The 142,880-nt window shown below is 43.4% G+C and overlaps 5 protein-coding genes and 1 pseudogene across 13 annotated transcripts in view; 5 read left to right on the top strand and 1 right to left on the bottom strand.

The window, feature by feature from the left end:
- TLR3 (toll like receptor 3) overlaps positions 1–4,392 on the top strand; it is a 12,511-nt gene extending 8,119 nt beyond the window's left edge. For all 3 annotated transcript variants that reach the window (XM_037055214.1, XM_037055216.1, XM_037055215.1), the window contains 2 exons: positions 1,113–2,959; positions 3,191–4,392. In XM_037055214.1, coding sequence (XP_036911109.1) covers positions 1,113–2,959; positions 3,191–3,419 — 2,076 coding nt within the window. In that variant the 3' untranslated portion in view covers positions 3,420–4,392. The remainder of the gene's footprint in view (positions 1–1,112; positions 2,960–3,190) is intronic.
- A 10,678-nt stretch (positions 4,393–15,070) lies between these two features.
- On the top strand, positions 15,071–55,841 carry FAM149A (family with sequence similarity 149 member A). 3 transcript variants are annotated; one of them, XM_037055218.1, is made up of 14 exons: positions 15,071–16,197; positions 36,157–36,267; positions 36,528–36,666; positions 38,778–38,920; positions 41,091–41,216; positions 41,928–42,098; positions 42,715–42,863; positions 43,713–43,867; positions 47,198–47,301; positions 47,723–47,932; positions 50,437–50,557; positions 51,988–52,113; positions 52,765–52,843; positions 54,021–55,025. In XM_037055218.1, exons 1-14 carry the CDS (start codon positions 15,566–15,568, stop codon positions 54,191–54,193), a joined length of 2,439 nt encoding a protein of 812 aa, XP_036911113.1. In that variant the 5' UTR covers positions 15,071–15,565; the 3' UTR covers positions 54,194–55,025. The 3 variants fall into 3 exon arrangements, with proteins under 3 accessions (XP_036911113.1, XP_036911112.1, XP_036911114.1); XM_037055217.1 differs by having other exon boundaries at positions 15,073–16,197; positions 42,673–42,863; positions 54,021–55,023; XM_037055219.1 differs by lacking the exon at positions 54,021–55,025 and adding an exon at positions 55,041–55,841 and having other exon boundaries at positions 15,076–16,197; positions 42,673–42,863.
- A 6,633-nt stretch (positions 55,842–62,474) lies between these two features.
- CYP4V2 (cytochrome P450 family 4 subfamily V member 2) lies at positions 62,475–88,552 on the top strand. Its single transcript, XM_037055220.1, has 11 exons — positions 62,475–63,088; positions 69,433–69,545; positions 70,933–71,018; positions 71,778–71,968; positions 73,528–73,597; positions 74,964–75,090; positions 77,071–77,256; positions 80,568–80,670; positions 84,834–84,968; positions 85,059–85,238; positions 86,430–88,552. Exons 1-11 carry the CDS (start codon positions 62,896–62,898, stop codon positions 86,600–86,602), a joined length of 1,557 nt encoding a protein of 518 aa, XP_036911115.1. The 5' UTR covers positions 62,475–62,895; the 3' UTR covers positions 86,603–88,552.
- Positions 82,442–84,458, bottom strand: LOC118992987 (protein SET-like; annotated as a pseudogene).
- Positions 88,553–90,872: 2,320 nt separating the features above from the next.
- On the top strand, positions 90,873–113,510 carry KLKB1 (kallikrein B1). 2 transcript variants are annotated; one of them, XM_037055222.1, is made up of 15 exons: positions 90,873–90,968; positions 91,577–91,635; positions 95,518–95,674; positions 96,970–97,076; positions 99,372–99,531; positions 99,974–100,083; positions 104,433–104,592; positions 105,390–105,499; positions 105,659–105,821; positions 105,920–106,032; positions 106,186–106,354; positions 109,635–109,810; positions 110,747–110,842; positions 112,433–112,572; positions 113,064–113,510. In XM_037055222.1, the coding sequence occupies exons 2-15, from the start codon at positions 91,578–91,580 to the stop codon at positions 113,253–113,255; spliced, it is 1,911 nt and encodes a 636-aa protein (XP_036911117.1). In that variant the 5' UTR covers positions 90,873–90,968; position 91,577; the 3' UTR covers positions 113,256–113,510. The 2 variants fall into 2 exon arrangements, with proteins under 2 accessions (XP_036911117.1, XP_036911116.1); XM_037055221.1 differs by having other exon boundaries at positions 90,896–90,974; positions 91,567–91,635.
- A 5,496-nt stretch (positions 113,511–119,006) lies between these two features.
- On the top strand, positions 119,007–137,239 carry F11 (coagulation factor XI). 4 transcript variants are annotated; one of them, XM_037055223.1, is made up of 15 exons: positions 119,007–119,344; positions 120,151–120,206; positions 122,358–122,520; positions 123,778–123,884; positions 124,551–124,710; positions 126,022–126,131; positions 127,521–127,680; positions 130,021–130,130; positions 130,238–130,400; positions 130,490–130,596; positions 133,322–133,490; positions 134,588–134,763; positions 135,241–135,336; positions 136,105–136,244; positions 136,458–136,841. In XM_037055223.1, exons 2-15 carry the CDS (start codon positions 120,152–120,154, stop codon positions 136,746–136,748), a joined length of 2,007 nt encoding a protein of 668 aa, XP_036911118.1. In that variant the 5' UTR covers positions 119,007–119,344; position 120,151; the 3' UTR covers positions 136,749–136,841. The 4 variants fall into 4 exon arrangements, with proteins under 4 accessions (XP_036911118.1, XP_036911121.1, XP_036911119.1 ...); XM_037055226.1 differs by lacking the exon at positions 119,007–119,344 and having other exon boundaries at positions 119,859–120,206; positions 136,729–137,239; XM_037055225.1 differs by lacking the exon at positions 119,007–119,344 and having other exon boundaries at positions 120,135–120,206; positions 122,113–122,520.
- Positions 137,240–142,880: the final 5,641 nt, after the last annotated feature.

Consider the following 142,880-nt stretch of genomic DNA (forward strand, 5'->3'; position numbering starts at 1 on the left):
CCTATGACAAGCTATTTATTTATATTTTTGTACAGCCCTGTAACCAAGTCATCCCTATCATCATTTCACTCAAAAGTAAAGGTCTCATTTCAGGTCTCCCAGGTGACCAGCTGGTGACAGAGCTGCCTCCTGGCAGTGTGAGACTGGAGACCGTGTTGTATTGGTTGTGCTATGTCCTGTGTTTGAGGATGGCCGCATGCCCTGCCATGTGAAAGAAGCATATTGCAGACATCCTCCATGCCACTAAGAAGTACTGAAAAACTTAATTTTACTTACTGCAAAATAACCCTATCATATAAATGTATCATTATTAGTTTACTAATTTCCTGCAGGTCAACCCCCTTTACTTGCCAGAAAGCACGCTTTCTTTCACATTTCTGCCTCTCCTCCCATTAGCCCCCAAAGTCACGAATGACACGGTAGAAGTCAGAGTCTCTTTGCTCTCCTGGTGTTTTGCTACTGGGGACTGGCTACTTCTCTCTGGACTCCCTGTCTCTTGCCCTCTGCTCTCATGCCTTCGCCGTGTCCCAAAGCAACCAAAGCTTCTGGTGAGGAAGTGGGGCAGAGCGGAAGGAAGCTGGAAACCCTGTAATGAAATGAGTCAAGAGAACACTGTGGTGCAAAGACAAAGAGGGTGGCTGGAACTCAAGCGCTGTGGAAGGACATGTGGGCGTTTCTGTTTCAAAAATAAAATCCAGCCATTCTGTGCATGATGTTCACTGAGAGCAGTGGTCCCCAAGACAGAAAGAGGCTCTGCCCCAAGGGCGACTTGACGAGTAGTTGATCAAGGACAGCTACAGTCAGCGCGATGAAGGAAAAGTACTAAGAGCATCACCTAGACTGAGGGGTCAGGGAGAGCTCTGGAAGAAGTGATGTCCAAGTGGAGACAGGAATGCCCAGTAGAAGTTCGCCTGCAGCAGGGGGAGATGAGAGCTGGACAGGTGACAGGCACAGCGTAAGGGGGTGTGCATTCCAGGATGCAGAGGACACCCAGACGGGGTGGTGAGTGGGAAGGGGAGTTGAGGATCAGACTGTGTTTAAACTTTGCAAGGGCCATACCAGCTCGATTGTGTTTCACGTACTAACCTCTTTCTTTCCCCCTCCACCTCTAGTTCTCTCCAGGGTGTTTTCATGCAATTGGAAAATTATCTGGTCTCTCGCTGAACAATGTCCAGCTGGGTCCCGGGCTCACAGAGAAACTGTGTCTGGAACTAGCGAACACAAGCATTCAGAATCTGTTCTTGAGCAACACCCAGCTGTCCAGAACGAGCAATGTGACCTTCACTGGACTAAAGCAGACGAATCTCACCACGCTCGATCTGTCCCATAACAGCTTAAATACGATCAGCAATGATTCCTTTGCTTGGCTTCCACACCTAGAATATCTCTTTCTGGAATATAATAACATAGGGCACTTGACCTCTCAGTCCCTCTATGGGCTTTCCAATGTGAGATACCTGAACATGAGACGCTCTTTTACTAAACAAAGCAATTCCCTTGCTTTGCTTCCCAAGATCGATGATTTTTCCTTTCAGTGGCTAACGCGTTTGGAGTATCTTAACCTGGACGATAACAACTTTCCGGGCATAAAAAGCGATATGTTCACAGGACTCGTAAAGCTGAAATATTTAAGTCTGTCCAACTCCTTCACAAGTTTTCAAACTTTAACAAACGAAACCTTTGTCTCGCTTGCCCACTCTCCTTTACTTATGCTCAACCTAAGCAAAAATAAAATCTCAAAAGTGGAGGGCGGTGCTTTTTCTTGGTTGGGCCACCTGAAGGTGCTTGACCTCGGCCTTAATGAAATTGGGCAAGAACTCACAGGCGAGGAATGGAGAGGTCTAGACAATATTGTAGAAATCTATCTTTCCTACAACAAATACCTGCAACTGACGAGCAACTCATTCACCTCGGTTCCAAGCCTTCAACAGCTGATGCTCCGGAGGGTGGCCCTTAGAACTGCGGCCACTTCGCCTTTTCGCCCCCTTCATAACTTGACCATTCTTGATCTAAGCAACAACAACATAGCCAACATAAACGATGACCTTTTGGAGGGTCTGGAGAAACTGGAAATTCTGGATTTGCAACACAACAACTTAGCTAGGCTCTGGAAACATGCAAACCCCGGTGGCCCCGTGCTTTTCCTAAAGGGTCTTTCTCACCTCCATGTCCTTAATTTAGAGTCGAATGGCTTTGATGAGATCCCGGTAGATGTCTTCAAGGACTTATTTCAGTTAAAGAGCATCAGTTTGGGATTGAATAATTTAAACATACTCCCACCCTCCGTCTTTGATGATCAGGCATCGCTCAAGTCACTGAGCCTCCAGAAGAATCTCATCACATCAGTTGAGAAGAATGTTTTTGGGCCAGCTTTCAAGAACCTGAGTAATTTAGATATGAGCTTCAATCCGTTCGACTGCACGTGTGAGAGCATCGCCTGGTTTGTTACTTGGATCAATAGCACCCACACCGACATCTCTGAGCTATCGAGCCATTACCTCTGCAACACCCCACCTCAGTACCACGGTTTTCCCGTGATGCTTTTCGATGTATCGCCCTGCAAAGACAGTGCACCCTTTGAACTGTTTTTCATGATAAGTGCCAGCATCCTGTTGATTTTTGTCTCGGTGGCACTGCTCATCCATTTGGAGGGCTGGAGGCTCTCTTTTTATTGGAATGTTTTGGTGCATCGAGCTCTTGGTTTCAGAGAAACGGACAGGCAGCCCAAGCAGTTTGACTATGCAGCGTATATAGTTCATGCCTATGAAGATCGGGACTGGGTGTGGGACCACTTCTCCCCCATGGAGGAAAAAGATCAAACCCTCAGATTTTGTCTGGAAGAAAGGGACTTTCAGGCAGGCGTCCTTGAACTGGAAGCAATTGTCAGTAGCATCAAAAGGAGCAGAAAAACGATTTTTGTTATAACACAGAATCTATTGAAAGACCCATTATGCAAAAGGTAGGTGGATATTATGACATTTTAAGTATTTACTTGCTTAAATTTAGCTCTTAAATATTACCAGCATTATTACTCACAACTCAAAGAATTTTAAAAATAAAATTAAGAAAAAATATCACCTGATTTTTAGTGATGGATTAAAGTAAATTCTAAGGGGAATTTTACATTTCGGAGCTTTTGGCTCTCAAAGACTGTATATTGATACATAACTTACTTTTTTTTATTACTTAGATTCAAGGTGCACCAAGCAGTTCAGAAAGCTATTGAACAAAATCTGGACTCCATTATCTTGATCTTTCTTGAAGAGATTCCAGATTATAAACTGAACCACGCACTCTGCTTGCGAAGAGGAATGTTTAAATCTCATTGCATCTTGAACTGGCCAGTCCAGGTGGAACGAATAAATGCCTTTCACCATAAACTGCAAGTAGCGCTTGGATCCAGAAATTCAGTCCATTAAATGTATTTAAGGACTAAAGGAACGAAGGAGTAAATTTTGTAATTTAAAAAGTTCCATGGTAAATTTAAGTTTTATTTGCAAACAGCATAAATCTGTTCATTTATATTTTATAAGTGAGAGCATTAATACACCATGCTCTCACTTCTATGAAAATGTATCTCCTTTTGTCACCAATGGACTTGATTTGACCCACATTAATACACCATGATCTCACTTCTATGAAAATGTATCTCCTTTTGTCACCAATGGACTTGATTTGACCCGAAAAGAAACACAGGAATATCCTCTGCTCATGAATAGACATAATTGGTTACTGAGGCCAATGAAATCTTAAGAGAGTTTTGAAACATTTCTCATTTAAGTGAAGTAAGAGTTATGTGAACATTTGTAATAGTTATATTTGGATTTTTGGATGCACTCATAATAGAATAAAAAATAATCGTTTTCATTGGCACAATGCTATTTCAATTGGAAAAGAATGAAATACATCCCCATACTTTTAAAAGTTTAATTACAGTATTTTTCCCATGGAAATCTTGTTCTATGGTGGTGGTGCCGATTCCGGGATTGGTTTCCTTAAATTTTAAACACTATTTTAATGTACAGACTTAAGGGTAGAAAACATTCGCAAATCATTATGATTACTTAATAAAATAGTCTCAGAAGTACTTATATTTTGCTACTATTTGGAGTCTGGTATAGGAGGCGTTAGCAGAAACAATTCTGTGACTCGGAGGTACGGCAGAAAGACCCGCCTTCTGAGGGTTGAGTAGCAGGTAGGCACCGCGGAAACAAAATATTGTCCGCCCCGGCCCCGCTCGCAGACGCAGGAGGTGGCCTCCGCCAAATCCCTTGGTCCAGCTGGGATTCTTTGCCTCCTGTTCTTGAAAATGATGGCGATGAACAACATCTTAAACATTCTCATGTCATTAGTGAAGATGGCCATAAGTGTAATACCTTCACATAGAACATATTATTGTTCCAAAAAATAATATGCTGTGTTGTAAGTTAATCCTCGCCACTCTTTTTTGTTAAAGGGGAAAGAGTGTGCTTATTGAAAATAGACGTGCATAGCCTCTGAAAATCTGTCCAGTTCTGGTATGCAAATGAAGAGAGAGTTCAAATTACCATGTTGATTTCTAGACGTAAAGCACTCACTTGTGGAACTCGGTGAGCATTTGAGATGTCACCATTTTGGAACTGTGATTTGAGGAGCTCAGTGTTCTCGGGGCTAACTCCGCACGGTCCTGGCAGAGGCAGTTCCACAGAACTGCTGATCCTGCCCGAGTCTGTGGTCTCCCCTCAGTGGGAACGTGTGGAGACTTCTTTTCTCTTCCTCATTAGGCAGGACACGTACATGTGAGACACTTGCTATACAACTTTTCATTAAGGTTTGTCTTCTAACTGTGAAATAATCCTGCTTTATTTTGATGTAATAAAATAAAAATCACAACTACTTTTTTTTTACTGATGCACATCGTGATATATCAGTGTTCTCAACCTCATTAAAATTTTGTAAACAAATTATTATTATTATGCATTAATCAATGTGTCACCAATCTGTGAAAAGAAGGGCAGAAAATAACTTTGCTTTGATTCTCTTCTGGGTTTGCTTACCAGATAGTCAACTGAATGGCTGCAATTTAAATTGAGTTAAAATGTAATCTTTTTTTTTTTTTTTGGCTTAAAACAACAAAATTTATTGTCTCACAATTCTAAAGGCCTGAAGTTTGAAACAAGTTGTCTGCAGGGCTATGTCTGCCCTGGAAACACTGGGTGGGGGGGGGCGGGAATTCTCTGTTGCCTCTTCCAGCTCCTGGCAGCATCCTTGGTTTGTGGCCACAACACTCGCATCCCTGCCTCTGTCTCCCATTGCCTTCTCTTCTGTAGTCTGTCTGCTGCTCTGTCTTTTATTAGAACAATGGTCATTGGAATCCTTTTTTAAAAATATATTTTATTGATTATGCTATTACAGTTGTTCCATTTTCTCCCCTTTATTCCCCTCCACCCTGCAAATCCTCTCCCATCCACCTTCTCCCCCGCCCCACCCCCGGAGCCTTAGTTCATGTCCATGGGTCGTACATATAAGTTCTTTGGCTTCTATGTTTCCTGTACTATTCTTAACCACCCCCTGTCTATTTTGTACCTACTATTTATGCTACTTTTTCTCTGTACCTTTTCCTTCATTCCCCCCTCCCCTTCCTCGATGATAACCATCCATGTGATCTCCATTTCTGTTATTCCGTTCTGGTTCTAGTTGTTTGCTTAGTTAGTTTGTTTGTTTTTGTTTTGTTTTGTTTGCTTTTTTGTTTTTTAGGCTCAGCTTGATAGTCATGAGTTTCTTGATATTTTACTGTTCAAATTTTTTGATCATCTTCTTTTTCTTAGATAAGCCCCTCTAACATTTCCTATAATAAGGGCTTGGTGATGATGAATTCCTTTAACTTGACCTTATCTGGGAAGCACTTTATCTGTCCTTCCATTCTAAATGAGAGCTTTGCTAGCTAGAGCAATCTTGGATGCATGTCCTTGCCTTTTATGACTTTGAATACTTCTTTCCAGCCCCTTCTTGCCTGTAAGGTCTCTTTTGAGAAATCAGCTGATAGTCTAATGGGAACTCCTTTGTAGGTGACTGTCTCCTTATTTCTTGCTGCTTTTAAGATTCTCTCCTCTTTAATCTTGGGCAGTGTAACGATGATGTGCCTTGGTGTGTGCTTCCTTGGGTCCAACTTCTTTGGGACTCTGAGCTTCCTGGACTTCCTGGACGTTTATTTCCTTTGCCAGATTGGGGAAGTTCTTCATTATGTTTTCAAATAAGTTTTTGACTTCTTTCTCTTCCTCTTCTCCTTCTGGCACCCCTATAATTTGGATTTTGGAACATTTACCGTTGTCCCAGAGGTTTCTAAGCCTCTTCTTACCTTTTGAATTCTTGTTTCTTCATTCTGTTCTGGTTGGATGTTTATTTCTTTTTTCTAGTCCAAACCATTTACTTGAGTCCTGATTTCCTTCCCATCACTGTTGGTTCCCTATACATTTTTCTTTATTTCACTTTTCATAGCCTTCACTCTTTCCTCTATTTTGTTACCATATTCAACCGATTCTGTGAGCATCCTGATTACCGGTGTTTTGAACTGTGCATCTGATAGGTTGGCTATCTCTTCATCACTTAGTTGTATTTTTTTCTAGAGCTTTGATGTCTTCTTTCATTTGGGCCTTTTTTTTTTGGCCTGGGCATGCCTGTTATGTAGTAAGGGGTGGTGCTTTAGTTATTGGCCAGGGTGGGGTGACCCACATCTCTGCATAGTGGTGCTGTCTGTAGGGGAGGGGTCTTAGAGGGAACAATGCTGCTTGTTCAGCTCCCTGCCAGCTTTCAGTTACTTCTCCCACTACCCACAATCAAATTGGGCCCTTCTGATGCTTATACCCAGGTGAGTGGGTTTGTGTACGTTCTAGGACCCCGTGGGTCTCTCCAATGAACTCTCCTGTGAGGCTGGGAGTTTCTCCTGCTGCTGCACCTCCCACAGGTGTTTTCGGTCAGAGGTTTTGAGGCTTTATTTCCTGGCACTGGGACCCTGGGTTGCATGGTCTGTCTCGCTCCCCAGTTTTTTTTCCTGGTCTATCTGCACACAAATGTGGGGCCGCCCACTCTGCCAGCTGCTGCCTTGCCCTGAGTTCTCTCCACCTGGCTGCCCATCTCTCCCCCTCCTACTGGTCTATATGAATGTTTGTTCTTTAACACCTTGGTTGTAAGACTTCCATACAGTTCAATTTTCTGGGAGTTCTGGTTGTTTTTTGTTTCTAAATGTGTTGTTGTCCTTTTGGTTGTGCAAAGAGGCACAGTGTGTGTCTGCCTATGCCACCATTTTGGCCAGAAGTCTGTCATTGGATCCAAATGTAATCTTTTAAAAGTTGCTTAATATTTAAGAGGTCAGAAGACACAAAGGCTGACCTGTTGCGCTGCCTATAAGGGAAACTAATCAAAGGTGTAAGCTTTGACTTGTGTTTGACCTACGCAGGAAGCAACTTCTGCAGGCTGTCCTTTGTAATTATCCTCAGAAGTCCTTCTCCCTTGGGTTCCAGGCAGAAAGTGTACAGGTGCAGAGGACGCTATGTGTCTGACCCACTTAATTTCCACCTGTGAATTCACGTGTTTGGTTGCCAGCATATGATCTGTTCACTGCAACTCTTTCTTTCCTGATTTGAAACAAATCACAGGCTGGGCACAGCTCTGGTCAGCCACCAATCCCCTGCCCCGCCCCCCTCAAAGTCGTCCAGTGAATGCCTAGCATCAAGTAAAATGAATTCAAAGGTTTCTATTACCGTAACTCCACCCAGTCTTCTAAACGTATCTTCCAGTATTGCTCTAGATTGTTTTGATTAGTGTTCTTCAGTAGTCTTGCGAGAAAACGTTCTATAAAAGTGCCCCTGCCAAATAAATGTCAGAAGCACTGCATACCATCTCCTCCCCTCGGAAATATGCAGTGAATTGTAGGGTACTGCAAAGCTAAGAAGTCCTGCTTTAAGGAAAGGGATTTAGCTTTTTCTTGCTGAGGCATCTTCTAAACTAATTTGATGATAGCCACACTTATCCTGTGGCTCTTATTAACATCGTGCTGAATGTATGTTCTGCATTCTACACTTTTGGAAGCACTCTAGATAACCGAAACTATTCTAGTTCTGATACTGTCTGAGAAATTTGTCTTCGTACCTTTGCCCACCTTGGACTTCACAGGTTTATCCACATCCCCTTCCCTTCACCTTTGAAGCCACACTTTAAAATTTCAGCCAAACACGCTCCCTGCTGGCAAATGGCGTTAGCCAGCCTTTTGGCAGCACTTTCTGTTTTGTCATGTCAGCCCCACACGCAGATGCCCTTGACTTTGAGATGGGCGGGCTCATGAGGGTGGAAAGCCCACCCATTAGACTTGGGAAGTTAATCCGGAAATGAAAAGGGGCTCCAGGAAGGGTGAGATAGTGGGACTGTGTGGGACGAACTGATAGTTCTGGACATGCCCCGTGCCCATCAGACACAGTTCACATCACTTAGCGTGACCCTCAAGGCTCTTCACAACTGGGTCAAGTTTATCTCCTTGGCTTGATTTTCTTTTGTTTTTCACTGCTTCTCCCAGGCTCGGGACCAGCCCCCGGAGCCCTTCTGTGTGGCCCACCACTGCGTGTACTGGCTGTGCTCTTTCTCTGCACACAGGGTCCCTTCCTGTCCCCGCCCCCATTTACAAAAAGACATGACCGTCTTGGAATATGGTTGTGACAAATAATGCCTTATTACTGTGGCATTCAGTCAAGCTGTTAAGCTTTATTTAACGACATTTCATGGACCAGAGAATGATCACGGTCCCCAACACATAAAAAGGTACCCGATGTGTGGATTACGGAGAGTCAGAACGAGGTGAGCCACCTCAAGCTGTGGCACTGACAGCGGGTGGCAGTAAAGGAGGACAGCGTGGTCCCACTTCATTATGTCTTCAGGATGTTCATGGTTTGGCTACAAGAAACAATGGGAATTTCACGTTTTACTTTTACTGATACTCCAGTCCAAGCAATTCCTGTGGAATCTTTCCAGGATGTACCAACCCCTCCACCCCTGTACCTACATGCAGCACATGGAATGAATCAATTTATTACTTAGCACCCATGGTACTTTATTCAGCCCTTCGTCTAACTGCATGTCCTGCTTTGGACACAGTTTATATCTGACTCCATTCTGAGACCCCAGGGTATGAGCACCTTGAATACAAGGAGTTCCATCGTATTCATCTTAGAATCCTCCATACCTAAAAGAATCACTGGAATAGAATAATTTTTCAAACTACAGATGCTTGAACAGAAAACACTGTATTGACATGGCAGCAGTGGGCACAGAAGGAAAATAAACATATTCTATTTTGTTAAAATACATTTTTGTAAAGCTTTTATTTATCTGTAGAGGAGAAGGGAAGGAAAGGAGAGAAGGAGAGAAATATCAATGTATGGTCGCCTCTCATGGGTCCCCTGCTGGGAAGTGGCCTGCAACCCAGGCATGTGCCCTGACTGAGAATCGAACCACGATCCTCTGGTTCGCAGGCCTGTGCTCAATCCGATGAGCTATACCAGCCAGGGCTTGAAAATACATTTTTACCACCCAGACATTTCGTCTCCTTCTGGGAGAGAAAATATACAAAAGAGAATCAGGGTGTCCCAAACTCTGCTCCAGCCTTCCTCAGCTCTGGAATGCCGATTCCAGTACTGCAGGGAACAAAGGCCTGGGGAGTTCCAGGCCCCCATTTAAAGCCTTAGTGCACACTGGAGGTTTCTTTGTGACCTTGACTTTCCTTCTTTTGCTTCATTTCCAAGTGTTTCCTCATATTGGTGTGGTCCCTGCCACCCAGTGAGTGAAAGGCTGAATGAGTGAATGCTTCTTGGACTCTAGCTGCCCAGACCTTGCGTCAATTCCTCAGCACGCCTTCCTCATTTAACTTTCCACCCTCATGGAAATGTAGTTCCACTCTCCAACATCCTTTTTTCTTGGTTATATTCTGCAGTTTCAAGGGTTGGGTCAGGTATCAACTTCTCCCACAAGAAGACTTAACCGTTGACCCAACCTGACCCAGACATAGCCTTCCCAAATACACTTCCTCCTTAGGATGGGTTCATTGGCCCTTCACCCTGTGCCGAGTCCTTCTGGGATAGAAAGGCTTAATCTCCTGAAGAGTGTGAGTGTCCAAAGAGTCTAAAGTGGGTGCAACCTTAAGATCCACTGTTGCTGGTGCAAGAATCTATACAAATCCTGATAGGAGAGGGGGCTTAGCCTCGGACGTGTGACTTTGGAGGGCGCTCTAAGGTCAGGGCCTTTCTCCATCCACTCTACTTGCTTTCAGCAGACAACCCTTTGGTGCAAGGGGGTTTAAAGGGCTGTTCTGTTTGGGTTGTTTTGGTGCAAAGCAGTCTTGTCCGGGATAAAGGCTGGGGCAAATGAGCAGATGCTGGCCTGACATGGGTCCATGTATATTAAGAAGCAGACAAACAGGTATAAAACTTCTGCAAGCTGAACACTCACCTGGGTAACTTGCTAAAAAATGCAGATCCTGGGAATGACGCTCAGAAACTCTGAGTCACATAGTGTGGTTCAGGGTTCTGCATTGTGACAATCATCCCCGATGACTTTGCTAGAGGGGAATCTGTAGATGTCACTCCGAGAAACATTGAACTAGACGCACATTCAGTGACTTTTGAGTTGGCCATGATCTTTTTTCTAATAAGACTCCATTACCTTGACAAATTTGCTAGTGAGCTGTTTCAGCAACCATGTATAACCTACCGCCTACTTTATGCATTATATCATTTAATATTCATAACAGCTTTGTAGAAAAGGCTATTACAGATGGGAGGACTGAGCCCCACTGGAACCGAGTGACTTGTGTGAGGTCAAACGGCAAATATGTGCGAAGTTCAAGTCCAAGCTGGCTTGGCTACAAAGCCATTAGTGGCTCCACTGTGACGCAGCTTCCCTAGCTGTGGGAAGTTACACCGTTAAACAAATAGCACACTTTCTAACCCAAACTGAAAAAGCATGGAGAAGAGTCTTTATGAACGCTTGCCCAATTTTCGGTCATGGCTTTTATTACCATCCTCACCTAATAGAGCATTTACTTTGTGTCAGCAAGCTTTTAAGTCTTTTTCATGTACTGATTCTTTAAATCCTCACAACCACACAGGGCATTATTATCGTCACCATTTCACATACTAGGAAACTGAAGCACGTGGGTACTTCACTCGCCCGGTGTGGCCTCTCTGCCTCTGTGGGGGGTCATGATCTGAAGCCGTGTAGCCTGCCTCCAGAGTCTCCTTTGAAACTACCAAACTGTGCAGTGATCTATGTGACGTGATATTGGCACTGACTGTGATATTTGGAACTGTAACGTGGTCAAGTTTGAGAAGGCCTATTACTACCTCTTCAGAGATAGCACTTAAAAATAGTGCCGAAATGCTCAGTGCGTGAGTTTATATCCATCGCACACAATACGAACCGTTCATTGGTTGCTGCCCTTTTAATTTGATAATTTGAAACTATTCATTGTAGCTATTACTATACCCAACAAATATACCCATCTCTTCTTTCTTGATTGATGGAGCCCTGGTTTTGTCCAGACGGTAACACACTCAGGGAAAGTAGACTTTTTCTTGACCACGAAGCGAGGAACTATGATTAAAAAGCATGATAACTTTCACTTCCCCTTTGCTGATAATTAGTTTAGGGAACGACTTTTCATTTAGTTCTAGCCAATGGGAAGCTTCTGGAAAGTATTTGGTTCCTTAATGAGTGGGAAAGTGAGAAAGTGAGCTGTACCTTCTTCTTGGCTTGCATGTAGTTATTGGAGGGGAAGATGGTTGGTGCTCAGGGTACCATTTGGGGGCCACCAGAAAACAAGGCACAACCCCCTACCAGTGACCAAACAAACAAGGGAGGAAGACCTTGAGTCTCTGATGGTCCAGAACCAGCTGATGGGCTTCCTGCTGTGAGCTGTTTAAGCATCTCAGAAGCTCTCGGGGACTGTGAGTGAAGCTTCTCGGGGACTATGAGTGAAACTCTGGGTTCCTCGCAGCCGAGAGCACCTGCAAAGCCCCCTGGGTCCAGTCTCTGTTGTTTCCACCACACTGTTTCTCTCGCCACACCCGGCAGATTAGGTCATGGTCTATTAATAATTTCTGTCTTCTAAAGCAGTTCTCTGATCTGTTTAAAGGCATCCTTGTTCTTATATTTTTCCCATGGAAGAATCCACGGCCCTAATCACACCTCAGGAAACTTGCTTGAGGCTTCTGAGGCTTTGGGCTGCTTTGTTTTCTTTTGTGTGTTTATCATTGAAAACAAAAAGGACACACTTATTGAAAAGATCCAAATTGTACAAAAATGTATAACCTTGGTATAAATGTGACTATAATTTCCTTCAAGATCTGTTTTTCAGGTTTTTCAATGTAAAGTGGATCCACATGTAATAAAAATGAATGTCTGCTGAGAGCTTACCCTACGTGAGGCTCTGTTCCTGTTACTGAGCAGGTGTCAATTCATGCGACTCTCCCCACGTTCCATCATTGGAGGCAGGGACCATGAGGGACAGAGAGGGGCCCGGGTGGGTGTCAGTGGCAGTGACAACATGCACCTCAGGAGTCCAGCTCCTCAGTCCACCGAACTGTGCTCTCTCCACTGTGATACGTAGTAAATATTTGTTCAATCAACAAATGCATTTCGTTGTTCAAAAGTTTTAAATGTTTATAATGAAATTTGATAGTATTTTTCTTTATAAAGGTTTCTGGCCTTGGTGTTCCCGTTAAGAGAGGCGATTTCAATTCTTAAACAGATTAATTACTCAGATTATTTATTTTAACTTCCAGGTGTCTAAAACATACCATTTCTTCATAGCAATTTCCTAATACTTTCTCAACAGTGTAGCCAAGCATTATTGCACACATCAGAAAACAAATTCTTTGGCTTGTTTGTTAACTGATATAAGTTGAAGAATTTTATCACACAAAACACTGCTTTGACATTGCTAACAAAGTTTATCTGAAATTCACACTGTCAGTTAGTGACAACAATTTACTGCATTTACTTTTATTTCCTTAATCTGCTAGAACCCGAACAATTGAGTACCTCACCTGAGGCTCTTGCTGTAACAATGCCATGATACTGGTAATTAAAGGAGAAGCCTGGTAGCATCTAATGTCTCTCTGAAAGACTGTTGATGGACGAACAATGGGTAGGAAAGACCTACCATCTTGCTGAGAATTGTTTATCATGTTTGCAATTATAGGCCATTTTCAAAGGACCTTTGAACAAAAGGCTCAATCGCTCACTCATTGTGCCAGCTTCAGGAGCCTGGCTGGCCAGGACGCCACATTCACCACCTGAAGCGACAGCGATACTTCTTCCTCTTTCTTTTTTAAGATTCATGTTATTTTCCCTGTGGATTTGAAACAACTATGATTATCATTTTAATTTACAGCCAGCTTTTTACAGAAAATGCACTCACTGAAGATTTCATAAATGTAGCAGCAACAGACCATAATTATGAATTACCCCAATGGTTAACTAATACCCCACTAGTGTTTGAGTTTCCTACAGTGCCGTCACAAAGTGCTGCAGTTCAGGTGGCCTAAAACAACAGAAATTTATTGTCATGGCCTGGCTGGTGTAGCTCAGTGGATTGAGCGCGGGCCTGCAAACCACACGATCACGGTTCGATTCCCAGTCAGGCCACATGCCTGGGTTGCAGGCCAGTTCCCAGCAGGGGACTCACAAGAAGCAACCATACATTGATATTTCTCTCCTTCTCTCCTTCCTCTCTAAAGACAAATAAATAAAATCTTTAAAAAAAAAGAAATTTATTGTCACAATGCTGGAAACTAGAAGTCTGATGTCAGATGGCTGCATGGTCATGCTCTCTCTAAAACCTCAGCGAGAATCTTCCTTACCTCCTCCAACTTCCGGTGGTGGCCCCCAGCCCTCAATGTCCCTTGTCCTGCAGCTGTATTACTCTGGTCTCTGCCTCTGCCATCGTCCGGGGTTTTCCCCATGTGGTGGTGGTCAAATTCCTCTCTTCTTAAGAGTGTGTCAGTCATATCGGATCAGGGCTCCTCTTAATGACCTTGTCTTAACTTGATGGCATCTACCAAGGCCCTATTTCCAAATAAGGTCACATTCCCAAGAATGGGGCAGGTGGGGGGTGGGGGTTAAGACTTCAACATGTATTTTGGAGGGACACAGTTCAGTCCATAACAGGTAGGGGACATGCAAGCACACCTTCCAGATGGAATGTTTTCAGGATTGGAAGAGTCTGCAGATTCTCTGTAGCTTTATTAACGGTCCCCAGATAAAGGACAGCACATGCACAGAAGTGGTTGCTGATGGAAGCATAGGAACTTCTAAAGCGAAAGAGCGGAAGACAGGTAGGTGACGCCCCACAGGTCACGCAAGGCTGTGTTATTGTGGACGTCCCCTACATATGAGTCATGTGACACACTGCTCTCACTTGATTCTGTGCTCTCCTAACGACCTTTCAACTTAATGTGGTCTCAGCGGGAATTCCTCTCATAGGGAAAGAGCAGAGGACAAGCTCTGGATTGTGTCCTTATCAGTTAATACATGGGAGTTGGGAGGTTCATGCTTCTGTACTTTATGAGTCAGGTTAGCGCAGCTCCATCCTAAAAGGATGGTCAGCTCTAAGGGTCCAGAGTCAATCAGACTAGCAGTTTAAACGCCGGAAGTGCATATTTTAGAGATGATTTGACTTGCATTGACAGTGACCTAACATACTGAAGATTTAATTATTCTGTGAATCAGAAGAGAAAGCCCTCTGAAATACGTGATCTTTTTCCTCCTCACATGACCTGAATACATGGGTGTGCGTGTGTCTGTGCATTTTAACCAACCTTCTCTCCTGTCAGAGAGCTAGCCATCTCCCTGACCCCAGCACATTTGGTCTTGTCAGACTATTTAAGTTCCAGATCTTTTGGGAGCAAGGTTATCTTTCCCTGGGCTCTGTTCAAATTCTTCGTCCTCAGCCAGGAGCTTCAAGGGTGATGGAGAAATTGGACAGGGTTCCTTTAAGGCAGGAATCAAGGAGGGGAGCCAGGGTATCTACTGTGAACACAGCCCCAGGCTACAGCCCGGGGCCCAATTAGCGGTGAGCTAAGCAGGGTTTATGTTTAGCTTAGCAACGGCTGGGGCGTCCTGGAGGCCCCGTGGGGGTATCTCTGCGGGCGGAGGCTCCAGTCCCCATCCTCAGCCCGGTGGCGCTAGCAGCACCGTGGCTCTCCGGGGTCTCGCGGCACCAGCGCAGAGGGTCTACAAAGCGCAGAGGTGGCCGCCCCTGCCCCCAGCCTCAGCGTCCTGCGGACCACCTGGGCATCGGGGAGATCGGTCTGCAGTGGTGAGGGGCTGAGCGCCCCCAGGCGTCCCTCTGCGTGGGACGTGAACCAGAGGTCCCCGAGACTCTGCGGAGTACAGGGTCCCCAGGACTCCCACCACTGCCCGGGGTCGCCTTCCTCGAATCCCCGCGAGCGGCAGTGGATGGAGCCCCGAAGCCTGGCTCCCCGAGGCCTTGAGGGTGCAGCAGCAGCGGCGGCGGGGACAGCATTTCCAAGGCTGGGACATGAAGGTCGCGGTGTTGGACCTTGGGTCCCTCTTTGCCAAAATCTTCAAGACCTCGATGGCGCCCCCGGGGCTCCCCTCGCCTGTCCCCTCCTCCAGCCACGCAGAAGGCGCTGCCACCTCCGTGCTGGCAGCCCCCACCCTGACCCTCTTCCCCGCCCTGGCGCCCAATTCACCCTCCACCTCGCGGGGGGCGCCCGCCGCGCCCCATCATCTGCTCACCGCCTCCTACCCCAAGGCCTCAGTCACGAGCCGCAGGACAGAAGCAGCAGGGACCCCCTTCTCGCTGCCCAGTAGCCCGAGAGCAACCAAAGTCCCGGCCCTGCCCCTGGCCCCCTCCAGCGGTGGCTGCAGCGCCGCGGGCTCCCCGGCTCACCTGGTGCCAGTGGCGCGGCCGCCCCCGGGCCCTCCTGGCGGGGTATGGACCGCGCTGCCGTCCATCGGGGGCACCACGGGCAGCGGCAGTTCAGCCTGGAGCCCCCGGAACTCCCGCCAGCCTGGCCCCGGAGACCGAGAGCCCAGCGTTTGGATGCCCCCCGGACCTGGCCCCAAGACCCTCTTCTTCACCCTGCCGGACATTGGCGAGGAATGGGCCTCGGACAGCGACTCGGAGGAGGAGGAGGGCGGAGACGCGTGAGTAGCGGCGGGGCCGGGGCCCGTCGGTCTTTCCTTGAGGTCTCTGCCCTCCGCCTGCAGCGCCCACCTGGCCAGGCGGCCTTTGGCACGTCGCGCTCTTTGCGTGTCCTGGGGCACCCTGCTTGCCTGTTCCCTGGCTCCTCATTTCGTTGCCTTTCTGTTCTTTTCAAACACGCTGGGACAGGCGCTTACTCAACTTTCCTCTGCTGTTCACCAGCGGAACAGGAGTGGAGACGCAGCAGGGCTCGAAGGCGAGGAGGGCAGAGTTTTGTGTCTCGTCTGGCTGAGCCCTGGCAGATTGTTCGGTGGTCCGGTTTTCTCCGGGACTCGGAAAGGAGCCTTCGGGTCCCTTTCTGGGATGCGGAGTGCGGCAGGGGGGCGGGGTCACTGAGTGCGCCCGTGGGCAGTGCGATTTTAAGACTCGGTGGGTGCCTCCTTACTTTTCAAGGATCAGCCCCAATTCTTATCCTAGGAGGGGCGGGTTTCCTTTGAGTGACATCTGGTTAATTTACATATGTATAACCTCATCGGACGCCAAGGGCCTTTGTAATGCTCCGGACGCCTCTGACGCACACCCTAGAGTTACTGCAAAGTGCCCGGAGGTGCTCCGGAAACTCTGATGATTTTTAAAAAATAGGAATGAGAGGACATTTCCTTCAACACACACGCGCGCGCGCGCGCACACACACACACATACACACACACACACACACACAGCCTTTCACTGCCGTGAATGGTATTGAGAACCTTCTTATAAAGTGTGCATTTTAGAATGGAGGTTTTATTTTTTTTAATGAGCAGTTAAGGGCGTACAAACATGCTTAGCCTTCTGAATCCTACAAAAGAATAGTGAAATGGTTAAAGACCAGAATGCAGGTTTCCTGAGTGCAGATTTCTGCCTTATAACCTAGCGAGGAAGAACAGTCAAGTCTGCAGGGACAGAAGCTCCCCCCGCCCCACCGAAAATAAATTAAATTAATGGGAGAACTTTGGCGTTAAGAAGGATTCTAACCTGTTCACAATTTAAATAATTACATTTTTGCAAAACTGCCTGACATACATCCCAGTGCTAAAATAAACAGCTGAATAAGTTGCTTCTTTTCATTTAAAGTATCGCAGTATGGAATACATAAATCAACTGGTGTTTTGTTCGTAAGGAAAATCAGTGGCATTTGGGTAAGTGGCCAGGATACGCATGCGTAAGGAATTAGACCTTTGTTACCGGCTGCTCCTCCTTAACATGTATACAGTTAATGTTTTATGAGCAAACAGATCCACACAGTGACCTCAGACTCCAGTCTTTTGCTTTTTACTAACAGGCCCTGATACACGTCGGTGTGGCCAGGGAAACAACTGGTGTTGGGTTTCCTTCTGGAGCATCTGCGTCCATGTTTCACGGTCTGCACATTTTCAATAGATGCTTTTTACATAGCACTGTATTTGGCATTGCTGCCAGAAGTGACTGTTTGGCATTAGCAAATAAATCACTTTAACTAAAAGTGCAGATGTTGGAGTGTAGATAATTGCTATGAGAAAGAATATGCACAGACATCTGCATTCAGAGATCTTGCCGGTAATGACCTTGTATTCTCTGTAGGGCACCAGGCAGCCCTAGTTACATGAACAAATAGCTTCATTCCTTCTTTAATGATAAAGTTTACAACAGGGAAAGGAAGAAAATATTAAGGTGACTGTCCCTTTAGTACTACAGGCCTTCTGCATCTTGAAGTGTATTTTTTCCCTCTTGGGTTTCTGGGTTGGGACTATCTACAACATTGACTACACAAACATCATTCAACAGATGATTTAAATTATACAACCACCAGCTTACCTCCTGGTCTAAAAGCCAGAGGCATGGTGGTTAAAGGAGGGGTAGGAGCACGACACCTCTGACTTCATTCTTTTGTCTCAAGGTTGCTTTGGCTATGTGTGGTCTTCTGTGGTTCCATATGAACTTGAGGGTTATGGATGAACCTAGAGGGTATCATGCTAAGTGAAGTGATTCAGACAGAGAAAGACAAATACTGCATGATTTTACTTATGTGTGGCACCTGAAAAAAAGTGAACAGACAAAACAAAACAAAAACAGACTCATAGAAACAGAGAACAAAGCAATGGCTGCCAGAGGGAGAGATGGGGGCTGGGTGAGAAAAGGAAAAGGGAGTCTAGTCTATAATATTGAGGTAAGTTTGCACGGCGACAGATGAAGACTAGAATTTAGAGGGGAAATCCACATTGTAAGGGGTGTCCAGACTTTTGGCCTATCTGGGCCACGTGGGAAGAAGTTCTCTTGGGCCACACATTAAATACATTGCGGCCCGTAATCACACAAAAACATCACACATAATGTTTTAAGTAAATGTATGATTTTGTGTTGGGATGCATTCATAGCCACCTGGGGCCCCGGGTTGGACACCCCTGGTTTAAAATGTCAAATCCCTATACTGTCCATCTGAAATGAATGTAACTAAAACAGTATACCAATGACACTGAAATGAAAAACAAAGTAGGAGTAGGAAGAAAAAAAGAGTAGGTAAAGAGGATGTGGATAGAGGCAAACAAATGTAAACACGTCCCTGAGAAACATCACTCACACTCAGCTGCAAAGGAAAACTCTCATTCCTACTACATGCATTTTTGAAGAAAGCCCGTTTGCCCTGATTATGATGTGACTTTTTAAAAAGTAAAAATAGTGAAATTAATTTGGGGGAAGTATGCAACTGTTCAATTCAGTCTTTTTTTTCTTTGTCTCTAAGATGCTCTGTAGCAGCGTGGGTTCCGGTCTCTGACCCATTGGTTGGGTAAAGGAATGGCCCTGGCAAGGGGTTTGTCCCGTCTCTCCACGGGGCCCACTGGCTGCCAAACCTGAACCAGAGGTGGAGGGTAACAGGTTCCCTTTTTCATTTCCCTCTCCTGCGGCCTGACCTGTGATCCAGGGCTTCGGCCGTCACCTTCACCTGCCTGTGCATTGCATTTATACTTTACACCTGGTCGACATTGTTTTTTCCGTCTTGTCCATCCCTATTTGCTACCTCTGCTTGCACTTCTGGCTTGAACTAGACAATCAGCATTTTGTAGGTTTTATTCTCTGTTTGTCCTGGAAACTGGAGAATTTCTAACAGTAGATAAGGTTGGTTGGTAGATAGAAATTGCTCTGTAAAAATGTTGGTAGATGGTAAACTTCGGGTGGTCAAGAAGTATTATTTCTATCTTTTGTAAGTTATTGCTGTGGGTGTATAATTATTGCTATTTTGAGTGACTGAGTTCCGTTGTTAAAGTCATGTAGGTGTGGAAATATCGTAGTAACAGCCTATAGGATTTATTTACTTGGCTGGCAATAAAGTGAGTGAATTGAGAGGCAAGACTTTGCCTCTCATCACAGGAGTTGGATTCCACTCTCAAACCATCTTCTAGATTGTAATTCTGGGCAAGTTACTGAGTTTTCCAACGTGTAGAATTTCCCCCATGATAAAATGGAGATGATAACAATACTTCCCTCACAGGGGTATTCCAAAAATTAGTTGAAATAATATTTTCAGTGCCTAACACATAGAGAAATGCTGATAAAATGTCTTCTACAATTATTATATGCTTCTTGACACAGAAATGAAATTTGAGAGTGTGCTTCATTTTAAAAAATGCATGCATTCCAGGTGAAGAGAAGAGTGACAAAGATAATTATTCACATTCGCCATGTGACTATAATACATGGCATCTTCGAGTTCAGTTATTGGGAAGAAGAAATCATAGGCCATTGCAATTTGCCATCATGTTCCCTGCACAAGTCACAGTAGATAAAGCTTGCTTTAATTAGCATTGCCACTGACTGGGGTGTAACACCTGGAAGAAATGTGTTTGGCGCCCTGGGAACAAACATTTAATTTTTAGAGACGATGCAGAATTGTCAGTAGCATCTCAAATCACGCACGGCTCCCCCGTTGTGTAGCTCCTCCCCGTTTCTACCTGGTGATCCTGTGATTCACATCACATTTCCTATCCATTTGAGGCTATAAACTCTTTGTCAGTCTGGTGACAGTTAAGGCAGCATGTGCCCAGAAAAGGCATTTAATAACATTGATTAACTGAGTGAAGGACATTGTTTCTTCTTCATATACGCCAGTTTCATGGGTCCCTAAACTCCTGAAAATGTAGAGGTGATTTAAATCTCTTTCTTGGAGAAGAACTGTTGTCTTGGGCCTTGTGGTTCTGTTGTCTTGGAGTTTTCCCAAAGTTAGTTAACGCCTTCTGCTGGGACTTGGTGTCTGCACAGGGACAAATGATGGGAGGGCTCAGGAGACGATTGTCCAGCACTATCAGCTTCTACTGCAGTCATCATTATTTCTATTGCAGTGACCATGACTTTCATTAAAAGCAGTAATAAACTTGACTTGGTTGTCTATGTCTAGTGTTAGCTCAAACCCAGGGGAAAAATTTTTTTCTTCCTCTCTTTTGTAGTAGTTTTTTAAACTTGAAGCTACCTTCTTTACTTTATCATTATAGTTAAGACTGCACAAATTATATTTGAGGTAACAGTCACCTATGTTCTGCTGTGTATTTAAAGAACACATTTTGAATTTTCTCTAATGTAATAGCTAACAGGTATAATATTTGATATGTGCCAAGTTCGTAGCTACAATTCTATGATATGGGATTTGAGTCCTTTATAGCACAAAAACTGTAATAGCTGATTTAAATTATTAGTACAGTTTTTAGAGCATAGTTTTGAAGTCAGATTGACTTTGATTCAAATTTTACTTTGAATTTTTCTGAAAGTACTAAGAATAAAATACCAATTAGGAATTCACTTAACCTCTTTAAGCCTTATTTTCTCACCCATAAAATGAAAATTAGCCCTGGCTGGTGTAGCTCAGTGGATTGAGCACGGGTCTGCGAAGCACATAATCGCGGTTCGATTCCCAGTTGGGGCACATGCCTGGGTTGCAGGCCAGTTCCCAGCAGGGGACTCATGAGAAGCAACCATACACTGATATTTCTCTCCTTCTCTCCTTCCCTTCCCCTCTAAAGATAAATAAATAAAATCTTTAAAAATGAAAATTAATAATAATACCCATCCAAAGAGATATTGTAAACATTAAAAGAAATGCTATATAAAAACATCTCTCTATAGTCTCTCTGGTATATAAGCCCCACAATAAATAGCTAGTGCTATTAGTTTATAATTCTCATTATTCTACATACATTTTTATTTATCACCCATAGTCAGAACCCTTTGTACAAAGTATAATTTAGTGATAGAACCTCCAGAAAGGTAAGTATATTATGTTTATATTATTATAAACATTGTCAACCTGTATGTATAAAATATCTATTCCACCTGAAACCCAGGGGGAGCTGGACTTTTTGAGTGATTTAAAGAGTTGGAAACGGATCTTGTCATCCAAGAACAGGGAAAATAAGATGGATGAGCCAGGAGAGCTCCAGACCAATTACCAGGAGTGCACAGTTAAGGGCAAAGTCCATGGAACAGGGAGGGAAGCGGGTAGGCCGGGAGTCATAGAGAATGTGTACGTTGGGGTTAAAGAGGCACTTTGGTTTGGGAGCACATTACAGGGGGCTACACCTGTGTGAGCAAACACATGCAGGTGGGATGTTCTGTGTCACGCATGGAATTCAATTAGTTAGGAGCGTGGCGCTCGACGAGGAATTTAGAGAAAATTGTGGAAAGCTCTGGGTACCAGTCTTTATCTAGCAAGCACCAGAAAAGCCACTGTTTAAGGCAGAGAAGTGACAGGAAGAGGGCTGAGCTCTAGAAGGATTAAATTACTGCATAAGAGAGTGTAAATGCAGAGAGACGGTAGGTGCTGGGACCTGTGGATGAAGCTGATTAAAATAATGGTATTGGGATGATAAATACTGCAGAGCTCAGCCATGCATCCATGAGAGTGAAGATCGGCTTCTGCCATAGATGTAGAAACTCAAACTCCATTAATGGGGATTTTCCCATCTTTATCTTAGGGGGCGGCATCAACCTGCCACCTGGACACTCAGGGGTGGGGAAGAGCTCGCTTGTTCTGATACCCTCTGTCCTTGCTGGACCGGATCCACTGAAATGTCCATAATCTCATCTCATCCTCCTGTATAACCTGGTCTCATGCACCATGCACCTGCCCTGTAATCCGGGGTCTCCCTCCTTCCAGTCTGTGGTTCTTCAAGGAGCCCTGGGATCAGCCTGCCGTTCTCATAACAATCTCGTCTATTACTAGGCTTACGGGAGTTTGCCAATCCACACCTCTCAGCCTTCTTTTTCCCTCTGGGATCCTGTCACCTTACCCAAGCTCTGCCAAAGGATCAGCTCCCAGGTTCCTTACAGTCCCATTTTAGGTCAGCCTCTCCAGCTTACCTGAGGTCCAGAATTTGCATCCCTGGCCCACAGGGTCCTAGAGGACGCGCAGTGGGAACCGCCCTGGGTTGAATGCCCAGGGGAATGAGAAAAGGCGCTCCTTCCTGCAGGAGGCCGGTTACAGTTACGGTTACGGTGAGAGGGTGCAAATCAAGTGAACTCCCAGCTGGGCGCCGCCTCACAGGGCACAGTGTCCCTAAAGGACTATTTTGGTTTGTAGTGCTCCCCCACCCAATACCTGTACCCCTAACATCGCTGACATTTTACTTCTCAGAGACAGCCCACAACATCTTCCTACTCCAGGGCATCCAGTTCCCTCCAGAAGGTTATGGGAAGAACCCCTTATATATCTGTTTCCTCCTAAGTCTTTTTCTTTGTTAAAAATTCATACCAATCTTGTAAGTTTAGGCTTAAAAAAATCATAATCAAGCGGGGGGAAACTTTTGCACTCTCTGTTTTCTGAAGCAATAAGCAGGGGAAAAAGCCTTGGATTACTCAGCAAGGGAAGGGACAAAGGATGATGAAAACACTGGGGGAAATAGGTCAGTTAGCATTTAGAAATAGTCTACCACGGGTCTTCCACAGGCTGAGTACTCCTCCTTCCCTTGCCAGTGCAGTGTAGGTGTTTGTTTCATTGAAGACAGCCAGATTTCTGGTATGAGTAACCTCACCCAAAGGCAACAATTTTACTTTGTAGCAAAAAAATTTCTGAACATTTTGCAATCCTAGGAACAGTAGGTATCAATATAATATAGACATACATTAAATAGGACATAATTCATTAAATGCTATGTGTTTTTCATTAAATACTATTCATTAAATATGTTTTGAAAAATTCAAAGTTGCCTCTTGAGTTCTGAGAGGTAGAAATGGTCATTGAGGACACCGTATTTAAGAAAGCACAGAAATTAAGTAAAACCTTTAAGCTGATTAAATATCTAGTTATGAACTTGGTAAAAAAGTTGATGGTCTTTGGTGATGACAAGAAAAACAGTTGAGTGAGACTTTTCCTACTCTCATTTAATAAACAGAATATTATGGCTAAGCTGAACTAAGATGTTCTCCTTCTATGTACATATACATCTATATTCTTCTTAGGGTCATTGTCATCTTAAGCTTATTACAATGCTAGTAACGAGGACAAGGCAGGATCCCACTTTAGGAGCTCACAGTTTACACCAGACTTTTGATACTAATAATAGTATTTCAGAAAATGTCACTAGGTGCATGTAAGGTTAAATCAGGGATTTATTTTAACAGTGAACATTGAATGCAAATTCCTGAGAGTAAACACTGAAGTGTTAGAAGCCACTGATGTGCATGCAAGACTCTATAATCCAGTTGAAATCAGGGTCTACATTGAATAAAATGAGCCCTTCCCCTAAAAATCAGTCAACTCATTGCCAAATTAATGCATAAAAGTAATTCCTGGGGAACTTTAACTTTAGTATAGGAAGTTTGCTTTAAAGAAGCAGAGGATACAGTTTCAAGAAAGGGCCTGTCTCAGTCAGACTTTGGCTCTACTCACTAGATTTCACGTTTTTGTCATTGTGTTTCAGTGACTGAGCAGAGCATTGTTCCAATATGCTTCGTTGCACAAATCTGAGGTTCTTAGCATTTAAATAAGAGCTGGTATTTCTATGCCTCCTAACTGCCAGGCTGTGTGCATTTAAAGATATTATCATGAATCCCCAAACAAACAGACAAGGTAAGAATGCTATTTTCATTCCACAGATGAAAAGGTTGAGGCTCAGAAAGGAAATACTTTGTCGAATTGCACATGGCTAGTGTGTGGAAAATGTAAGAATCAAATCGAGGCAGTCGATGGATACTATCCATGATATGTGTAACTGAGAGCTTTGTTGTTTCTTTTTAAACACATTATTTAAGATGGTAATGAAAGTTAAAATCTACCTCTAAGGTAGTTGGAGTTATTTTTCCTGTAGCAGCTCTACTCTAAGAAATTATACTCTTTCCAATAAAAATAAATTTCGAAAAATAAAAATCATGTTAATAACTTACCTAAAAGTAACTTCCTCAGAATATTATTCCTGTTAATACTGATAAGACCAAATTTAAAGCTTTGCTCTATCCATTTTGAAGTACAGATAACAAATGCCTTTTGGCATACAGCTTCTTTAAAATAAAGCATTAGTTTTGCCAACTTTGGTTTATTATGTACGTGCATTATAAATTATTTTATGTATATATAATAGAAAATCAAATATTTTATTCATTCTAGTAAGGTAGTAATGAGTGAACATGTCTTACTAGAACAAAAATGGAGCAGAAGGAATTAGACATGGCCCTTGCAAGGGGAAAGAATATACGTACACATTAGTGTTTTCTTAATTAGATGTTTCCCTTCTCTTCTAGAGATGCCTTATAATTAAATATTGACCACTGTAATCCTTGCCAGGCCCTTATATTTATTTTCACCCTATGAGTATATTTCTTTCATATAACATTTAACAATTTGTATCTTTCTTGCTTATTGATTTCTAACATAAATGCTGTGGCTTTAATGATCTAAGAAAATCTAATGAGATACTTGTTTTAAAGGTTCATTAAAGTGACAACTGTTAAATTAATTACTAATTTCAAGTCCTTACAATGAGATGTCAAAGAATTATGTAGTGGCAAATATGTAAGTGACCGTCACTTTGCTTTTGTTATGAAACCTCTTTATGCAAAGCAGTGACAGTAGCTGAACTTGCTCAGCCTAAGTTCTAGTTTCACAGTGGGTGGTCTGAACCAGCAAGCTAACATTACAAAACACTTTGATGGAGCATCTTGTGTGTGCGCACGCGTATTCCATGTCCCCTTCTAATCCATTAGCCTGTCCCCGTTGGAAACCTGTTTTTGTCCCAGACGGAGGGGACGTATATCTCACTCAAGACTTTCTTGGGAGGTGAATGCTGATTTATATCACACATCATGCAATACTTCACTACAAAGGTTTCTTTAGCTCCATTTCCACCAATGGCAGACTAGATAGCTTGAGACCAACCACCAACTGCCTGTAATTAGAAAAGCTAGACAAGAAACAGAAACCACCCAGGCGTTAGGATGAGATTTTTAAAAAAGGCTAGTTTATCTTCTCAATTCTTGATTGGATTAAGGCTAGAGTCCCCTGGCCCAGTCTCCTCTTCAGGCAAATTTAATCCCTTCTGAACGAAGCTGTGAGCAACAACTTTATATTTTTATCAAAGACAGTTTAAATGCGAGAATACAGAAATGTTGAATATAAATGCATGGATGTAAATTTTAATGAAAACAGAGCTGGTGTAGCTTTTATAATAGCAAACCTAGTAAATTTTTTAACCCATAAAAAAAAAACATGAAACTGAAACTTATAATAATGATCTAGCAACTATTACAAAGCCTTCCTTTTATGCTCTACTAATTAAAAAAATAACTAAAATCAAATATTAAAAAGTACTTTTGGTGTAGGGGGGGTTGACTATATTGATGTTGCAGTTTGGGAAATTGAACTCTTTATAGAATATATTTAGGAGGATGTTTTCACTTTGAAAGCCTGATGAATTGTTTACTAAAACAGTATGGAGTTTCCTCAAAAAAATTAAAAATGGAATTACCTTCTGACCCAGCAATCCCACTGCTGGGAATATGTCCGAAGAATCCTGAAGAATCCCGAAACACCAATCAGAAAGATTATGTGCACCTCAATGTTCATAGCAGCATTATTGACAGTAGCCAAGATCTGGAAAGGGTTCGCCCATCAGTAGATGAGCAGGTCAAAAAGCTGTGGTGCATTTACATTTCAGTTACGAGGTGGCTGTACAAAAGGGAATCTCACCTTTTGTGACAGGATGAATGGGTTTGGAGATTATTATGTTAAGTGGAACAAGCCAGTCAGAAAAAAAAACAAATATCATGTGATCTCACTTGTATGTGGAATCTAATGAACAGAATAAACTGAGAAACAAAATGGAACTAGAGTTATCAACCCATGGAACAGACTGACAGCTGTCAGAGGGGAGTGGGTGGGGGGACTGGATGAAAGAAGGTGAAGGGATTTGCCAAAGAGCATACATGCCTAACTCGTAGACGCAGACAGCAGCGTGGCAATGGCCAAAGGGGGGTGGGACTGGGTGGAGGTGGGCAAAGGGGGGGGGGGAGGCAGGGATAAGGCAATATCTGTAATATTTAAACAATAATTTAAAAAATAAAAATATTTGTAACATACCAGTTTTTGAAGTGTTTGTTCTTTCACTGTATCATACAGTAAATCCTTCAAAGGAAGAAAAAATGTTAGATGTTAATGAATAGTATTGAACCCATTTCTCCAACGTATACTATTGAAACATGAACTTTCTGCTTCTCTGATTCAAAACAGTATACTTCTAGTAACTTCATAGGATCTCACCTAATAATGATTGTCCTTGATAGGTTTCAACACTCACTTTTAAGATTGCATAGGACTGTAGGGCTCATATTTTTTCCTTCTGCTCCGTCCTTTTGGATACACCGTTCCTCTAGATTTTAAAGTGATTTTCTCTTCTCTGCTAAATAGAGTGAGCTTTACAGCTTCTTGGTGTTACACACAAGGGGCGTTCAAAGGGGTTGCCCTGCACAGAAGTGTGGAGTCGGCTTTGTCACGGGCCACCCAGGCTGGCATGTGGCTCTGCCACACCAACAACTTCACTGTGCCTCAGTTTACAAATCTGCAGAATGGCACTAACAGCATTCCCCCTTCAAAGGACTATCGCGAAGCTTAAATACACTAACATGTATATGAAGTATTTAAAACAGCCTGGGGTGGCCCTGGCTGGTGTAGCTCAGTGGATTGAGCACGGGCATGGGAACCAGAGTATCGGGGTTCGTTTCCCAGTCAGGGCACATGCCGGGTTGCAGGCCAGTTCCCAGCAGGGGATGCATGACAGGCAGCCATACATTGATATTTCTCTCCCTCTCTCCTTCCCTTCCCCTCTAAAAGTAAATAAATAAAATCTTAAAAAAAAAACAGCCTGGGGTGTGGCAAGTACTAAAGAAATCCTTGCGGCTATTGTGAGAGACCATATTTGCTCTATCTATGGCAGATGGGCATCGAACATCTTATGAAATCTATCTGCAAATCAGGTCTGAGATGAATCTTCAAAGGGGAAGCTTTTAAAGTCAGACCGGCCAGATCTAGAGAAAACTGTTTACCCTTGGTAATTCACTGAATATTGCTTTTCCATAGCAAAAATAAAAATCGCAAGCTTTGAGACTGTGAGGTTGAGAAGCGAGGGTGGGAGGCGGACCCGGTCTGCCCCCCCTCCCGCCCCCGCCTGCTCCGCACGTCGGACAGTGCTCGCTGCAAAGGTGATTTCTGATCTAAACAGGACTATGCACCTGAGTGAACGTTCACTACATCCCAAATTTTGCAAAAAAACAAACACGTTAAAATCCCTTTGACACGGTTGTCAGAGTGGCAAAGGATGGGAAAGGGTAACACCTAGTGGCCCTCTGGCAGTAATGCATTGAAATGTGTTCGTCCAAAGTAAGGGAGATGTGTTCATCCAAGTATATAGTTGTGTTTTGCTTTACATAAGATGTTCTCAGAAAAAATTTTATGTAAAGCAAATTTCTCTTATTATTCATAAAATATACCTTTAAAATTTCTTATAATCATTCAACAATAACATCCTTATAAATTTTACCCCCTGGGTAATTTTTTTAAATTTTTATGTTAAATAGCATATTATCTCTATATTTTTCTGTAATTTTACATAAGCTGTGAACTTCGCACGTTGCCTAGCACTTTCTAAGATTATTATACTAATCACATTAAAATAACTACATGTGGTAATGTTTTATTGGTCCTCTTGGAAAGTAGTTACTAATTTATAAAATACATTTAAATGTGTAGGGGAATTTAATGCATTTGAAATAAATTTTTTGTTTTAGAAAAGTTTTATTTACAAGAAAGTTGCTCCTTTATTATGAGCTAACTTTATGAATTCATTCCAGTGATTAGGGTTCTCCGGAGAACTAGAACCAATAGGATATACGTATGTATATCTGCATCAACATCTCTATGCCTACTTATAGGTTTGTATATAGAGAGAGATATTTATAGATAGATAGATAGATGATAGATAGATAAAGATAGGTTTGTTTTAAGAAATTAGCTTGCATGATTGTGAACTTGGTAATTCTAAACTCTGCAGTAATCTAAAATATCTCAGTACGTTTTCATGTTGATTATGTGTTGAAATGATAATATTTTAGAAGCACTGGATTAAATAAAATATATTTCTGAAGAAAGATCAGTGTGACTATGACTAACGGAGTGAACTCCTATAAAAGTAAAAAAAAAAAAGCACAAACCATGTAGAGGAGAATGGTGTTGGTGGGGTGGTGGAGGCACTACCAGTGTGGACCAAAAGGACCCAGACTATCGGTCCTCCGCTCCTGACCTTCTCTGGAAGGCACCCGGCTGACAGCACCCTCAACTGCAAACCTGGACCATGTCAAACTCAGGAGTTTGGCCCAGAAGGTGGAAGCAAGAGCCCAGACGGCAGAGCCAAAAGCTCGGAAGAAGCCAAAGAGCAGAAGTGGATCCTAACCAAGGCAACTAGAGTCTGTTTGGATTTCAAATAGCCACGGACTGGTGACTGCTGTGTCCCCAAGTGTCCATTGTGGTTATCCAGTCTCTGCCGCATCATTCTTTGGCTTGCAGGAGGCTGCTGGCTTGTCCCTTTGGCTCCCAGGTCTAAAGGGCCAGAGGAAATGCCCCAAGGAGGAGCCTCTGTGCTCTCCCGTAAACGTGATTGAGATGAGGAGCTTTTAGGTGGATTACGGCAGAGTACAGATGTCTGCAAATTCTTTGACACTCTAACTATTGAGAGCTGGGTTCTCTTTTCCAACTCTTTGAATCTGTGACTCTTTTGATAATGGCATACAATGGAAGTGACACACTGTCTTTAATAGAGTTCACGGCTTCTGCTTTGGTTTCTTGGAGCCCTGAGCTTCTACGTAGGAAGTGTGACTACCCTGCTGGGGAAACTACTTGGGGAAGTCTTGAGACTCCAGGAGAGAAGGGATCAGCTTCCCAACCATCCCTCCACCCCCAAAGTGCTAGTTAGGTGGTGGGTGAAGCCTTACTGGACCCTCCGGGCCAGCCTAGTGGCCAGTTGAATGTCATTGAGTAATGCCAGCCAGTGCCACACAGAGAGGAAGAACCACCTAGCGAAGTTGTACGGAATTCTATGAATTGTGAGCATAACAAAATGACCATTGTTTCAACCCACTAAATTTGGGGTGGTTTGTTATGCAGTGATGTATGCCTGGGACAGACAGACAGACAGACAGACACACACACACACACACACACACATCTCAGTTGAATGACTTTGAACATGGTATTTAAGGTCTTTGCCTTCAGTATTTTTATCAGTAAAATTGGATAATAGTGCCTGCCAGGCATGGGTGTCAAACAATTGAGCAAATTAAAACAGCAGATGCAGAAGGCAGCTGCCATTTGGACCACAGTGCTCTTCTTCTCTTTCTTTGTTTCCTGTCACACAACCCCTGACAGACAAATAGTATTAGCAGCTTTGTGTTTACTTCAGATGCCGTCTGCTTTCCTGATAAATATACACGCACACCCTACATGGGTACACATATGTATGCACCAGGCTTTAAAATCTTATCAATTTTAGAATTTAAAATCACTTACTGATTATTCTTAAACATGGCGAGGCTCCTAGTAGCCGCAGTGCAGGAAATGGATGGTTTGTTGTTGGTTGTGGTTTCTTCTCACCCTAGGGTTGTCCCTTACAAGAGACTCCAAACAAAGAGGCAGGAGTTTTCACTACTGTATGGGACAGGCAGGTTTGCCTCCTGGGGCAGGGTGCTGAGGAGGAGGACTGGGTGCCCTTCTTTTAGCTGTATGGACTTAGATCTCAAAGGAGAAAGGCTATGGAGGGCAGGCCCGAGAGTGCACCAGCGTCCATTTGATTAGCTGTAATTATTAAAAATCTTTTAATGGGCTCTGGCCAGTGTGGCTCAGTGGATTGAGCGCCAGCCTGTGAACCTAAGGGTTACAGGTTTGATTCCCAACCAGGGCACACGCTTGGGTTGTGGGCCAGGTCCCAGTAGGGGGCGCACAAGAAGCAACCATACATTCTCCCTTACTTTCTCCCTCCCTTCCCCTCTCTAAAAATAAGTAAAATCTTAAAAGATTAAAAAAAAAACTTTTAATGAGGGAAAAGCATGCCGTAGGGTAGTGTCCACCCTTTCACACCCCGCTTTAAAAGTGTGTTTTACCTCAGCCAACTCACTGCTATTCTTTGACTTATGAAAATGGTGGCCTGGTCGTTCTGCTGTCTCACAACCCAGAGCCCGGTGACTGTGGTCCTTTACTAAACCGAGACCCAGGTATGCTCTCTGGTTTGTGGACAAGTTGCTGGACCACATGAGATAAACGGTCTATCTGAAGATGGAGAGACGAGATATAAAAGAAAGCAAATCTGGTGCATAATTAGACCTGGAGTTCTTGGTAATCAGAATAGCATTTTGCACGTACCCGGTCTCAGCAATTCCATTTAAAAGAACTAAGAACAGCCAGCGCCGGTCCGGACAGACTCTCCCACCCACACAGCGCCCGGGGAAGGAGTGGGAAGACCCAAGCTCACTGGAGGCCTAGAGAGAGCGGCGGGGCAGGCGGGCGCCTCCTGGCAAGGCTAAAATCACTGGGTTATAAAATCTGGCCTCCGGCAGGGGGAAGGGAAAACCCTGTGCTTTTCCGGAGATCCAGGGCCTGGGAGAGTGGGGGGTGGGCAGAGGGCAGGAAGTCGGCAGGTGGGGGCTGGGAGCCCCGCAAGGCTACGGAAGACCGAGCGCTGGGGGCCCCCGCCGGCCGGGCCGGATCTCCGCGGAGGTCGCGGTGATCAGGGGAGGTGGAGGGAAGGGCGGGCGTGGAGGGGACGGAGGCGTTGCCTGTAGCACAGGAATCTGGCCCTCGCGGGGCCTCTGGATCTGGAGGGGGAAGCAGCCCTGCCCACCCAGTGAGCAGCCTCGCCCATGGGCCCCGTAGACCCGGCCGGGAAGCTCTCTGTTCCCAGACGCGACTCGGCGGCCCGCGCAGCCTTAGCCGGGCCAGGGGGGCAGCGCTGGGCAGGCGGGGAACCGAGGGTCCGGGGGCGCGGGAGCGCACAGCTGCCCGCCGCCCGCGGGGTGCCAACGCGGTGTGTCGGCGTCCTGGAGCGCGCAGGCCGGGAGAGGCGCAGCCGGGCCTTGGGGACGCGAGCGCAGGCCTGGGGCTGATTGTGATTGGGTAAGTCCTGATCGGAGAAGAGAAGTGAATTAACTCTGTCCTCCGTCCTGTCTGTTTGTGTGCCATGTGCTTCCCTCCCTCCGCTCCTCTCCCCCCACGCCTCGCCTGCAAAGCTGAACTCCATCTGGTCGGTTTTCTTGCATCCATTCATGAAATCTCTCGTGCTGACCTCCTGCGGCCCTCCCAAGTGGAGTTGCTGTTTGGCTCTGAGGGGCCTCTGTGACATCTGAGATGACTTCGGCATCAGTCCAGAGAGCTGAGGTTACTCTAGGATGTTCTTGAGTTAAATCGGGGCAGCGTGAATGGTTTTTAGGAGGGGCAGCTTCGTGATGGCCAGTTCATCGGGAAAATCGTCCTGCATTTCAGCTTGTTCGGAACACGGCGCTTGTTTCAGACAACCCTTTTAAACAGAAATACGAAACCAAAAATTGTGATTATTTGCACAGGCAGAGGTTTGTGGGGCTACCAAGAGGCAGCTTTTTCAAAGCAAAAGTAGATGGCTGAGTCATTACCTTGACAACTGGAATGGAGTGACTGGTGGAGATGGGGACCCAGCCTTGACTTTGATGCACCAACAAATTAATCCAATGTGGTTCAGTTGTTGCAATTCGGTCTACACTAAAAACTAGGTCCTGTCTCCAAATGACTAGCTTTAAATGTACCCACTAAGCTGAGTTGTACCATCTCTATCTTTAAGATGCAAGGAACTGGTATATAACCCGTGTATGTCTGTGTATTATATAATAAGAGCTTGAACATTCTATCACTTTCAAGATTCTTTTGGACACATCAGGTAAGTCATGTACACTTTCGTGGAGCGTATGGCTTATGTAGGAGTCAATAGTTTACAGGGAATTCAAGATGTTCACTCTTTTACATGAAATAACAGTACAGTGCATGGTTGGAAAACAGAGAAGCCAAAGAATCGAAACAAGATGTAAAAATGAAAAGGAAAGGTACACTTTTACAGATCCTGTTTTTCATTGACAATGTCAGTGACTTCTGACTCCCGGAAAGACGTGCAAGTTAGCTGGCCTGGGTCCTGGGACCTGCTCCATCCCTGTGGGCTTCACAGCCAGGGGCAGGCGTAAGCTCCTCCTCAGGGCTCGGCTGAGTTCTCTGGTCGGATGTACATGTCACCACACCAAACTCGGAAGCTCAGGAAGTTCCACAGACGTCCGGAGACTGCGAAGAAGTGGGGAAGGGCAGCGGAGAAAGACTGGGAGAAATACTGTGGAAATAGATGTAGTTTCAAGGCTCCGTTTCATAGCGATCCCCCCTACCCCACCCCAGCACCACTGCCTCTCGGAGACCCCTGTGCCCACACGCCACAGGGAGCAGGAGCGTTCATCTTGGTGGGATATGGTGGGATGCGAAGGGAGAAACTAGTTGTTTGGAGATACCAGCCGCTGTGAGAGCTGTGAATTTTCTTTCTTTATAAAGGAGAAAGGGTTCCCCAGAAATGTCTTGAATTTGGAGAATATTTTCAGCTCTAGCCACAAGGTAATCTTTTGAATTGACCATGAACATTCAGAGTAATTATGGAGCGAAAACATGTTCTTTCGAGTTACCAGTTTAGTGTCTGCCTATTGGTTCTTTCAATAAACAGAACATCTCTGTGTGACAGGTATTGATTTAGCTGCTATGGATAAGGAAAACTATTTAATAAAGTGTCAAGATCATCAAAATAAAAAGCTAAATTTTGAAAGGGCGCTGTAAGCAACCTAAGTGCCCCTCAGTAGATGAGTGGAGAAAGACGCTGTGGTACATATATGTGATGGAATACTACTCAGCCATGAAAAGGAATGAAATCTTACCATTTACGACAACATGGATGGCCCCGGAGGGTATTATGCTAAGTGAAATAAGTCAGACAGAGAAAGACAAATACCGCATGGTTTCACTTATGTGTGGAATCTAAAGAGTAAAATAAATAAACAAAACAGAAACAGACTCACGAATGGTTCTCTGGATGGAAGCCAGAGGGGGAGGTAGGTTGGAAGTTTTAGAGGAAATTGACAGTTATTTTAAAACATAGCACAGCACCCAGGGAATGAGTTACTTGTGGCTTGTTTTTTTCCTTTATTTCTTGCTTGTCTCTGCGTGCCAGCGATAACGATTGCCCCTGTGTGCTGGAGATAACATTTCACTTCTTGCCTCTATAAGCTGCTTCTTACTTTCCCACCAGAAGTAACGATCTGAGTGACAGACCACCCCTCACCCTGTAGAAGCAATTGCTCCTCACTGATCCGGGCCCAGAATTTACAGACTGCCTCCTCTGAGTCCGCATGGGTGATAAAGGTTCCACTTCGCTTCCTCCAGTGTTCGGTCTGAGTCTTTCCTGTAACGGAAGGTCCGGTGAAAAAGATGAAGAGATTAAGGAGTACGAATAGTCATGGGATTCAAAATGCAGCGTAGGGGATGTAGCCAATAATGTTGTAACAATTCTGTGTGGTGTTGGGTAGGTTCTGGACTTACCAGGGGAATCACTTGGGGGGGTCACTTTGTAAGATACAGAAATGTCTCACCAGGAGGCTGCACACCTGACACATGATATCGAATGCCACCTGTAACTGAAAAATTAAAAATAAATTTAAAGAAATAAAAAAAAACAAACTGAGACGTATAGTCTGAGATGCCGTGGGAGGTACAAGTTGACGAGCAGGGTTTCCAGGGGCAGCCTGTGCTGACGATAATGGCAGTGGGAACGAGCAGCCCGCGGTATCCAGCACTGGTTGGGCAGACACTTCACACACTTTGTCGCATTTCAGTCTCACAACAACGGTACAAAACAGTTGACAGTGTTGTCACCGTTTCACAGATGTAATAGATGCTGAGTCTGGGGGGAAGTGACTGCTGGGTCACAGCGCACAGCCCTGTCAGTGGCAGGACAGGATTCGAACCCACTGTTGTTGTTCTTTTATAGAGACACTATAAAGGAATCATGTTTTATTTGATTCACCCCCTTGAGGTTATTGAAGATTATTTTTCAGTAATGACCAGTTAACTCACACACCAGGACACACTTCTTAATGTTCAAAGCAGGTCTGTCTGCTATAATTTTAATGAATTGCCCCTTTTATGTCATGCATATTTTTATGTTTATCTGACGTTACTGTGTCATGTGCAAATGGTAAATAATTGATGGCTTTGAAACAACTGAACAGGACTCAAGAGAATGCAATTTATTAGCATGAAAGCTTGTCCTGTGTTCTTTTCTCTGGTACCCATTCTTTGCCACCTTTATCCTCAGAATTGCTTGGTTGTACTGAAGACAGACAGCAATGAGGAGGAGAAAAAGTCTTATAATTCTATTCTCTTTTCTACAAGACATGTTTGGAAGGCAGAGGTTCTTGCTAACCTCTGTGTATAGTAATTGATTTGTTTTTGAAATTCCCTTTGTTGGACCGATTGGTAAATAACTAAGGACACACTTTATTCATACATTAACGTTTCTTAAAAATCCATTTACATTCAGAAATACAGATGTGGAGGATGAATCACCATTATAACTGAAAGCAAAAGCAAAGCTTTATTTTCATGAATGCTGGCGTGATGTCCCTATTAGAAAGAATAAAGGTTGGCTTTCCCCCCAAATCACTCAGATCTTAAATTAATATAACTTCTTTGTTGGAGAAAGTATGTCTATAAAAATGGATGTTGTTTACTATTAAACATGAGGAAGGTATTTTGACTGGAGTGCAAGTCAGCGCTTCCAGAGGCCCATTGAAAGTTAATGATCAATGTGAACGGTACCAGACCAGCCAACTTGAACACCTTATTTAACATGGAGAGATTTCTTTCAGTAGGGTTTCCAGTTTGTGTGTTTGGTGATTCAAGAATGTTTGGCGTATTTCAGAAATACATGGAATCACCGACTTTTTTTCCCTGGAATGCTGGTTGGCCTTTGCAAACACAGGCCACCTGTTCCGAGGACAGGTGGGACCTGAAGCCCAGTTTGTGTTCCCTTGCCAAGTCCTGCGTGGGAGTGAGGCTGTGTTTATCCAGAGTTTCGGGAAACTTTTACCGGTCTGGCGAGATCACAAAAAGTCATTGGTTTTGTCCAGTTTAAATTAAGTTGCCTGTAGGTGAAAGGCAACCTTCCTTTTAAGAAAACAGAAGCAGTAAGGGTCTGGCCCTCGCTTTCTCTGGCATATGTGGCCTGCGTGTGCACACATGTGATTTTAGAGGGAAACGGCAGGAGGGAAGGAGCAACTTTAGACACAGGGAGATTTTAAAGGCTTTAATGGATAAAATGATGTTACTCCATTAGAGACACTTTTAACATTTTATCGTATTTATTTTTCAGAAGAGGACTGTCCAGAGGATCTGGAAAACACAATTTCACTGGGAAAAACGAAGATCCTTTACCTACACGTTTTACAAGAAATGTGCAGACGGCCATCGGTAAATATACCTGGTAAGAATTCATCTGTGAAGTGCTCAGATCGCAAAACCAAACGGCCATGAATTTCTAAAAGTGGAAAAGCAGCTTTATTGTCCAAGAACGCTAAAAGTAGTGACATATTATATTGCATAAATATTTCAAAACTCAGGGTGCTGTGAAATTCAGACATGTATTTAAGGAGGAGGTGGCTCAGAGAAGGACAGCCACTTTCTAGACCATGGAAATGTCTTCCCAGGAAATGTTATTTATGTCACTTACGTTTGTCCCTGCAGTGAGTCCTCCTCGTCTTTCTCCTCCGATGGAAGCTCCACCCCCACAGAAGCCCACAGCTCTTGGTCTGGGTCTGGGTCGCGGAGTCCCACGACTGGCTTATCTACGGAAAGGACCTCCATCTACTCTTGGAGAGATGATGTATGTCTGAATACTTCGGATAATTGCATGATTATAGTGTGTAATGAAGAATCGCTTTTTTTTTGTTTTTAAAAAACCCTTTTACTGATTTTAAAAGCGTGACCTAGTACACACATACACAGTCATGCATATAAAACATTTACACGTCACACGTCAAAACTTAAAAAGTCAGAAAAATATAAGGAAAAATGAAAGCCATTCACATTATAACTCAGAGTCTGAGCCATTGATAGCTTTGTCTTTCCTGCTTCTTCTCCCTGCCTCTCAGGGTATTATATATGTATTTTTGCATGAGATCTAGGGTGGGAATTCAGGACATGCTGAAAAGAGGAACTCAAATAGAGAGAAATTGGGAAGAAGTAAAAAAAATCACCAGGATTAGAGGATTTCTAAATCAGATGTTTTACTTTCATCTCCTTTCTAATTCTTGTGGAAATTATTAACTTCAGCCCTATTTTCCTTCATTTTGGGAGTGGGATTCTTGGGGCCAGCTTCTAGTCCGCAGCTGGGCACTCTGCCGACAGCCTGGTCCCTGTCTGACTCTCCAGTCTCCAAAGTGCCCAGGGGCTCCTGCCTTTGGTGAAGCCCTTGTGGCTGGGAGGAGCCTCCCTCTACTGGAACACCTTGGATGTAATAAATCTTGCTCTTTGCTTGTGCTCCGTTTTCCTTCGCTCTCTGCAAGCAGTTCTCCACCCGTGCCTCTTCCCCCTAGAATGTTGCAGTGTCCTACAGCGGAGATGCTCAAAGGAGGGAGGGAACCCGGGAGGCCGCTGAGCTGTGAATCACGCAGAGCTTCTTTAAATGAGATGCTGCTCTCGCTTCTGATAAACAGCCTTCACCTCACCCCCACTCCCTGCCCCGCCCCGTGCCCCGCCCCACTCTTTGGGGGCTGAGAATCACTGCTGCATACTGTCCAAATTCTTTATTTCCTCAGGTACGCATTTTCACGTCATTATCCAGAGAGATTCGTGTGACTTTCATATATAGAATTTGCATTATTCCAGAACTTACTGTTGCTTTCCAACATTTTTATTCACTTTTCAGTTGGTAATAGTTGCAAAAGCAAACAATTGCAAAAGAGAAAATTGAAAGAAAGCCTTTTTCCAGGCTTCCGCCACTCAGTCCCCTCCTAAGAGGCATATATTATTATTGCTTTTCTCTGTATTTGCATTTTTGAAAGAGAATTCAACTTCTTGCCACCTGGCACTCTAGTTCATTATCAGTTGGAGGGAAGACGCAACACAAAATATTGAATAGCATTCTGTGAAAACCAACCTGAAAATGCCATTCGAATCAGGTGGGTCAGACTAACATGCACTTTGTTGCTCTGAGTTGTGGAGTAGATTTCGGGTTCACACATCCCTGGGAGAAAATACAACCAGGTCTTTTTGCCCGGGAGGCTGCCAGTTCAATGCTCCTCCCAGTTGCCTGGTGTGTGCGTTCTCCTCAGTGGTCCGAGCCCTGTAGCCTGTTGCTTCCCAGCCAGGGAGAACTCGAAGGCCAACGGGTTTTCTCATCTCCCTGCAGCCTCGGTACAAGATCCTCTTTAGGTCAGAGGGGAAAGATCAGTCCTCTGGCTCCACCCTAACCACCACGCCTTCAGGACTTTTTTCCCCATTTACTAAAAAAATGTGAATGGCTCTTCTATAAAAGTAATTTTCCTTTCCAGTGGTATAAGCAGATAAAAAAATGCTTTGTATTTTGCAGATGTTCGTCGATGCCTCATACCCCCACTGTGTGAGGGACATGTATCTGTGTGTACAGATACATGTACTTTGTGTGTTGATATGTAGGTGTGTGTATGTCTAAGCATGTTTATCAAGGCCGGTGCCAATACGCATACGTGTATCTATGTCAAATGGAATAGGTTTTATGACTCGTGGGGGGAATGATCTCTACTTAACAGTTACAGAAACTGAGGTTCAGTGTGGGGCGTAACTTACCAGAAGGTAAGAACTGCAGTGCTTGCGTCTAACCACAGAGGCCGCTCTTTTCATCATGTCGAACTCCCTCCGCATACTGGGTGCTTCAAATACGGAAACGCCATGGATTACGAAGCCAGCATTTCTACAACGTCTCGTCCTGTAACGGAACATGCCTTTCTGTTTTAGGAGTTTGACAAAACCAGTGCACAGAAAGTACAGCAGCTGTTCTGGGAGGTTGAGGAAATGCTGTTTGAAGGGAAAGTGAGCCCTCCGACCCAGAACCTAGTGGCCGAATGCACCGAGTGGGCAAGGCGATCCGTGCACCTGCGGTAGGAGGCCGTTCGTGGTAGTTCACCAGAGTGGGTTGTAGCACTGCCCCGCCCCCGACCCCCCCCCCCGCCCTGGACTTGCTCACACAACGAGTACATTTTGGCTAAAACCGCCTACCCCCAAACACACACGCTCTACTGAGAACTAACACCCTTTGAAATGGCGTCATAGGACATACAGAGACATTCCAACACTCGAGTGCATTTTACTTTGTGAGAAGCACCTTGAGCTCACCCTCAGAAAGGCATGGCCTGCGTAACCGATACTCAAGGGGTAGAAGTCGCCCTTTCCCTTCACATGCACTGATGTGAGAGCCACATGCTGAGAGCAATGCGCGGGGTGGGGTGGGGGAGGGACAGAATCATTACTTGCCCACTGATTGGACAGATGAACTTTACCAATGCACCAAGATTCCTTATGTAGGAAGGACCATTTGTTGTCTTTTATATCAAAGATGGAGAATATAGACTGGATATAAAGAGAAGCTTTTCTTCCTTCACTTACTCCACCAAAATACTTAGGGGGGGAAATCCGTACAGGTTATCCAAAGTTCCTTTCTCTTTCTCTCTCTCTCCCTCTCTCTCTCTCTCCCTCTCTCTCTCTCTCTCTCTCCCTCTCCCTCTCTCTCTCTCTCTCTCTATATATATATATATACACATACATATATGAATACTCATACAAATGTCGGTGGGTCCTCTGGTGACCTCAGCTATGTGCCTTTGAAACAAATCTTGACTAAGTAGATTTTAATCTTTTCTTTTCTGTCTTTCATAAACCTCCTGCCTTAAGAAAGTGCAGTATGTCCCCTAGGTATTAGTCGCGGTGCTTCCTTTTCCAGGCCTGGCAAACCTACCGAAATGCCAGGAGCCCAACCTGCTTCCTGTCACTGTTCACTCACAGAGCTAAGATAAAAGAGGAAAGCGGGAGGATGGAAAAAGGAAAGATCGTAAGGCACATTAGCTAACTACACATTTATATATGTTTATTCATTGTGTAGGTATTAGTTAACATTCATAGAGGACTTCTGTGTGCCTGAAATTACTCTAAAGCAGTGATTTTTCAACCTTTTGCATCTCATGGCACATGAAGACTAATTGCTACAAATCTGCAGCACACCAAAAAAATACTGTATTTTCTGTTGATCTGACAAAAAAATAAATATAATTTTGAATCATTCAGAGTGGATGGCTATTGTTATGTGGGCCGTTATCATCTTTTTATTTGACAGTCTAAGGGAAGACACGTCAGTGTCGTTGAGGAAATAGTTAGGTATTGTCACAGAAGTTTTAAAACACACAGTACTTGGCTATTTCATCAGGGGCACTGACCTATTTACCCTCAAGAATTTTTTTTAAATTTATTTATTTATCTTTAGAGGGGAAGAAGAGAGGGAGAGAAACATCACTGTATGGTTGCCTTTCATGCGTCCCCTGCTGGGAGTTGGCCTGCAGGGAACCGGCCTGCAACCCAGGCATGTACCCTGACTGGGAATCGAACTGCGATCCTCTGGTTTGCAGGCCTGTGCTCAATCCACTGAGCTACACCAGCCAGGGCTACCCTCAAGAATTTTTTAAAATGTGCAGTACCTGACTATTTCCTCAGGGGCACTGGCCTCTTTTTCTTTCGGTTGTCAAATAAAAAAATGACCACAGCCCACACAACAGTAGTCATCTGCTACTGTGAATGATTCAAAATTACACTTATTTTTTTTTGTGAGATTGGCAAAAAATATAGTATATTTTTTGTCATGCTGCAGACATTGGTAATTGGTTTATATGTGCCAGGAGGTGGAAAAGGTTGAAAATCACTGAAGGTAAGGATCTGGTAGATGTTATCTCCAAGCCACTCGGTCTTCCTACAAGGTGATTATTAATGTCTTGCCCACCCAATCAAACAAATGCAGTCAGTGGCTTAGAGAACCAGAGAACTTGGCCTCAAGTCTTTCCAGCAGCAGCACGAACACTCTGGCCTGTCCCTGAAAACCTGTGGTTTTTCTGTAATGCCCTGTGACACTTCTCAGACCAGTATGACCAGTCTGTGCCTTACTGCTTCCTTTATTCGGTCCCTCAAAATAGCATTTTATTTGACCTTTAAAATTGCAGAACCTTTTTTCCTCTTCTAATTAAAAATATTAGTGTATACTTTTCTCTCTTTTTTTAAACCTTGCAGAGTATTAGGAAGACAGATCGTCCTGCCAACTGATGAAGGGGTCCGCCACTTCCATGGCAGCGAGCCTCACTCCACAGCCCACGAATCCTTCTCAGACACCTGTGAACGCAACGGCAACATCCGACAGTACGTTCCCACCAGCTGCTTTCAAAAAGTATTTTTAATTGCATTTAGATGTCCTTTTTCACGTCTATCTCATCTGTGAGCCTTGGCTCCACCACTTTGGAAGTTTCGATTTTATTGAAGGATAGCAGGAAATTTCCTTTATTGAAGGAAATTATTTTCACAAGGTGCTTCTGATTCTAAGTTGATGATGATGACGATGACTTGTGTGTGTGTGGGGGGGGGATGTCTTTGTGTAGTACAGATATCCAGGGGGTTAAGTTTTCAAGTTTTGTTCTGAAGACTCTCTGAAAGGTGAGCGAGATGCAAAGTCAGAACAGATAGACCCTAAGCCCCAAGGCAGCAGCAGAAGAAATAAAGCCCCATCCATTTTCCTTTGCCCTCCACTGATTTCGACAAGTCCCTGTATGCCGGTCACATATATTTGGGATGGGGCCATGCCATCCTTTCATGACAGCAAAGAGGATACAAACTCAGAACAATTTAGGCTTTCAAGAAGCCCCTCAAATGTTTAACGAAGCCTGTGTGAAGTGCTGCTTTTAAGGATATGACTTTTGTTAAATGTAACATTTACTGATTTTCAAGTATGGGACTCTGTGCTTTATGAATAATTTAAAGGCCTTCCAGACCCACACAAACGTTGCACACAAATGCAACAAACGTTGCATTTTTGAACTTCTATAAGCTCTCATGGAGAACCTGCTTCTCCCGTAGGTTGTGCATCTCCGGCTCCCAAATACTCCCAGCAGCACTTGCAGCCCCAGCTGAGCCAGGTCCCGACGGCACAGGGGTGGCCGACCTAATGGCGTGTTCATCCCTGCAAGAAGAGGTCTATGACGTGGAAGGAAAGATCGAAGAGTATTTCGCTTTTGACCGCAAAGAGGAGTGAATAAAATTTTATTTGATATTAACCTAGTAGTTTAACAATATGAGTTTATTTGGTGTTTATTTAGATTACACACTCAGGTAGTGCTTTGTGTCTATTTCACTTATCCAAAAGATTTTCCATTCTTTGCGGGGTAACATGCTCTCACAAGGTTTTATGTCCCCAGCAGGAAATGCTCGTGCTGGCGGAGGGCCTCCCTTTCCTGTTGACAGTGTGGCCCAGGTAGAAAACAGGATTTGTGGTTAGCGTGGTGGTGACCGACGGACAAGCTCTCAGTGGGCCTGGTGCCCAGGAGCTCCAGGTGTCCTGGACCTGGCTGCCCAGAGGGCAAAGGAGACAGGCCGGTTTCTGCACTGAACGCCTATTGGGTTCTTACACAAAAGCCACAAATAGTATATAAAAATTTGCCTTGCGGTTGAAAATTGGTACATGAAAAATTAACAGTGTGTTTCAAAAAGAATACCATTACATATTCGTACAATGTACATCAATGCATGCATGTCAGCTAGCTAGCTAGCATTACTACCTTCAACCATGGCTTCTCTCGGTAACTGGCATGGGTTTTGTCCTCAGTGACGAAGAACGCCCCGGACAAAAACCCGCTCGCCGTTATAGGACCTGGCACAAGCACGGACTTCCGCCTGTGTCCCCGCATGACTGTATCAGAGATGCTGTGGCCGCGGAAGTGTTCGATCGTGTCTGGACAAGCGTGGTAGAAATACTGGAGAAGCTGATTCGGAGGAGCTGGGAAGTGGCGCCCACAGGTACTTATGTGTAGTAGTGCTTCGCCCGGTGAAAAGGAGAGAGTCCCTCGTTTCTCGAGGGACTGTGCCCCACCCCCAGCCTGGCCACACCTAGGACAGGCTCCAGGCGAGAGGAACGTGTGTGTTCGGCCTTCATTCACAAGTGATCTTTAATCGCTTCAAAAAGAACGTTATTGTTTTTTAGTATTAAAGATAACATATATGTACTCTGGGAAAACCCCCACAGAAACACACAAGAAAGAGGCCAGAGGTCATAATGTAAAAAATGTGTTATGGTAAAAAATAAAAAATAAAAAACCTCATCTAACTAAGCTCTAATAATGGGATATTGTTTTTTAATTGTTTTTAACATTTGTAGAGTAATGTGTAAACATGGATAATTTAATAATCACTTCATTTAACCTCATAAAATGTTTTCTAAATAAACTACTTGCAATTGAGCAGAAGCAAATCATAGAAATGTTAACTGGTGGACTGGTATTATGTAATCACTTTGTATAACAGGGTATATATATTCATGGGTATATATAGGGTATATTTTAAATACTATTCTTTTCCAACCGAAGGGATTGGTTAGGATATCATAAAATACCAAGAATCTTTCTTGCTTTAGGATATAATCTCTATTTTTCTCCCTAACACTGAGGTGACAGGCATTTCCTGTGTGCGTGAAGAAGTGTCACACCAGCAGCTGCTCGGTGGCATCTCTGCTCTCTGTAGCAAGGTTCCGTGGCCGTGGCAGACTCACGGCAGACTCAGGAATAAACGTTTTCTCTGAACAGTGAATTTTAAGCACACAGATTAGATGTAACGTGTTTCTGAACAATACTGCATTTTCTGTTGGCCCAGGGAGAAAAAACCAGAAAGAAAAATTGGAAGCAGCTGAGACTAAATCTCCACAGGCGCTTGTCTCCCGCATGGTCACCGATGTAGCGAGCGCTCCTCCGTCCAGAAGCTCCGAGACTCGGAGCATCTCCCTGGCTCCTCATCACAACCCACCTGCGGTAAACGCTTTTCCATTCGTCTCTCTCGCTTGCCTTTGGCTTTTGTATCTTTGGCTTCAATGGTCAAGACTGCTATTTTGTTACATTTTATTATCAAGCTGTTGGGGCCCATTTGTCATCAAGACCAACATTTAAAAGTACTTATTTTGTGCATGTTAATAGAACCACCATATTCTTTAATAGAGTGGGGGCACTCAGATTTGAAACTTCTCATCGGCTTTGAGCGGACAGATGTTTGGAGACAAAAAAATGTTTCCCTCACTATTTCTAGGTTACATATGTTCTCCTCTCCTCCCACCAAAGTGACAAAAGAATCGGTCAGTGAGTCTATGCTGGGTTCATTCAACGTTTACTGGATGTGCATTACGTGAAGTATAGTAGGTATTTTGAAGAGATTTGTAGATAAAGAAATCATAGTCCCCAGCTTAGTAAAACAAAAAGTATTAAACAAGTCAGATTTAGTACATTTGTTCTGTGAGCAATATGCAAAAAATGTCGCTGGAGAACAAAGGAATAGGAAGTCTGCAGGGGTTGTTTCAGGCAAAGGCGTGGAGAAATGAGAGACAGAGCGAGTTTAGGGAGCAGTGATTGGGTTTCGAGTTAAGAGGGTGGGATACTGGGACCACCTGGGGCGCAGTGGCAAGACCAGAGCTTTTGGATGTGTTGTTTAGCTTTTCCAAACTTTAGTTTCCTTATCTATAAAATGAAGAAAATAGTATGTTGTCCAAGGGACTGTGGTGAGGATAAAATCACGTCAATAAGTGAGAGCTACTAACACAGAACCTGGCAACTAACATCAGTACATTTTTCTTGAAGTGTGTTCTTACTCAAACACCCAGTAGAAAGTACAGCTTGTTCCTGGGAGACCTTCAGTCGTGCTGAGGCTTTGGGACTTTTGTCAGCCCGTCTTGTGTAGGGGAGCAGAGAGAAGGGGTGAGAGCGGATTCCTGGTCTCAGGGACCATCTAAGTTAGCTGGAGGGGTCCAGCCGTGTCAAACAGTTCCACACTCACGTGCCCGCACACAAGACGAGGCAATAGTGGATAGCGGAATGAAGGAGAGATTGAGCTTTGGGTGTAGACTGCAAGTTTGGAGCCTGACATCACGACTCATTCATTAACTTTGTGATCATGAGTAAGTCCCTTTCTCTCAAAACCTCAGCTTCATTATCTAAGGCACAGGGGACAAGCACAAAGCCCGTGGGCCGAATATGGCCCTCCGCCTTATTTTATCTGGCCGGGCACCTTGTTTCTACCCGGCAGCAGCACTGAGCTGTTAATTAACTGTTAAGGAGTAGTTGCATTTATACAGTCCTAAAGTTACATTTGGCCCTCTGAAGGCAACTGTGACGCTGATGTGGCCCCCCGTGAAAATGAGTTTGACACCCCTGATCGATGGGATCTATGAGGTAGGAAGCTGTAAGAAGTAAAAGAGATAAAACATTGTGTGGCATTAGAGTAGCCACTCAATAACTGTTAGTTTTACTATTGTAATTACATGCTAAATTACATATTATACCACATTATTATATGGCACTATATAATAATTAGATAATCATTATTGCTCATAAATGATGTAGGGTTCAGAGGAAAAACAGCACACCTTTCGCAAAGCAGAGTAAGACTTCGCTAAATCCTAAACGACAGGCAAGATTTGGTACGCTGGAAAGAAAAGGGAGGGCCCCCAAGTCAGAGGCCACAATAAGGCACCTCACCCGGGAGCAAATCAACAGAAAGTGTTTGTAAGATCGAAGGGACACGGGCCTGGGCAGGGCACGCAGTCCCGCGGGCAGTGGTTGGGAAGAGAAGTGTCCGGTGAGAGGGCTTTGCTCCCCAGTGGGAAGGCTTTGCCATGTCTTCTCTGCCTTTGCTGCTCAACAGGAGCTTTGGAATTGCTACCCACTTGTTGTAATTTTTGGTCTCTTTAACCTGCTCCAACAGTTCAACAGTATTTGCCACTTAACATAATAAAATGTGCGGTATGAACTTCACAAAAATGAGCAGTGGAGAGCAACCTAGGAAAGAACCTTTAAGTATCGGGCAAAACAATAAACTCGAGAAACAAGGGCACTTTTAAATCAAAGCCATTTTCCACAGATATTTTGTGTGTTTTTAATAACTGTTTATGGTTTTTAAAATGTTTTCTATATGTATTTTTGAGGCTTTCTTTTGGATAATTGCTAAAATAAAATGAATGGACAACACAGGTGAAAGTGTAAGTAAATACTAATAGAACTTATTTTGAAGTAGTCAAAGCATTCTAGTGGTAATTACAAGAGGTCTTTTTTTTTTAAGATTTTATTTATTTATCTTTAGAGGGGAAGGGAAGGAGAGAAGGAGAGAAATATCAATGTATGGTTGCCTCTAGTGAGTTCCCTGCTGGGAACTGGCCTGCAACCCAGGCATGTGCCCTGACTGGGAATCGAACCGCGATCGTGTCATTCGCAGGCCCATGCTCAATCCACTGAGCTACACCAGCCAGGGCACAAGAGGTCTTTATTTAGTCTTCCGACACTTCTTTTTGAATACATTCAACATAAGGACAATGTGACTGTGGTTGCTACGTCTGCTCTTGAACTTGAACTAGAAGAGAATTCTAGTTTCAAGTATCCTGTTTGCCTAGATCTAAATATTGTTTTGAATCCTAGTTGGACGTGTTAAGGGCTTGAATCCAGAATCCATTATGGAGCCCTTACTCCATGGTCTCACCCTTGTTGTCTGACTTGATTCCCGCACTCATTCTGTGAAACAGGTGTCACTATTCCCAACTGAAACATAAGGAAATTGGAACTCCAAAGTTATCCTCCCAAGATCACCTACCAGGAAGCGGTCAGCACTGGCATTCCAGTCTAGGGCTTTGGGGTCTGGTGGTATCATGCCGCTTCTGGGCAGCTGTGAAGGACAGGGTACGAGAAGATCTCAAAGCAAACCAGCCAGGGAGGGCTCAGGCACCTTTGCTCGGCTTCTCCAGCTCCTCCCTGTCCCTTCTCCACCCTGGTGTGCCAGGAAGGCTGCGTGAGCTGGCTCCCTGGCCCAGCAGTAGTTGGGAGCTGAGAGATGAGACCAGAATGAAGCCTGGCTTTGCTTTTCTGCCGGCTGCCGGGGCACAGTGTGTTGGCCGCATTTCTCCAGGCAGCCGCCCTTGTGGCTCTGGGCTGGGGTGTGGCCATGCGTCCCCACTGTTACAAGTCTCGGGGCATTAAGCTGTCCCTTGCTGATTTTGTGTCCACTTCTTTATAACATCCAGTCCCTTTAGTAAATTTTCCTGATGGCATTTGTGATTGCTGTGCCACTGGGTGATTTCTGATGTTTATTCTTTTCCCTTTTCTCAGATCCATGGCTCCTCCAGCAATTTTTATAATGATCTGAGTGGCGTGATGACAATCCAGTCAAAACCACTTCAACAGAGACCTACGTACTTGGCCGATAGGACACAGTGAGTTTAAGAAATAACCTCCCAGCCGTCTGTCTCCCTGTGCTGGACACCCTTGAGCACCGGGACTACAGAGGGCGTGAGCGTGAGACTCACACTCAGGGCAGGATCGACCACAAAGGGATGACTAGTAGTTTGGGGTAGATAAGGAGAAAAACAGAATGTGGCTGTGAATTCTTAATCTTACGGGTGATACTCTTTTGGCCATAAACAATAAGAAACTTAGATCTTTTTTCCTGTTGATGATTCGTCATTGAAGTTGAAAATGATACCCCGTTGATACTCCCAACAGGTAGTTAGGAGTATCTTCTGCGAGCCAGGCACTGCAGCCTGTCAGGCACTAGACCATGTCTGGTGGCCGGCAAATGTCCCCTGTCCTTGTAGAGCTGACCTCTGGGTCGTTAACTTGATTTCCCTCCCCCAGGAACGACCAGGAGGACAAATCAGTGGGTGTTGGGGCCGGTGCACTTCCCTCGGCACGCCGTCATCTGGGACGAATCTCAGACACTCGTGGACTGCAGACTCCTGCCAAGAAAACACTGGTCCATAGGAGGCTGCCTTCCCTTCCTTCAGACTCACAGAGGCTGAGAACCCCCACTGTGGACAGTGACGAGCTGTTGAAGGGAACAAAACTGTAAGTCTCTCACGGTACACCAAAGGTCACAGAGGCTAGAGACCCTTATCACTCAGGGCTGGTGGATTATTCCAGACAAGGCAAAGCATCCTTTGTTGAATGTACCTGGATGCTTTTTTAAGTAGTTCATGTATTTGCATATTCAACATTTGACTATGTGAGTGTAACAAGAATTTGTTTCAGCAGTACACTTAGCTGTGTAGGTAACTTGTCGGCACCCCCACACTGGTGTCTCGCTTTGGAGACACTGCCTGGACCACCTGCCACAGGCCGGCTGCAGCAAGGGAGGGGGTCATCAAAGGTCCCCCCGCAGGGGCTGGAGGTGGGAGCAACTGCCAGCGCCTCACCGGTGATGGGACTTTTTCAAAATGTGTTACAAAGCCCCACGTTCATCTTTTGGGTAGGCCAGTGTTTGTCCCACCGTCTGGACAGGAAATGTGCAGCTTCATCCAGGCCTGCCCTGTGACTTCTCCGAAGGTCCCACTCCCTCCTGCGTTGTCCCTGGGGCTTCCTGGGACGCATTCCTCGCTCACGGCCACCTCAGTCGCTTTGCTGGTTCTTTCCTCTTCCTCCCAGCCACCTGGGCTCCACCACCCAAACCCTGTCTGTTCCCCATGGAAACAAGCTCGGCGGCCTCTGGCTGTGCATTCGCCTTTGCTGCTGGTCTCTCCCTCTCTGTAGACACGTGTTGTCCAACGTGTTTTTCCTTGTTGCCATTCTCGGGGTGCTGATGCACTCTCCTAACTCCTCCCCAGGGTGTGGAATTCAATAGTCCACAAATATGCTGTACAGTTGATACACATTTTTATATCTGTCATATATGCATTACAAGAGGAAGATTTTTTTTTGTCCCACCAAAAACCAGTGTTTGTCCCTTGGGGACTATAGTGTGGTCTTGACTATGCATACCTACTTCCCATCACTCCTCATCCCCCGCCTTGACCTTGTCAGCTTCGTCTTCTCTCAGACCCACAGACCCCCCAGTCCTACACATTCCGACTTCTGTGATTTTGCTCATGCTGTGTCTCTCACTTTTATTGAAATAACATTTGTTTCCTAAATATCAAAGTACCATGAGCTCACTGTGGAATATTTGGAGAATGCCAAAAATATGAGTAGAAATCAAAGATCTACTATATGCTCAACACACACAAGTATAAAAATGACAACTGTTGATAAATTTACTACCATGCTTCCTATAACTGTATGTTTTCTTTTCTTTCCAATCTTTTTTAAATATTAACATTATTTTACTATTGTAGAATGTAGCAGTTTTCATGTTTTTTTAAATTAACATTCTTAATATTTTCCATATTATTAGATATTTTTGAAAGCATGATTTTAATGACTAAAATATAGTCATGTAGGTATGTGCTAATTTATTATTGAGACTTTTACAACAATGTAATTATTGAGATAATTATATATTGAGACATTATATTTTCATTATTATAATGTGTAGTAAATATCATTTTATGTAAATCTCAGTAAGGATGTAGTTAAATTGCTTTCTGGTAATATAGTACTGGAACTAAAACTATCAGATCAACAGCTACAGATATTTTTAAGGCTCTTGAACATTTTTTCAAAGTTCTTCCCAGAATGGTTCTACTAATCTATGGTTCCATTGACAATACAAAAGACCATCTTCTTTTCCTCCAACTGCAATGTGTATTTTAAAACTTGATGCGTGAAAAATGGTTCTATTTGAATTTTCACAACGTCATTATTAATGACTAAGTAAATTAGATCTGTTTTTAGGATATTCATCTGTAGTCTTGGGCTTGAACGAAACAATTTAATTTTTCAGTGTTAACATCTGGAAGGGAAAGTTCCCTGTCATCATTATTTTTTTTTATTAAAACATACTCAGCCATCATGACAACTAAACTATACAATCTGTTTGACAAGCTTTTTAAACAAGTGTCACATTGGACTTCCTACAATTAAATTTATTGAAAAATGTAGGAAATAACTGACATTTTCACAATATTTAGTTTTCCATTAAAGAGCGTATTTTACCTCTCCCTTTGTGACCATGCATAAAGTTTTGTGGTTTTCCAAATCAAGGCCCTACACGTTTGTAATTAATTTTTCTTTCATAGATCACTCTATTCCCTGAATTGCTACAGTGCTTATATTCAAAACCATATACCATAGCACTTTATTATATAAACTGTAAACTGCATTGCACTGTGCTCTGATTACTTGATGTGTTTCCAGTAGCCTGAGAACTCCTTAAGGGTTGGAACTAGTTCACTGTTCAACACAGTGGCTGGCAGAGCTGAGCACTCAGTAAATACAGGTTGGAAGTCATGGCAGGTCAAGGAGACGGTGACTAGAGTGGGTGATCAGTCCCCTCCCCACACTAGTCTCCCTGAAATTCAGCTCATTTCTTTTGGAAGCTGACTCCAGTGAGGAAGAGCTCGGATTGGGAACTAGAGGTAAGGTCTGCCCTCAGTCCCCGCACCCGGGTGCTCAGTTACCTGTTGTTGTGTTCGCAGGCAAACTGGCATAGAGCGCATGTCCTCCCCACTGGTTCCAGCCCCACGGACCAGGCTGCCCCCGATAGGCTGCGAGACTGCCGAGCAGGATGTGGCCCTTTCCGGATCTCGCCCTGCTTCCGTAAGACAGATTTCATTATATTTAAGTGCATGGTTTTGATAGTCCATTGGAAAACAAGCGAACAAACAAAATACAGTCTTGGCACTTTGAAGTGAAATCTTGAACAAAAAATGTCTCCCTCATCTGCTTCATGGCAGATGATAAAGACATGCAATGGTTTGTGAAGATTTATAGGGGATGGGAGGATTAAGTCAACATTTTGCAAAATATAAATATGGCTTAAACTAAATCAGAAAGTTTGGGTGTGGTGGTCAGATTGGCATGGTGAAGAAAGTAGCATGAAGGGGCGGTCAGGAGACAGGCAGATGCCTGTGTGAATCTCGCTACACAAACTGTGTGATTTGGTACCAGCGAATGTCCTTGAGCCTCAATTTTGTAATCTCCAAAAGGGCGATAGTGAGTTCTCCCTCCAAGAATTATTGTAAGAATTAAGTAAATGTTTCAGTGTTGAATAATGACTGGCATAAATTACGAGCTCAGTCTAATACCCCTACCATTTTCATCAGTGGTCATTTTTGCAGCTGACTTGACCGTATTTATTGCAATGTTGCGTCACTACCTTCTCCACCCAAGATCCACTCAGCTGTGCAATTTCAAAAGGTCTGGGGAAGCCGTGCTGCTGGTAATCCACATAACCAGATTCTGTAATGACCACACACTTTCCTCTGGTAGCTTGTGTCTACTTCATGAAACATGGAAGGACCCAGGTGTGGGAACATAAAGGCTTGGAGATGGAACCAACCACTGAGGCAATGTTTTCTCTTGCAATTCTTGTGTGTCCTGGGGCCCAGCAGTGGCACCATTCCCAGGAGGCCAGGCTGGCAAGCGTTCATGTTTAAGCTTAGAATACTGAGGCTTAGAGTGAAGCCATGCAAGAAGACAAATATCACCTTTAAAAAAAGTCTGATGCTTCACACATAAGAAGTTACATTTTTATTATAATTTAATATTAAAAATTTGATTTGGTTAAGGTTTTTAATACATATTTACCTATTAGGACTCTACCATTTTATCAGTCTAAATAATACCATGACATAATTAAAATATATTTTTATATTTATCCTCAGTAGACATAATATTTGGCCATATGTAGACAGTTTTTCAGCCCTGGCTAGTGTAGCTCAGTGGATTGAGTGTGGGCCTGCGAACCACACAATCATGGTTCGATTCCCAGTCAGGGCACATGCCTGGGTTGCAGGCCAGTTCCCAGCAGGGGACTCACGAGAGGCAACCATACATTGATACTTCTCTCCTTCCCTTCTCCTCTAAAGATAAATAAATAAAATCTTTAAAAAATAAAATAAATAAACAAGTTTTAAAATAAGTGAGTGAATGAATGACTAAATGAGTGAAGGAAGCAGATAGAGATTTTCTTTTGTTTTTGAAGGGCTGCATTTCATGTAAACGAGAACAAATTATCTTTCATGTAGTACAGAGGAAGGCACACACACTGTGTGTTAAGCGCAGTACCTGATAATATGGTCCGATCACCTCGTCAAGAAAGACCCCTGGCCACGGAACAGCTTTCAAGGCCCAGCACGACCCATACCTTTCGGGTACGTTCTCTGTTAACCATACTTTGGTTTTCTAAAACTATCCAACCCAAGTGCCCATCGTTAGATGAGTAGATAAAGAAGTTGTGGAACATATGTACAATGGAATATTACTCGGTCATAAAAAAGAAGGAAACCTTACCATTTGCAACAGCATGGATAGACCTAGAGGGTACCATGTCAAGTGAAATAAGTTGGTCAGAGAAAAGCAAGTACTATATAATTTCACTTAGATGTAGACTCTAAAGAAAAATTAAATAAAACAAAGAAAACAGAAACAGACTCGTAGATACAGAGAACAGACTGATTGATGGTTGCCACAGAGGAGGGGGCTGGGAGGCTGGGGGAACAGGGTGAAGGGATTGAGAAGTACGGATTGGTGGTGACAGAATAGTCGTGGGGATGTGAAGTACAGCATAGGGAGTAGAGTCAATAATGTTAGGCTGTTGTGTCTGTGGGGAGAGCCAGGCAGGCACTGGGACTGCTGGGGCAATGTTTCATAAAGTATATGATTGTCGAAACACTATGTTGCACACCCGAAACTAATACAAAACAATATTGAGTGTTAAAAAAAACCTTTTGATTAAATATCATACAAGGAAAAAGTATCTGACACGATAAAACTCATTTCTTGTTTTATTGTTCTTCTAACAGTCAGACACGCCTCGAAAAGGCTCACTGACACTGGTGGAGTTTGCTGGTCACACCTGGACGGGTCAGGGTTTCCTGACAGGTCAGTGTTCGCAATCTATAGATGAAGTGGTGCATTGGTGAGGCTGCACGTTTTGGAAAGAGAAATAGGAGATTGTCTACTTTGATAGACAGTCTTGTCAGAGAAATACCAAGTGTTTGCGGTCCACGGCCAGACCTCAGAAATCTCTATAAAGAGCAAAACCCCAAAGACAAGCTGTTGTTGGTCATCAAGGGGAAGATGCCTAAGTGCCCTTAATTAACTTAGGGCCTCACCCTCATGAAAAAGGAAAATGTTGCCTTTTGAATCTTATGAGAAATTCGTGTCTCTTTCAGCCATAGTTTCATGCTTTTCTTCTAAATGAAACCCAAAGCTTCCACTCTCTGAAGATCTAATTATAAAAATCGTTCATAAAATTAACACATATATTCTAATGATTTAAATGTAGAGTTTTACAGAGAGGTATGCTCTCTGTAAAGAGCATATTCTTTATTGAAGAATAAAGTATGTAGTCTGGATTTAAGCCAATGCTGTCTTCATGTTCACACTGTGACCCACATGGTTGTCCAAGGAGGCAGCATGGCATCGCCGTGAGGGGAGCCACTCCGAAATCCGTGCTTGGTCTCCAGTCCAGCTCTGCCACCTACTCGCTGAGCCATATTTCGGGTGCCGCAACCTCTCTGGTCTCAGTTTCCTCTTTTCTAATCATTGGAAGAATGGAGAGGAACACACTACATACCAGACAGACATTCTTTGCTCAACAGTTATGAGCATTTGCATCATGATCTGAAATGTAAAAAAATAATTTGTTGTTTTCAGGGAAATACTTCATATATTATCGTTGTAAACTAAATTTAGCAAGACGTCAGCAGTGGAAGAACACAGGTGTGTCGCTGTGTACATTGGCCTTTCTACAGCAGAGTGATGGCAAAGGTTCTTTAGCCCTTGGAGGTTTTCCCCCAATGCTTCGTAGCTTTAGGCTGCTGTATGTTTTGTTTTTTCCCCTTATACATCCCCTGGCACACTGTTGGCTGTCATGGTCGGTGACAACAGTCCTTCATCTAAAGGGCGGCCATGCTGCACTACCAGGTATTACTCTTAATTGTCTATGGTCAAGGGGAAGGTAGACATCCAAGGTTGTTCATTAATAAATCACAATGTGCTAACTGCTTGCTATGGGCCGAATTCTGGGCTAAAGGCAGAAATTCAAACACCACAGATGTTCTGTGCCTGAAGGAACGAAGGCTCAGCCTAGTGGGGACGATGGAGAAGGGTTTTGGAGTGGTGAGCAGAGCCACCCACCTGGATACGCAGGTGGGCAAAGGGGCACAGAGCCTTCCTGGAGAGGCAGGGGCCACTGGATCAGGAGGAACAACATCCTGTGGAATGTGAGGGAGAAAGGAGTGAAGGCAGGTGAATGTGATTGTGTGGATGGGACTGAAAGAGGGACAAACCTCTTTGAGGACTTCTGACCCATTTCATAGCAGAGACGGCAACCGCAGCACGCCAAGTGGGGGGATGCTGGCTAGTCTGCTGTGTGCACAAGCGCAGAGGCTAGGAGATGGAATTTGTTTGAACTCTGCGTTCTTAATTTTTCACTCAGTATTAAGTCAGTGTAGTCTCTTCTCTAACGCTTGTGACCACTCTTATTCCTGATGGTCGTAGGCCTTTTTTATTCCTAGAGAAGGGAGTGAGGATACATTAAAAGAGGTGTTCCTCTGTTTCTAAGGACTTATTTTCATTTTTCTCTGACAAGTAAACATGTAGTCCCTTCCCTACCTTTGCTTCCAAGTCCAAAGGCATCTGGAGCTATTAACTTACCAACACACTGTTTTTGTGGCTGGAAAAACGAGAGAAGGAGCTGATGGGGTGTCCCCAGCAGCAGGAAGGCAGCCGACTTTGCTTCCACCTCCTGAAGCCGCTGGGCTGCCAGAGCCCCACACTCAGCCTCCTGGACCACAGGGATCCATCCGCCCTCGGGGAGGCGGTTCCTGAAACCCAGTGGCTCTGGAGGACACGTGGCTTTTGCGGAGGAAGAGCACCTTCCCTTCTTCTCGGGACCCCAGATCCCAAATGGCAGTGTTTGGCATGTGACTGATTTCTGGTTTCTGTAGAGGTGACGTTAAAATATTTTTTTCTTTTAAAATATATCATCTGCCTGGGATATACAAAACAATCCTTTGGCGAGCTGGGATTTTTAACATTTTAATGAGAAGTACTCTTTTGGTTGGTGTTTCAGGCTCACAGTATCCATCTAAATCTTTTCAGAGGACAACTTGGACTGTAAGAAAGAGATTCCAGGTGGCGTCCTGATGTTACTCCGCCAGAACTGCAGCGCCCTGTGGGGGCATTCAGAGCCTCCCACTCCCCACCGGAGCAAGGGAAGAACAAGTGTTACGTTATGCATCTGTTGGCCTGATGGGCTGAGATATCAGACTACCTTAAAGAAATGCAGACAAACAACTTAATTTTGAGCACTTCGCATCCCAAACAATGCAAGTCAGACTCACAAACCTCCTTTGTCGGAAGCATTCCAATATGTGATCTTTAGGCTTTGCTCAGAAGAATCCAATATATGTTTATAATTCATCCTTTTATCAATTATACACAGACATACACATAATCAACGTACATATTCACCCACTGCTTAATATATGAGAGTATATTTTCTAGTAATATGCCATTTCATAACTTTGCATCTTGACCCATTCTTAGGTATGTCTTGTTCCATAACTAATTCCATCAAAATCTGAGTCACTAACAGATATTATTTCCTTCTTTTGAAAATAGCCAAGTCGTCGTCGGTACAGTGTGCCACTGTGATGGGGATTCGGGCCGCTGTAGTTGTCGTCTGTAGTTCAGTCCCGAACCTGTCTGAAGGATGACAGTGGCCGAGTCGCTCAAGCCGATTTTGTTGAGCTGGTTTTCCTGTTCAAATTCCGCCGTTCGGTTTAGAAGTATCCTCTGTTTATTGGTTTTTAAAGCCAATCGGTTGATTTTGATTACGAATAGAAATGTAATTAAAATGTGTTGCATATGGTTTCATCTTTATTGTTTACAATGGAAGACTTCACCCATCAGGGGGAAGGCCCCGCGGCAGCATCTTCTTCCTCTCACCGGCAGCATCTTCTTCCTCTCACCGCAGTCTGATCTTTCCCCAGACGCCCCCTGTGGACAGAACCTCCGCCATCCCTCTGTCCGAGGCAGCAGCGCCTTCCTCCCTGTGTCCTCTTGCCCTGCCCCTTCGGAGCCCGTATCCCTGGCTGCCAATAACAGGCAGTGGAATAGAGGAGATGATCCTTCAGAGGCTCGGCCCTCCTGCCGTTTCTCTTCTCTCCCCGGTTGTTTTCCTTTATAGCAATTTAAACCCGTAGGCTCCTTTTGATCGTCTCAGATCTCAACTTGCCATAATGTCTTCTTTTCTATCAGAGAATTATATTTTATCAATTTAATTTTTATTAATCCAAAATGAAACTTTACATATATATATATTCCTACAAAGGTACAATAAATTATTTTCAGACGGATTTCTGGTTGTAAGGAGAGAGGATCACTGCCCCTTTATAGGTGCCTGGAAATGAAGAAGTGTGTTGGGACTGGAATTAGTGTTGTCCTTTATCACAGAGTGACAAAACAACAATGGCCATAGAGGCCTGCCTTTGACTGACACTTTCTCCTTTGCATTCTGTCCTTGAATTTCTACAGTGATGGCAAGTGTTAGGGAGTAGGCAATGCTAGAGAATAGTCACTGTGTCTATAGCTCTTTTGGATGGCCACAGCTCCATACCTGTAGGCAATATTCCTAATGCTTAGCAACATGCACAGAGAGTTTTCTAACTGTCCCTAAATATTAGCTAGAAAGACGCTCAAGAGAAAATATCAGTCTCCATTTTGCAGTTGTCAAACAGGAGGACTTTCTAGACAGTATGCGGTCTGCAGCCACTGTTCCTCAGGGGCTCTAGTGAAGTGCCCTCCGTAATTACTGCTAAATGTGCCATTTCCATCTACCTGGCTCTTTCAAAACAGTTAAGGCTAGTTTACGCCAATTTCTCAGAACCATCCAAGTCCTTCCCTAATCGACCCAGACTTCTTAGAAGAGAAAAGGATTGATACGCATCCTATACTAACAGTAGAGTATCCAAAATGAATTATTTTTTTCATACAGAGAAGCACTGAGTAGATTTTATGGTAGCTTTGCTTTACTTGGCTTTGGAGTTTTGCAACACCAACAGAAAGTACTATTATTTACATATGTTGATAAAAAATACTTTAAAAAACAGAACCAAGTAGAGTGATGCATTCTCTTCTGAACATTTTCCGTTGGAAGGCAAAGTACCATTTTGGACGTAAGGAAAAGACACGGCCTTGCCACTGAGTGTGAAATGACCAGCTCGTGGCTCGTGTTTTCCTCCTGTGATAAAGATGGCGCTCTGTTCACAGGGTAGCTGGGGGTCAGAGGTTAGTAAGTAATCTTTGTATCAGGGGTGGCGCTTTCCGAACTGATTAGGTAAAAAATTAGGGCAGTGTGCTCATGCTAATCATTGCTAAATCAGTCATCTTAAAATTTCTCTGTGGAAAATTGAAAAGGGCAAACTAAATTACTCCTGAGATCAGTTTTTAAACTAAGGTGAGTGACTATATTAATAAAACATGTTAATTTACCCAAAAGCAAAGAAGGGATGAAGGGATTTAAAAGTAATATAAAGATGTAAAATACCATAAAACTGCTAGGTTTTATAAATTTAACAGAAGAGGAAGTATCCATATTGATGTTATTCTGAGCTAAAATAATTACCAATTAGGAGGTACATTTTGTAATATAAATCATTTGTGTATCATAATTTTACTGTTATTGTTTTATGACTACAGATCATTGTTCAGGATTTTTGATTCTTTAATTTTTAATAAAGTGTTGAAAGTTTTAAAAAATTTATCATATTTACTAAAGCTTGTTAAGGTTCCCAATTTTTATATAATTTGTGTAAATATCTTTCTATTCTGCAGTTTTTAATACTCAGGTTTTCAATAATTTATTTCTAACCACAGAGCAAAATTTCCCACATGAATTCAAAATATATATCTATGTATCTTTGTGAGAGTTTTAACACCTTTACACATTCTCCAATTTCCTCTTTGTTTCAGATTACATTCCTGTGTGTTGATCATCTTGGATTTATTATTTCATTGAATATTCATCAAGCACCTTCTTTGTGTTAAGATTCTGTTCTAATCATGGGACCGAACAGCACGGGAGAGACAATCGACTTTTTAGTATCGTAAATCATTTGGGCACTATATTTTTATTGTCATTGTTTTCAATAAACAAATCAGTAAAAACATAATATAAGGTCGGATAGCAACAAAAGCTGTAAAAAAACCTAAAACAGGGCTGCAACTTTAGATGCAGTAGTCAGGGGAGGCTTTCATGTAAGAGGTAATATTTGAGCAAAGATGCAAAGAAGATGAGCTAAGAAGCCATGCAGATATAAAAAAGGGAATTCCAAACCCAGGAAAAAAACACATAGGCCCCAAACCGGAGCATATCTGGAGATTTGGAGAACAGCAAAGAGAGCACTGGGACATAGAATGGAATTGGCAAGGGGAAGAATAGCCGGAGATGCTCAGTGAAACGATAAGGGCTGAGTTATTATGATCCTTTTTGGCCTGGGAAATGGAAAGTTAGCTGAACTAGGAAGCAACTGAAAAGTTTTGAGGACAGAGGATGCAACCTGCCACGGTCAGGTGACAGTCCTGTTGCTGCTGAGCTGTCACAAGACTGGATTAAGTTCTGAAAGTCGAGTCAGCAGGATTCGTTGTGGGACTGGATGTGATGTGTAATTGAAGAAAGAACCAGTACTGACCTCAAGGCTCTGGCTTAACACTTGGAGAGATGGGGCAGTCATTCACTGAAATTGGAGAAAATTCTAGAGGAGCACATTGAGAAGCATGCGGGGACATGTTACGTCTGCGATGCCTCAGTAGAGATGTGGGGGTATTTGAAGGTACCTCTCAAATTGAGTACCTTTGCACCTGGAGTTTAGAGAAGGGGTATAGACCGGAAGTGCAGATTTTTCCACGTATAGACGGTATTTAAATACTGAAATGGATGAGGGGACCAAGCAAGTGAGTATAAGGCAGCAGGGAAAAGCATTCTGGGCCCTGGGCCTGTTAACGTCTGGAGGTGTGGACTGCGCCCAGAAACCAGCAAAGCAAACAGGAAAAATGGCTGGTGAGGGAGAATAAAAATTAAGAGAATGTGGAATCCTTGAAGTCAAGGGCGGGGAGTGTTCAAGGAATAAAAATGGGCACATCACTACGGATCTTACGGATGGTAAAATTTAACCAGTATACTCTGACTTGATTTGATAATTTAGAGGAAATGTTTAAATTCCTTGAAAAATATGACATTACCAAAGAAGAAATAGAAAATCTGCAAAGGTTTATGTCTATTGCAGACTTAAATTTATTATGAAAATCCTTTTCTCAAAGAGAACTCCAAGCCCTAATGACTTCCATGGGTAATTCTTCCAAATATTTGAGGAAAACATGGCATCAATAACACCAAAATAAAAATTTTTCTAGGAGAATAGAGTGTCATTTTGAAAAGTTAGCATGACCTTGATACAAAGCCTGATAAAAATATCACAAAAAAAGGAAAGTTATAGGCCAACCTCATCTCTGAACACTAAGCAAGAGAGTAGCAAATCAAATCCATCAGGTGTGAAATGGGTAATACATCACCAAATTAGATCCATGCCAGGAATGCAAGTTTGGCCTACCATGTGAGAAATAATTAATCAATGAACAAATGAGGTCAAGAGAAAGCACCATATGATTTTCTCAACAGATGGGGAAAATCTCTTTGAAAAAGCTTATTTGTAATAAAATCTAGGAAAAGAAGGAAATAATTATCATTTGATTATGGGTACCTAGAGAAAAAAACCCTCCAGCCAACTTCACACTTAAAGGTAAAATGTTCAACTAAACCCACTGAGATCAGAAGCAATGCAAAAAGTTTCTGCTAGCTACCAAAGTTATTCATCATTTTACAGGGCATCCTGGGCAGCCCAATAAGGCAAGATTTAAAAATAGAGGGTCTTAAATATTGGAAAGAAAGAAAAAAATTATTCTTCACAAAAAAATACATTGTGTAGGTGGAAAATCCAAAATAATCTACATATTTAAAAATCAATATGTGACGGTGGCAAGCTCACTGAATACAAGGTCAGCGTAAAAATTCATTTGCATTTCTATATACTAACAACAATTAGATACTGAAATATAAAATGTAAAAATATGGTTTATAATACCCTCAAAAACATCAAATAATAGGAATCAATGTAATAAAATGGTTATATTAGGATTCTCCATAGAAACAAAATTAATAAGATATATATGTATATATATGAAATGAAATATATATGAGAATGACACAGCTGAAGCAACCATTGGTCATAAAATAGATAATAAGTTGAGGTAGAGTCAAATAGAGAAATAAAACACAGCTATGAAAATAAGGGAAAATACTACACATAGCAATATAGAATCACCTCATGGGAATAATGCTGAGTCTCAGAAGACAGATGTAAGAGCACACACAGTGTGATTCTATGTTCTGTAGTGTATGACCTGGGTCAGCTACACAGAAGGTCCACAAAACTGTGCTTGTAAGTGATCTTAACTGCACTTCATTTGACCTTGGCCATTCAACAACTCCTGACAACGCTTCCTGTTATCCTGATAATTTCTATGTATAAGTACGTAAATAAGATAGTTGGATATTCAGCCTGGATTTATTTTTGCAATCCAAATTAAATATCGTTTTCATATGGAGAGTCATCCCCAGTGATGGGACATTTAAGGACACGGAAGTGCTAACAGTTCCGAAGCCCTTCTGTGGTGTATGCCATTCTGGCCATGACGTGAACTTTCCAAAGCATGTATTCTAAGCAAGGGAGAGGCACAAAGGTCTTCCAAGCGGGGAAGGAGTTCGCCTTTTAATGTAGCATGCATCTTCGAGAGAGAGTTAGGAGCCAACTTTCTGCTCAGCTGGCTGAGCTCCAGGAGGTTGACACAGTGGTCCCAAGTGCAGGTGGACTATGTATGTCGCGTTTCCCACGCAGAGCGTTCTTACCTCCCAGGGTGGCCAGGGGCAGGTGCCACACTGGGAACATTGTTGTTAGGAGAAGAGGGTGTTGCCACGGGCTTCTCTGGTGCGTTGCCATCTGACTGGTTTAGTCTGAGCTTCCCTGGCAGTGTGAGGAGGGTCCTATCTGGTAACGAACAAGATGGGAAGGATGGTGCCCGCCACGAAGGGACAAGGTTTTTCTTCTATTGTCCTTTTTCAAAGATCCTCAGCAATCTCCTCCTCATCCCCAAATTGCCTTCAAAGTAAAGATAACATTTCTAAGCCTGGTAGTGAAGTTCTATTTCAGCTGGCTCTAGACAGTAGGAGGCACCTTGTGCTCCAAGCAGGAGCCCCCCACCCCCACCCCCGCGCCGCCCCCCGCCAAGTTTCTGGAACGCATCATACCCTTTCCTGCTTTGGAGTCTTGCTCCTGTTTGCCGCTGCCGGAAGCCCTCCCCCAACCCCCTTCTCCACTCCTTAGGGGCAGCCCTGATATAGTCCTTGTTTTGTCCCCAGAGAGCAGAAGAGCGTCAGATACAGACAAATCTCATAGCTTCGTAGCTGCAACAGACCTTTAGAGAGAAGGAAACTGAAGCCCAGGCGATAGACTTACAACATTAAATACGAGTAAAAAGCCTTAAGTGGATTAAGTGAAATATAATACAGATGGTAAGTTCTTCCGCAGGGCCACTGCCTGAAGTGGGTCCGTGTTTTTTGTTCCCAGCCCAGCTGCGGAGAAACTTTTTGTCCCCAAAGAGGGCATCACGTTATATACTGAGTTCTGCGACCTTTTTTTTTTTGGTCTCACTATTTCATGAACTTGTTTTCATGTCAGTACATACAGGCGACATTAAAAAAAATCTGGAAGGACGTCTGAGGCATGTTTTTCTCCTCGGGCAGAACTGCCCGTGTCTTTCTCACCCTCCTTCCCCTCTCCTTCTTCTGCAGGCTCAGTGGGCTGGCTTCCTTGTCTTTTCAGAGTGCCCCTTACTCAAGGTCTCTGTATCCCATCGCGCCCTCCCAGCGTCTCTGATTTCTACTGCTTTCAACCTCTCCCACTCCCACCGCCTGTTTTCTCTTACGTGCTGGCTCCCCTTCCCCCAAGTATATTTTGGAAAATATTTGGATCACAACAACATTACTCAGCTCTCTCGTGACCTGATGGCAAGCTCTAACTAGTACTCCTAAGGTCGGTGTCCCTAACGCTCTTCTAGATCAGGCTAGGAAACTGTCCTTGAATGATGTGGAGGCAAAGCCGGGATGCTACCCACCTCCGGCAGCCAGCCAGTGGGAGACGCTCCCGCTCGCACAAGGAAACACATGAGGCTAAGTACCCAAATGGAAAACACACACAAAACAAAACCCTCAAAAGGCCGAACTTCAAACCCGAAACCTCTTTACTTCAATTTTAGACCTTAAGGGTCCGGCCGCCGGGCCCTGTAACCCGAAGATAAGCCCACCCTGGCCCCAACGCGCCTCTCCATCACGAGGTTGCCTTAAACTACACTTCCATTCTTCTCCCCACTCCACTCAAGTGTCTTTGTTCACTTTCAGCACACTCTGTCTTCAGAGATGGGCTTTCGGGCTTTCGTTTTCTGCTTGAACCACACACAGAGCCGTGCGCCTTGCGTCAGCTTTGGTCCCGCACAATGATAACTTCGCCGCAGCGCTTTCCCGGGAGGGACTAGGAGGCTCCGCCCTAGTCCCCAGCAGCAGGGCAGCCTTGGCAACAAGAGGTCCCCGATTCTGGGCCTCGGGGCTTGGGCTTACTAGCTGCAGCGGGAGGAAGACGCGATCTGGTCCTGCGCCACCAGTTCGCGCTGCCGGAAGCTCCCGCGCGGGGCTTGCCCTCCGTGCCCGCCTCCCGGAGTTTCGGGACTCCTCCCAGGGCGCCGGGCCTGGATCACGCCCGAGCCTGGACGTCTTACATCTTAGTCCCCGCACGAAGCTAACGACTGGAGCGACGATGGCTCAATGGCTGCTGCTCTGGGGCGCTTTGAACGCCATCTCCCTGGCGGGCATAGCCGCGGTCCTGAAATTCCTGCAGGTGCTGGCGCGCTACTGGAGGACATGGGTGCAAATGAAGTCGCTCCCGACCGTCGACGAGAAACCCTACCCCTTTCTGGGACACTTACTATTGCTGAAGCCAGACCCGAGAGGTAAGGGACCACGCGTCCAGGCCCGTAGCATCCCCACCCGAGGGCGGGTGGGCTCGCTGCCCGCACACGCAGCCTAGCACGGTGACGGAGGCGCAGCAGCATCCCCTGGAGCCGGAGCCCCGGGCGCATCCCCGCTCATCATTCTTGGAACACCGCGACTCGGGGTGGGGCCAGCTGCTTAGGGAGGGAGGACTCTGCCACCCCCTGGATAATAGAACGGGTTCCCGAGTCTATCCAGTTTTTCCTATGACACTCGGAGCAATTGGTGGTGCCCTCCGTTCCACAGGAAGTTTTTCTTCTGCTTTTTCTCTTCTCCCTTTCCCGACTCCTGGCTGCTGCTTTCTCTAATCACCGCCTGTCTTTTCTTCTGCCTAAACTCTTAAAGCCGCGAAGGCAGAAACCCCTTAAAACTTGGTGTTTCTCTCTCAAAAAGAAGGGACTAGAGATTTGTTTGAGACGACGCCTCTCCCACAAAACTTGACCGCAAGTTCCATTTCTCTTTGGCCTTGATACTGTAGCCCTTCTAAGGGGTTCCGTGATAATAAAATTATGTTAGTGGGGCTTTCCCCAAAACTCATGCAGCAAGTTTTTTAAGTCTTATTTATTAAAGAGTGACTAAAAAAATTGAAATCATCTTTTGAAGAGATAGGTTTATATTACGTTTTGCTGACGGGAAAAAAATCACGTAAGTTAGAAAGCTCTTAAAAGCACCTGATATTTGCAATCACCCAGGAGGGAGGGCAAGTTAGATCCCAGCTCTTCAACTACGTGGGTGTACGAGATAAAATACCCAGAACTGAAAAGATTTGCCCAAATGACATATGTTAAAATGAGCCTAGACAGAGACCCTAATCCCTTCAGATTAATTGTTACAGAAGTTTTACAGACGGAACATTAACTCCAAAGCTTGAAGGAGGATTTCTTTTCCCCACTCTTCTTTCTCCGAACGAAAATAATGCTGTCATTTCAGCGTTGCAGGAATATGATGGGGCCTTATGGGGGAGTGTTACCAAAGTATTGAAAATGTTTCCGGCAAAAGAAATCCAAGCAAACTGTCCAGTCAATGTGACTAGTATTACTGGTGATGCAACACATGTAGACACATGAAAGCCACATTTGTAAAAATCATCATGGCTAATGCTAACACTTCCCTTCTACCTCAAAGCTTTATCGTATTTAAAAAATCACTGTGTAGGAGTGTGGACAGTCCTCTGCAACAAGAAACCATATACGTACGAAATCTCATCATATTTTGGGGGGATTTTTTTCAAGAATTGAAATTTCTAGTGCATAAGATCCATTCAAAACAGTGATTTGATGGATTATTTAAAGTAATTCTCCTTACAGTGACTTCCTGAGTGAAGAGAAGGACAATACATTGTCTTTTAGAAGGTGACTTTTTAAGCCATCAACAGCTACTGGATTTTGGCATGAAATGAACTTTTGCTCAGTTTGCAGCTGTGCAACCAAGGGATTTGACTTTGACAGGTTGTTTAAAACACTCCAAGTTACCGTCTGTTTTCTACGGATTACATTTAAGGCATGCATCTTTTTTCTAGGTCACTGTTTAGAACTTGGTTAGAGTAAATTTTTAATTGTCAATCATCCATTTATAGGAGGCCTTCCTTTGTGCCCAGTATTGAGCTCAGCAAAATTGGGAATACCAGAACATTTTAAGATATAGTCCTTGTTCTTAATAACCTTGTTTCTCATACTGGAGGCTGTGCCTTTCATTTTAGGACTGCTGTCCAAATTCTGGCCTCAGTGATCTCACGGTGAGTATTGCAGTCGGCTTCCAACCAGACTCTTGAGCTCTGACCTCTTGCTTGTCCACCTATCTTCCCCAGCTGCTCCCTGCTATCGGACCAACCCAGTACCACAGATTTCAATTTCCCTGTCTCCTTTATCAGGCCAGAGCAAAGCAGTCAGTTTATTGGCATGCTAAACATATTTCTACATTGTTGATCTGACCTACCTCCTTCCACAACAATTTAGCCACCTATTTTGACCGCAAGAAATTTTGAATCCTTGTGGTGCAATGGTTAAGATGGCACATTCTGGGTCTGGTCTGAAGTCAGCTTCCAACATTTACTAACACTGTGATATTGTGCAAGCTACTTAACTGTTTCTCTTCTGACTGTGGTGAGGCATAAAAGACATAAGCCATCCAAAACCCTTAGACCTGGTCTGGTGTATAATTACCTGCTGCTGCAGCAGGTAAATATGACGTACTGAATGTCAGCTATTTTGGGATAAGCACTATTAGGTTTTGGTGTGCCAAAATGTGCAGATGCTTCAAAAAATTATTACTGGCTCTTCACCATCCTCTGCAATGGCCACTCCCGAGTCTTGGCCTCTCTCCCACTGACCTTGGAGCAGCTTGCCCTGAAGCCCAGGGGAGGATAAAGGGCGGGATGAGCTGAGCACGTGAACATTTATTGGCATTGAAAAGGAGCAGAGGAGTCGGATAGTTTGTTTTTTTATGCCATGTCAGTTTGTCAATGGTGCCCAGATTCCCATGCTGAGACAGCCCTGTCAAAGTCTCAAGTGCCATACCCGTGGCCTCACCGTGCACTTGGCATTAGTCCCGTTTCTAGGCGATCCGGCATTCTGTTTGCCAGGAGGAAGCTGGGGTACCCAGATAACTCCCAGCTAGCCTGCCCTCCTCATCCTTCTCTTCCTCGAGTTTGCTAGCAGTCTCATGAGACCCCTGCCTCACTTGCTATCCTGCAATCGACTCCCCAGCTAGAGCTCCAGTCCTCTCTTGGCCTTCTACTGTTTGACTTGGGCTCCGTCTGACCGTTGCTGTGTCTTTTCTCTGAGGTCTGGACCCTGGACACCAATTCTGAAGTCTCTGGGTTCCCCCCCAGGGAGCCCTCAGCAAAATGGTATTCCCCGACTGAGACTGTGTCACTGTTGGACCTCTCTCAGTGCTGGGCTGCCTTCCCCAGACTGGGGCCTCAAGAAGTTAAATGCAGAAAGTGTTGATTCCCGGCTCTTCCTCATGACTTCAGTGTTGTTGGGACTAATGGGCAGCGTTTCCCCACACCCAGCACAAGGACCAGCCATAAAGCAGGGCCAGGGCCTCTCACTCTGGATGTGTGGAATCCTGGCCTTTTCTCTACCTCTCCCCAGAAAACTCCCTGTGGCCCCAGAATACACAAGTTATTCACAGATCGCACACAGAATACAACTCCAGCCACCCTAGTGCTCATTGGAAACTTTCAGTTATTGCCTGGAGCCTGTAAAGGAAAATCAAACTTTTGCCCCGGCTGGTGTGGCTCAACAGATTGAATAGCGGCCTGCAAACCAAAAGGTTGCCAATTCGATTTCTGGTCGGGGCACTTGCCTGGGTTGTGGGACAGGTTCACAGCTGGGGGCCCACGAGAGACAGCCACACACTGATGTTTCCCTCCCTCTCTTCCTCCCTCCTTTCCCCTCTCTCTAAAAATTAAGAAATAAAATCTTGCAAAACACAAAAACCAGAAACAAAGTTCCATAGCCTTCCAACACTCCATTTTCATCTACCGATGTGGTCGTTCATTAACAAACAAATTTAGTGAAGTTGCAGACCATCAAATCAATATACAAAAATCACTTGTGTTTCTTTATACTAGTAATGAACTATCAGGGAGAGCAATCAAGAAAACAGCCCCATTTACAATTAATTCAAAAGGAATAAAATACCTAGGAGTAAATTTAACCAAAGTGGTGGAAGTCTCGTGCACTGAAAAAAAATGAGCAAAAATTCTAAAATTTATATGGAACCACACACACACACACACACACACACTGCCTGACTAGCCAAGGCAATCTGGAGAAAGAAGAACAAAGCTAAAGGCATTACAATTCATATTTTTAAACTTTACTACGAATTTATAGAATTGAGAACTCAGAAATAAACCCATGTAAATATCGTCAATTAATTTTTGACAAAGGCAACAAGAATGGACAGACTATGCTGTTGGGGTCTGGCCAGGTATCGAGGTTAGTTTGAGCATCATCCTGATATGCCAAGGTTATGGGTTTGATCCCCAGTGAGAGCACGTACAAGAAGCAACCAGTGAATGTATAAACAAGTGAAACAACAAGTCAATGTCTCTCTCTCTTTCTCTCTCTCAGTTCAATCAATAAAAAAGTGCACTTAGAAAACCTGTGTCACTATCTTAAATTATGTTGTTTATGGAATAAATAGTCCCTGCAAATGGAATGCACAGCATTCCATCCATAGTTAATAACACTGTATTGCTTATTTGAAAGCTGCTAAGAGGGCAGATGGTAAAGGTTCTAATCACATGAAAAAGAGTCGTAAATATGTAAGGTGATGGATGTTAACTAGACTTATTGTAGTCATCATTTCAAAATGTGTACCATATAAAGTCATTATGTCTATTGTACACCTGGAACTAATATGTGCTATTTCAATTATAACTCCGTTAGGAAAAGAGTGTCATGAAAGTGGTGTGTCCTTAACAGTGCATCGCATCACTGGGTACCGGAGACATTATGTTGTCATTGGTGGTATTAACTGTGGTTACTGGTCTAGCAGTGTGTCTGCCAGCATGGTTCGCTCTAAAGTCACTCTTTTTCCCTTTGTAATTTATACACAAATATTACAAATATAAATATTTAGTGGTACTTTGAGACTGCAGATAGTCTGTTTCCCCTCAAACCTTTAGCTCCTCCTGATTTTTACATCTTGGTGGATCTTCCCTGCCATGATGTGACTGTGATGTGTGCCTCGTGGGACTTGTATTTCCTTCATTTCTTCTACATTCATTACTTGGAATTCTTCTGTAAAGAAGAGTTGTCCCTTAGCACGATGTTTGTATGCACTTATGTATGTCTATTAGTATGAACTTAAGTGGCATTGTATAATCCAATACTATCGTTATTTAGTCTGTTTCTCAGATGGTTCTACTGTTGGTTTTTAGGAGCTTTGGGGGGTTGGCTCCTTGATGTTTGAGTATTTCCTCATTTTCTGGCACCCCAATGTATTCTGCTCTTGTGTTTTCTCTGTCTCTGCTCTGAAATCAATCACCTTTCCGAGGATAATTGGTTTGTCCTGTTGTAGAACAGTATTTAGAAGTACTGAGATGTGGTTGACGGAACAAGGACTGGGAGCCGACCCCGGGCAGCTCTGTTACAAGGTCTCGTTTTCAGGGCTGGAGAAGACGGCAGCAAAATCACATTTAAGATGCCATTGGAAGAATAGATGTGGTCAGACAAAAAGCAGCAGGAAAAAACATTTCCCACGAGAAGGTTCTGGAAAGTCCCTGAGACATGGAAGAAGCTGAAGGATTAGTAAAGCAGGGGAGTTTCTTTAAATTATTTTTATGGAGATAACATTGGTTAATAACATTATATAAAATTCAGGTGTACAATAGTAAAATTTGGGATCTGTACATTCTGTTGTGTGCTCACAACCAAAAGTCTAGTTTCCATCTATTACCATTTGTTTGACCCCCGTACCCATTTCTCCCCTCCCAACTCCCCTCCCCTACTCTCCACCCCCTTCCCAAAGTAACCGCCACTCTGTTGTCTGTATCTATGTCTGTTTTTGCTGTTATAGTTCTTCATTGGTTCCTTTTTTGATTTATATTCCACGCATGAGTGAAATCAGACTGTTTTTTTCCTTTTATGTCTGCCTTACTTCGCTTAGCGTGATACCCTTAAGGCCCATCCATGTTGTCCCACACGACAATATTTTATCCCTTTTTACGGCTGAATAGGATTTCACTGTGTGGAATCTTCTTTAGCCGTTCGCGTGTTGACGGACACCTAAGTTCGCCTCCATATCCTGGCTATTGTTAGTGATGCTGTAGTGCACACGGAGGCACACGCAGTTTCTTGAATTAGTGCTTTCCTGGTCTCCAGATGGATACCCAGAGGAATAATCGATGTATTGTATGGTTGCTCTACCCTCAATGTTTTGAGGAACCTCAGTGCTGCTTTAGAAAGGATGGAAGGGAAGCATCTATCCACCAGGGCTGGAGAGGCAGGACAGGTGTTCCTCCCTCCGAAAGGGTGACCTGAAACCGGGCCGGGAGAATTTTAATGGCCTCAGTGTGCTTGGGAAAGGCGCACGACGAAGCTCACACAAGCATCTCCAGGGTTTGGCATTTCATACTTAACCAGATTGTTGTATATATGTTATCTCACTTATAATTAAATTAAAGTACTCTCCTATTTCATTCATGAAATCATTTCTTAGGAGCTGTGTGGTTTACCTTTAAGATATGAAAGAGCTGGGAGATATTAAGTGACTTACCCAAAAGGAAAAAGGAAAAAAATCCCGAAGGACACAGTAAGGGACTTCTTTAAAATTAAATATTTTCTCCTAGATTTTTTTCGGCAGCTAACCGAGCAGTCTGAAATGTACCGATCTTTGCCATTTTTCATACTCTGGATTGGCCCCATGCCAATGTTGATCATGTATAACACAGAAGTTGTGGAGGTGAGTCTTAATGAATGGGATCGATATTCCACTGAATATTTGATGGTGTGAGAATTTCATCAGAATATAGTACATATCTCCATATGCGTAATTGAATTTAAGACATTGAACATTCACTAAATATCTCGGGCTGTGTAGGGACCATTTAATGCTTTTCAGATAGAGTCTGAATTCAGGGGAGAATAGCAACCTCAAAAGGCCTGTATACTTTTGTTATCGGGTGTCAATATATTCTCCCCTTTTTAAAAAAGTCTGCAGAAGGATATAGTTTTATAGAACCATAAATAGATTGTTCCGGAAGGTGAGCTTATATTACCTTCCAGGCACTGTTTTAAGATTCTAAAAACATAAGACTAGTAAAATTTGAGTGTTTCCTGCAAAATGCTTGAAGTCTTATATTTATATCTATAGTACTTTTATTATTTAAGTAGATTTTCCTAAAAGAGAATACTAATCTGATATTGACAAGTCAGATATCATTAATCTGTGCTATCAAAATCACTCCTTAACAAATTGCTTTGTATTTCACTTATTATTGTGATGTTGGGGGAATTGCCTTGTGGTTTGATGACCAAGGATTTGGGTCAGGGGCCAAAAGTGCAATGAACAAATCTTCTCCTCATAGAACAAAATTAAAAGCAGTTTCCTAGGACATCGGGCTAGGATCGTTTTTTCTTCCTTATTGTGGTAAAACTGTTAAGAGTTTCTCTCATACCACCCAGCAGAAGCTGCTGGTCCAGAGGAGGGAGCTAGAAGGCCACACAAAGGATTTCACCCACTGCTGACTCAGTGTGCTTGGTGCACAGGGATACAGGTCTGTGCAGTGTAGGGAACTTGAGCAAGAAGACTGAGAAGCATTTCTTGCTTAGTCCTCTATGCTCAACTTTGACTCCAGATGACCCAATACCACCCAGGGCTTCCAATGTGACTTACATTCTGGAGACACTCAAATGCGAGCATCTCTAGTGCAAGACTTTATCCTGAGCTTCACACCAGCTTTCAGAGTATGGCAACTTGAATGCCTCCAAGTCAACCTAGCAGATAATGAGCTTGTGACTTCTATCTCCCCAGATGTGGGCGTGCTTAGATTCACCCTCACTCCCCACCTCAGTCAGTGACTCCACTTGGTTCCTCATTCACGGCAGGAACCAGGGAACCATCTTGGCCATTTTCCCCTTGGTCAACTCCATTAGTCTCCAAACAAAGTGACAGTTACACGTTCAAAACTCTAACTGAACTGCTTCGAGTCACAAGAATAAAACGAATCACAGAAAAACAATAGTTATGAAATGTTGCTTTGGAAAGTAGTTGTGTTCCAGCCAGGTATTCTTATAATTGAGATTGTGTGAATATCTGTATCTCTCAATTTTTTTTCTCTCTTTCTAAGGCGAGTTTAACAAACTCAAAGGAAATTGACAAATCCCATTTGTACACATTTCTAGAACCATGGCTTGGCCAAGGACTCCTGACGAGGTATGTCATTGTAAATCTGTAAAGCTGTCTCGTGAGTAACTTATGTCAGGCATTGACACAAGTAGTTTTCCTATAGCAAGAACATGCTGTCTGGTAGTAGGGAGAAGCTGGAAGACAAGGTCAAGTGGAAATGGGCCTTTGACGGACAGGGATCCAGGCTGTGTAGTAATCTCCAGCCACAATAGTCAGTAATGCTGATCACCGGCGTTCCAAGAAGAATGAGAACGTCCTGGTGTATAAATGGAGTGGAACACAAGGGAGTTTTCAGCAGGGAAATCCTGAAACTTCAATAAAAAAGGCAGTCCTCCTCGGAGAAGTATGGGGAGCCCAGTGACCTCAGCCCCTGAGCTGACATCCAGACCTGGGGATACACTGACCGAAAGGACAAGGCAGGGCCTTGGTGGGGATGCTGAAGAATTTGAAGGTGACAGTCAAAGCAGGCTCATGGAGCTCATTGCTGTTCGGAAGGTTAGGTTTTGATAGAGGTAGTGGGAATCTAATTTTTAGAAACTCGGAGCTTAGATTTTTTTTAAAAAAATTCTTAAAATTTTTCAATTTTTAGGAATGCTCTCTTAAATACTAGCGATGTGGAGGGATATCTAAACTATGTCCATGCTGTAACTATATGTGAATTTGTCCTTGTCATTCTGACCAAAGCATTTGAGATTCTGTAGATTCAGCTGTTCCAGAAGAGCTTTGTCATCGTTATGTGTTTGGTGTAAATATTGCTTTATTCATGACCACGTGTTGTATTTCTAGTACTGGATACAAATGGCGCTCCAGGAGAAAAATGTTAACACCCACTTTCCATTTTACAATTCTGGAAGATTTCTTGGATGTCATGAATGAACAAGCAAATGTACTCGTTAACAAGTTAAAAAGACACGTTGATGGAGAAGCCTTTAACTGCTTCATTTACATTACTCTCTGTGCCTTAGATATAATCTGTGGTGAGTCTCCCTGGATTGTTTCTAGACCTGTGGCATAAAGACAAAATGGCCCAATTTAAAAAAATGCACAGTTCAAAACACTGTTGATCAGGATGCTCACAGAACTGGTTGATTATAGTCACAAATTAGAGGAACATATGAAGGCTAAACTAATTGAAATGAAGGGAAATGCACAGGAAACCAATAGTGATGGAAAGGAAACTGGGACTCAGATCAATGGAGTGGACCAGAAGGAAGAACAAAACATCGAACCAGAAATGAATAAAGAAACAAGAATTCAAACATATGAGGAGAGGCTTAGAAACCTCCAGGACATCTTTAAATGTTCCAACATCTGAATTACAGGGGTACCAGAAGGGGAAAAGAAACAGCCACGAGTGGAAAACATATTTGAACAAATAATAAAGGAGAACTTCCCCAGTCTTGCAAAAGAAATGGACTTCCAGGAAACCCAGGGAGCGCAGAGAGTCCCCAGGAAGGAATACACCAAGGCACATCATGATTACATTAGCCAAGATTAAAATGAAGGAGAGAATCCTAGAAGCAGCAAGAGATAAGGGGACAGTCACCTACAAAGGAGTTCCCATCAGATTGTCAGCAGATTTCTCAAAAGAGACCATACAGGCAAGAAGGTGCTGGAAAGAAGTATTCCAAGTCATGAAATCCAAAGACCTACATCCAAGATTGCTTTATCCAGCAAAGTTTTCATTTAGAATGGAAGGACAGATAAAGTGCTTCTGAGATAAGATCAAATTCAAGTTCATCATCACCAAGCCCTTATTATATGAAATGTTAAAGATAATTTATATCAGAAATTCCTAGGTATTTTATATAAGAAAAAGAAAATAAAAATATGAACAGTGAAAGGACAGCAAACTCACAGTTATTAACAACCACACCTAAAACAAAAGCAAACCTAGAGGACAGCTAGATCAGGAGTGGAACCAGAAATGAAGAACACATGGAGGGTTAGCAACAGGGGAGTGGGAGGAGGAGAAAGGGGAGAAGGTACAGAAAATAGCATAGACAGTAGGTAGAAAATAGATAGGGGGGGCAAGAATAGTAGGGGAAATATAGACTCTAAAGAACTTGAGACACGTGGTCATAAACTAAAGGGGGGGAAGGGTGGGGGAGTGGTGTGTGGGGTGGAGGGGAATGAAGGGGGGGGAATAGAACAACTGTAATGGTATAATCAATAAAATATATTTTTTTTAAAAAGAAAAGCACATTCCACCAGGAAGGCCAATGAAGGGATTGGAAAGGATCTTGGCTTCTTTCTGGGTGGTCTTACTGCTCAGTTAGCCCCCTAAAGAGGCAGCAGCTGCTGCCAGGGCTTGGAGCTGAGCTGACAGGTTAAGGAGCCACCAGGCCAGGAGGCCAAAGGGGAGAAAGTGCAGAACCAGGGAGTGGGAGAAATAAATGGAACAATAGTGAGAAGGGAGGAGGGAACAGCTGTAAAATATTAAGAGTGTATGCCTCTTTTCAAGTGTTTGCCACTGGAAAAGAAACACAAGGCGTGTCTGTGAACTGAACGGTGGTTTCTCACCTCTGTTTTACAGAAACAGCAATGGGCAAGAATATCAGTGCCCAAAGTGATGGTGATTCCAAGTATGTCCGTGCGGTTTATAGGTAAATGGAGACCTTCCAGTTACTTTTAATGTAGTTATGGATCAGGGCTTTAAAAAGCTATTGCTAATCATTTCATATCTGTGATGTATCTCTTTCATTGTTTCACAAGGAAACATTATACTCAAAAGCAACCGAATCATGGGAGCATGTATTTTAACAGTAGGGGAATGGTTAGGTGCATTATGGCACACCCAGATTATGTAGTAACTTTATATGATTATTTTATAATATATTGAGAGATTGCATTATGATATTTAGTGACAAAAGAAAGATAAAAGTATTTTAAGCACGATGGCCACTAGGTTTAAAAATTATTCATTGAAAAAAATACTTGAAGATATCATACCAGAATGTTAGCTGTGATTATTGTCTTGTGTTATGTGCTTCTCTTTCTTATTGTTTTTTTTTTGTTATCCATTTTCTTTTCCCCTATTTTCTGCACTGAGTTTGTATTACTTTTTTATTGAAAATATACTCATTTTTACTTTAAAAAATTGCTTGAGATTACTGAGCTATTAAAAGGCCCAGGCAGGGTTTGATTTGAGGTATCCTATCATTAAGTCCACTGCTCATTTTACTTTATTTTAACAAGTATCTGTTTAGCATATATAAGCTGCCATTCATTACCCAAGGTACTGACTGGTTTTGTAGTGGCCCACAACACAGAATAACAGGGGAGACAAGCATTGAAATCAATCAATATAAACATATAAATTATAATAATTGTTTAGAAAGAAAAAAACTAAAAGTTGGTATTTGAGAAGAAAACGGCAATACCTCCCACGGACTGAGTGACCAGGAAGGGCCTGTCTGCAAGATTAGCCTTGAACCTGGTCTCAAAGCAGGGGACCGTGTCTAGGTCTTTCTGCTCTATGGCTGGAAGTAGTGAGGGAGGAACTGGGGACAGGTATGTGACCAACGGGTATTTAGCTGGCCCTTCTCTGTAGACAAGGACAACCAGTTGTTTTCTGTCACTCCAGAGAAGTGGTCGAGCAGAGGGGTGGACATTAAGCAGGCAGATTTCATCCCGCGCTGGGGCACCTGAGCCACAGGCAGACTGGGAACGTCCAGGGCACTTGCTGGAGAAACAGAAGCAGAAGTCAGATGGCCATCTAGTGAGGATGTTTTGTGGTGCATTCTGCGTTTCTCCAAAGAACCCATTCGATTTTTAAGCCTCATTGAGTGTGTAAAAACCCATACCTTCATTGTCAAGCAAAACAGGGGATGGGGCTTGTAGCATCCTCTGCTTCTGAGGCAAATCATTGTCATTGCCATGCATTACCCTCACTGAGGCCAGGTGCCACATGGGTGTCTGAGCAACATATGTGGTGGACGTATGAGCGGGTATATTTGTATCCTCTTATAGGATGACTAATATGGTATATCGAAGGATGAAGATGCCCTGGCTCTGGTTTGATTTTTTCTACCTTATGTTTAAGGAAGGATGGGAGCACAAAAGGACCCTACAAATTGTACATAATTTTACCAACAATGTAAGTCCTCGATTTTTTTCTATTGCTATAACACATACATCATGTAAAGTGTACCATTATAGCTCTTTGCAGTGTACCATTCCGTGGCGCAAGGGGGATTCACAACGTTGGGCCACCATACCACTATTGCTATCTAGAACTCTTGTAAGTCCGTGATTTCTGTGTTTTGTCAATATACCCAGTATAGGGCCATAAGGACCTGTTTCTCATAAAATAAAAGTTAAGTGAAAGTGGGGAAAAAAAGATAGGTATCATACCTTAAAACTAAGTATTCACCAAAGATTAATTAGTCACTTGCTAAGTGTCCGGTACTGTACCAAGATTTAGAAATATAGTAAGTATTAATGTCTCCTGCAGAAGGGGGTTAATCTATCAGTGGAGGTAATCTATAAACACATAATTATAAAATGTGATATGCTCTACGATCATTTATTAACAAACAGTGTGCTACGTTAAAAGAATAAAGACTCAAGGGTCTATGTTATGAGTCTTCTGGGAAAATATTTGGATTAGGTAGCAGTGACTTTCAAAGGCAAAAGGCATTTACAGCTGTCTCTTAACCTGGAAAAGATAACTGTATATTACTACTCAGTTTTTAAGGACAAGGTGATTATAATGTTTCAGAAGTGGGGTGTTAGTCTTTGCGCTACAAATGTGTTTATGAAAAGGTAAAATCTGATTGAAAACATACATCAAATTATAATTTAAATGGACTGATAAAAGTGCATGAATAATCATAATTACCCTCTGCTGTAAATTTTGGGTTACAGTACATTGGCATTCCTTCCGCACGGTGAGGCACTGCCTATCACCCGCAGGTTCCGTGGCCACCAAGTCATGAGCTGTTAGGCGGATGGGATGTCGGAGGGAGCTGTCTGCAGCAGAGTGTCGCATGACCACCTGGCACTCAGTGAGCACTGAACAGTTTGCATTTGATGCATGGAATTATACTTTTCTTCAAGTGTCATGCATTAACAACACCATCAATAATGGGTGCATTCCATAGTGTATGGACAGTATTATTCATTTAATACTGTTGAAAATTGCATACCGAGCAGCAGGGACTAGGGGTTCCACCAAGAATTATAGAAGACACGGTGGTAACTCTTAGAGACCTGGGCATCTGTTCACGCAAACCACACAGTAGCAGATCTGTACAACTGCCGAAAAGGAGGAGAGAGTTAAAATGCATAACCACATGAAGGGTATGAGCTTTCATTCTTTTATGCATTCAACTAATACCTAAGGAAGATTCTTAAAATGCCAAGCCACGTTCTAAAGGTTGGAAACACATCAATGAATGAAGACCAATGTGCTGCCCCACTGATGCTGGAGGGGAAACACACTAACTAGCACATACCATGTCAAGTTAAGTGCAATGGGGAAAAAATGAAGTAGGCTTAGGAAGATAGTGAGATCTAGGGACTGGGGTCACAGTGATTAGGGGACATCTTTCTGACAGTGTGGCAATGAGCAGCAGAGACCTGGGGAGAGAGCCAGCCATGCTGGTGTCCAAGGCATAAGCATCTTAGTCAGGAGGCAGAGCAAACATACAGGATGATTCTTTCCTCCAGTACAACATGTAATTACAGTGTGATCTATGATTAGCCCGTTAAATATATAATGATTGTGTTCTCTCCACCACCCATACTTTTTCTCATTAGCTTGGTCAACTCACTAGGCTCCAGATTGACAGACTCCACTGTCCAGTTGGAAAGGCTGCAAAAATAGCTCTTGGAAATGACATATTTGTCTGGTATTAAGTTTGTTTTTAAAGGTCTTATCCAATAATGCCCTAAAAATGTTAGCAGAAAGCTTTACTATATTTTTACAAAAGCCTATCTTATCGTTGAGTTAGAAAGAACAGGAAAGGTTTGGGGGAAACATCAGTGAAAGAAGCTCCTATATTTTTATAGGAAAATGCATGATTAGGCTCTATCAAATTCCAAACAAAAGCATGTGATTGTTTAAATCACCCAGGTCATCAATGAACGGGCCACAGAAATAGAGAGAGCTGAAGAATGTCAGAACGATGAGAAGGACGCTGCCCCCTCCAAAAAGAAATGCAGGACTTTACTCGACTTGCTTTTAAATGTGACGGATGAGGAAGGAAGGAAGCTAAGTCATGACGATATTCGAGAAGAAGTGGACACATTCATGTTTGAGGTATTTCGCGTTGCCGTGTTAGTGTGGGACATCATTAACAAATTGCAGTTCCTGTCGCATGAAACCTGGGGCTGCTTATGGCTTTTTAAATCTTGGGAGTGTAAAGTGCTAAGGACCAAGAAAAAGCAAACAATGATGCTTAGATGTACTTAAGTATTTCACAGTCAAATTAGAAATAACATGAAGCAGCAAGAATTAGACGTACCGGCCTTTGAAAATATGTTGGGATTTTTGGTATAAGAGATGACTTTTTTTCTCAGTTTTTTTTCTAATTTAACAAAAAACAACCTACGGGAATCCTTTAAAGGGCTTTTCATATTTTTAAAAGTCAATCACATTTTCAAATAGTTTACTACATCTGAGGGAGAGTCATTGTATTATCATTAGAAAGTACAGAATTTAAGACCCTGATTAAGTACCGGACCAGTGGTCTTCCTCAGAGAAAACTTAACTCGTGGTGGGTATGGCAGTAGGCATGTGGTTTTCTCCAGGAAACCTAAGGCTCGTCAGATGTTTCCAAACAGAAAAACAGCCAGAAATTGCTCTCCGATCTTTGTATCAATCCCTGCATCCTGCTTCCTTTGAATCTCTGAACAGCACACATCTGTTTCTTTACTCCCTATATTTTTAAAAATTTTTGAATTGCACTTTACACCCAGTACTGTTCTGTATTAGTTCCCTTAGCATGATACCCTGTAGGTTCCTCCCAGCTGTTGCAAAAGGTAGGATTTCCTTCTTGTTTTAATGCCAGCCACTCCCTCCTTTGGGGATTTCCAGACAAGTGCGCCCAGCTCCTGCTGTGAGCTACCCTAGCTAAGAAGACAGCAGGAGCTCTCCAATAGAGAAGTTATTAGCCAGTTTGTGATTTGGAAGGGATTTCTGGTCTTTACAGTAAAAATAAAAATAAGAATAAAAATGATAGTTTTTTTGCAAAGATAATTCTAACTGTATGAGGTATTATGAAGAGTAAATCTCTCAACATGTGGATTACCAAATAAAGATAACGATGGTTTTAAGGAGCAGCGCATGGAATGCCCTGGCAGTGGGGGAAAGGGAGAGGCATCAGAAGTGGTCACCACGGGCACTGTGTTTGCTCGGCCTGCAGCCAGCTGGGGCCAGTGTCTCCCTGTGGGGAGGGCCCCGTGCGCTGGAGCAGGAAGCCAGCTGTGCAGAGGGCCTCCAGACCGACTACTCCGGCTCTGTGCTGCCTGGCCGCAGGAGGGGGGTCCATCCCTTGCTGATCTCTACCTCAGGTTCCCTACGCATAAAACCACATGGACTGTCAGTGGTTTTCATCTTCCTTTCCAAGCAGAGCACTGTATCGAAGTGACCTTATGCAAAAAGTGGACATCTCATTAGCTAAAAAGCGAAGAGGTATTAAGCATGTGGACTCTGGGGCCACATTCCAGCTCTGTAGGAGAGGTGTGGCCTTGGGCCCCCCCTCTAGCCCTCCCGGGCTTCTTGTGCCCACTGTTACAGCACAGTCTCCGCAGAACAGCTATTAGGTGAGTGATTTCTCATGTGCACCAAGAATCGTGCCTGGCATGTTTCTGTGCCACAGATGTTGGCTAGTATCTAATGTTGAATTGGGCCCTGCACCCACACACTCACACATGCACGTTCGGGCACACACACTGGCACACACACATGTTTGTGCATGCACACACCCATCTCCCACCAGTAACCCCTCACTTTTCCCAAAACCACAGACTAACGATCTCTCTCTTCCGGCTCAACATTCTTTGACATTCTGTTGTTGTTTTCTTTGCATGAACTAGAGGGCAAACCATGAATAACTGTGATATTGTGTCTTCCTCCCTGAGGTGGGCGTGGCTGTGGCTGCTGCGCCGTCCACGTGCCCGTTCTGGCTGTTAGATATTTAGATTCCAGGTATTCGGATTTCCGCCCCACCCAGTCCCACAAGGCGCTCCTGTCCGCTCAGTGCTGTGTGTTTTGCGGTGTCTGGGGAACAGACAAAGTGAAACAGGAAGTTCGGCATCTCTTGCACATTCTCATCAAGTTTCCCCTCAGATTCAAGAAAAGCCCTTGAACATTATTTAGCAAGGACACTTCCTTCTGTGACTTTGGTAAACAACTGAGTGAAATGGGCCATATTTTGCCTGGAGTTCAAAGTCATTTCTATAAAGAAACTGTAAATGTAAGAAAGCGCAGTGATGCCAATATCAGAGACTTGAGAACTATGTATTTTTTAAAATTGCAGAATAATCCTCAACAATTCAACTTAGGAGCTGAAAAAAGTGCTTTGGAAGTTTCTGTGCAGAGGCTGAATTATTACAATAATCACTTGTGTCGCCTAGGGTAAACCCAAGAATAAGACCTCCCACAGGGGACATCATTTGTTCTCTTTCTCTCATTTTTCCCTAAAGTCTTAGTCATAGGGCTATAATATAAATTTTATTTTCCAAATACATTCTTTTTCTGAAGAACTCAGGGATTTGCACATGGAGTGTCCTGGTGGGATGAAGCTAGGATATTGGCACTAATGCCTGAAACACTGAATGTGTAGAGAACAGAGTCACCCAGGGAGGTTCTGCTTGTACTGGAGCTGGAGACTCCTTAACGTGGTCCCCACACTCCCAGAGGGGAAGTGGGTGGGCTCTACTTTGTCATCAGTAGCTCCAAGGGTCCTGTTCTTGCCTCCACCTCCTACTAAGCTATCTGGCCCTGGGAAAGTCATTTAGCTTTTTTTGGTGGGGGTCTCGGTTTATCATCTGTAAAATGTCCATAGGAGTATCAAGTATTCCAGAATTCTAGTGAGGAATAATTGAGTTAGTTTCTACAAAGTATCTATGCAGTGTTTTGCCTAAAACTCCACAAGATTTCAATGAGGCTATTTGTCAACTTCTCGGTGTGTATACAATTACTCAACCACACACACACTCCCTGGTGTGTGGCAATGAGAGATAAAGTCTACTTTACAAATGGGGGAAGGAGAGGAGTACAGATCTGGCAAGTCGGCTCAGCAGAGTCAGACTTTCACTGCCTGAAAAACAGCCTAGTGCATGTAGTTGCCTTGGAGTGGCTCTTACTAGCCCAGCTCCACTACTTCCCCCCAAGTTGGTGACTCAATAGCACAGAAATGTCCCTCTAAGTGGAGGCATCCACTTTGAAGAGGTTGTTTCATTTACTTGTTTCTCATCAGAGTGAAACCCTGTCCAACATTCTGTTGGACACATTACAGCTGGGGTCACATTACAGCTGCCGAATCCAAACACAATCCACCGTGGTTAGCCCTCGCTGTCTCCTCAATGGCACTCTCCTTTTTGAACTATTTTTTCTTACCTTTGTAGGGCCATGACACGACTGCAGCTGCCATGAACTGGGCCTTATATCTATTGGGTTCCTATCCAGAAGTCCAGAAAAAATTGGACAATGAGCTGGACGAAGTGTTTGGTATGTCTGGCCCCTTCACCAGGTCCCAAGTCACTGAAGCAATGGCCATTCTTTCTCATTAAGAGTGTGTGATAGGACCTGTTCTAAAGATGCTGTAATGAGCAGGAAGGCTGCTGTGTAGGATTCCTTCCAGGACCAATCTCCTCTGCAAGAGCTCATCCACTCATTTACAGGCATTTGCTAACTTCTAGGCATGTGATGGCACCAGGCTAGATGCTGGGGCTATGCCGACGAGTGTTACTGTCCTCAAGGAGCTCACTGCTTTGCAGAGGAAGCAGGCGTTGTGTATAAACCATCCCATCGTGGCTGTGTGCATGAGTGAAATGAAGAAGGTGCTCCTTGACAGCAGAGGAGAAGCTAGTTAGAGGGGTCAAGGAAAGCTGTTGTAGTAGGGTTGCTTTGGGCCACAAATGAGAGAAAATGTGTGTTAAGCTTTTAAGACATAAATTTCTTTTGCACCACCAGCAATCTGTAAGTAAGGAGTCCTTACCTACAACAGGGATGTCACCAGAGTCCCAGGCTTGCTCGTTTTTCTCTGTCATTTTCACCATCATGCATTTTGTTTTCTTGGTTGACGTTCTTGGGTCTCATGTTTATCTTTAAGGCAAGAAGAAAGGGGAGGAGGAGATGAAGGGTGTATTAGTCTCCTCTTGCTGCTGTGAAAAATTCTGCAAACTGGGTGACCTAAAACAATAGAAATGTATTCTCTTACAGTTCTGGACACCAGAAGTCCCAAATCAGGGTCTCTGAGCTAAATCAATGTATTGATTTGCAAGGCTGCACTCCTTCTGGAAGCCTTAAGGGAGAACCATTCCTTCTGGTGGTTGCCAACACTCCTTGGCTTATGGCCACATCACTTGGGTCTCTGTCTCCATCTTTACATCGACTTCTCTTCTCGGGGCGTGTGTCACATCCCCCCTGTTCTCTCTTATAGTGACCTCTGGGCTGGCATTTAGGGCCCACCTGGATAGTCCACCATCATCTCTCCATTTTCAGATCCTTAATACAGTCTTCAAAAGCACCTCCTCCCAGATATGGTAACCTTTGCAGGCTTCCTGGATTAGGCCCCACCACAAAGGGACAATGCAGCATGGCATCAACTTTTCCTTTGTTGAATTGCATGTCACATGGCTTCCTGTAGCTGGAAGGAGAAAGGTGAAGGTTCGGTTGGCCAAGCAACAACGTGGCATCTGGTGGATTTTCCCACAGAAAAGAAGTGGGGAGGGAAAAAATAAAGGATAAAGGGAAGAGATGGAAGGCGTCCTAGAAAGAGAGGTGCCGGGTGGACAATGGCAGAGTGGAAAAGTTTGAAGAGAATAGGAAATTATAAAGGACAGGTAGAATTCAGAGTATGTGTTCGACTCTATCAAGAGATGAAGTTGGAAAAGTAATTTCCTGTTCAGATTGTGTGAGGACAGGACTTCCCTATCAAGAGGGAAGACTTTGTTGTGTAGAATGGAGACAACCCAACGTTCTCGTCTGTTTCTGCCACCATTTTAGTTTTTCCCTATCAGCGGGAATTTCAGATTTCCTCCTGTGGGTAAATCTGGGATTCTAAAAAGTCACAGGTCCTTTTGGAAAACATTCATGTGTTTGTGTTCTCTATCATTTCTAGCTCATTGCCAGTCTCGTAAATGCTTCTTGACCTCATGTAATTAGTCACACTATTTTCATTAAAACTTTTATTATGCTGCTTCTCATGTTTTTTGCTAATCATGCCTCACTTTTTCTTCTACCCCCAGTACTAAAATTGGGAACTACCCCCAGTTCCAAAATTTTTGAGCAACTGATCTTTGGTATTAAGATGTAAGTATTAATTCCTTGTTATTTTTTTTAACTGAGGTCAACTTTACATTTGGTTTTGTTGTACCAAAGCAACTGGTACACTTATAATGTTTAAAACTGAGCATTATTGTTTCTTTCCAGTGAAACAAAAAAGAAAAATGAAAATAAACAAGAACAAAATTACAATAGAGAATGCCAATTCCAAGTAATACTCTGCAGGCTCACTCAAGGCGTCATTAGGAATTTCACTTTAACAGTGTTGTCTTAAACACTCAGGAAATCCATGAGACATCGCAATTAAATGTGCCAAGGGGAAAGCCGTGTTGTCAAAATGCCCGCTTAACCCACTGAGACACCTGAAACCCGCGTTTTGCTGACCTAATGCATTTTTTAAAAAACGTCTTATACGAGAGGACGTAGACAGATACATGTTGGTAAATGCTAACTGCCCATATTCACAGAGACATGAGCCCAACATGCAGAGAAAGGAGGGGAAAAGCTAGAGTTGTACACCTTACCACATGGGCCAGCTTCCAGCCGACAGGAGAGATACAGGAACGGAAAGTTTGTCTTCCTTCCCACAGAGCACGTGGCATTGATTCCACACAGGGTTTGTTGAGTCAGGAATGGATAAAAAAGGAATTTGGGACAGAAATGCTAGAGATTCTTTCCCCACTGTGTTCTGCCCAAGGTATCTTCGCCAAGATAATTGCAGACCAGAATGTCAAGGAGAGAAAAGACCAAGAGCAGAGTCACTGAACATAAGTGAAAAAATTTTAAATAAATAAATAGGAACAAAATTGCAATAGTGAATGCCTTGCTCCCAGCGACTGGAGAAAAAAATGTAAAGAGAATCCATTAGTCGTCTTCCTTAGTCGTCTTCTCTTTCATCCTCATCAACTTCTTCATTAGTATCTTTCAAGCCTCCTCTTTCTTTTTGTTCATCATCTTCTCTTTCTTCTCCGTCCTCTTCTTCATCATCCATATCAGGAATCAAGTAGTAATGAATTGGGTCTTGCCAGATTCCACCTTTGATGTTCTCTCCCAGGTCATCAGCCCTGCGTCGGAGTGGGCATGCACCGGGGAGGGGCCTTCCGTGGCTCGCTGCCTCTCGCTGCTGGCCTTTTTCCACATTGGGCTTGCACATTCCGTCAAATCTTGTCCAGATATTTCAGTGGCCTTTGAAAATGCATCACCACTGTCACTCAGATGAAATTCTTTGGAGAGAATTCTTTTTATTTTCAAAGGAAGGGTTTTCATCAAAATGGAGCTCTATTCTGTGGCCTGATTTCACATCTTCCTGTTCCGTCACTTCGACTCTGGTCTAATTACCCCGGTGCCTTTTCATCTACCTCCCCGAGCAGGGTGGGCTTAGAGACCGTCGACAAATTTGGGATTTTGGCAATTGATTTCAACATTTTCTGAAAAAAGAAGAATGGTTGGCAGACTTTTCTCTAGGTTGACCTTCAGAATCTTCTCACTGGCTTGTTCATTAAGTGGGTCTATTTCATTTTTGACTTTCTCAATGTGTTCCGCTGCTCCCTGCTGTGCTTTTCCCCCTCAGGCAAGTCCAAAGAGGTTGCTGTCTCCTCACAGGCCAGGAGGCAGCAGACAGTTTGGGTTCCTTTGTTGAGATGGGAACTGGGTGGGGGTGGTGTTTAGGGGGCCATACTATGAGGAAAGTCTGAGACTCTGACCCAAGAGAAAATGCACTTCTGGAGAAGCTCTGAGCACTCAAAATAAACCCTTTAAAAGTATACAGTTTAGCTCAGTGGATTGAGCCTTGGCCTGCAAACCAAAAGATTTCTGTTCGATTCCCCATCAGGACACGTGCCTGGGTTGCAGGCCAGTTCCCAGCAGGGGATGCACAAGAAGCAACCATACACTGATATTTCTCTCCCTCTCTCCTTTCCTTCCCTTCTAAAGATAAATAAATAAAATTTAAAAAAATTAAAGTATACAGTTTAATGCATTTACAATGCTGTGCCACTGTTTCCTCTCATTATGAAACATTTCAGCACCCCAAAAAGAAACCCTGCAGCATTCATCCATGCCCCATTTTCTCTTCCTCCAGCCCCTGACAACAGCTAACTTACTATGGATTTATGGATTTATCTACTATGTCTCTATGGATTTATCTACTCTGAGTACTTTCTATAAAGTGACCCATACGATATATAACCTTGTGTGTCTGGTTCTTTTTACTTAGTGTTATTGTCTTATTTTACTTTGATTACCTTTACTATGACATATTCTAGTTTAGTTCTTGGTATTTAACATTTCAGTGTATTGACTAATGTATTCTTTTTTGATGTCTTATCCCCCAAGCCCAAGTAGTCCTTTATTTTATTTATTTTGTGTATATTTACTTTGATCAGGGCAGTCCGATCGCCCTGTCACCTTAGAAGACCTGAAGAAGCTTAAGTATCTGGAGTGTGTTATCAAGGAGACCCTTCGTCTTTTCCCTCCTGTTCCTTATTTTGCCCGTCATCTTAATGAAGAGTGTAAAATTGGTAAGAGTTCTATCATCAAAGCAGCAGGGCGAGGGGGCTTGTACACGTCTGTTGCTGCATTCTCACGGCATCCTGCCTGCCTCCTGACAGCGGGCCACAGCATTGTCAAAGGCTCCCAACTCCTCGTCTTTCTCTACGCGCTGCATAGAGACCCGCGACACTTCCCGAATCCCGAGGAATTCCAGCCAGAGCGTTTCCTTCCTGAAAATTCTGTGGGACGCCATACATACGCATACGTGCCCTTCTCTGCTGGACTCAGAAACTGCATAGGTCTGTATCCACCAGAGTTGGTTTCACCGTTCAGGCCCACAGGGTATTAGGTTTCTTACAATAATGTCTTTGAGATGCAGTGTTCCATACACAAGTCTTTTACAGAACTGGTGGTTTTATTTTTTCTCCACTTTACGATATCTTATTGACTTAAAATAGGGCTCTCATCAAGTTTATCAGTTTCCTAGGGCTGCCGTGACCAGGTACCACAGACCCAGTGGCTTACACAACAGAAATTTATTTTCTTATAATTCTGCAGGCCAAAAGTCCAAGGTCAAGGTGCCATCGGGGCTGGTTTCTTCTGAGACCTCTTTCGTATAGACGGAGGTCTTTTCCCTGTGCCTCCATGTAGTTTTCCCTCTGGGTGTATCTATCTTCGTCTTGATCTCTTCTTTGTGTGAAGACACCAGTCAAATTGGAGTAGGGGCCACCCGAATGACCTCATTCTAATTCAGTCACCTCTTTAAAGGCCCTGTCCTCAAATGCAGTCGTGTTCTGAGGTCCTGAGGGTTCAAAATTCAGCGCATGAATTTTGGTAGAACACAGTTCATCTCGTAACATAAAGCGTAATTGGTTTCATGGTAGAGTTTTAAAATGTTGTAGGTTTGGGATTAAAGTAGAATTTACTTTCCATGATAGAAAGCTTATTAATAACAATTGGTTGTATTTAACCCAATTTCTGTGTTTATTGCTTTCAAAATTGCTTTTTGTCAAAATCAAAACCAACACAAAGGGTGCTTACCACAGGACCAGCTGGGGTAGTTATGCAGAATGAATGCCCAGCACCAGGCATTATGAACACTTCTGGCTTTAGTAACACTGGCATTTTATTATTTATGTAAATGCAGGCATGGATAACAAGAGGCCTGGTAACTCCACAGTAAATTACATCAAAGGCCCCGTAAGAAGGCATTCTAGGGTAGTGGTTCCCATGCTCCAGCGAGCCCAGGATTCGTCGGAGTGCTGCAGAAATTCAGATCTCTGGCCCCCTCAGCAGTCCAGATGCTCTGCGTGGGCATGGGGAAGGGCACTCAGGAATCTTTGATTTCAGGGAGCATTCCAAATGATTCTGGTGCCCCCAGAGCCTACCGTGAAAACCCAACATTGCCTGCTTCCTCTAGTAGAACCTCTTCTTTCTCAAGTGTGTGATATATCTATAATTAAAATGATCTTATTTACATTAATTTAAAGGTCAAAAGTTTGCCATAATGGAAGAAAAGACCGTTCTTTCCTGCATCCTGAGGCACTTTTGGGTAGAATGCAGCCAGAAAAGAGAAGAACTTGGTCTGATGGGAGACCTGATTCTTCGTCCAAGTAACGGCATCTGGATCAAGTTGAAGAGGAGAAATGTCCGTGAACCCTAACTTTATTCTAGTGCTGTGCATGTCTCCAGAATAAGATCTTTCTCTAAGGGAAACTTTGGTCATCAAATTCAATTCCCTTAATTCCTAGACTTAATTTTTTCTTGTCAACACTTACCTTGGGGTAAAGTCTACCAAACAGAGAGTTTTTACATATTTAAAATGGCCATATCTTTCATCCCTGGTCTTGATCCCCAAAGGAGAGTTAACTGATGTCAATACCCAAATAAGCATGCAAGTTTCTCAACAGAGGGATCCATAGTCTACTTCAATGTCAATTGACAAACCCAAAGGATATAATTCTATTGAGGATGCAGAATTTTTTAAGATACTCTTGTTGACTCAGGAACATAAATGTGCAGGCATGCATATAAATTTCATTTGAGAAGGGTGAGTAATTAAGTACTTTGACTGAAGGAGCTTAAATTTTAAAAATTATATCAGTGGCATTAGTTATGAGAGTAATTGTTATTGTAATGCTTTTCAGATTATATCAAGAAAGGTACATCATTTATAAGTTGACCTGTAGGTTCTGCTTTTATCTCTCTTTTAACTATGTACTTACAGGCTTCATTTCATTCTACATAATATCACAATTACCTTTGTCCATCTTGTATTATGAGGAGAGATTCCTCTTCATAATCTCTAATCCCTCACTGTACCTCAAAATGCTGATTAAGGGCTTTTGGAGCTGGAAGTACCTTAGATCTTACCTAGTTATCCTCCTGTTCCTTAGAAGTAATGGAAAAGATCAATGGGAGGGAAGTTTCTGTCCAAAGTCAGGCCACAAGTGGGTGGCGATGCTGAAAAGAGAAAGAGGTCTACAGTCTCCATCTTTCCACTCCCAGAGTGATACACTTCTACTACAATATGCTCTTGCTTGTGAAGCTCAGATCTGTAACTGCATGTGTCAGTAAAGCACAGATCTTGGAAGTCTTCCATCGTTAAGGAAGAGGGAAACCACACTGGCATATTTAGCAATCCAACATCGTCTCTGTGTAGGGTTAACCTCCAAGAAAATGTGATCTCCCAGAACATACCTACCAAGCGTATAACGGACACACATTCTCTGAATTTCAGTTCCACTGACCATATCTCTCCTTACTCAGTGACTTGAAAAAAACTTCTTTTAATAGATACTTTTAATAAGATGGTTTCTTTAATTTTCTCAAAAAGTAGCAGAAGCAACAAGTTAAGAGAATGGAATATCCATTTGTCAATGGATATCAAAGGAAGAGGTTCACAAACCAAACCATTTGGCAAACATTACAGGCTGAGGCATTACGGGTTGGGTCAACCACTGTGCCTGCTCTACGGACCTAAAGAGCCCAGTGCAGTCCCCAGGTTGCTGAGAAAAACTCAAGGGAGAAGTATATGATACTGTTGAAAATGATTCCCATGACACGGTAAACTTCGTTATCTAGAAACTGGGTCTACGTAGACAATCTGTTACCAGATGATTTTGGATAATTAAAGTTTTATTGCTAGAAATTGGTATTTCTCAATTTTATGCACTTACATTTAAACCTTGCATTTTAAAAATGTTTTCAGTGACACTCTACTACACATTAAATTGAATTTAAAGTAAAACATTGCTTCAGGTTACTTTTTGGCCTAAAATCTTCATTTGGCCCCAGAAAAATGTGTTATTTGTATTTTAATTGGAAATTCCCTTAAATTGTGTCCAAGTTGGATGGAGAAAGTATGTTATGGTCTGTAGCATCCAAATAATGCTGCTGACTTTTTTGTGAATAAGAGAATGATCAGATATTTGTTTGTGTGCCTACCGTCTGTCATGTTCCTGTTGGAAAGTAGTATCTTAAGAAAAGTAAATCACATTTTAAACATGACTGCAATACTGTATTCTGAGAACTGATGTCAGTTTGAAATACAGATAACTGTCAAAGGTAAATTAGTAGGTGACTGATTCATCAATAAAGGAAATAAAAGGAATTGCATTTTTGAGTTAATGTTATCCTCACGCGGTCATCATAGACTGGTTTTGAGTTTCCCTGACTCTGAAAAATAAACTAGAGGAGAAGTAGAAACACCAGAACATTTTGTTCAGCTGACAGAAGAAACTCTCAGGACTACCTGGGAAATTTCTCAGGACTACCTGGGAATCGGCAAAACCCACAATCATCTACTGGGTACCAGGGATTTCTGGTCTAGAAACCTCACCAGGTGCTGAGTGATTGAACTGATGCTCAGACAACTGTGGAATGTCAGTTTCTGGACCAACTACTCACCTGTCTCACAAATAAGGAGATTCTGATTTCAAAAAGATCAGTTTTTACCATGGGCTGTATCTAGAAGGTCAAATGTGTTTCTTTGCATCACCTAAATATGCAGTATGTGTGCATGTGTGCATTAGTCTGGCCCCACTCCTGGCAACCCTATGAGTGAGTGATGTGCACAATACCACGTCCTCAGCCGCCCCGCTCAGCTCCCGGAGACTCATGCCTGCAGTGTCGCTGATGGAGTCACCCCATCTCACAGTTGGTCTCCCCCTTCTCCTGCTGCCTGCTGGTTTTCCCAGCATTATTGTCTCTTCCAAACAACTCTTCCCTCTTATGATGTGCCCAAAATAAGCCAGTTTCAGTTTTGTCTTTTTTTCTACCCCCCCTTTCACCGGTGTTTCAGGCTTAATTTGCTCCGGGGCCCACTTGTTCATCTTTCTGGTTGTCCGGGGTACTTGCAGAGCCCCCTCCACCACCATGTTTCAAATAAGACAATCATGCCTGAATGCGAGGACAGTGTTTCCTTTAACGACATGATTACCATATAAAGCTATGATTTTTAGAACAGCCTTTATTCTCATGAAACATAAGTTGACTCACTGGGAAAGACAGGAGTTGGTAACTGTAAACCACAGTGAAAAGAACTGGCAGGTGGTTCGAAAGACACCCTGAATCTAAAAAGCATCGCAGCTGGTATATTTCAAATATGCTCATTCACGACAGCCAGAAATTACTTTATTGACAACGTTGTGCTACATTTTTAATAAACACAGCTCTGCATTGCAGCAATATGCATTAAACATTTACCTAAGCATCAGCTCTCTGGAAATCTAAGTTTCTAGCCCAAACGATGTAATGTGATTTTGAAGCGTAGTTAGAAAACAAAGGAGAGTTAGTGGGCAAGTGGTTTTGGTCTTTAAATATTTTTTTTAAATTTTATTATTTATTTATCTTTAGAGGGAAAGGGAAGGAGAGAAGGAGAGAAATATCATTGTATGGTTGCCTCTCGTGAGTCCCCTGCTGGGAACTGGCCTGCAACCCAGGCATGTGCCCTGACTGGGAATCGAACTGCGATTGTGTGGTTTGCAGGCCCGTGCTCAATCCACTGAGCTACACCAGCCAGGCCTTTTTTAAAATGGTCTTTAAATATTTTTAAAAGCACAAAAAGAAGAATAGTTCTGTGTGTGTGTGTGTATGGATCTAGTAGGTAAATCTAGGGCCAAAGAATGGAAGATGCAGGAGGTATATTTCAGTGGATAGAGAGACATTTTCTTAAAAACTAAAACAAGGTAAAATAACTCCCTGAGCAGAAACAGCCTCCTGGGAAAACCAGTACGCCTCTTTGCAGTCAAGGTGTCCTGACAAAGAAGTCTGAACTCTGAGCCAGGTGTGCTAGCCTGGGTTTCTCACCTGTTCACCTGAAGAGGACTGGATAGCAGATCTCAGCTTGTGTGGGCCACAGTGTCTCTGTCACGACCACTTAGCTAGAGGGCGGAAGCCAGTGCCCATAATACCGTGTGGGCGTTGCTGTGCTGCAATAAGACTTTATCTGCAAAGATAAGTGCTGGGCCAGATTTGGCCTGGGAACTGTGGCCTGTCAACCCTGCTACATCGTCTTCTCTGAATGAGGTGGACGCAGGACCTAAACATTCACCAACTCCCTTCAGTACTTAAATTGCAGTGGTACTGTATTCGATGCTCTGCCCAGGACAGAGGAAGGCACCATTTGCCGTAAGATGCCGCCAGGATCACATGCCTAGACCCGCCCACCTTTACTCAATGGTGCCTCTAGGCCATTCTAATGAACCGAGTCCTGTTAGAGGAGCTTTCAGCTTCATGACCCCCAGTAATGGAGAAACATTATGAACATTTTTAGAAAGAGAGGCCTGGGGGCACCCCTAGGCCCAGCGTGAAATGGTTAATATAGCCAATAGCTGAACCCAGGAATGGCACTGTCATAGAGTATGTTGACAGGACAGATGGTTGGAACCACCGGCAGAAAGCCAAAGTCAACATCGAAGCCAAGCAAACTCTGCCTGCCATGCCGTGAAGGGTGCACTTGAACCACATCCGTTTGTGAGTGACGGGAAACCCCCAGCCCAGAAACACAGACGCAACTGTGCTTTCAGGTAGAGAATTTCTCTTCTTCCAATTGCTTCCAAAGACAGTGGTTGGTTTGTTTTGTTTTTTTTCTTGTCTAATTAAGCATGGTTTCTACGGCACGAAGAAGCTACTAGTTTCTTTTAATTTCCTGTGTATTTAGAGAGTATCCAAAATAGTGGTGCTTTTTTACGTGGAAATATTTAAATGTAAGATGTTTTAAAATCAAAAGAGTATGAACTGATTTAAAAATTTAAAAATGGGCTTGAATACATTAAGGGCTTTAGTTAGGGAACCTGGAGTGATATTATTGCCATTATTTACAATAATTTTCTTTCTGCTCAAATCAAGAGATTTTGTAACTGTTTAATTCCCCTCCACCAATTTCCTTTCCATACTTGCCAACAACATAGCTGGCAAATGAACAATAAGCACAATTAGTAGGCTAGAGGTCTCAATTTGCACCTTGTGCCAAATCTCTGGGCACAAAATGTACAGAAAACCCGTGTTCTTTTCATTGCGGACTTCGATTCCCAGTCCAGACATTTGAAAGAAAATCCATGTCCCCTTAAGTCAAGATTCACCTTGAACGAGTCTAGGAACAGTGGAGTCATGCATGTGTTACTTTCTCTTTTAGGATGATTTCATTCAGGCAAGCGGCTTATTTCATCTGCTTGTTTGCTACGGTTTCTGGTGGTGAGTGGATTATCTGTAAAGTATAAAGTTAAGGGTGTATGAAACAGTAGTTCAGAAAAACATAGCACCCCTGGGGAAAACTCTTGCACATGGAGCTTTGGGGAAGGAGTCAGGCCCTGATAAATCAGGACATACCCTTTTAATGCTCACCTTTGCCTGAGACCCCTGAGGAAAAGGAGCCCAGGAGTGAGAATGTCCCTGGGTATGTGTTCATGGGTATGTGTTCATAGAAACTCCTGTTTTGGAAGGACTCTCTACAAAGCGAACTTAAAACAAACAATCAGCCCTCTGTCAACATTTTTCTTTTAAAACCAGCTCTACCTTCAAGAGTGCAAGCCATTTTAAAGTTTGTGGGGGTACACAGTACATGCTTAGACTCTCTTAGGCAACCAGGGAACCATTTCAAAATTGTAAGCACCTGGCTTAGATGTAGTTTAGTAAGCCATCCATTTGAGTACTTCTGGTTTTAACACCAGCAATTTTGAGCTTATGTCTCTCTCTAGTCATTCCGGTACGTTTTCAGAGAATTGGGACAATTCTGGATGCTGTTTTCCCTCCACTGTGGTAGCAGGGCATTTTCTGTGTGCTGCCGTTAGGGGCAGGTGTGGAGTCTTTGCTGACTTAGGATGACCACACCGTAAGTGGAGCTTACTTACCTCTCAGCTGTGAGGCTAAGAGGAACAGCTGCTGGGTAAGGGTTATGTTTATAAGGAGATAAAATTCCTTCAAAAAGAAGCTTTTATTTTCTAAACCACAACACCTCTCCATCTGTCCCCGAACCTCGCATTGCTCCTCTGAGCCATAATTGTCACCCCAGACTAATCCAGCGAATGTTGAGGATTAGAAGCCAGAGATGCTATGGACCATGGCCACTTAAATTTCGTGTTTTTGGCAAAAAATTGTATGTATATGTAAAATCACGCCAGGAAAATTAGAGGAGCAAGTAAGCAGAAAGATGAGAAACTACATCTTGTCTATAGCCCCATAATCCAGCGATGGCCATTTTTAAAAGCCTTTTGTTTAATCTTTCAGAAATTTTTCTATGCACGACAACTTATGCGTTTAACAAAGATATCATTAATTATAGATAACTTTTTTATCACTTATGTTTCCTAATTATAGCTATCTTTTCAAGTGAATAAATATATATCATATTATTTGGGACTTCGTATTCTTCCCGATCCGTAGTATTTTTGTATGCAGATTTTCACACACATGCTCAATTATTTCAGTAAAATAGATTTGGAAATAAAAATACCAGGTGTTGGTATTTTTATGCGGGTCTCTTGGAAGGTTTTATAATATACATTATGAAATTGTCTTCCAGGTTACTCCTAAGTTGACATTTTCCACCAGCAAATGCGAGTGATCATTTTTCCCACTTAGGGACTTGAACAGTCATCAGTGGTTTGTGTCCTGACAGAGCTCCCCCTTTCTGGAAGCCGTATCCTGATGTATTTCCAGGAACGGCTGCCTCTTAGCAGTTTGGGTGTGTGTGGTTATGACTGTGACCCAGGCAGGCTTGAGCCAGTAAGGGCACACAGCCTGGGGACAAGACTGTTGCGTACACTTCTAGAAATAAGACTCTGATCCATATTTTTTCAAACTGGACTTGAACTGTGGGAGAACACGGGGGGCCGGGCTTCTGGCACCAATCTTGGTGCCCCACGGAGCAAAGGCAACCCCAGCATGGGGCGAATGTGTGGAGACGAATCACGTCTAGATGAGATCGGCTGAGCACCATAGCCAGCACTGCCTGAGGTCAGACCCACCATGGGCTCTTTTGTGTCTGAGCCAATACATTTCATGTGGACTCCAGTCGCTTTGAACTAAGTTTTCTTCTTATCATTTGCAGCCGAAATCAGTACCTCAACAGAGGTAACTTAGATCACTTAACAAGACCAAAATAATCTGCCCAAAGCCTATAGACACAGGGCTTTACTGTGATATAATATTTTATGTTATGAGAGAACTTGTGGAATAATTTTTCACATGGTCCAAAATACAATACAAATGAGCCTTTCATCATCATATTGTTGTCATCATAATCGTCGTCATCATCAGTCCCAACTTAAGAGGATAAACAAGAACACTTACTAGAACTTTCTTTCTGGCCCTCTTCAAAGTTAATATCTAGTTGTCCCCTTTCACCGACTGAGTCACCTGGCAGCTGACAAAGGCTCAGGTGCAGAATGGGGCCTCCCAGGCTAGCACTGGCCATTGTTTGTACCCTTTCTGTGCACTGGGGTGGGGAAGAGGGCATCTAATAATGAAGAGTCAGCCAGAAGTACCAGTTGTCTGAAAACAACAGGCTGCTCGGCAGCTGGCATTCTCAGTGTTTTGTGCTCGTATAAATGCTAGTCCTGTGCACTTGGCCACGTGTATTCCCAGCAGCTCCTGCCTGAAGAGATCTCTGCTCTTTCTAAACACGAACCTTCCCCAAGAGTAAACCATCTCAACCACACCTCTGAGAGGAAGAGAAGCCACTTCATTGGGTTCAGGGTTTTTTTTTAGATTTTATTTATTTATCTTTTTTAGAGGGGAAGGGAAGGAGAGAAGGAGAGAAATATCAGTGTATGGTTGCCTCTCATGCATCCCCTGCTGGGAACTGGCCTGCAACCCAGGCATGTGCCCTGACTGGGAATTGAACTGCGATCGTGTGGTTCGCAGGCCCATGCTCAATCCACTGAGCTACACTAGCCAGGGGTCAGGTTCAGTTTTTATAACAAAGCTCAGGGCCAGATCCCCAGAGGGGTTGGATAGTGCAGACAAAATTTTAAACTTCAGTGTTTAACGAAGTATATGTGTCTAAGCTGCCCATTCCCTGAAAGGCGATTCAAAAATAGATGTGGTTACAATGAGGTGTGACTGTGGCCTAAGCAATGGACAAGGCAGTTGTGGGGATGTCCTATGGTCATGGGCAGTTGGCTAACTAAGGAAGATGTTCTACCTGACTTGGAAAAGCCTATGAAGCAGACTTTGCAGGGGGTCTTTCAAGGTAGTCCCTCAACTCACCTGTTCAAGGTATCACTTTCATATATGAGAGAGCAAAATTGTAAAGGTAATAATACTCTCCATCTGTGAGATGCAGGGTCATTTAGAACTGGGAACAATTCCAAACAGCAAACAGCTCAAAAGGTATTTTAAACTCAGCGTATGCACACCTTTGCTTAAACTACCTAAAAAAATGAGCTGATAGAAACGGAGAAAATACTGCCTTCCCTGCGCTCATTCTTAAAGTAATAAATACCCAGGAACTGTTCATTTGCTTGAATTACAATGAGATGAGGAACATTTAACTCTGGACAATAAAAGGAAACAAGTTTGAAAGGCGGAAGAGCTGCATTTATGTCCCAAGGCATTCATTAGCCCTGTGGATCTCAGATAAATCCGTCCTGCCTTGAAACTCAGTTAGTTACCTGCTTTCTTAAAAAAAAAAAGTCAGATGCCCATGATAAAACCCATCTCTAGCTCCTTTACAGAGCGATCGTGAGAATCTAGGGAGGATGTTTGTTACAAAACGGTTTTTGAAAAGGAGACCATACGTTATTATTTTTCAGGTATGGATATTTTCATAGCACATTAGGCAACAGGGAGAAGCCAAGCTAGGCTTTAGTTTTCTTGAGGACAGTTTATGTGCAAATTATTGGAATGGTTTAATAAAAATTGACCAAGTGTTTTTATACAGAAGTACCCATAAAATGACTTTCATATCCTACATTATTCAAATATGTTATACCCTGCTTCTATAATTAAAGTCATGTAGCAAAGATCTTTAGGTATTACATCGAGGAAGTAGGATCAGAACACAAATACATTTCGATGACTATTATTTGTATCCATTCCAAATTAATGTTTTTTCCCCCAATGATTACACCACAGGATGCCTAACTCAACTCTATAAGGATGTCTTCTTCAAAGGTGGGGATGTCACTGCCGTGTACAGCCCCAGTGCCAAGCACTGCCAGGCAGTGTGCACATTTCACCCAAGGTGTTTGCTGTTCAGCTTTCTTCTGCAGAGTTCAACCAGTGACAAAAGGTAAATAGTGATATTTCATTATTGGGGAAGCCCATCACTTTTCAAGATGGAGTCAGTTGTGTACAAACTTATTTAGCCTGTCACAGGGCTGTGTTTCTGAAATGGGGTCCAAGCAGTCATCCAGAGTGGTTCTTACATAAACAATGTCTTCAGCCCAGACCTACCGAACCAAAGTCTCTTGGACCTAGAAATCTGCATTTTAAGTAACTGCTGCATTCACTTCAAGTAGCAGAAGCTAGTCATTTTCTATCAAAGGCTTACAAGGAAAATGCCTGTGAATTATTGGATTAAGTGACTGATTCAAGAAAGGGTTTAATAAGAGGTGAATATTTCACCTGCACACGGACTTGTGATCACATTCGTGGATAGCACAATTCCAAGAAAATGGATGAGGAAGCAAGCATTTTGTTGCAAATGTAATTGAATAAGATCCAGAGCTTGTGGCCTTTGGAGTGGGCAGGTCTGAGTGGTGCTCGTAGTGAAAGTTTGATCATCTAGAGTGTGTACAGATGGGGGTGAATGTATATTATTAACTGGTAATGTGGAAAAGTAAGAGCACTGGAAAAGTAGTTCATAATTAAAAGTCTTATTACTTCATGAAGTTACCCAAACTGAGCTGTAGTTCCATTATAATATTCTTTTGTTTTGATCAGTATCCAGAATGAATGTCTCTTCAGCATTCCCATTTCCACATTTATCATTCTTTTTTCAAATCTTTACTGTATTTGAATTTAAAAGCTAGGAATTAGGCAATCATGCCTTATGGTACATGCCAAACTTCTACAGAAAACCCAGACTGCGTATGACAGGTGTTAACATTTTAAATAAGAAGTTGAGTCGGGTTCCAGAACCCTTCTGAATAATGAAATCACCATCCGAGTTGACATGAAAGACAAAGAAGGTGTGGACAGAAGGAGGTAATAAGCAAGATGAACACAGATCCATCTCTCCTGACTGATTTAATGTCTGATGTCAATGAAAGTATGTACAGAAATAATCACCAAGTAGAAACATAATTCTCCCCAAATTTGGGAACAGAGAGAAAATCTTTAACATGATTGACTGTCTGTGCTTAAAATCATGAATGTACAGAAAAACAATGCCAGTGTTAGGTATTACAAAGACTGTTAGATATCACGCCATTGCCTCTGGAAACGTTCTTTCCAGCAGGTGCCGGGGAAGGTGTCCTGTTTTCCTTAATTTCAGTTATATTTATGAGTGTCCCAAAATTCTAGACATTTCCTCAATGTGTGTTTATTAGTCTATTTCCTAAGTGAAGCTCCTTTTAAAAACAGGTTCGGTTGCTTCTTGAAAGACAGTGTTACAGGAACCCTGCCGAGGGTGTCACGGAGAGGGGCAATTTCTGGACCTTCATTAAAGCAATGCGGTCATCTAATAAGTGGTAAGGTGTGAATTTCTCAGCTCAGTTTGAATGAGTGATGGATGAGTCAACCTTAGAAGAGCTTCTGCTCAAACTCTGTATTGCCATGGATGTTTGGCCGGGAGCCCTCCGAGGCAGATAGAGGGGGACAGTACTTCGGAGTTATCCTACGGTCTTGTCAACACGTGCTTCGAGCCCCTATTATTTATGAGGTTCGCACTATGGGGTAGGAGGTGAGAAATAGAACAGACACCCAAATAGTGGCCTTCCCTTGATCCCAGATAAGAATCTTAAACATAACCCAGAGGGACTTTCTCCCCATTTCACCCCAGTGGTTTCTCCTGGTTCTCAACCAGGGGTGATTTGGTCCTTTCTCCAGGGGGTCTTTGACACTATTTGGGGATGTTTTCCACTGTTACAGCTGGGCGATGGTGCTACTGGTACTCAGTGAATAGAGGGTAGAGATGCTCTGAGCACTGCACAAGGCCCAGGGAAAGCCCCCCAGCAAAAATTCTCCATCCCCACATGCCAGTGGTTTGAGGCCAAGAAACTTGATAAACGACCACACTGAAGGACTGGGTCCCGTAAACACCACTGGAAACAACACGGCCTAGAAGAAAAGTGAGGACCAGGAGCCCAGAAAACTGTACTTCTGGTGCTTATTGCGGGTGATGTCTCAGGAAACATTTTCCAACCCTATCCTCATAAATTGAGGGCAAACGAACTACCGATCTACCATGGCTGATCTGAAAACAAAAAGTCCTAAGAGGTTTCTCTTAACTGATAGGTTGGCAGAACCTGAAAATAATCACACTGTGACTATACACCATTGCTATTTTTGGTTTCCTATCTGCAGTTAACCTTGTAGGTTCAAGTTTTAGAGGTTTCCACATTTTCCATTCTTTCTTCCCCCGTTAACACCGCCCCCTCAACACCACACACTTTTGTGCCCTCAGTTCATAAAGTAAGCAGTCCTTGGTTATTAGAAATATGGTGGTCTCACTTAGCCAATACGTAGTTTACTTGAGGAAGCACACATTTCCTACTTTATAAGATCAAATTTATATCTTAATATAATTTAGTATCAATTATGCAATTAAACATTCTTTTCAGTTATGGTATCATAGTACAATTTGAAGAAAAATAATATTATGCCCTTTCAATTCTCCATTGTTTTCCCCCCAAAATTAGCCTACTCACAGAACCTGATTTGATGTTCCCTTCTAACTCTCCCCAAATAACTTAAAGGGAATTAAAGGGGAAAATGCTGCCAGGTAAATAAAGTTTCTAGACTCAAGACCAATTTTAGCATAAATATTTAGAGGCTTTCAATTAATCATTAAAAAGTTTTGGTTTGTAAGCATCCCACCTCTCAGCCTTCTTGTTTTCTCATGCACAGCAGAAACAGAGATTACATTTCTATAATCAGCAAATGAAGCACAGTGAACAACCCACTCCCCTGCCCACCTCAGTAAATTGTTTTTTTTAATACTGTACATATTTTCTATCATCCTCACCATTAAATCTAGTTTTAAGACTTCTTTTTAATTCTAGTTTTATGACTTCAACCATATTAGGAGTAGAAAATTACATACAATAAACTATGGTTCATACTCCTGGTTTCCCTAACCGGGAGTCTCATGAACAAATTTGAATCTTTAATATAAAAATAAAGAACCTAATTCATCAATTTGGGCCATTGTTTGTAAAAAGAATGATCTATCCTTTTTATATTAGATAAATTTCAGTTGGAAGGGTGAAGTGGAATTTAAGAAGACTTTAAAGCGAGAACGGGAATGGTTTCACCTTGCATGCACAAGGACTCTGCGCCTGTTGTGACAAAGATGCCCCACACAGGCGTCAATGACAGGGCCAGCAGATGCAGTTTGCAGTCAGACAGGAGGATGGGAAAATGGGGAGATAAACCAAGAGGTGAGGCGTTCCTTCACTCATGCAAGAGCTCGAAGGGTGTCAGCTTATTTACCGGGGTGAACCCCCAGCCCACGGCATCAGGGCCTCTCTGTACCTTCCTCTACTCACTGACCATTTCACTGTAAAGTATTCCCCGCATAGCTGCACACACCTTGCGGTTTTGGAAGCCAAGTAACCCGTTTTCCGTGCTAGTACTGCGAAATATTGCAATGTGTTCATTTCAAGCAGACCTTGCTCACGGAGCAATGTAGTAAGAAATTCTAAATCTCCGAATTAGTAGAGCAGTTGCCAAAACAGGATGTCCTCCTTCAAAACTACACTGCCCCAACTGACCACCTGTTTCTAAAAGGGAAACTGAATTGACACTGCATTTTGTGTGTGCAGCTTGCCACAGAGACGTCTATGAAGGACTTGACATGAGAGGAGACAATTTTAATGTGTCTAAGGTTGAAAGTGTTGAAGAATGCCAAAGAAGGTGCACCAATAGCATTCACTGCAAGTTCTTCACCTACAGCACTCAGGCATTTGGCAATGCAAAGTACCGGTGGGTAAAATTCCTCGTGTTTGTTCTTTACTGTAGTGGTTTTATGATTTAATTGCATTCTTCTTAATCTTTTTTTTATTCCAACTGAAAACTAAACAGGGCTTTTAAACCAACACATTCTCCTTATTTATTTAATTTCAGTGTTATTTTCCCTCGAGAGAGCACTTTCCATTTGGTTACCAGACAGCTGTGCTTTGTGGAATGAGGCTTCAGTAGAATAAAGTCCTACAGAATAAGGTCTTCCATCCCATTCTTACCTTTAGCCTTCCTCTGCAGAAGATGAAGGTGTCTATTTCATGCATTTAACATGCAAACCCCTAGTCCACTCATTGTCAAAGTCATTGTGCAGAGTGCTTTGTTTATTTTTCACAGCCCATGAAGTGCACGGCCATGTGCACTTTGCATTTTAGGAAGCAAAGTAACCTTTTTTCTCGACCTTCAGGAACAACTGCCTGTTAAAGCACACTTCCACGGGAACCCCGACCCGTATAAAGGCGCTGAAAAACGTGGTGTCTGGATTCTCCCTGAAGGCCTGTGCACTCTCCGAAATTGGTAATTCCATGGCTATCGCTTCACTCCATGACTGTGGTGGGAAGAACAAGAGCTGCTCCAGCGTGTCCACATTCTGTTCTCTGCAGCCTGTGATTATGTCGCCCGACATGGCAAAGGGAGCTTTGTAGATGTGACTAAGTTAAGAACTTTGACGTTAGAGATTAGTCTGGATTATGCATATACACCTAGCGAGTGACGAGGGTCCTTAAAAGAGAAAGAGGGAGGCAAAAGAATCGGTCCGAGGGAGATTGGAAGCTGTGGTACCACTGGCTTGGATGTGGAGGAGGGTCCAGGAGCCAAGGGATGCAGGTGGCTTCGAGAAGGAAAAGGCGAGGAAGCGGGTCCTCCTCTGGAGCTTCCCAAAGGAATGGAGCCCTGACAACATCCTGACGCTAGCTCAGGAAGACCCGCCTCAGGCTTCTCATCTCCAGAACTTGTGAGAGGCTAGACCTGTGTCGTTCCAAACTGCTGAGTTGATGGTCGTCACAGCAGCCTGGGGAACTGGTGCCATGATATGTAGAGAAAACTACAGGGCCATTTCTTGGTGATGTCCAGTATCTAGTCAAATGACTCCAGCACAATACCTAATGAAACACTGTCATTTCAGACATAGACCTAATTGCGGTGGAATCATCCAGAAAATTGCCATAACACTCTATTTAGCACATCAGGGTGTTACTCATTAGTTGCTCTTGAAACCAAATCACTGATAGCCGAGTCTCCAAAGTATCGAGTGCCAGCTCTGTGCCAGGCCTGGTAGTGGGTGGGTGCTGAGTTAGGCCCCCTGCCCGGAAGACTGGGAAGCAAGCTACAGTGCCTCGCTGTTCTTGTTTCTTCTCTCCCCCCGCACACCCCCTCCCTGATGGGTACCAGATGTAGTGGTCCAAAAGGTACTGATGACTTAATTTTTAATATTCATAGCTTTTTTCTGCTTCTTCAAGTGTGATATTTTAATGTAGTATACATTTTTCAGAGTTTTTAGAATTTGTCGTATAATTTACATAACATGATTTAACCCTTTTAAGATAGACAATTCATCACTGCTCGGCCTTTTGGCTGAGATCAAGTATACTATCTGTTCTTACTGGTTTAAGAGTTGCAATCCAGCTGTTTTCAGTGTATTCAGAAAATTGCGCAAGGGTGACCACCATGCAGTTCCAGGGCGTTCTCCTCATCCCAGAGGAAGACCTCTGTCCAACAGCGCTCACTCCCGATGCGGAGCGTGACTGGACAGTTGCACTCAGTTCTGTGGTGCGCACTGTGCATGAAGCACTTCAAAGGAACGTAACCAGGATGGTAAGGTATCTAGACACAAAGGAAAACAAAAAATGGGTAAATGAGGAAGCTAAAGATGTTTAACCAGAACAAGAGTCAGGATGACTGTCCCAGTGTTTTTGTTTGCCAGAGTCCCGGCATTGGGAGAGGCATTGGACCAATCTGAGTGGTTCTGTGAGGTAGATCTAGGTAGAGACTGCCGTGAAAAAACACGACAAGTGTCTAACACTGAGAGTGGTCCAGGAGAAACGGGCCTTGCCATCAGGTAGTCTGGCTCCTTATTGGTCTGGACATCTCAGCAAGAGCTGAACAACTTGTCAGGGACGTCTTTGAGAGGGTACTGTTAGAAATTGACAGAGATGACACATAATATGTTTTTATTTAAAAAAGAAAGATTTGAAATAGTTGAGCCCTAATTTCCCAGCCTGCACCTGTGTGGATATTATGGTATGTGGGGGGGGGCTCTCTTAATCTAACTATGCTCATTTAAGTTCTTTTTGTCTTTCCCATAATTGCGTTCATTATTAAGCTTCTATTATTTTATTTTTTAAGATTTTATTTATTTATTTTATTTTTTCTTTTAAATATATTTTATTGATTATGCTGTTACAGTTGTCCCATTTCCCCCCCTTTATTCCCCTCTGCCCTGCACAGCCCCTCCCACCAGCATCCCTACCCACTTAGTTCATGTCCTTGGTTCCCACACATAAGTTCTCTGGCTTCTCCTTTTTCTATTTTTCTATACTCTTCTTAACCTCCCCCTGTGTATTTTGTACCTACCAATTATGCTTCTTATTCCCTGTATCTTTTCTCCCTTTCTCCCCCTCTTCGGTTGCTAATCCTCTATGTGACCTCCATTTCTGTGATTCTGTTCCTGTTCTAGTTGTTTGCTTAGTTTTTTTTTTTTACGTTCAGTGATTGATAGTTGTGAGTTTATTGTCATTTTATTGTTCATAGATTTTGATCTTCCTTTCCTTAGATAAGGCCCTTTAACATTTCATATAATAGGGGCTTGGTGATGATGAACTCCTTTAACTTGACCTTATCTGGGAAACACTTTATCTGCCCTTCCATTCTAAATGATAGAGTATCCAGCTTGGCTGGATAGAGTAATCTTGGATGTATGTCCTTGCCTTTCATGACTTGGAACACTTCTTTCCAGCCCCTTCTTGCCTGTAAGGTTTCTTTTGAGAAATCAGTTGATAGTCTTGTGGGAACTCCTTTGTAGGTGACTGTCTCCTTTTCTCTTGCTGCTTTTAAGAGTCTCTCCTTGTCTTTAATCTTGGCTAATGTAATGATGATGTGCTTCAGTGTGTGCTTCCTTGGGTCCAACTTCTTTGGGACTCTCTGAACTTCCTGGACTTTCTGGAAGTCTATTTCCTTTGCCACATTAGGGAAGCTCTTCTTCATTATGTTTTCAAATAAGTCTTCAATTTCTTGTTCACCCTCTTCTCCTTCTGGCACCCCTATGATTCAGATGTTTGAACATTTAAAGTTGTCCCTTTGGTTTCTAAGTTTGTCCTCATTTTTTTGAATTCTTGTTTCTTTATTCTGCTCTGGTGGAATGTTTATTTCTTCCTTCTGCTCCTAACTGTTAATTTGAGTATCAGTTTTCTTCCTGTCACTGTTGGTTCCCTGTACACTTTCCTTTATTTCACTTTTCATAGCCTTCACTCTTTCCTCTATTTTGTGACCATACTCAACCAATTCTGTGAGCATCCTGATTACCAGTGTTTTGAACTGTGCATCTGATAAGTTGGCTATCTCTTCATCACCTAGTTGTATTTTTTCTGGAGCTTTGATCTGTTTTTACATTTGGGCCATTTTTTTTGTCTCAATGCATCTGTTATATAGTACGGGGTGGAGCCTTGGGGGTTCGCCAGGGTGGGGCAACCCACATCACTACATTGTGGTGCTGTATGTGGGGGAGGGGTCCGAGAGGGAACAATGCTGCTTGCCTGACTCTCCACTGGCTTTCAGTCACTTCTTTGCTACCCACGAACAAACTGGGCCCTTCTGGTGCTGATTCCCTGATGGGTGGGTTTGTTTACGTTCCAGGACCCTGAAGGTCTCTCCAGCAAACTCTCCTGTGAGGCAGGTAGTTTTTCCTGCTATCTCAACCCCCACAGGTGTTTTCAGTCAGAGGTTTGGAGGCTTTACTTCCCTGCCCTGGAACCCTGGGTTGCTAGGTCTGTCTACCTTTGAAAAACTGTCTACCCCAGTTTTTCCTCTCAGTTTATCTAAAATGCAAGCAAATGTGAGACCGCCTGGTCCTTCGGCAGCCACCTTGTCGCGAGTCCTCTCTGCCTGGCTGCCCATCTCCGCCCCTCCTACTGGTCTGTATGAATATTTCTTCTTCAACTCCTTGGCTGTCTGATTTCCATACAGTTTGATTTTCTGGAAGTTCTGGTTCTTTTTGTTTTTAAATTTGTTGTTGTCTTTTTTCAGTTGTGTGAGGAGGCACAGTGTGTCTACTCCAGCCTCCATCTTGTTCGGAAATCCAAGCTTCTATAATTTTAATGGAACTTATGTGTTATTAACACAGTGTGTTATTATGAATACCATAATATGTACACAAAAGTGTAAGTAAAATAAGACTAAATAAGAATAATAAAGGTAGGCTTTCTTCTGTTCTAATTTCAATGGGCACACGTCATTCTTGTTAGCTACCTGATATTTTCCTAAATATTTTGTATTAAAATTTTTTCCTAATATTCAGGAAAATATAGCGCAAAACTTCATGTTCCTAAGGCTGGAAATTCAGGGACAAGGTAACGTAAAGAAAATGTAAGTCCACGCTGCGTAACCTAAGCATTTTGCACGGGTGAGGATGGGGCCAGGACCAGAGCATGAACTTTTTCATTTCTCTGGCCCAGCAATCTGCCTTTTGTGAGAATGCACAAATGTTTCCTCCTTCCAAATGGCAAACAAGGTTGGGGAAATGTTGACGTCTTTTCACTGAGGATGTTTAGTGCTATGAAGAGTCGTCATTTCCATAGTTACGATGACCAAGGACGTGGACATTTAGCAATGAGTCATTTACCGAGCAACACCTTCCCTCTGTGAGTTCACAGGTTGCGACATGAACATGTTCCAACATCTCACGTTTTCGGGCAAAGATGTGGCCCGAGTAACGGCCCCAGATGCTTTCGTGTGTCGAACAATTTGCACCTATTACCCGAGCTGCCTCTTCTTCACATTCCATACAAACGCCTGGCCCACCGACGCACAGAGGTGAGTCAGAACGTGAAGCAGCCTTTGCTGCTGTCCTGTCGCCCCTTTAACTTTATAGTTTAAGGTTGTTTTTTTTACAGATTTGATGACTTCCCTCTAAATGCTTGATGCCCACCATTTAAGTAGGGACCGGACTTTTCTACCAGGTGCAGCTTACTTAAGAGCTTAGCAGATGTCTCTTCCTACCTTCTTGTACGTAAACGTACCATGGAATGGAGGAAACAGCTGCCCAGGAAAAAGAAGGGCTAGATCCCTTTCTTGCGGATCTTAATGTCTTAGATCAGCGTGAAGTAAAAGTCACTTGCCAGCAGCATGTCATTTAAGCTCCTTGGTTCTAACTCCTCTGTTTCAGAAACCAGAGCCCTGTTTATTCTGATTAAGGTTCTGGTTTGACCTGCTTATCCTCAGATAACCCACCATTTACACACACACACACACACACACACACACACACACGCATCCCATGGAGCTAAGAGAAAGTTATCTTGTTACACAACATTGTCAGCAGCATAAACTGCCGACAATGAATTTGTTCTTTTCTCTTTCTCCTTTTTTTCCAATCAGAAGGTGGAACCTCACCATTCTCCTATTTTATGTTATCTGTGCTTATCAGTTTCCTTTAGAAGTAGACATGGCCTGATTTGCACTTAATCGCTGTAATTTATCAGAGTCCTGCAGTCTGAATTGCTTTGAAGAGAATTTCTTAGAAGAAGAACATTTGCAAGGGTATTCTTTTTAAGTGCGTCTTATTTTGCCTTTAATGCTGTGTTCTTTCTTTTGCTTTTTTTTAAAAATAGAAATGTTTGTTTACTTAAGACTTCCAAAAGCGGGACCCCGAGCTCCCTGACTCCTCAGGAAAACACTGTGTCTGGATACAGCCTTTTAACCTGCAAAAAACCTTTGCCTGGTAATGTAATTCAATCATGATATACACAAAATGTGGCCGATGTTATGCTCTTCTAACAAGTAATGGTGATGAAACAATCCTCAGTGTACCAGAGACTCGTGTGAATGTGACTTATTGCTGTTTTCATTTTATGTCTCCCTGGGTTTCCAATTGCCACAGAGCCCTGCCATTCAAAGACATACGCAGGAGTTGATTTTGGGGGGGAAGAATTGAACGTGACCTTCGTGAAAGGAGAGAGTGATTGCCAAGAGACCTGCACAGAGATGGTCCGCTGTCAGTTTTTCACATACTCTTTACTCCCAGAAGACTGTCGAGGAGACAAGTCAGTGAAAATTTATCTTTCAAAGACAGCGGGCAGACGGTTTCACGAAGCCTGCCCATGTGTGAAGGTTTCATCTTTGTCCCGATCATTTCACGCAGGTGCAAGTGCTCGCTGCGATTCTCTGAGGACGGTTCCCCAACTCGGATTACGTACGGGACGAGAGGAAGATCCGGCTATTCTCTGAGACTGTGTAGACATGGAAGCGGCACCGGTGAGTCAACCTCACCTTTTCAAAGAATCATAAAGGGACATCTGCGTGGTTTTCGTAGCTCGCGTCATCTCATGCGAAGGAATTATGGGTCTCGCCTTTCTTGGCTGCTTTACCTGTAATTCCAGCCACTACCTTCAACCGCTCTGCTTTTAGGCTGTACCACAAAAACAGCCATGCGCGTCGTTGGAGGAACCAATTCTTCTTGGGGAGAGTGGCCCTGGCAGGTCAGCCTTCAAGTGCAACTGAACTCCCCGAAGCACGTGTGTGGAGGCTCCATCATTGGGGACCGGTGGGTTCTCACTGCTGCCCATTGTTTCCACGGGTAAGTTTGAGCTGCATTTTGTCCAGTGTCCTATCTTGCTGTTCATGTTGAAGAATCTGCACTGAGTTCTCAATCGTCGTGTCGGTTTCGCCAAGGAAGTTTATTCTTATTTGATACAAAACCTTTGGAAGCAGAGGTGGTGTTCACATGTCACCAGTGTGACCCATCAGACCATCGTGGGGTGTGTTTGCAAAAGTGTGCTTCACAGAATAACTAAAAAATCTCCCAACTGCTTCTTCGAAGCCTGCGTTTTCAGGCCCATGGCTTCACAAATATATTAAGTAATATTAGTAGTAAATAAGAAAACAAAAAATGCAATAGTTTATTACCCTATAGGTTTCAGAATGTATGACCTAATATAATATTTCTACTCTATCAGGCAAATAACATACACAACAGGGTTTTCAAGTTTTAAAAGCTCAGACTTTGTAGTTGGGATAAGGCTTGAGTCCCAGCTCCGCCTCACATCAGAGGCAGGGCTGACATTGGGCAATTGGCAAATCTCTCTTGTTTTTATTTTCCATCTGTAAAATATGAATGACAACAGTGTCTAATTCATAAGCTTATTGGAGGATTAAGTGACATAAGATTATTGGAGGATTAAAGCTGCTTCGAACTATGCCTGAGACACAAGGTGACTCAAAAAATATAAACTGTGATTAAATACACGTACAAATGGAAAGAGCAGATGAATGAATGAACAGAAGAGATACTCATGGCAGAATGAAAGACATGTGATCACTTTCAAAACGTATTTTTGTTTCCATGGAATTCCCCCTTTCCCTGTCTAAAAGGTGCTGTGAACAGCGTGCAGGGTAGGTACCACTGCCAAGGGCCAAGCTGAACAGGGCAGGCCTTGGCCCCAACTGCCCACAGCAGTGTGAGTCCCTAGGTTGGCTCTGCACCCATGACCTTGCTCAGGGGGAGGCTGTTGGCCTGGAAGGAAGATCCTGTGCCAGGAAATAGTTGTCCCCCTTCTCACTAAATAAATCCCAATTTGGGATGGAGAATTTTCCCCCTTTTCCCCCAGCTTTATTGAGATATGGTTGATATATAACATTGTATAAATGTAAGGTGTACAGCATAGTGATATGATATACGTAAGTGTTGCAAAAAGATGACCATGAGGAGGTCACTTAATACATCCATCATCTCACATAGCTACAATGTTTTGTGTGTATGTGTGTGTGTGTGTATGGTGAGAACTTTTAAGATTTACTGTCTTAGCAAGTACACAATACAGTATCCTTAATCAGTAAGTACGGTAGAATCACCCGAGGCACCTTGCCTCCCCCCCGAATGTATTCATCCTATAACTGGAAGTTCGTAACCCTCCACTGACTCCACCCCCACCTTTCCCCTGAGGCGACCACCCATCTGCTCTCTGCTTCTCTGAGTTCAAGTATGTGAGAGCATTCAGTATTTTTCTCTGTGTGATTGTTTCACTTAGGGTGATGCCCTCAAGTTTCATTCTTGTTGTTGCAAATAGCAGGATCTCCTTCTTTGTGTGGCTGTACACTATTTTGTTGTACAGCCACATTTCCTACAACAACTCCTCTGTCGATGGGCCCCTGGGTGTTCCCCACATCTTGACTGTTGTAGGCAGCGCTGCAGTGAGTGTTGGGTGCAGTTATCTCTTCAGGATGGTGACCCTGTTTCCTTCGGATGTGTACCTGGAAGAGGAATTGCTGGGTCATATGGTTTTATTTTTAACTTTTTGAGGGACCTCCACACTGTTTTTCATGGTGGCCACACCTGTTTCCATTAAGAAATTTAGTCCCGAGGGCTCAGCATTGTGTCTGTAAGACACAGAGCTGGGGTTTCCTGCATGTCTTGCCCCCCTCACTAAACACTTTCCATGTCTTTACACAGGACCGCTTTTTTTTCAATGTACAATTTGTGTTTACTGGTTTGAAAAAAATACGTATGATTATTTCCTTCAAGGCATTTTGTTAGGTGAGAAACAACAGATCTTCCTATAAGAAGTCTGTCTTTTTGTAAAAAATATATTTTATTGATTATGCCATTACAGTTGACCCATTTCCCCCCTTCATTCCCCTCCACCCTGCACACCCCCTCTCACCCACATTCCCTCCCTTTAGTTCATGTCCATGTGTCATAAGTTCTTTAGCTTCTACATTTCCCTTACTATTCTTGCCCTCCTCCTGTTTTTTACCTACCATCTATGCTACTTATTCTCTGTATCTTTTCCCCCTTTCTCCTCCTCCAATTGCCCTGTTGCTAACTCTCCATATGATCTTATTTCTGTGGTTCTGTTCCTGTTCTAGTTGTTTGCTTAGTTTGCTTTTGGTTTTGTTTTAGGTGTGGTTGTTAATAATTGTGAGTTTGCTGCCACTTTACTGTACATGTTTTTTATCTTCTTTTTCTTAGATAAGTCCCTTTACCATTTCATATAATAAGGGCTTGGTGATGATGAACTCCTTGAACTTGACCTTATCTGAGAAGCACTTTATCTGCCCTTCCATTCTAAATGAACACTTTGCTGGATAGAGCAATCTTGGGTGTAGGTCTTTGCATTTCATGACTTGGAATACTTCTTTCCAGCCCCTTCTTGCCTGCAAGGTCTCTTTTGAGAAATCCGCTGACAGTCTGATGGGAACTCCTTTGTAGGTTACTGTCTCTTTATCTCTTGCTGCTTCTAGGATTCTCTCCTTCATTTTAATCTTGGCTAATGTAATTATAATAGGACTGCTTTAAATAATAATTTTAGGTTTACTTTGGATCTTATCATGTTTAAAGAGTTCATTTAAAAATATTTTCATACTTCCCAAAACATAGAAGGATTGTGAGTGGCACTCAAGTCCCTCCCCCTGCCCTGCCCTGTCAGAGGGGGCTTGTGTAAAATCAAGTCCCTCCCCCTGACTTCCGGACACTTCTGAATCTCAGGAGCAGTCCCTTTCAGGATCTGTGAGCTGAGAAGGATTTTCCCATGATGAACTGCTAGAACCTCTTCTGACCAGTTTCTCCCAGAATGGGACAGCGACATTTTTACATTTTTACTCACAACAAATGTGAAATCACCCCATCAATGTGTTTTTCCAATGTCATTAACTAAATCTTCACAGATCGACCCAAATCGGCTGTTGTGGGTGATGATAAATTCCCAGGAAGAGGGATCAGGCCAGTAAAACCGGGTCGCGTGTGGCATTCTCTTCCCGAGTTTTTGTTTGTTTGTTTGTCATTGTCGTTGTTGTAGATGGTGAAGCAGAAGACAAAGGACCAGCCCGGTCTCAAGCAGATATTTATTTTTCTTTCCCAGGATCCCCTATTCGGACACGTGGCGCATTTATGGTGGCCTTTTAAATTTGTCAGCGATAACCAAAGAAACCCCTTTCTCGCAGATAAAAGAGATTATTACTCACGAAAATTATAGTGTCTCAGAAAACACTCACGATATTGCTTTAATAAAGCTCGAGGCTCCTTTGAACTTTACCGGTACGTGGCATATGGAAGGCACTGTGCAGCCCAGCACTGGCTTAGGTCTCCACGGGCACTTGAAGGGGAGGGCGGGATCGGCAGAGATTGTCTTTATCTTCTGGTTGGTAGAGCTGGGGGGAAGGTGAGGATTGCCAGGGACGGTAAGACTTTGGACTTGACCTAAACACCTCCTCTAGCAGGGCTGAGAAATATCCATTAGTTCTTTCAGGCGGGAATACAACTGCCTATAGGCTGCTGAACTGATAGACACAGAAGTGTCCTTGGCACTGGGAAGCGTGGCTTCCTGCAACGAGTGGAGCACAGGCTACCTGTGCTTTGGGCTTGGGCACATTGAGGTTGGATGAGGGTGAGCAGGACCGGATACTCACTTCCAGGTGGACTTTGGGCAGAGGGTAGCTCCGGGGAGACAGGCATGAGGTGGTCGGAGGTACTGCTTTTGAGGTACATGTCCTACAGCTGCTAGATGCCCACTGCATCCACTAACAGTTCTGTGACCTTGGGCAAGGTGCTTTTAGTTCTTAGCGCCGCAAATCTGCACATTGGTGAAGTGGGCACGCTAGTGACTCATTGGGTTGTTAAAATAACTAAGTCAGTTAATAAGTTAGAACACTTAAAATGGTGCCTGAAACAGCGTTAGACACTGGATTGCCATTGAAAGTATCATACACAGTTTGAGAGGGAACTTCTACACGCCTCTGATGATAAGGTTTTTAATTCAGTCCAAACAATTTAACACAAAAAATGTCGTGTGGAAATGACTCCAAGGGGAGAAATTTCCTTGAATCTCTGACCTTAGAAATCAAGCAGGAGGTGAAAACATTATTCTTCTTGGTGGTACTCAGTAGTGAGAGGATATGGGAGAAGAAAAGTGTGTGTTTTATAAATCAGTATCTAAAGCTTTAACCAGACGCTGATTTAAAAATCGCCTTTCAGAATTCCAGAAACCGATATGCCTCCCTCCCAAAGATGACACAAACATCGTTGACTCTAACTGCTGGATAACTGGCTGGGGCTTCACCAGGGAAAGAGGTACAGGAGGTCTCAGACGTTAGGGCACGTGGCGTGCACCCGTGCAGTCGGCATGCTGTCCAACGTTACGTCCCAACTCACCATCTTTCGAATCTATTGATTCTCAAATACTTGGTCAATGGCCCTTGAGTGGGTGTTTTTGCCTGGGCCTGGAAGAATAATAAGGTAAACTATGGGCACCTGACCTCATAAAAACGATCACTTGTTTGACGTCACGTGAAGGATCGGTCCCACAGAGGGATGACAAGCCCACTCTAGCCCACGTCGTTCATGGTATCAGCAGTGTTCCCACTTCCCAATGGCACGGCTTCCCCTGGCTATGAGTGACCAGGAATATAAGCAGGCACACCATCTCTGAATGGCAGCTTTTATTTATTTATGTATGTATGTATGTATGTATTGGTGCATTGCTCCTGCAGTCTGATAAAGCCTATGAACTACTTCTTGAATGATGTTTTTAAATGCTTAAAAAAATATATAGGGTTGCGAAAGCAACCAATGAAATTATAAGACAGTTATCGAAAAATCCATTTCAAAAGCTATGATGTAATAAAGCCTGGGCTTCTTTATTAATATGTTCAATAGCACATTGTTCTAATAACTACCGTAAGTTTGAAATTGTGATGCGCACAAATGACCATTTCAGTTACCTGCCATGACTATAGGTGATAGGAACATACCTGCGATTTATACTGAAGGGAAAGGCACAGTTATGGTTAATATTCCCGAGACTGTTGCCTGCATTCATAATTGAAGGGAGTATTAGAGTTCAGTTGGAGGTTGGTAAAAATAAGGATATATTTTTTTCTACCCAAATTTACAGACAATGTGAATTCTTTCTATGGATCCTAAGTTAAGAACCCCTACTTATGGATACTTGGGGCATTTTAAGTGCCTTTGAAATTCCCAGGAAACCAATCATTCTTCCTTTCCAAAATTGTGTTCCTGATAGATTCAATAACATATAGTATTTGCATCATTTTTCTACAAAAAGATATAGCTTGCCAAGCTTTATCATTCTTTTCTGATTCAGTCCTTTATTCAACTGGTTCACATTGTTCTAATATTTTTTTAACTAATAGAGACAGGAAGATTTTAAAGTAACCTTAACTGGTTACTGGTAGAATTCATTTGTAAATAAACTGTTCTTCAGGTTTACTCGCATTTACTTGAAGAACAAAATACTCTTCTATTGCCAGAGAGTTGGTTTATTTTTTCAAATAACCAAATATTTCAAAATTACAATTTTTAATATATAAAACAAAACTATAAGATAAACATTTCAGTCTTTTGGATTGCTGGCTATAAGAAAGGCTTTCTGAGAACTTCCCATTGAGCTGAGAGAACAGCAGAGACCCTGGAAGCCAAGTCTCTGGTCAGACTCGGGCTCTGAGGTCATCCTGACCCAGCATCCAAGGCCACTGCAGAGCCCCCTTCTCTGCTAACTCTCCCTACTCACCGTTGCTACTCACACCCACAGGAGTGGGCTTAATGCAAAGTTCATCATTCTGATTTGCTTTAAGACTTCCGTCCTATTTTCGTATGGGTTGTATTTCTTCTTTCTGAAGTTATATATTGGTTATTTCACAGGTGAAATCCAAAACATCCTACAAAAGGCAAAAGTTCCTTTGGTAACAAAAGAAGAATGCCAGAAAAGATACAGAGATTATAAGATAACCAAACAGATGATCTGTGCAGGCTATAAAGAAGGGGGCATAGACGCTTGTAAGGTAATGCATTTGGTCGTGTAAAAAATGCAATAGTTTACTTGAGAAAATTCATTTCAAGATGTATTTTCCAGTAGCGTATTTCATCATAGTTGTTTTTTAAAAGCTGAGCCAACCAATCTGATCATTTTATATGTAACCTGTAAAAATTGAATGTATATAAAATAGATATACGTATATGAAAACATGTCCCAATCTATGCAGGGACACACCATATTTAAGGGAGGACAGTTGTACATATAACGGTTGTACCAAAATGTAAGACTAGTAGCCTTATTTGACAGTGGAAAGACAGTGTCCAAACTTCTTTGTGGGACAATACTTTACTGACTTAAATAATTTTCACCACATTCGACAGCGAATGAGGCATCAGAGACCCCTGCAGAGCTCTAAGAAAATGCCTGTGTGTGGAGTGTGTGGTGTGACTACAGGATTTTCAAGGCATGTCTGTCATAACCTTCTATCATTTTATTTTTCTACCCACTGTGACCCAGGGTGATTCAGGTGGTCCCTTGGTTTGTCAGCGCAACAAAATGTGGCATTTGGTGGGCGTCACCAGCTGGGGTGAAGGCTGTGCCCGCAAAGAACAACCAGGTGTCTACACCAAAGTGGCTGAGTACGTGGACTGGATTTCAGAGAAAACACGGGAAGGCAACGGACAGTCTTCGATGAAGTTGCTGGCGTGAGGAGGCTTCACAGACGTGGGGCAGAGCCCACAGTTCACATCCTGACTCTTGGGGTGCTTTTCTGCAGAAACACGAACAGTGACATTTGTCCTGCGTCCTTTTCATGAACAGGAAAAGGGACCATGCCCACAAAGTCACTCAGGGTGGTGTCACACAGAGGCACGCTCTCCACCTCTGACAACAGCACTGATAACAGGAGATGCTAACTAAACATCATGATTGCGTGTTGTGAAATAAAATTGCAAAAGAGTGGAATGAAGAGTGATTTTTTTTTTTCCGATTGTGAAACAGAACTGAAGAAAAATGACCCTCGATTCTAGCACAGTGTCCGAGACCATTCTAATCTCCCTGCTTCCTCCGGAACTCAGTATATCTCAGAGATCATTTCTTCCCTGTGCTTCACCCACACGGTCGTTAAATCTACCACGGCCTGCCTTACTGGGGCTCAGGAGCCAGTAAGCCTGGTTTGTTTGTTTTATTGCCAAGTGGAGGAGAAGAAGCCTGTGCAGCATTTATTTTCCTAAGAAAAGGATTAAGTTCCCCAAACTTAATAATGAGAATAGTGAGAATAATCTCACTTAATAGTGAGAATAATGGTGCTGCTTTTTTTTTTTGACCTGGTACTTCGGCGACCCTGGCACTGCTACAGGCTGCCTGGCAAGGGTGACCCGTGGGGCGGTAGCTGCCTGGCTGTAGCTCTGGAGGCAATAGGCTTACTGCGCAGTCTTCGTGGAGGGTGAGGAACCGGCTCTGCTGCGGGTTCAGTGGATACACGTAGGTGTAACAGTAGTTCAAGAAGCACTAGCAGGTATAAAGATTCTCATGAAGTTCAGTCTTGTAACTTCACAGCAGTAGCAGGTAGACCCGGAATGAACGCCATCAATCTTTACGTGGCACAAATTCCAAGGTTGCCAGTGACAACCACATTGGTACCAGGTCTCCGGATTCGGTTCACTTATGCAAATATAACATTTATACAGAAGTGGCCACTTACAGAATGTTGTGTAAATGAAAAATAGAAAAGTTTCTAAAGGAGATGCTTGTCTTCCATACTCAAAGGCACTCTCAGCGGTAGGAAGGGCTACAGATGAAGGGGGTGAAAAAGTCTCCCATGAGGTCTGGCTTCTTCACGAAGCACACAACTAGAAACTGAAGAATTAGGTTTTCTCCAGAAGTAGTATCTCCAGTTTCATCAGATGTGGCTGGATTCCATGAAAGGATTAAAAATAAACACTACTTCGTCTTTTATGTTGCATGCAATAATGATATGGGTCTTTATTCTGTGTGGATGTTGTTTTATGTTTAAACAAAAAAAAAGTGTTTGCAATAAAACCCTTTTGTCTGCAGGGTTGATAATTCTACAGGGTGTTTGAACAGGGCTCTCGGGACAACCACTGGGCTTTTGTTGGTCAGGGCATGACCTCGTTTGGAGCAGCGTTGACAGGAGAGTTTTGAAATGTGCACCTCCTCGGGTTTGAGTGGTTGCTTCAAAGCTGCCGGTCAAGGCCAATGGCACTGAATGGGGCCCAGATGTCTTCCTCTACAGGGGTGAACATGAAGAGAGAGGAGCCCTTCATCCAGGGAGAGCCTTTCGGACTAAGAAGTGGGTAAGAGGCTAGGAAGGCTTGGGACTGGAATGGCTTCACTCCCATGAATGAGAGCGATAAGGAGGCAGAGGCGTCGGGCAATAGCAGCTGCTCTTGGTCTGTGGCAAGAGCACATAGGCCTGAGAGATAGACATCACACTGTCACATCTGATAGGAGGTTAGCCAAGGGCTCCAGCCTCTGCCTCTTTGCTCACTGAGGTCGGGGAAACCTCTAATTTGAATTTAAAACTTTTATTTTAATTACAGTTTATCTGCTCACCAAACTGTGGGCAGCTCTGAAGGAGGCCCTCTTTCAGATTGCCCATCAATGGGCCTTGAGTCAACGCCCACTGAATGAAGATGCCTTTATTCTAAGGATGAGGCACTGGAGGCATCCAAGAGATGGAAAGATTAACTCAGGTCACAGGAAGCGCAGAAGCCAGGACAAACGGTGGCCTTCTTATCCCAGCTGATGGCCCCTCTCGAGTTGCCTAGTACTATGAGAAGGAGAAAAGACGGCAGGGACATTTCTAACCATCATTCATTATTTTCCTTATCATCTAAGGCAGTATTTCCCAACCAGAGACAGTTTTGCCCCCCAGCCCCACCCAGGGGACATTTGGCAATGTCTAGAGCACTTTTGGTGGGCACACCTGGGCCACCTGTGGGGCACCTGTGGAGTAAAGGCCCGGTCTGTCGCTAAACACCTTCCAGTGCACAGGTGGTGCCTCATAGCAAAGCCTCACGGCCCAGATGTTAGTAATGATACGCTTGATTAACTCGAGTCTAAGGTCAAGATTAAAACCTTGTCATGGGAAAAAAACTCTTATCGTGGAGAGGGGATTTGGGGGCCAGGAAGAAAGGGTAGTAGGGCACGGGAGGCTGTGAGCTTTTTCAAAGCAGGTCTTGAGAGAGGAGCCCCGAGGGCAAGCTGCCTGAGCCGGGACAGCGGAGGGACACAGCCGCAGTGGCCTGTGTGGTGCCCTGCCCCAGACAGAGGGCTGGAGGCCACCCGTGACCCTGACCGCCGACTTGCCTTTGGGTCCCTATAGACTTTATTCTGGATTCTTCCCCAGATTGTGTGTAGTAATTCCCCACTTTCACTAGGCTTCAGGAACATTTTATTTCACTAGGGGGCGGGGCAGGGGTGGGAAACCTTTACCTTTACCTTTATTTTATTTTTTCTTTTTGGTTGCCATCTATTTTTTTAATTTAATTCTTATTCAAGTACAGCTTTCTGTTTTATACTCCTAGCCCTGCCCCCCCAGTGCTCCCCACCTCCCTCCCATTTCCACCCCCATCTTAATTATTGTCCATGTGTCCTTTATACTTCTTCACGTGAGTCCCTCCCCAAAGCAATTTACAGATTCAATGCAATACTTATTAAAGTACCAATGGCATATTTCACAGACATAGAACAAACATTTCAAAAATTTATATGGAACCATAAAAGACCCTGAATAGCAACTGCAGTTTTGAGAAAGAAGAACAAAGTAGGAGGGATCACAATACCTGATATCAAACTGTGTTACAAGGCCACTGTAATCAAAACAGCCTGGCACTGGCGTAAAAACAGGCACATAGACCAATGGAATAGAACAGAGAGCCCAGAAATAAACCCAACTCTCTACAGTCAATTAATATTTGACAAAGGGGGGCAGCAACACAAAATGGAGTAAAGACAGCCTCTTCAGCAAATGGTGTTGGGAGAACTGGACAGCGACATACAAAAAAATGAAACTCGACACCAACTTACACCATACACCAAAATTAATTCAAGGTGGATAAAATACTTAAATATAAGCCGTGAAACCATTAAAGCCCTAGAGGAGAGCATTGGCAGGAAAATCTCAGATATTCCACGCAGCAAGCTTTTTACTGATACGTCCCCTAGAACAAGGGACATAAAGGAAAGAATAAACAAATGGGATCTCATCAAAATTAAAAGCTTCTGGTTGCCATCTATTTTTTTTCACATTTGTATTGTTGTTCAGGTACAGTTGTCCCCATTTCCCCCCACTACTCCCCTCCACCCCAGCCACCCCCACTACCCAGCCTTGATCCTACCCACCTTTGGTTTTATCCATGTGTCCTTCATACCTTTACTTTTAGATAAGAGTGAGTGACATCAGAATTCTCACCTGCAATGGCATCGGCTGAAAAAAAAATCTGTCAGTTTGAAAAGACGATCTATTTAATCTCAAAGAATTTCTATGCAATTAAGACTCTTATTTCACCTTTATTTGAATAGAGAAAAATATTTTTGGAATCCTTATCTTATTTGAAAGGGTTTAGAGATTTAACTTGCTAAACCACATTTAGGAGAATATTATTTAGTTGAAGTATTTCTCTCACTAGAGGCTTTCTGCTTATCTCATGGGGTTGGAGAGTTACCATTATAGCCTTTTTACTGGGCACTTCAGGTAGCTATGGGGTTTCATGGATAAACAATACCAGGGTATAAGGACCTTATATAATCTCACATACCAGTTTTCCCTGAAAACCAATCTTGGCATAAACTTGCCAGTCCATGCTGAGCTTCGTAACAAGCAGAGCATCCTAAATATGTGCTTTTTCTGTGGCTGGAATGTACTTGGTTTCAAATTGGAAACTCAAGAAAGCAACTAAGGACTCTTTAGGCCCACATAGGCCGTAAAACCTTGGCAACAGATCAAATAAAAATATCTGAATAACTCTCTTCCAGATAGAATGTCACAATATGTGCCTTGGTATTTTCCATAAAGGACTCTTCGAAGCTCAAATTTCCCTTAACTTTCTGCCCTAGAGAACAGAATGGCTGGCTTCTCTCTTCTTCTCGGAAAGTCTCAAATGAGTTTACATGGGGCCAAACGTCAAATTTCCCTTTGCCAACCGTTCCTTCACTATTCCCTTCAGTAAATTCTCTCCCCCGCCCCCCATATTGCCCCTTGTGTAAGAGTTTTGAGGGCAGTTCTAATCTTGGGTCATCTTTTTTATGTATGTAGACACTTGGCCACCAAAGTCTGGGTATTATGTACCTTCGCAAGCCATTTAGATCGTGACATTATTACGATCAAGATAAAACGAGATTGTGTCTCCCTGTCTCCAAGTACTGAAATGCTCAAAGTAAATGGGTGACATTTTCAGAAGGTCACACTCGTGTTAGCATATTGTCCCCGCACACAGCTCACTATTTCTTCTGGTACCTGTAACTTCAGTAAGGTCTCCAACAAGGGCCAAATTGTCATTTTGTTAAGCCCCTCATCTTTAGAATACTTTTTAAAATTCATGACTCCATTTATAAACATCTCAGAGCTTATTTTGCTTTTCTGTAGGAAATTAGAAGCCTTCTCTGAACCACAAAAATTTCTTTCTCTAAAATACATTTAAATCAAACATATCAAAACATTTTTAAAATTTATTTCTTCTAGGTTGCCAGGGACCACATACAAATCCTTAAGGCTAGTTCATGTCTAATATCGTAAATGAGGAAACTGAAGCCCAGAGAGACAGAGCCACTTGGTCATAGAGCCCCAGACTCTCAGTGATGGAGGGGCTGCTGGTCCCCTGCCATGACCGGCCGACTAGCAAATAGATCCTGGCAATGGGGCACCTGCATTGGCATGCAGTGGAGAGAGCTGTTAGCCCTTTTTCTAAGGCAACAGGGAGGCTCTTAACAGGAATGTAACTAATAGACGAAACCCAGATAAGCATTTCGCAAGCTTTCCTCTCCAGAACCTGCCGCACGTCCACCACAAGGAGGCACCCTCCAGGACAAAGGGGATTGACCTGTTATTTATTTTTTTTTGATGGCTTGTCTTGCAAGGCTAGGCCTGTCATTCCTGAGAGCTCCATTTCTATATCCCTGAATTGAGATCTAAAGAGAGCTATGAACGTCCCGTATTTGTGTTTTTTTTTTAATTTAATTTAGACTTCCAGTGTTTGCAAGTGGGTTAAAGAGCCTGCCCCCTCAGAGCCAGCGGTACCCACATGGGCCTCTGAGACCCTTACCCTAGGACACTGCATGCAGGGCAGTGGGGTGCCCCGCCTCAACCCCCAGCAGCTGAAGTTTCATCCACAAACTGCCCTTGTTTTCTTTTTAGACGGGAGACTCCAGCTAGCCTTGAATTAATGATTAACAGTGGGTATTTCACAGTGAGGGCAAGTACGGGCACGTACTAAATGTGCGTTTGCCTCACTGCTGAGGTGCGCAGGTGAATTCCAGCTCCCCAGCCGTCTCTGCGTGCCATTTGTCTGACTCCACAGTAAAATAAGAGACAAAAATGAAGGTATTGAAAAAGCAAGCAACTTTACCAGGGTGCATGTGGGATACACATAGATTTTATCAGCTTCCACAGACAGGCTGTACAAAGAGACAATGTTACATCACATTGGGAACCAGTAAAAGTAAATATTAAAGTTAAGTGAACATTGCCTGTACACGCTCATTCAGAGAAGGCGGAAGGCCATTCTGAAAGGACAAAAACGCTTTTATTAAGAATTTCATCAAACAACGATTTTCAGGTATGGTTTCAAAAATTATTATTCATGATGTCTGTCAAGCAATTATTCCTTGAAGTGCCTCTTTCCAGCACAGGCGTTTTAAAAAATTTGCAGTGGAAAATGATTGATTTTTTAAAATTGGTCTGGTTTAACATTTTATTGGCTTTTAGTTAATATCCAGAACCCATTTGAGAGGAGATGCAACATGAAAGAAAAGTAATAATACTCAATAACACAAATTAAAAAGATAGTCAAGGGCAATATTAAAAAATCAGAAGTCTTCATTTATCTCACTGATAGTTTTTCCTAGTTCAGCACTTTATAGGGATAAGCACATTTATAGGTGGCCAAGAAAACTCGATAATCTACTTCCAAGAGAACTTTAAAAATAGAAAACTTAAGTAGAACATCATCCACTTTGCTGGCTATACAGAGAGACTTCAAAGATGGGGAGAAAGAAAATAAATTGGAAGAGAAGATGAAAATGGAAAAATCGGGCAGGGGAGGGTTCCAGGGATGACAATGTGAAGACTAGCAAGCTGGGGGTGGAGGAGAAGGGGAGGGGAGGGAGGGCAGGGGAACACCCTCCCCTTCAGGCCTGGCTTCTTCAGAACCGTGACAGCCTCGAACACTCAAACACGCTGCCCTGCCGAGGAATGTTCTAGGATAAGGGAAGAGAAGTTTCCCCCATTCCGACAGGAGCCCTGTGCACATTCTTGGGTGAAGTGTTCCTTTCCCTCTCCGACTCATGTAAACCCTGACGCCAGCAAAGTCACGGGAAATTCACATTTCATGTTCTAAAACTGTGCACGTTTTTCTTTTTGTAGGATGATTTTGTTATACCAAATGCTACCTTTTATTTTATCTGCCTCGGTCTCTGGTGGTAAGTAAAGCTTTACCTAAAGTATGGACTGGAAATAGCGTCTCTTCCTGACTCACAGGTTAGAAAACAGGAGGGCAGGAGCCCAGAGCAGAAAGCACAGCACAGTTCCCAGTCAGGGGGATTGCACAGGACCCCCTCCAGGGAATAAAATCGTAGTATTTGTTTCCCTTCGAAGGCTCTGGGGGCTTTCAATGCAGGGAGGAAAGTGAGGTGAGGGAGTGCGTAAGAGTAGGAAGTTATGGCTACAGCTATATTTCTATCCGTGTCTGTACCTCTATTCACATCCAAATTTACATCACATATCTACATGATATTTAAGAGCAATATTAAAAAACAGAAGTCTAGGCTTGTCTCATCAATTAGTCAGGTTTTCATAAAACAGTCAGTTTAAGGCAACATGTATAGACACACACACTTGCAATCTGGAACTGAAAGAGATTTTGCAAATATTCATACAATTAGAATTTATATGTTTCGATAATTTAACGACTGCTTTTTAAAAAATTTGTGTTCTTTTAAAGATTTTATTTTTTATTTATATTTTAGAGAGAGAGGAAGGGAAGGAGAGAAACATCAATGTGTGGTTGCCTCTCATGTGCCCCTAAGTGGGGACTTGGCCTGCAACACAGGCATGTGCCCTGACTGGGAATCGAACCAGCAACACTTTGATTCACAGCCTGTGCTCAATCCACTGAGCTACGCCAGCCAGGGTTAACAACTGCTTTTAATTCTCCAGTTTACATAGCATCCACCACATTTGTTTACAAATTACTTAACCAGTATTCCGAAGGACACATCAATACAAGGATTTTTAGTCCCTATGTTCATTCTTTATTTAGGATGAAAACTTAAGCATTTATTATAAAAATAATGTATATGACAGTTAATTTCTGCTGCTGTTGTTAGCATTTTATGCAGAGTAAACTTTTTTTGGCCTAAGTGGGGAATGGCAAATCTGAGTAAAGGGATTTAAAATAAAATAAATTCTGCTATGCTTCATAATATCATTTTTCTGTATGACAAGATTTTTATCCAGGTTGTTATACTTCTTCATTATAATCATTGTAACCTAATGCTGTTATTTCATTGATGAATATGAATGAATAGCCAGTGATAACTGATGTGATAACTGATGAATTAATATGTCAGTGATAACTAAGTGGCCATGTTCCGAACAACGGCCCTGGCAACTGCACAGAAATGCACACACAGAAACGCACACACATTCTTTACACGTGCATATGGGACCCTCACAAATGCTGACCACATTCAAGGCCCCCTGGCAAGTCTCAGCAAACTTGAAAGAATTAAAATTATGCAGAACATGTTATCTGGTCATAAGGGAATTCATCTGAAAAACAAAAGACAACTGGAAAAATCCACAAATGTTTAAATATTAAGTAATTCGCTTTTAAATAAATATGGATCAAAAAGACACCCCAATGGATATTAGAAAATAGGATGAATCGAATAGCAATTAAAATACGGGATTTCAAAGTCTGGGGATGTAGCTGAACCTGCGCTGAGAGCGAATGTGTAGACCTGCAGGCATTCATTAGAATAGGGAAAAGGTAAAACTTAATGATATAAGGATCCAGCTCAAGAAGGTAGTAAGAGATTAGCTCATTAAGTATGAAGAAGCTAGGAGGAAGAGAAAATAAAGACTACTGCAGAAATCAGTTAAATGTTAAACATATACATGAGAGAAGGTCGACATGGTCACACTCTCCAGCCCATTTTATAAGGGCAGTGTAATCTTAACACTGAACTTGGATAGGGTCACCAGCATAAATCACAGGCCTCTTGCCTTGTGAACCCAGATGCAAATATCATAAGCAAAATGTTACCAAACTTAACCCAGCATTGTATATTTATTTTATTATTTTATTATTTTTATTTTGTTCAGTTACAGTTTTCCCACATTTTTCTCCATTGCTCTCTGCTGACCGCTGCCGCCCGCGCCCTCCCACCCCCATTTCCATTCCATTTCTCTACCTAAGGCTGCTCTTCCCATAAACTTACATATAAGTTTGATTGCCCTGACTTCCAAGTTCAGGCATATTTCCTGTTAAGTAAATCCCCTTCGCTTGGCTCCGTGAGGTGATACCTAATTAGATGCGTGCCCACTAAACTCCACATGTTGCATCACAGAATGTGTGACGAAGCTGTTCCAAGACACCAGCCTTCAAGGAGGTGACGTCGCTGCTGTCTTCACGCCCAGCGCCGAGCACTGCCAGGTGGTCTGCACCCACCACCCGACATGCTTGCTCTTCACTTTTATGGCTGAATCGTCATCTGAAGATCCTGCTACATGGTGAGTGTTTGCACTCCTCTGTAGCGGAAATAGATTGTACACAACCATGACGTACTAATAAAGTTCCATCTGTTGTTTTATGAAGTCTTATGTTAATGAAAACGCATGTTGTCCTTCAAGTGAACTATCAAATATTACAAAAACGAGGATGTTCAGGCAGACTGGGGATGAGTAGTTGTAACTCTCAGGGTGGACTTTCCAACCTCCCGTGGGGTCCGATATTCATGGCATGCTTTCTTTTGTCTCTTTACCTTTACGCTTCTTAGCCATTTTCCCTTTGCTTTTTGAATGATTGTTGATATTTGGTATTATGTAAATTAATACTTTGCCTCAACAATTTTATTAGAAAAAATTAAATTTTATAAGACGTTGAAAGAATACAATGATCCCCTGTCACCAGCAAGACTGTTTGACGTTTGAGTCTTGCTTACGTATACTGTGTATAGTTTAACCTTTTGAAATGATTGGAAAACATCAGAACACTTCACCCTTAAATATTTCAACATTCATTATCTTATACAAAATACATTAAAGTTTTTAAAAGAATCCTTTTATATTATCTGAATTGCCCTCCATCAGTAATTAATTGCTATTAAACAAAATCTTATCAAGATTCACAAATTGCATTTGATGAGTTTGTTTCTATAGTCATATGTTTCAAAACTTGAGTATATTCCACTCACCATTTTTGTTTCCATGTTGAACCTAAAAATTAAAAATGGAGCTTTACTCCCAAATTAAGTTATCAGCATTTGGGGTATTATTACTACATTCATAGATATTTACAGAGTACCCTGCAGTTACAAAAGTTACTCTTCCAGACTCTATAACAGGAGCTGATAATCTTTTGTTTTTGACAAGACAGAACAAAATTTTGTCCAGAGACAAAATCATGGACATTATATTGGTACTCACATAATCATTTAAAATGTAACCACTGTAACGTGGAAACCATTGGTAGCTCGTGGACGGTACAAGACAGACCAAGAGCAGCATTGGAACTATAGGCCACAGTTCACCCGTGCCCTTTTCCTGTTGGGAAGGAGTATTGTCACATGTGATCTTTTAAAAGTGAGGACATTGGACTGAAAAAATCAAACTTGCAATCTCACTCAGAAAATATTTATTTTGGCACAAGATAAAGTAGTTTCTTCCCTTCTCTTTGAATGTCTACATGCTGACTTTAAAGACCTCTTATTTTAAAGCATAAATGTTCACCCATTTATTTTTTTAATTTTATTTCTTTTTCAAAAACAGGTTTACCTGCATCATGAAAGACAGCGTTACAGAAACATTGCCACGAGTAAATATGACAAGAGCAGTTTCTGGATATTCTTTCAAGCAGTGCTCACACCACATAAGTGGTGAGATGTCTTACGAGAATTCAAAACCACTTGTTATTGTGATATATATAGTTATATCAGGTTTGGTCTTATGGCTATAAAAGAAAACGCTGCTACACAGAAATAAAGTCCCTAGTGAACTTCTTCCAGTGTAGAATAAAAATTAGCACGCACGTACGGATGTCTTGAAGCCTCATTATAATTTACTGAAACTGATTTCATAGGACATATCTTATTACATCAGTATTCATCCTGCATTTTCCCCTCCTTCCTAGCTTGAAGTTTGAGAGGAAAGTCCTCATTCCACATATTAATTTAAATCCAAGCAAGCAATTGTACCTCGAGATGGTACTTTGTCTTGATGGTGATAGAGATACCTGAATAGGTTTGTTACTGAACCAGCCAATCAGCTGGAGTTAAAGAGACAAGAGAGGTCCGGTCAGAAAATTTAAAAAAGAATTGACAGCTCTAATATTGTGTCAGTATACAAGAAGGACATGGGAATTCTTCTGCTGTTTCCCTGTGAGAGCTGGAATTAGGGAGATTCCAATAAAAAACAAAGGAATTCTGAGGCAAGCAGGTGAGTGCGTTGAAAGAGGAAACCTGGAGGGACGGTTGCTAAGGGTAAACCTCTCCCAGGGGCCCCTGGGGTCTGGAAGATAAGCCTATTTTCCGCTTTCTTTCCAGCTTGCAACAAAGAAGTTTACGAGGACCTGGACATGAAGGGCATGACCTATAACAGCTCCGTGGCCCGGGGCGCTCACGAGTGCCAGGAGAGGTGCACCGACGACGCGCACTGCCACTTCTTCACGTACACCACGGGGCGGTTTCCCAGTCCGGAGCAGCGGTGAGCCAGCCGGGGGGAGTCAGGGGACCCGATGCAAAACGGGGCCTCCCGGAAATCCCTTCCCCCCACTCGATGCCAGAGATTTATGTTTTACTTCTAAGAGACAGTTCTTCATGGAAAATGCTACATTTTTAAATTGGCGATTTTGAAACAGTTGAAATTGGCCGCCTGACTATTCCATTCCCGGCCTGGAGGATGCTGAAGTCTGACCCTATACAATAACAAAAACAAAAGCAAAACAAAAACCTACCTTCTGCGAATAACAGTTTCCTACCTACAACAACATAGCTGACGCCCATGTGAAATTTTTTAACCTGCCCCAAACTGGATTTTGAAATATTTCAGGGATAAACCTGTTGTATAAGAATATAAAGTGCTCTGAGCTCTCATGATTAATCTGTATTCTCTTTTAAACAAATTTAGGGGAAAGTATCATAACTTTTAAATAATTTTTTTAGATTTTATTTATTTATTTGTAGAGAGAGGGGAGGGGAGGGAGAAAGAGAGGGAGAGAAGACATGGATGTATGAGAGAAGCATTGATCATTTGTCTCTCATGCCCCCAACCCAGGCGCGAGCCTGCGGGCCAGCTTTCGGTTCCCGGGCCACCACTCCACCCACTGAGCGCGCAGGCCAGGGCCATACCTCTTATCTTCGGAAATAATGTAGATGTTCTAAAGTTGTGTAGACAACTCCAGTTATCTGGAACTCAATGAAAACAGAAATAAGTTCAAATGACTTGCATTTGGATTTGAACATTCTGCTTTCTCCATTCATAAAAGACGATGAAGAGAAAGCAACTAAAGTATCCAAGATTTATTTCAAAAACAATGGTAAAACAAAACAACCCCCCCCAATTAATCATTAAACTTTCATGCTTAATTTTCAAGCCCTTTTTGTCTCTAGTTCATCTCAAACTACGTATTTTTACATATTTTACCCCCAACACTTGACACAATGTGAATAAGCCAGGATATTCGGAGTTATAGGCATTTTTTAAAAAGCTAAAATGCTGAAGTTGAGAAGGACCTGAGAAGTCATTCATTCTTAACCTCTCTCCTGCCCATGTCAATTCACTGACGAAAATCGGAGTTGGCAAAATTCACGGGACCACCCCCGGGTCTCGGCGGGGTGGGGACTCGTCCGGGTGGGGACTCAGGCCCGGCTGCCCAGACCGCAGATGGATGCGCTCTGGAGACCCCCTTGGCGATACAGCTCAGGCGGTCTCTAAGGGGCAATTCCTTATCATCCGTGGATTCTCTTAGATGCATCGGGAAGGACAAAATGTTTTTCCATTTTTGTTTTTACTCAGTAACGTGTGTCTGTTGAAGCACACCCACACGGGGACGCCAACCGGGATAGCGAGGCTGAAGGATGTAGTGTCTGGATTCTCCCTGAAGCCCTGCGCACTTTCCAAACTGGGTAAACTCGTGTTTCCGGAATGAGGCGCCCTAGTCCTTAATAAATACGGTAATGATATATGTCGGGCCTCACTTAGGGTACCGTTTATGTTCGCTGAGGAAGCGGGCCGATGACGTTTTGCCTTCTTCGTGTGGAGAATTTAATGATGTCTCATATAGTCAGAGTTTCTATGGAAATTTAAGTTTGACATAATCCCTTTATTTTTCCAAATGAGAACAGTTTTGAAGAATTTAAGGTAAACAAAGTTTTTAAAAATTTATTTCTTTAGAGTCATTTCAGGTTCACAGCAAAACTGAGGAGAAGGTAGAGAGATTTCCCATGGATTCTCTACCCCCACGTACCCACAGCCAGCCCATTACCAACATCGCCCATCAGAGTAGCACATTTGTTATCATTGATCAACCTCCATTGGCGCATTATAGCAGGGGTGTCAAAAACTCATTTTCGCTGGAGGCCACATCAGCCTTGCAGTTGCCTTCAAACGGCCGAGTGTAATTTCAGGACTGTATAAATGTAGCTACTCCTTAACTGGGGGCAAGGAGCTCAGTGCTGTCTCGGAGTAGAAACAAGGTGTGGGACCGGATAGAACAAGGTGGAGGGCTGGATTCGGCCCATGGCCCTGGAGTTTGCCACTTGTGTGTTACGGCCACCATAGTTTACATTATGACTATGGTGTACATTATGTACATTTATGTACATTATGTACATTATTTACATTATGTACATTATGTACAACTCTTGGGGTTGTACATGCCCTGGGTTTAANAAAACTGAGGAGAAGGTAGAGAGATTGCCCATGGATTCTCTACCCCCACGTACCCACAGCCAGCCCATTACCAACATCGCCCATCAGAGTAGCACATTTGTTATCATTGATCAACCTCCATTGGCGCATTATAGCAGGGGTGTCAAAAACTCATTTTCGCTGGAGGCCACATCAGCCTTGCAGTTGCCTTCAAACAGCCCAGTGTAATTTCAGGACTGTATAAATGTAGCTACTCCTTAACTGGGGGCAAGGAGCTCAGTGCTGTCACGAGTAGAAACAAGGTGTGGGACCGGATAGAACAAGGTGGAGGGCTGGATTCGGCCCACGGGCCTGGAGTTTGCCACTTGTGCGTTACGGCCACCATAGTTTACATTATGACTCACTCTTGGGGTCGTACATGCCCTGGGTTTAAACAAATGTATGAGGACATGCATGTCTCATTACGATATCATCCAGAATATGTCATTGCCCTAAAACTCCTTCGTGTTTCACCTGTTCTTCTCTTCCTCACCCCCCATCCCCAACAAACTGCTTCACGTGGAATTTACAAAAGCCACGACTGAGGTTTTACAGATGCTCTTGGTGGACTGGTTTCCCTAAACACGGTTCCTCCCGCTGTGCAGCCTGCGTGCGGGACGTGTTCCCCGGCACCGCCTTTGCCGACACCGACGTCGACAGCGTCAGGGCTCCAGACGCCTTTGTCTGCCGCAACATTTGTACTCACCACCCAAATTGTTTGTTTTTCACCTTCCTTTCCCAGGCGTGGCCGAAGGAATCTGAAAGGTAAGGAGCTAAGAGTGAAAGGAATGTGTGACCTTTTCAGAAGAGCTGAGCAAAATCCACCATTCAAGATTCCGCGTGAGCATTGATTCCATGGAAAGGTCCGCAAAGGCAGATAAAAGCTGGGCAGGAGAATCCCTCGCTCCCCTCCTTTCCCACTGCTTCCCCACCTGCTGCCCACAACCCAGCGTTACCAAGTATCCCTGGTTTTCTCTCGCTGGCGGGGGCCTCTGCCTGTGGCAGAGCGAGAGTAGCCTAGTTCTGAATGCAAAGAGGGAGATAAGCATGGCCACCAGGGTAATGCTGTCTGGTGGACCCTGTAGCAGAAGGAGCTGGAAGTATCAGTGGAGCGTCGTATCCAAAGTGGAGAGAGATGGAAGTGATGGTCTACGTCAATCGGGAGGGGGTGGGGAGGGTGAGGATAGGGGTGGAGGGAGGTTTGAAACCACCTCCCCTGCTGATGGATGGCCATTAACATGGCGAACCACAGTGACACACGAGAGACTTCTCTGATCATTAAAGGGCTACTTGCTGGGGTGGTTGATCCTCGTTAACAAAAGTTTGTAACAAGTAATCAGAAGATCAAGTCTGCTTCGAAATCTGGGATCTGTACATTATTAAAATTGGAACTCTCAGAGCTGTTCACGTTCGCTTGACGGGGCTTCTCCTTTCCCGGGAGAGCAGTCCAGAGAAGGTACACCCTGAGCTCCGTGCCCATCACGCAAGCCCGGTTTTCCATGGAGCGAGGCTGTCATTTCAGAAGTGCTGGGTCTATCACACGAAAATATATCTGTTACTTTCATTTACTTCACAAATTTAATATAATTTACCTGGTGCCTACTAGACACCAGGTACCATTGTAGACACTGGGGCCACTATCAATGAACTAAATAGATAAAACCCTGCCCTTCTCCTACCAGTGTGGAAAAGATAGAGAAGGAATCCTACTGGGGTATCTTGTCAACATAGAGCCAGTAAGGTTTGCTGATGGATGAGATGCCACAGGGTAGGAAAGAGAGAGTCAATGATAGCTTCAAGATTTCTGGCCCAAGGAATTGGAGGGACAGAAATGCTAATGGCTGGGATGTGGAGGTTGTCACAGGAAGGTGATTTCCAGAGAAGAGAGAGATTCCTATTAGATGTTCAGAGAGAAGTGTTGAATTGGCAGTCAGAAAGACAATTCTGGAATTAAGGAGAGACACTGACTCACTTGGTCCGTGTTTGGGTGTCAACAGTATACAGCTGGTAAATTAAAGCGTGAAACTGGGAGCTTGTCACAGGATTGAATGCAGTTAGACAGGTTCAGAGGTCAAGACTTGAGACATAAGAAGTTTCAGAAAAAGATGCCTTTGTAATATGTTCTTTTGTGTGACCCCTGCACTTTTTTTTATTCCTTTTATAGAATTCCCAATCAATCCCTATGAGAGAAATAGCACTGTTTACCCTCAAAACAGGGTGACAGAGAACTTGGGTGTCACTAGCCAAGACTGGACTTTCTTTTTTTATTTTTTATTTTTATTTTTTAAAGATTTTATTTATTTATCTTTAGAGGGGAAGGAGAGGGGGAGAGAAACTTCAATGTATGGTTGCCTCTCGTGCATCCCCTGGTGGGAACTGGCCTGCAGGGAACCTGCCTGCAACCCAGGCATGTGCCCTGACTGGGAATCGAACCGCGATCCTCTGGTTCGCAGGCCCACACTCAATCCACTGAGCTACACCAGCCAGGGTCCAGACTGGACTTTCTTACATTTAAATTAATTCAAATTAAAGAAAACTAAACATTCCTTTTTCCTAGCTGCCCCATCCACATTTCCAGTGCTCAGTAGCCACACATGGCTGGTGGCCATCGTATCGGATGGCATCAATGAAGAAAATTGTCTTGGACGGCACTTTGCTGGACTGTGATTTTGCGCTCACCAGGGCAGGAGCTCCCTTCCGGGAAGGTGCCGCTTGGCTGGGAGGCCTGCGATGGGTTCACTCATCCGCGCCCGAGTGTGCAGCAGTTCAAGGTGGCCGAGCTCTAGGAAGCATAAACATCCTTCCGTCTTTCAGACAGGCTGGGAGCATTGGCAGAAAGGAAATAAAGAAGGAAGACGTTAGGAACACGGACCATAGAGCGAGCTCCGTAAATGTTTATGGGGGCAGTGGTTCAGTTCTGAAAATTTGCCTCTAACCTACGGCCCCCTGGGGGCTGACTCAGTGACTTAGAAAGAGTACTTTCAACATGGGAAATTTTTGCCATTAAGCGCCAATGGGAACCGACATACCAAGGGGCTGTAAAAAATGTTATTTTTCTTTGCTGTGTTTTATATGATGTGTTCACATGTGCCTTTTTCCTGTTAGAAATCTTTGTCTTCTGAAAACATCGAAAAGCGGTGTACCAAGCGCACGCTTTAAAAAGAACAACGCTCTTTCTGGTTTCAGTCTGCAAAACTGCAGGCACAGCGTCCCAGGTAAGGCAGGGAAGCGCCTCCCACTGGGTGAGCTCACTTCGTTTCCGGGGAGACCGCTGGGTGCCGAGGTTCAGGGTCACCTAACCGATAGGCGATTTGCTGTGCAGTGCACTGCCACACTTCATTTTATCCAAACACCGACTTCTTGGGAGAAGAACTGGACATCGTGGATGTGAACGGGCACGAAGCCTGCCAGAACGCGTGTACCAACACCATCCGCTGCCAATTTTTTACCTATTCTCCATCTCAAGAGTCTTACCACGGAGGCATGTAAGGCACCAGGAGGGTTAGGTGGTCGCTCCCGTCCCCTGTCTTTCGGAGGTGCATACTGTTGATACCATTTTGTTTCCGCCCCGCAGAGGTCGATGTTACTTAAAACTTTCTCCAAATGGATCTCCAACCAAAATACTTCACGGGAGAGGCGGCGTCTCTGGGTATACGTTACGGTTATGTAAGATGGATAATGGTGAGTTGGACATCACTTGACGAAATACATCTAAAGCAGCTGGTTTATACTTAATCTCAGGACTAAGAGTCAGTAATAGCCACAGAGGGATTAAAAGACAGTAAGAAACACAATTTTTCAACATTGCCATTTTTTGTTATTTTCACTTCGATCACCCAGACCGACCATGTTTCAAAGGTAAGTAATGGGCCTGACTGAACTGCATCGCCCGGCGTTCATCGAATGCTTGTTTCAATGTGACACATGCAAGTGACTGGTATTTCATGGTGAAATCCAGGGTCAGCCAACACGTTTACGCCTGATTTTTTGTTACCGAGACCAACTCTATTTCTTACTATCCTTTGTACTTGAAATACCAAACAGTTTGGTTAACAAACTACTAATTTTCTGTCCATTGCTCATTGCTTGATCTTTAACTGAAACCTAAATAATCATTATATGTCCAAAAAATAATGGATCTATTCAAGAAATCCCCTAATACAGGGGTGTCAAGCGCATTTTCACTGGGGGCCATATCGGATTCTCTGTTGCCTTCCTTCAAAGGGCCGAATATAATTTCAACTCCTTAACAGTTAAGGAGTGGTGCCATTTATACAGTCCTACAACTATTTTGGCCCTTTGCAGGCAACTGCAAGGCTGACATGGCCCCTGGTGAAAATGCATTTGACACCCCTGCCTTAGTATCTCTTGTGGGGGACTTCATTCTTTCAGGTCTGTCTACTTATGAGTACTGGCAAAAATTGCAGTAAAAACTTACTAATCTTGCAGTGTGTATGGTAGAGCAGAAGTAAAAAGATGTTCTAGGTTAAACAAGACCCACAACATGAAAAATTAGATCAGATCAGCAGAGTTCCCAGCCCAGTGGCAAATTCTGCAAATAGAAGAAGCAAGACTTGGTTTGCAAGCAAACAGAACCAACTGGGCCAGCGATGTCCAACTTTCTCATCTCATGGCACACATCAACTCGTTACTAGAATTCTGCAGCACACTAAGAAATATAGTTTTCCAATCTGACCAAAAAAAAGGTATAATTCTGATTGGGTCACACCAGATGGTTATTGTTGGTTGGCTGTTATCATTTTTTTTATTTGACAATCGAAGGGAAAATAGGTCAGAGCTCCTGATGAAATAGTCAGGCGGTGCATGTTTTAAAAATTCTTGCAGCGCCATGTTTGAAAAATCACTGAGCTAAGCAATAGGGTCCCCAACAGGAGAAACACACTACACAGTCCCCCTCTTTCAAATACCAGAGCTCCTATAATGCCTCTAGTGTCTATCGGTTTACACAAAGCTGCATGTTTTCAGACTTTTATTACTTATCAGGGGCTCTGATGGGAATCTTTGGATGCCTCCCACTTCTCAACCAAGTTAGTCACATAAGTTATCTCTGCCACATTCTTTGTTTTCTTCACAATAAGTTTACCTAACACAGGAGAGCATATTTATAATAATTCTGTCGTCTCAGTTCTACTAAGTATTAAGAGACACTTAGCAAATTTTGTTGTTAGTGATGTCAACATAGTTTACAAAATAGCAACCGGCACTCACACCTTCAATTGCAGAATCCATTCTCCACCCTCCTTCCTTGTGTTCTTCTCTGTTGAATTCAAGGACCCTGGCCCGTCAAGGTTACAGAAGGTATCAGGTGTAACTGATAGCTAGAGCAGAAAACATAAGATAAGGGGAGATCAAATCCTATGTCTTTTTAATGCACCTTCTGAGTGAAGTGCAACTAGATAATTAGGTTTCGCTGTACTCTATTAGATGAAATAGTATCCTATGAATATGAAAGGAAATCTCTAATCAAGGTGTTTATGTCTTGTGATGTCATTGGTCTGGAACACAGCTAAAGTTTCCGAGACGCAGAACAATTGCCATCAAAAGAAAGATTTCTGAACCCAAAGTTTAGTGCTAGACACAGGATCAGCACCTACACTTTAAAAGGTAACCCAGCAATATCCATATGCACACTGAGAGTTAGAGCAGTGTTGTCTAGGGGCACCCCTCTCCCATTCTCTCTGGGTCCCTGGGGCAGGTTTGCCGAGGCCCCAGCCAGGAGGGTGGGGTCTGGCGTTCAGACTCCCAGGAAGCAGACACGGAATGCGTTATCCTGCTCGGGGCAGCCGAGAAGGGAAGAAAGACGGGAGGTAACTCTGAGTCGGGGTCCCGGGAAGATATCGAAGGTCGCATCTAAGATCCGCTCACTGCCAACAGGACCAAAGATCAGAGGCAGCTGGCAAACAGAGGAGCAGACCAGGTTTGGCTTCAAACAGAGTGAAAAAGGCTCAACTTTTTTTTTTTTTTTAAATAGCAGCAGTTCTCAAGCTTCAGCAGAGCTGATTACAACTCAGATTACTGGCTCCGCCACTAGACTTTCCGATACACTGGGTGGTCTCAGGTGGGGCTCAAGGGTTTGCATTTCTGACAGACTCCCAGTGCTGTTCCTGACCTGAGGGTCACACTGGAGAACCACTGATTTAAAAGCACAATCAGGGATGCTGTTTGAGGGAGGATGAGATGGCCTCGTAGCACCAGACGACGCAGGCTTTGGGGGCATGTAATTACAAGGTGATTCATTCGCTGTTTATATTTTGCTTTGCTGACCTGATGGTAAAGTTTCTTCAAAGTCATGATAGATTATAGAACGGAGGGAAGGTGCCTGAACATAACTCCTGACGGAAAAACGAAGATGTAGGAAGCTCCTCATTTCCACCCTCTGTTGTAGCGTGTGCAACCAAAATCAAGCCCAGGATTGTGGGAGGAACGGCGTCTGTCCGTGGTGAGTGGCCATGGCAGGTCGCTCTGCACATCACCTCACCGGTCCAGAGACACCTGTGTGGGGGCTCCATCATCGGAAACCAGTGGATAGTAACGGCCGCTCACTGTCTCAGCGGGTCAGTACTGGGCCTGCCTTGACTTGTTCGCCAGGCTCACGCATCTGCTAAATCGATCCCTGGCGTGTTAGTACATTTCCAAGATGTAAATTATCCTATTTGCTCAATTAATTTTCTATCTTTAGTAAAAAAAAAAAAAAGCAAAAAGAAAGAGCCGCTCATGGTCCACCAGCAGGAGAACAGATGTAGGAATGTTGTTCTTTGACTGCAGACTGTCCCACATTCCCGTGGGATGTGCACACGCCCCCGGGACGTTTCTGTAATTTGTAATTTCCCATAAGAACTGGCCACCTTCTGCACATTGTCCTGGAATTGGGTCCAGCACTAAACTCAATTTCTCTCTCCCCTTCTCTTTCTCTCTCCCTCTCTCCTCTCTCTCTCATTTTCAGATGTAGAAGGAAGGGTTTATCAAATTGCACTCCCTCCTTGGGTCAGTTTCCCTATGAGCCAAATGTAAACCCCCCATTGGGAGAGTCCGTGTATGCAGGGAATCTCAGTTGGCCAAACTTCTTTGCACGTCAGTGTCCTCTGAGTGGTCTCCAGACATGGCTTTGTGCCCTCGTTTGTCTGTTTGCTGTATCGATAGGCAGCACGCTCGCATTTTAACTCCAGCATACAGCTGAGGCCGATAGTCTTCTTCACCTTTTACGTATGGAGAAATGGAGTACTAGAAAGTCCAAGTGAATTTCTCGGGTCCCTGTTAATCAATGGCAGGGTTGAGACCCAAACCCCAAACGCTTTGTGGGGTGAGCACACGCACGTGTGTGTTGACAGGTAGAAAGAAAAGTCACTCACTTTTGCATGTTTAATATAAGATACGTGCTTGCCCAGGACCTTCTAGATACGGTGACTGGAAAGTCATGGTAAATCATTGATAAATGAATCACGATAAATACGTGACTGAAAATCTTAGCATGAAATCACTTTTTCCCACAGCCCATCTCTTCTTTAAAAGCCCATCACTGGCAAAAAAAAACAAAAAACAAAACAAAACCAAGTTAGATAGTTAATAACAGCCAGTTAAATAGCAAAATAACTCAAGTGTTTGGGAGTTAGCTGATAAAGGAAATTTTTCTCCTCTATCATTTGCTCTGTAGGATAGAGTCACCCCAAATGTTGCGAGTCTACGGCGGCATTTTAAATCAATCGGAAATAGAGGAGGATACCTCTTTCTTCGGGGTTCAAGAAATAATCATTCATGATCAGTATAAAACGGCAGAGAGTGGGTATGACATTGCCTTGTTGAAACTGCAAACAGCAATGAACTACACAGGTATGTAGAATTTTAAAGGGCCAATTATCCACCAGGGGGACCTGAGAATCCTAGTTCGCACCTGCAGATCCATAGCCTGACCCTGGCAGTCTCTCCGCGTGCTAGCGTGTGCGTTTTCTCTAGGCTTCTTCAGCCTCCCAGGATGACCACTGTAATAATACATCAGCTGGCATGTTAAAGATGATGTGTAGCTTCCTCGTAGGGACAAAGGATTGCGGGTCAGAGCACTAACATGACTTGCCCAGGGTCACAGACCTCGGTAGGGTGATGAACAGTGCGGGGCTCGGGGGTGGAGGGGACTGTGGCTTGTCTCTCCTTCCCTCATCCTGTACTGTGTGAACAGGACAGATGAACAGGTAGGACAATGGAGCAGAATGAGTAGAGAGCACACTGAAGGATGCACACAGAAACAAAAGTCTCCGGGGAAAGATGATACATTTCGTATCTGATAACCAGATTGTGATTTTTTAAATTTAGATTTTCAACGGCCCATATGCCTGCCTTCCAAAGCCGACAGGGACGTCCTGTACACGGATTGCTGGGCCACTGGATGGGGCTACCGGAGATTCAGAGGTAAAAAAAAGAAAAAGGCGTTTCTCCATGTGACCCATTTTACCAATAATGAACACAAATCAACCCTAAACTTTTTCGCTGTCTCGGGCCACACGACCAAAATGCAAGTAAAACAATGTTATTTGTTAGAGAAAGCAAACTGATAAAGAAGAGAAGGCAGCATCCCCAAGTGAGGGGGTGCCCCATCCGTTGGACTGGAAATGTGGGATGTGACGAGCTTTGTAGAGACTAATTCTTCTCGATGAAGTTTAATGTGAAACCTAGCACTTTTCAGTAAAGGTTCTAGCCTGTTATCCAATTATTTTCTCCTGGTAGTGATTTCAGTTAAAGCCTTAATTAATTTTCCAACTTAATTAGCATTAACAAGATGGTACAGCAGTGAGAATAATGTGTTTTTACACTCTATAATTATAAAAGGTCTACGTGGTAAACCCATCATTTTTCTTTCTAGATTTTTATAAAGGTCGAATTTTAATTTTAAAGACATTTATTCATATTTAAATATATAGTTATTCCGCCCTGGCTGGTGTAGCTCAGTGGATTGAGCGCGGGCCTGCGAACCACATGATCGCGGTTCGATTCCCAGTCAGGGCACATGCCTGGGTTGCAGGCAAGTTCCCTGCAGGGGACTCACAAATGGCAACCATACATTGATATTTCTCTCCTTCTCTCCTTCCCTTCCCCTCTAAAGATAAATAAATAAAATCTTAAATATATATATATATATATAGTTATTCCATTAATAAACCAAAAATAAACTTTTTACAGACAAAATACAAAATACTCTCCAGAAAGTCAAGATCCCCTTGGTGACAAATAGAGAGTGCCAGGCACGCTACAGAGGACACAGAATAACCAACAAGATGATTTGTGCAGGCCACCAGGATGGAGGGAAGGACACTTGTAAGGTAACCCTGTTCCCCACCCACGGAATACTTTGCAGTTAGAACGTGGGGTGCATCTGGAGTGCAGGGGGTACGATATATTCGTTGCACTCACACTGAAGTCTGTCAAAGGGCCCCGGCGGCCTCTGAGGCGCCATCACTTGGCACGAACTAAGTTTAAAAACAGAAGGGTCTGAACTGACCTGTGTGCCCGCTCTCTTCTCCCCCTCGTCACAGGGAGACTCGGGAGGCCCCCTGTCCTGCAAACACAACGAGGTCTGGCATCTGGTGGGCATCACAAGTTGGGGCGACGGCTGTGCCCAGAGGGGGCACCCCGGTGTGTACACCAGTGTGGTCGAGCACGTGGACTGGATTTTGGAAAACACTCAAGCGGCTCGAACACGTCCCCAGGAGCTGTTTGGCTCTGCGAAGGGCAAACCCGGCCGCTCCCTGGAAGACGGCTTGGATTTCCCCAAAGAAGACACGGGGTCCCCATTTGCCTCCCCAGGGGACAATCCACTGCAGTGACGAATGGAAGAAGCTGGGTGTTTGCAAGAATATACCAAAAGAAAACACACAGTCCTTTTCAAAAGTCCCTGTGCCATGGCGATCATAGCTTGTTTTCAGCCTCTTGGTGTTCGATCACTCCTTTGCCGAGACAAAGAAATAGCGTAAAGTGACATTTTTGAAGATTAAAAATACGGCTAGATAGACCTGGGAAGAATTGAGTAGAGGCACGGAGGAATGACGGCTTCTAGTCTAGGGTCTGAAAACCGTGTGTGTTGAAACGACGCAGAAGTTTCGTGAGCAACTTCTGAGGCGATTCCATGGAGGGCGTGACCCTCAAGATGATCAGTTTATATCATTATCACTTCATTCTATGCAGTAAGAGTTGACATGGACATTCCAGAATTAAGTGGACAGCTTGTTACAAGAATATTATAGGCCTAAAATTGAGGAGGCCCAGCCATCAGTGATTAGTATTGTTCGTGATAGTAGTCATGTCATTTTGATTAACAAGAATAAAAAAGAACACAAGAATATCGCCACGTCGACCCCTTGCTGCGCGCCCATCGTTGCTGCCCGCCGTACTCTGCGCTTTCCTTCTTCTTACGCCTCTTACCCCTGGTTACACCATGTGAGGTACTGTCTCCCCCATTGTAACAGAATAGAATGCTGATTTTTCAGAGGAGAGAGAAGCATTCGTTTGTAAATATTTTCAACCCAATTCTCCATTTCCCCACCAGATGGCACTTGCAACCTCTTTTTGCTACGTCTATGCCATAGCTTCTGGTCGGGATGCGCCTAATTTATAACGGGTTTAAACAAATTCGAGTGTGTATAACATCCGTAAACGTGACATCGACTTCACGGCTTCCATTCCAAGTTGCTTTACTTTTCGAGCATGACGGTTGTGGGCGTCTAGTTCTGAGACAGATGCTTCTCCTTCAAACCCTGGGCTCCAGAGCGCCCTGGCTTTGGGACGTCACTTCCCTTTGCGGACTAACCATTGAGAGCCCCCAACAGTGGGCACACAGTGGGTGGTGTGGACCAAAACGACCTCCTCAGACACCCGTAGGTCCTCAGGGGGAGGGCTTACCTGCATGCCAATGTGCCATCGCTGTGGCCGCTTGCCACCTTGCTGAGTCCTGTGGTGCAGGGCTGCTCTTTGCCACGTCTCTGTGGTTTCCCCTGAGTTGCTGCGGCCCTCCCCACCTGTTCACCACCCCCAGTCCCCTGGTCTCTCACCGCCCCCACACCTGCCCAGCTGGGCACGTGAACAGAACCCTCTCTCTCCATCCCTCAGGATATTGTTAAGATCATGTAGCAATATTGAAAAGCTTTATTGTTGAATACTGAGGGCTTGTAATAACTGAAAAAATACGGTTCCACTCTATACACACACACAGGTGGATTTGGATACAATCACTCGGAAATGTCAGGATCAAGTTCCTCTGTAGAGGGTCCCTCGCTGGCCACGTGACCCCCTATCCCCTGGCTTGCAGGGACCAGCTTGAGCATTCTCCAGCCACCGGCCCCACAGGGGCAAAAGCAGGTTTGATGGGGCCAAAATGTGTACTACTGTGTGACTCCGACGTAGAAAGCCTCTTCGAGGCAAAACTCTGATCATTTTACTTGGTTTGTCCCTTCATGTAGTCAGAGAAAAGGCCTGAGGTACTAATATTTCCTGACTGGTGGACAGTGTTGAATAAGCTGGCCAATGAGCTAGGGACTTGGGGGACAAAAAAATGGAATAATGCTGGCGGAAAGAAAACTCTGGGGAAAAGGGACGTAGGTAGGTGCAAGACTTCAGAGGGTGGTGCAAAATCATCATAGCTTCCAAGCCTGCCCGCGAGAGGGCGCAGCTGTTCCATGAACTGAATGCCAACTCTAGACTCCGCAGAATTGAAACAGAAATTACATGAAGCCTTCAAGTGTCATTCCCCTCTCAATCCTTACGCTACCTCCCATTTTAACCCTCCTGTTTTCAAATTTTATTGGAGTCGAGTCCCAGCTTGCTCTCCCTGTAACAAAATTATAATTCAACCCGCTAGGGAGGCAGATTTAGGCGCGCTGGGACATCAGAAGGGGCAAATGCTTCCATCTTCATCCGGCCCCCGCCCAGCGCATCCGGAGACATCTGCCCGGCGCAGGCATCGCAGGACCGGCTGGAAACGCCGCCGCAGTTCCACCTTTACGCCATGAAGCTAAAATCGCCTTCTCGGGAATTAAAAAAAAAAACCTTCAGAAAGTGGGTTCAGATGTTGTCTCCGGAAAGAGGTTCCTGATGGGCAGATTTTTCTTCTCGAGAGCCACATAATGTGAGAGAAAAGAAATAAAGATTTAGGAAGTCATACTTCGAATTAAGCATCGAACTGTTTATGTAAGGAAGAGCGCAGTCCCTCTTAGAATCCAGAGCAGACTTGTACACAGAAGTGATATTTGGGGATGAATTTCAGTTCAAGAGTTCCTTTTAAACTTACTCCAGGTCATCATTGCACAGGACACAAGATGCGAGCTATCAGGAATGTTTCTCCTTGGCTGGTGTGGCTCAGTGGTTTGAGCGCCCGCCTGCGAACCAAAGGGTCACTGGTTGGAGTCCCAATCCAGGCACAGGCCTGCTTTGCAGGTCAGGTCCTCGGTAAGGGGTGCGAGAGGCAACCACATATTGATGTTTCTCGCCCGCTCTTTCTCCCTCCCTTCCCTCCTCTCTCTCTAAAAATAAAATAAATAAGATCTTTTTTTTAAAAAAAAAGAATAGTCAAAACAACCATAGACAAACGAATGGAATTAACTGTCTTACCCACTATCCAGTTCATCCAAGAATAATTATTACCATTGACTTTGAGGCATGTAACTGCCATATTTTATTACTGAATGTAAGAGATGGGAAAGAAACTTTTAAAATATAATTAGTAGTTTTATAAGTGAGAGTTTTTAAATGGAGAGGAACTTATTGAAAATGTTACTGTATTTCAGATAACTCAGATATCTGTTTTAAAAAATGGATGAATCTAAATTTAGCTGATTCACAAACTTTAAAATAAATGTCAAATTTTTAAAAGATGCTATTGTAGGCCTAAAAGAGTAGTTATCTTCCTGTCAATGAATCAAGTCATATAAAATTTCTGTTAAATATTTTATTACATGCATAGATGCTGAAAATCTTTCTTTTAGCTAACAGAAGTTTTTGGTTGCGTTCATATTCAAATTACCAGCAATAGTTATTTAACAGAATTTTGAGTGTCTAAGAATTTTAATAGTATTTTATGAATGTCTTGAAGAAAACTTATATAAAACACATCCCAATACAAACGTTAGAATAGAAAGCACCCATGATCCAATGTGCTGCTCATACCCTGACTTAATTCCTGTCTCTTTTGTGTTTCTAGAATCTCCTAAAGACAGCCAAAATGAGCACTTCAGAGCAATGTCATATTTGAATACAGGCAGAAAAATTTAACCTGAAACATAAGCACACAGAATCCAAGTTTTAATTAAAAATGAGATCATTCAATGATGGACGAGAGTGTATCTGAGCCAATCTGACCTCTCAGTAAATGCCAGGTGATTCTGGTAAATAGTTTTTCATGGGTAGGGGACGTTAGGCCACTCTGCGCCCCCTGTCCCCGCTGGCTGCCCATGAGACAGCACGTGCCAGAGAAACCAACTGTTAGACCCAACTCCGCCAGTTACACTGAAACTTGTTAGCAAGCGTGTACAAAAACAGTCACTCGGCCTATTCTCCTAGCTTTGGGACAGCCACCCCCGGGTGTCAGGCACTCAGACTTCACCTGGCGTGAAAGGTTTACTGAGATGGAGCACGAGACTCTGACAGAAGGACCAGTGCACCCCGGGGTGGGGTTGGGGGTTCGGGAGTCAAATCCAGGCTCTGGGGCTTGAGCCTCAGGCCTTAAACTCGACACAGGAGACACAGGGTGGGACTTACAGACTCCCCACACTCTATCCATACACAGGTAGTGAGGCCCCCATCCATCCTAGATGTCGGCATAGATTTGGACTGCATCCTTTGAAATAGGAAGTAACCACCCGGGTCACTGATTCTGGAATAGGGCTCGTCACAGGCCAGCCACTCTTTGGTTACTGTTCCGGGTCACTGTCACACACACACATGACACTGTCTGTCCTGGTGTCTGGTTTTCATCCTCCCTCTCACCCACCTTCAACCTGGAGTCCAAGAGACCCTATTGGAACACACAGACTTATTGGAACACACAGACTTCATCACGGTGCCCTTTCATCTCAGTGGCTCCCACAAGGCCACACTCACATGCTGGCCCGTCGGGCTGGATAGATACCTGACAGGCAGCGTGGACAGACTCACCACGTATTTTTTCATTAATAATGGACGAGAGGAGCCGAGGAATACAAACATGTTTTCCAAATACATTGCCAGGTGGGCAACGTAAGAAGTTTTTTTGTTGTATCTCCAATGAGTTTTTAAAACACTCTCACTTTACTCTGCTTCATTCTATTATATCTTGTGGAAGGAAAAAGTGTTCCACTGCCCTAAAGGAGCTTCTGAATTAACCTAAAGGCAGTTTACGGACCAGAAGAGCCTGGCTACTGTGAGTTTGGTTTTTAGTGCCAGCGCAGTTCCCAGTGAGACTTCAAAGCATTGTGCTGTCCAAGAGATGTTTGTTCTCATTACCATTCACATGAAATAATTCTATTTATCATGGCCTCACAGACTATCATTACTGCTACCTTCTCCATCTTTCGTTCTCTTTTCTGATTTTTAAAGTAATATTTCCCCATGGACATTTTTAAGAAGTGAAAAAAACCACCCTAAAACTTATAGTATCCAAGCCTGCCAAAATTAAGTGGATGTCAGCAATGCGATACTACTAATTTGATAGCATCTTTTCAGTTTACTTACTTATTCATTTTTACCTACTATTGATAAGGTGTTTTCTAAGGCTGAAGCTTCCAGGTGTCTCTCCACCCTGTAAGGGTTCAGGCACATTTCAGGGACCAGGATGTAGACCGTGACCACAGGGGGCGTGGCCGTCTGATCACTGATCACTCCCTACTCCACTCCGAAGACGGCCTCGTCCTAATGCTCAGAACCTGTGGATATGTGACCTCACAGTGCAGGAGGAGCTTTGCTGGTGGTGGAGGCGAGCATCTTGTGATGGAGGAGATTGCCCTTCATTGTCCCAGGGGGCCCGGCGTGACCACGAGGGTCCTCGTAAGAGGGAGACAGGAGGGTCAGCGTCAGTGACAGACGTGACCCCAGAAGCAGGAGGTTAGCATGGTGCAAGGAAGGGCCACCGGCCAGGGATTGCATGTGGCCTCTGGCAGCTGACCAAGGCCTGGAACGGGGTTTCCCCTCAGAGGCTCCAGAAGGACCACAACTCTGCCAGCACCTTGACTTTTGGCCAATCGAGACCGAATGTAGGCTTCTCACCTCCAGAGCTGCAAACTGACGAACTGGTGTTGTTTTAAGCCACCAAGTTTACGCTAATTTGTTAGAGCAGCAACACAAGATGAATTCGAACGGCTTTCGGGGCCTCCCTCTGGACGGAAATCGCAGCTTTATTATGGAAAGGTGATTAAAAGTACAAAGACACGTACCTAAAAATGTGTGTTGTGCGGGCAAAGATCTGTTGGCGCTGGAAGTCTGCCCTGAGCGCAAGCTCGGGTTATTCAAGGTGACAGCTTATATGAGTAAATTTTCTCTTCGGTGTCCCAAGACTAATGATCTTGTCATAACCCCAGCCTTACTTCATGCAGGATTAGAGGGGAGCAGTTGCCTCTGGGGCACAGGAAAGGGCAACAATGCCTGGGAAGGATGTTTCGGACCCACACACACCTACTCGCATTGTTATGCACCCAGGTGAGCGCAGAGCTGATTCTGTTTGACTGGGAAAACAAGACGGGGTGCTCAGCCCCAGTCCAGACAGATTTGACTGTCATTTCTCCCTATGTATCATATTCATAAATGTACAGCTTCTGAGGAAAGTTCACATATTTCAAATAAAACAGCTCCTTTCCTTTCGTGTAAGAAACATACGATGGATGTTTTGTGAAACAAAACATAACCGCGGATTTACCCCCGGGGGAGCTCGGAAAGCAGGGCAGGGGATCCCACATCGCTCAGAGTCTGTGTGTCCACCTTACCTCTGATACTTTCTG

This window comes from Sturnira hondurensis, unplaced genomic scaffold, assembly GCF_014824575.4.
Source record: "Sturnira hondurensis isolate 20B ecotype Veracruz unplaced genomic scaffold, ASM1482457v3 Scaffold0008640, whole genome shotgun sequence".
NCBI lineage: Eukaryota > Metazoa > Chordata > Mammalia > Chiroptera > Phyllostomidae > Sturnira > Sturnira hondurensis.

Bases quoted from the DNA above. Each gene is read 5' to 3' on its own strand.
- F11 (XM_037055223.1), top strand. From the start codon at position 120,152: ATGATTTTGTTATACCAAATGCTACCTTTTATTTTATCTGCCTCGGTC. The intron at 127,681-130,020 runs GTAAGGAGCTAA...TTTTCCTGTTAG, and splicing joins TGGCCGAAGGAATCTGAAAG to AAATCTTTGTCTTCTGAAAA. The intron at 135,337-136,104 runs GTAAAAAAAAGA...AACTTTTTACAG, and splicing joins GGGCTACCGGAGATTCAGAG to ACAAAATACAAAATACTCTC.
- KLKB1 (XM_037055222.1), top strand. From the start codon at position 91,578: ATGATTTCATTCAGGCAAGCGGCTTATTTCATCTGCTTGTTTGCTACG. The intron at 105,500-105,658 runs GTAATGTAATTC...CAATTGCCACAG, and splicing joins CTGCAAAAAACCTTTGCCTG to AGCCCTGCCATTCAAAGACA. The intron at 106,355-109,634 runs GTAAGTTTGAGC...TTTCTTTCCCAG, and splicing joins GCTGCCCATTGTTTCCACGG to GATCCCCTATTCGGACACGT.
- FAM149A (XM_037055217.1), top strand. From the start codon at position 15,566: ATGAAGGTCGCGGTGTTGGACCTTGGGTCCCTCTTTGCCAAAATCTTC. The intron at 42,864-43,712 runs GTACTTATGTGT...CTGTTGGCCCAG, and splicing joins CTGGGAAGTGGCGCCCACAG to GGAGAAAAAACCAGAAAGAA. The intron at 43,868-47,197 runs GTAAACGCTTTT...CCCTTTTCTCAG, and splicing joins CTCATCACAACCCACCTGCG to ATCCATGGCTCCTCCAGCAA.
- CYP4V2 (XM_037055220.1), top strand. From the start codon at position 62,896: ATGGCTCAATGGCTGCTGCTCTGGGGCGCTTTGAACGCCATCTCCCTG. The intron at 75,091-77,070 runs GTAAGTCCTCGA...TAAATCACCCAG, and splicing joins TACATAATTTTACCAACAAT to GTCATCAATGAACGGGCCAC. The intron at 85,239-86,429 runs GTCTGTATCCAC...ATTAATTTAAAG, and splicing joins TGGACTCAGAAACTGCATAG to GTCAAAAGTTTGCCATAATG.